The sequence below is a fragment of the Emydura macquarii genome, unplaced genomic scaffold (assembly GCF_026122565.2).
Source record: "Emydura macquarii macquarii isolate MOO-44397 ecotype Brisbane River unplaced genomic scaffold, CSIRO-AGI_Emac_v2 contig_2897, whole genome shotgun sequence".
In the NCBI taxonomy this organism is placed as follows: Eukaryota; Metazoa; Chordata; order Testudines; family Chelidae; genus Emydura; species Emydura macquarii.
This window is the reverse complement of record NW_027133034.1, coordinates 9,699,270-9,832,549: the sequence shown is the minus strand read 5'-3', so window position 1 is coordinate 9,832,549 and position 133,280 is coordinate 9,699,270. Positions and strand designations below refer to the sequence as shown.

General features: G+C 40.9%; 1 protein-coding gene across 3 annotated transcripts; it reads left to right on the top strand.

The window, feature by feature from the left end:
* Positions 1-16,559: 16,559 nt before the first annotated feature.
* Positions 16,560-82,173, top strand: SLC28A3 (solute carrier family 28 member 3). 3 transcript variants are annotated; one of them, XR_010923751.1, is made up of 19 exons: positions 16,560-16,731; positions 23,446-23,544; positions 33,229-33,308; positions 37,567-37,658; positions 40,060-40,249; positions 43,260-43,404; positions 46,391-46,504; positions 48,973-49,050; positions 57,579-57,659; positions 63,409-63,489; positions 64,260-64,385; positions 65,631-65,761; positions 66,684-66,852; positions 68,965-69,162; positions 74,602-74,683; positions 75,652-75,750; positions 79,466-79,589; positions 80,585-81,032; positions 81,188-81,325. XR_010923751.1 is itself a non-coding variant. In XM_067568441.1 (18 exons), exons 1-18 carry the CDS (start codon positions 16,666-16,668, stop codon positions 81,312-81,314), a joined length of 2,082 nt encoding a protein of 693 aa, XP_067424542.1. In that variant the 5' UTR covers positions 16,560-16,665; the 3' UTR covers positions 81,315-82,173. The 3 variants fall into 3 exon arrangements, 2 of the variants coding, with proteins under 2 accessions (XP_067424542.1, XP_067424543.1); XM_067568441.1 differs by lacking the exon at positions 80,585-81,032 and having other exon boundaries at positions 81,188-82,173; XM_067568442.1 differs by having other exon boundaries at positions 80,585-81,330.
* Positions 82,174-133,280: the final 51,107 nt, after the last annotated feature.

Genomic DNA, 133,280 nt, shown 5'->3' with positions numbered 1-133,280 from the left:
GAAGGGAGGAAGGATTCCTGGATGGAGTGGTTTCTAAAGGCAGAGAGAGAGAGATCTTTGTGGACAGAAAGTGTGTGATTGTTCCAAGTCCAGGAGGCAGCATGGTAGAAAATGGGAAACTGAGAAGGAGATAAAGGGAACAGGAAAGTTAAGAGATTGGGAGAAACGTAGGAACGGAGTGGAATAGCAGAAAATGAAATTGGAGATTAAGGCAGGAGCAAGATTATGTAGGGCCTTGTTGGTGAGGACAAAATAAAGTGAGAACCTAAGGTAGGCAAGAGGAAGATGGTGCAAGGCCTCAAGGTGAGGACTAATAGCCAGAATATGATGTGGCAAGAGAAAGGAAGCCAATAAAGATTTCCAAATGCTGTGATCAGAGTGATGGAACAGAAAGATGATTTTTATCATCAGGAATTGGGATAAATCATTGTTAGTGCTTTTTACTAAATATTTATATTGGAGCATGGCCCACAGGCACCAACCGCAATTAGAGGGCTGTTTGTTGATTGTTGTACAATGCAAGCCCTTCAGGGCAGGGAATCTAAAAAACTAGAGAGGGAAAATATTTCAAGAGCACCAGTAAAGAAAGTCTGAATTTTGTTGTTTGGTAAATAGGAAGACAATATGAGATTTTGCAGGAGCCTGGATATTGAAAAGAGCTGAGGATGAAACTTCCCTCGTTTCCTCACCTGCATTCTCTCCTAAGCAGAAGATGAGCCCAATAACGTTTAAATTCAAGTCAAACCTTTGAACTTACAATGTCGGAGTAAACTGAAACTTATGCTAAACAAGTGTATCCATCCATACTCCCGACTCAAATTTGTCCTATTATTTAGACTTTCTTAGTCAGACTGTTTTGCCACTGACCCACCAGCTATGCGTGCCGATGACTTTTAGGTCAACAGCAGCCACTTGCAACAGGGAGGCAGCTACAGTCCACAGAAGAATTGACATAGTAGTGTTTATATCCATTTTGCAAACCTCCAAGCCAACAAAAAGTCAAATAGCTGCTGGTAGCATGTCTTTAGCTCAAGCAGTAGATCTACTGCTTTTCACTCTGATAGCCCTTGGCTCAAGTCCCAGCAACAATAGATTACACACACTGGTCAACTTCTGTTCCTATTACACCAATGTAAATACAGAGTAAGTTCATTATTTTAATGGAGTTACTCCAGGTTTACACTGGAAGAACTGAGAACAAAAATTGGCCGTCAGCCTCTAGAACACATTCCAGAGGCATAGAACTAAGTGATTCCTCTGTTTCCATTAATTACATCCCCCCCCCCACAAAAAAAAAAAATCCAAAAAACCCCACACCCTTTAATGTACTGTTTCACATTAGTCACTGCTGCAGCTGTAATGTAAAACCCATTCTTTATGGTTTGATTCTGACTAACTATCTTTTCTGAAGCTGGTTTAGGCAGTTTTGGAAGTTAATTTGCTTCCAGTAGAATTTTGAAATATGTTTTAAAGTAGTTAGATGTAAAGCTGTATAAAATGAATAATCCATCGAAAATAATTGGAACTTCTCCTAGAGGAGTTAGATAGTAAGTCCGGAAACAAATATGCATTTGGCTAACTGGTTATGTGTGTCTGTATATGACCAGAAGAGTCAACTTCCCCAGTTAGATGAGTCCTGCATGAATTGCAGTCAGTGTGTGAACAGGAACTCTATTTGTGCCAGAAGAGACCACAACAAACAGCAATTGAACAAGCAATTCAGGAATATGTAGCCTTGCCAGGCCTACTTTTATTTACGTGGTGACCCACACTGAACAAGCAATTCAGGAATATGTAGCCTTGCCAGGCCTACTTTTATTTACGTGGTGACCCACACTTGAAATTGTTTAATTTTTTTTAATCATGCCAGGCAGCATTTGCTAGTATGCTGCGTCTGTCATTACATTATGTTCTGCCCCAAGATCTATCTTTATAAGAACATACTGTTCATTAATGTGGTTATCAGCCAATCCTGCCTTTTACTGATTTTGTTTTTTTTTGTTTTTATTCAGCCTTCCTGGAATTAGTCAGTTTAACTAGATGCTTGTCCTAAATGATGTCTTGCTATTACCAGCTGCTCATGTGCTGCTTTATCAAGATGCACTGGGAGTCTAACATTCAGATTCAGAATGAGTTTTACAAGAGTTTTCCTTTCAACCTCCTTTTAACACCATACTTCTCCTTTGACCCTCCAAAAGGCCCATCTCCCTTATTCGCCAATAGTCCTCCACCATTATGCTCAGGAGTTTAATGCAGGCCAGAACGCATAGCATTCAAAAGAAGAAGCATAGTGTTGCCTATCAGAAGCTGAGATCTAGAATAGGATCCTTCAAGAATAAAGCCTAATCTACACTGACAGTGGAGGTCGATGTAACATGGCTTACATCAACCACCTAAAGCAGGTGTCTCCACTGGCATGTCAGTTCCGCCGACCTATATCATGGTAAAATTTGACTTAATAAAACCACCTCCGCAAGTGGCATAGCGCTGAAGTCGAATTCTGTGGGTCAAATGAGCATTAATGTAGGCAGACCACAATCAATGTCATTAGCCTCAGGGAGGTATCCCACAATGCTCTGTTCTGACCACTCTGCGCATTCACAGTCTGCTGCACTCTGACCACGTAAACAGGAAATAGCTCCTCTCTGCAAGCCCTGGGAAATTTTGAATTCCCATTTCCTGTTTGGTCAGCGTGGAGAGAGCTTGCCAGCACAACTGATCATGGCGACTGCACATCCCAAACATGCTCCAGCCTAGATTCGACCCGAGGTCTTGGATCTCATCAGTCTGTGGGGCGAAGAGTCTGTTCTGGCTCAGCTCCATGCCAGCAAAAGAAATTTGGATATCTACGAGAAGATATCTTGCATCATGTTGGAGAAGGGGCACAACAGGGACACGCAGCAGTGCCACGTTAAGATCAAAGAGCTGAGGCAGGCTTATCAGAAAACTAGGGAAGCTAACAGCCATTCGGTCTCCTCGCACAAACCATGCCACTTTTACGAGGAGCTGTATGTGATTCTCGGCAGAGACCCCACCACTATGCCACCATGCAGCATTGATACCTCAGGGGAATCCGAGTCCAGGATGAATGAGGACTAGTCTGTGGATGAGAAGGAGGATGATTATGAGGAGAACAGGGGACAGGTGAGTGGAGTATCCTTTCTCCCTGAAAGGCAGGAGCTGTTTGCAATACAGGAGCAGCCCACCCAGACACAGGAAACTGTGACTGACCAGGATGCCGGGGAAGGCACATCTGGTGAGTATGTACTGCAAATTGCATGTCTTTGGTTATATTCCTTGTCCAGAATCTTGTACCAGTGGGAAAAAGTGGTGTGTGTGGGGGGGGGGGGGGGGAGGGGCGGTAGGGCTGTGCTTCCTTGTACTTGGGGTGCTTAAAGATTATTTATGTGTACAGGGATGCTCCGAGAATCCTCCATGCATATCTCCAGGAAGCTTTCATGCAGGTACTCTGCAATCCTTTGGAGAAGGTTTCTTGGGAGGGCAGCCTTATTTCTTCCACCATGATAGGACACTTTCCCCTGCCACTCTGTTATTAATTGTGCAGGCATCATCGTGGAACACAGCATAGCAACATAAGGGCCAGGTCTGTAGCCAGCTGCTTGCAGCAAATCCTCCCTTTCCACCTCTGTGACCCTCAGCAGGCTGATATCACTCATGGTTACCTAGAGAAGATGACACACATTTACAGTAGCCAACCAAGAAAGTTTTTTAATGTGTGTGTTATTCCACAGCCGGGAATGGTTTCTTGGTTCAGCTCACCACAAGCCCCTAAGCAGGACATTGTTGCTATGGCCCTTGGGCATCTGCAAATGGGTTCTCATTTTTTCACTCCAGAGACGGTTAACCTGTACCCACCCCTCGCCCTTTGTTCCTCCTGTTAAAAGCCTGATCAACTGGGAGCCCGACATCCATGCTGCTCTAGGGAGCATGGACTTGTGCAGCATGGGCACCGGGGATTTCACTAACATAAATGCACTCACCCCTTAGTTACCAGGGCTGGAACGGCACTCTGACCCCTGCAATAGTCAGGCAATGGAATGCAGTTGTAGCCTTCCCTTGGGAATGTTCAGGAGAGTTATTTGTACATTGTAACATTGCTTTTCATCCATGGGATGAGTTAACAATCGATACTTTGTGCTTTGCTTCCCTCACAGTAGATAACGTGGCCTTCAACACACCACCATCTCACCATCTCAGGCTGCTGAGCACCTGTCGCAGATAAGAAAGTGGGGAAAAAAAACCCAGGATGACATGTTTAATGAACCCTTCTGTGGCTGCTGACACAGATCTAAGAGCGTGGAGGATTTCATTATCTGACCAACTGAACATGGACATGGACAACAGGAAGGCAGTACAGGAGTATGAGCATTCAACACAAGCAGAGATTCTGTGTATAATGCGTGATCAGTCAGACACGTTGAGGCATCTGGTAGAGCTTCAGGAAGCTCAGTAGCAAGACAGACTTCCTCTGCAGCCCCTGCAAAACTCCAAGCTAACGCAGTCTTTCCTAGCCCCCACCCTAAAGCGGTCTAGGAGGAGGTTAGCAGGTTCAGTACATGCTGCACTCCTCACCAGTTGAGGTGAGCAGAAAGAGGCAACGGTCCCTTAAAGGAGTGGGGATGTGAGATTCTTTCGTGTGTGCACAGCCAAAATGGGCTCTGTATTCCTGGCCCCACACAATGCTTGCAGAAAATTCCATTTTCTTCCATTTCCCTTCTCTGTGAAGGATCACCGATAAAGAAAGCACTGCTTTTCAATTCATTACTCTTTATTAATAAAAAGGGAATAAAGGAAGGGAGAAGTGGGGGAGGTGGGAATGGATCGGAAGGAGAGAGGGAAGGTTGGGGGGGAAAACATACTGCTTCACATTTCATTACTGTTTGCTTATTGATAAGAAGGGAATGAAGGGGGAACTGGAACGGTGAGTGAGGGGGAAGCAGGGGAACTGGCTTGGTGTGGGATGGGTAGGGGATGAGAAGTGAAAGCACAGCACAGATAAGCAAAACATATTACTGTTGTGTCTCATTGCAAAAGTGGTTTTTCAATGCTTCCCTGAGGTGCAGCACTCCACAATTGGCTCTCAGCATTGCAGTGGCATCTGGCTGCTCAACATTTGCGGCCAGCCTATCTGCCTCCACCACCCAACCCAATGGGAACTTCTCCCCTTTTGTCTCACAGACATTATGGAGCACACAGCAGGCAGAGATAACTATTTTCACTGAAGTCTAACTTAGTAAGCAGACTTCATCAGTGCATTTTTAAACATCCAAATGCACATTCCATGACCATTCTGCACTTGCTGAGCCTATTATTAAAACAATCCTTCTTGCTGTCCAGATGCCCAGTATAGGGCTTCATTAGCCAGGGGCGCAAGAGGTAGGAATGATCACCCATGATCACTATTGGCATTTCAACATTGCCAATATTTATTTTTTGGTCAGGGCAGAAAGTGCCCGCCTGCATCTTTTTGAACAAACCTGAGTTCCTAAAGATGCGCACGTCGTGCACCTTTTCAGACCACCCCACACTGATGTCGGTGAAGTGTCCCCTCTGATCCACAAGGGGCTGGGCGACCACTGCAACACCACTGAGAAGTATCCCTTTTGGTTTATGTACTCTGTGGCAAGGTGGTCAAGGGCTAAGATAGGAATGTGCGTGCCATCTATCACCCCACCACAGTTTGGAAACCCCATTGCGGAAAATCCTTTCACTATGTCCTCCACATTTCCCAAAGTCACTACCCTTCATAGTAGAAGGCCCGGCACACTTGAATCACAGCTGCTCCTATGGTGGATTTACTGGCTCTGAATTGATTCCCAACTGACCAGTAGCAGTCTGGTGTTGATAGCTTCCACAGAGCAATGGCCACGCTCTTCTCCACTGTCAGAGCTGGTCTCAAGCGAGTATTCATGCGTTTCAGGGCCAGGGACAGCTCTCCGCAAAATTCAAAGAAAGTGGCCTTTCGCATTCGAAAGTTCTACAGCCACTGCTCATCATCCCACACCTTCATAATGATGTGATCCACCAGTCACTGCTTGTTTTCTGGGACCAGGAGCAGCGCTCCACTGACTGCAGATGGTGCATGACAGCCTGCAGCAAATGGGAATTGTTTTGTTCTATGGCTTGTAGCAAGGCGGCTGTTGTAAAATCTCAATTTTCAACACTGCAGCTCCTGTCTAGCCCCTGAAAATACTGCAGAATTAGTCGTGAGATGTTTGTGATGCTCGTAATAATGGTGCAGAGCTGAGCAGGCTCCATTCCGCTCAGGCAATGGTGTGCATGCAGCAGAGACTGAAGGGTTTGAAAAAATGGCACGAAAAGGAGATTGTTTGTTTGTTTTGGACTGGGGCAAGAAGGGAAGAGGAGAGTACGTTGCATCATGGGAGGACAACAACCTTCCCATAAGTCTCTGCGGCTAGTTGCACGGTCAGATAGCTACCCAGGGTGCACTGCTTTGATTGTCGACCCAAGCACAGCTGTTGGGGAAACAATTCCCTGATGCAATGAGTGTGATGTGATCACACTTCTCTGACTTCTAAAATTCGGCGGGTGAAAGTTAAAATAAATCGACTTCACTCCGCAGTGTAGACATATCCTAAGGAGAGCTACAGTAAGTATGATGAACTATTGAAAGATTAGGGAGGTAGGGTAATTCAGAGGCTGTTCTACTTATTTTAGGATTTTCTGTAATGCTTATTTTATCACTAGAGTATTTAAATGCTTTCCAGGTAAATTAGCTCAAGCAGTTCCTAAAATATTTGTGAAGTCCCTAGCTCAGAATTATAGTTAAACATGTCAAAGAAATGATAAATCCCATAAAGCAGGGATTTATATGCAAACCACTGTGTTTGTACCTCTGTTCCTGATACACTGGCATTTAGCTGCTCATCTGGACTTTCCAGTTTTTCAAGTTTCCTTGCAGAGAGGCTCTTCTTTTGTGCTAAAGCAATAGCTCTCCTTGCAAAACTTACTTAATCTTAAGAGAAACATTTACTCTTTATACTACCACCTCCTGAGGATCAATATTACCCAACTGATTTTGTGTGCGCGTGTATTGCACTGGTGACGCTGACTTGGCAACTGATGTCTACGCCTACTGTTTAAAAAGACTTTAAAAAAAACAAGTATTGTTGGTTTATTCAAATCAAGAGTGAGTGCTAATAACTCATACCAGAAAACTGTATGTTGAGATTTTTAATACAGGTTATATCCTGCATTTCACACCTCTGCAAATGGCCAGCACTAGACCCATGTGTGACCTGTCCATGTCTAGGGTAGCCACCTCAAAATGCCAAGGTCGGGGCAGGCTGCAAAAGGAGAGCAGATTCTCCCAACACTGGTGGGTGACACTGAAGTCAGACTTCCCACCCAGCCACAAACAGTGCTTCTGGAATCACCCTGCTAATTCTCATGGCAGAATTTGAACAAACTCTGCACATGGCCTATTTAGTCTTCAGTCTTCAGCTACCTCTGGATCTGATTCCCCACATTGGTTATCAAGAAGCTAAAATAAAAATATACACAGCCCCCTTTACTGCATTTCAGTCTCTGGCTCCCAATCAGCCACTAGGTCCAGTAACGAGATCAGTTATTTAAAACTCTATGCTCTTTACCAAAAAGGTTCTCCTGACCCCAATGGGTCAGCCACAGTACCAGATCAATATCAGTTTGAATCTTACCCAAGAAACCACACTGCCAGCCAATCCTTTAGTAACTGAAACTAAAGGTTTATTATAAAATGAAAGAAATAAACTATAAGAGAAATGTTAAATGGTCAGACCAATCACATACATACAAATGATTGGAAAGTCCTTACAAATCAGGTTTCCAGTAGAAATATGGAGTATGCAGGCTTATATAGTCCCTCTGGTGTACATCCAGTACCTGGATGGGACTCAGTCCTTTGATTCACAGCTTCAGTTGTAGATGAGTTGATCCAGAGAAATGAAGACTAAATAGGCCACGTGCAGAGTTTGTTCAAATTCTCCCATGAGAATTAGCAGGGTGATTCCAGGCTGGATCTCAATCTTGTGATCCAAACTTTCCCTGACAAACTTGCACAGATTTAAGATGATTACTTGGGGCACTGAAGTACCGTCTCCTATGTCCTGAGCACATCAATAACTAGTTACATTAGTACAAGGTAATTGGCCATTTGAAACCATTTACAAGTATTTACTACTTAAACTTCAAAGAGAAATATAAACAATAGTATTGTTACATTCAAAGTTCCATCTAAATGTCCATATGTTTCTTTTGAACTCTTAAACAATAGAACAGTGACAGACAGGAAAGCAGTTTCTCTGCCTTGCTAACCTCTAACAAGAAATAACTACCAACGGTACACCTGCATATCAAAGCTGTAGTCTACTTATAAGGAATGACCCTCACTACTACTGTATTTTCCTATAATATATCTTGAAAGGTCAGAGTTGGGCCATGCAATTTGCAAAGTTGCTTGGGTGTTTTGGGCCTAGCATCACACCATGCACCACCGAAGTATCATTTCAGTCTGGCTTGAGGATTTAAGTGGTACTTCAGTTATACTTGGTTGTTGTGCTGTCCCTCTGCAGAGGCATGATTTTCACTTTTACCGAGCAGGAAGCCAATTACATTATGAACTAAACATCAAGTAACCAATCAGCCTGCACATATGCCTAGCCCTACACATAACTTTCATGAAGCATGTTGACACAGTTGTCTCACTGATCTGGGATTCCCACCATTATTAAAAATCATGACCAGTCATATTCAAGAGATATCAAAGATACCAGAGACTTAGCCAATGAAAGGAGGAGAGAAAGAAGTGTCCATTCAAAGTATTACCCTAACAAATGACCTTCTGGTTTTACCTTTATTTTTGATGACAACTGGGACTGATCAGTTGTCAGATAAGGATGAGCACATGTAAACCACTGTCTTTTCAATGTAACTGACCTTTGATTCATCTTTCATGGCATTGTTCCACTGGACAGTAGCCAGGTTCTCTTCTTGTGTGCCCATCCCTTTGTGCTTCATTTCTCACAGATAATGTGAATGGAATTAAATTGCTAAAGAGATTTTGAAACACCTTCAATGTTACAGGAAGAACAGATCTTTTATATTTCCAATTTCCTTCAAGGGATTACTTCCTGCATCCTCCTTACTGCTTCCCACAGCATTAAGGGCTGTACATTTTATGGCTGTACAGGGTGAAACTGTCTGATGGTAAAACAGCAAAAGTGATGTTCAACAAGTTGAACTTGGGAAGGCAATGCTATTCTGGGAATACTGATGATCCCCCAAGTACTTAAAAAGCAAACATCTTCTCTGAGATCGTCCCATGGAAGAATTTCAAGTAAAGAGGTCAGGCCCGTGAGTGGTCAAGTGGTCAGGTCCCTGAGTTCAAATGCTCTGGACAGTTCTGACCTAGATAACCTCTCTTGTGGCCTACAGAGGTGTATTGTTTTCTAGAAAGTGTTAATTACACAAAAATCCCTTTTGTGCATTTGTTTCCTGAAGCAGAAATCTTTGGCTTATTCTTCAATTTTGCCCATTAGAATTACAACTTCTTCACCACTTGTATGAAATGGATGCAAAGCACCACCAGTCTAATTTGGTAGCATTTTACCACCACTTTGTAAATGACCCTTCAAGATATAGGTCACCTCCTGAGCACCCCCTCATGACCAGAGGAGTTTTTTCAGTGCCCTGCTACCAACCTCTCCCCAATTCAGGGTCCCTTAGGTAATTAAAGCATTCCTCTACTGGGGTCCCATTTATTGAGTCTTTACATACCAGTCCTCCAGGCCCCAATCCCAGTTCAGTCACCCTCCCGTTAGATAGGGAGTCCATAGCCCTTCTTCCCAGAGCTAGGTTCCAATTCTAAGTCTCTTTGCGTATATCGACAATAGAAACACTACAGCAGTGCAGCTGTGCCACTCTGGCACTGTAGAGTAGATACTTAGTATAGCTGTGGATGGCTGGAGTCCCTTGCATCACTGTAGTAAATCCACCTCTCTGAGAGGCAGTACTGAAGTCAGTGGAAGCATTCTTCTGTCCACATGGACAATGGTGCCTACATTGGAGGCTTAGGTCAGCTTACTTACATCACACAGGGAGTAAAATTTTTCACAACCCTGAGTGATGTTGTTAAGCCAACCTAACTTTCTAGTGTAAGCCAGCCCTCAGGCTTCCAGGCCCCCAAATCCTACTCCCAGTCAGGGCCTCTAGCAGTACTTCCAGACTTTAGCTGGTTAAAGCTCAGGCTTTTTCAGCCCTGTTTTCTGGCTTCCAGGCCCAAATCCTTCTGCCAGTCAGGATCTCTAGCAGAAGCCTCCTACTCACTCCAACTTCTCTCTCACGGCACCCTGGTGTGACGCTAGGCCTGAAAAAGCCAAGCAATTTTGCAAGTTGCATGGCCCAACTCTGACCTTTCAAGATATATTATAGGAAAATACATGGTAATGAGGGTCATTCCTTATAAATAGACTAGAGCTTTGATATGCAAGTGTATTGTTGGTAGTTATTTGATGTTATTTATGTATCTCTTGTTAGAGGTTAGCAAGGTAGATAAACTGCTTTCCTGTCCGTCACTATTATGTTGCTTAAGAGTTCAAAAAGGAACATATGAACATTTAGATGGAACTTTGAATGTAACAATACTATTGTTTATATTTCTCTTTGAAGTTAAGTAGTAAATACTTGTAAATGGATGCAAATGGCCAATTACTTTGTGCTAATAGTTACTGATTTGCTCAGGACATAGGAAAGGGTACTTCAGAATCCCAAGTAATCATCTATTAATTGTTAAGGAGATACCTGCTGTCAAGAAAGTATCGGTCAGCCTGCATGGATCTATAAAAGAGTCTAGTGGACTGATCCTTTTATCTCAAATCTGTCCAAGTTTGTCAGGGAAAGTTTGGATCACAAGATTGAGATCCCAGCACCAGCCTGGAAACACCCTGCTAATTCTCATGGGAGAATTTGAACAAACTCTTCACATGGAATATTTAGTCTTCAGTCTTCGGCTACCTCTGGATCAACTCATCTACACCTGAACTGAATCTGTGAAACAAAGGACTGGGACCCATCCAGGTACTTGATGTGCACCAGAGGGACTATACAAGCCTGCAAACTCCATATTTCTACTGGAAACCTGATTTATATGGACTTTCCAATCATTTGTATGTATGTGATTGCTTTGATCATTTAACATTTCTCTTATAGTTTTTTCTTTCCTTTTATAATAAACCTTTAGTTTTAGTTACTAAAGGATTGGCTGGCAGCATGGTATCTTGGGTAAGAGCCAAACTTATATTGAACTGGTGATGTGGCTGACCCATTGGGGTCAGGAGAACCTTTTTGGTAAAGAGCATAGAGATTTAAGTAACTTATCTCTTTACTGGACCTAGTGGCTGATTGGGAGCCAGAGACTGAAATGCAGTAAAGGGGGCTGTGTATATTTTTGTGTTAGTTTCTTGATAACCAGTGTGGGGAATCAGAAGCACTGTTTGTGGCTGGTTGGAAAGTCTGGCTTCAGTGTCACCCACCAGTGCTGGGAGAATCTGCTCTCCTTTTGCAGCCTGCCCTGACCTTGGCATTTTCAGGTGGCTGCCCTAGGCACAGACGGGTCACACCTGGATCTCAGAAGGCAAATCTATGCCACAAAAAAACCAAACCAAAACCACATGCCCATGGCAGCGAGTCTCAGAGCCTGGGTCTACAGACTCAGGGCTCATGCTCAGGCTATGAAACCATTTCAGCAGGAACAGCCGTCATAGCCCAAGCAAGAATGTTTGTGGGTTATTTTTAGCGCCACACCAGGAGCTTGAGTCTATAGATCCAGGCACGGAGACTCACTGCCGTGTGGATGTGAGTGGGTGGGGTGTTGTCTTTTTCTGTGTTTTGCACTGTGCACATACCCTAAGTTTTCCCTGCAGGAGCCTTTTACACCCTCTGCAGTCTCCCTAGCATTTCCTGATCTTTCCTCACTTGCTGCCTCCCACTGCTCTTTATAGGGCAGTCACATTGATCTCTCCCAGGAGATATGGCTCATTCTGTAATCAGTGTTGTAAATATTCTTGGAAAATATGAAATATTGTACCTTAACCTAATCTTCCCATCTTCTATATTGCTGCTGAAAGACCCATACTTCAAGAGCAATAACAGAGAAGCATACCCACAAAAATGTTCTCTTTTATTAAAACTGAGTGAAAAGTTGGGCTTTTGCCAAGAACAGTGACCAAATTCCTAGTTACATACCTGGAATTATTTTGTATATTCTCCTATATAGAGAGGTAACTTCACTCCTTCCCCTCACCCTTTCCATTTTCACAGCCCTGGACATTTTTTTCCACTGGAGAAAGTGATCCTGAAAAACTGTGTAAAAGGTAAAATGGTGAAATTCATTAAATTCCACAGCTGTTATAAGGATTATTAATGAGGCATTTCTCCACTGGTCCAATTTTTTCAAAACTGTAGAAGCCTGATCCTGCACCCACTAGAGTCAAGACTAGTGTAGGAGTTGTGATGATGACAATGTGTGCAGGGTCAGGTGCTTAGTTTTCAGAGCAAATATTTTGCTTAGCAAAATGAGGAAATTTTATGCCATTGAAAACAGTGGCCAAGTTTTGTTTCTCATCTTCCTTTTTTTCCACCTGAGATGAATACTACAACATAACACACAACAGCAAATATGTTTCTGCAAATACAGTTCTTCCCTAGCTTTTTCAAAAGCTCCCTTTTTTGCTTTTGGCCATTACTGTGGAGTTGTCAGCTGCAGTGACAAAAACCCTGACCAGCAGGGACCCAGACAGAAAATAGTGGGCACTGATTGGATTTTCTATTGATTCTATAATTCTGGCAACCAATGAGAGCTCAAAGCAGATGAGTATTGCTATTAGATTGGGTTTGGAGATGATATATCTATGCCATGGTCTAAACTTCATCTCCTTTGGTTTGAAGTCAGGTTTCTGTATTACCATTGTGGTAGAAGACCTTTTTTATTGTTTTATCCCAAAGGATGCAACAGACTTGAGTCATTCTGGGAGATTTCTTAAGAATAATAGAATAGGCTAAGACAATTTTTGTTCAGCGTTACGTTAGCCGATCATGTTCGCACCCAACAGACAAGATGCTGTACATACTTTTTCTCAGCACCATCTCAGTTAACTCAGTTTCTTCACAACCATGTTCAAACATGATAAAATTTTATAGCATAGACCAGACCCTAGAAGATGCCTTAAAAACTCTATGGATCAGTCACAATAAGTGGTTCATACCCAATAAATGGCTTTCTGCCCCGGCATCTGTTTTGTTTTGTTTTTAAGTGAAGCTGCCCTAGAACGTTCTAGCACACAAGCCTAGTTTAGTAAAGCAGAGTGTAAGCAGTTGTAATTGTATTATAGTAATTAGTCAACCAGGTCTATAATCTGCAAACTGTGCCAATTTACAGCCACACAAAAGGAGTACAAATTGGGTATAAAATTCTACTAATTCAGAATGGTGTTATTTTACACCCACTTGGCACAGGTGTAGATAACTGATTATGTGCAGGGCAACAGTGAATCAGTCCTTAAGAATGGATATGATGGCCAGCTCCCTAGGAACAGTTAGCCTTTGGGGTCAAAAATTCCATTTTTTCTAAAGAATCAAAATCTCAGAGAGTGTAATGGATCCTGGTCTGATTCAGTTTTACAGAGCAGACAAGTTACAGTTTGGTGGAGTAAGGTAAAAGAAAGAAATGTTTCCAGTGAAAGATATGAGACAGAGGCACAGAGCAATTTGGTCAGTCATCTTTTTAGCAACTGCAGGATGGTGCAGAGATCATAACAATTCAAGGCAACATACGTGGCCCAAAAAAAGAGTCCCAAGAATTTTTGAGTTAATTTTTATTATACTACACCCTTTAATGGGCTACCCTATGATGGCTTTCTCTATCAAAGATAACAAATATTTTATTCAAAATGGGTAAATTTTTCAAAAGTGTCAACTCCCATTTTCAAAAGTGAAAAACCTAAGTCTCACACAAGTTAGATACTTTTGCAAATTTTACCCAAATAGTCAAGAAAATACAATGGTAACCAGTAAATTTAAAGACTAAAATTTAATCATTAAAGTGTGTAGTAGACTACAGGAGTTTTAGTGCTGCTTTAAGTGGAAAAGTCCAAAGTGCCCTTAACTGGGAAGTTGCTACCTACATCTCCATGATTTAAAAAAAATTCATCAACCTTTATTATTTATATATTGCATTTCTCTCCTCAAACTTTTGTCTGTCTTCTCTGTATAGATTGTAAACTCTTTGGGGCAGGGACTAGACCTTCCTATGTGTTGGCACAGTGCCTACACCAATAAGACCTTGATGTGGTTTGAGGCCTTTGGTTCTGTAAAAATTCTAATCTGCTCAACTACTGGAAATGTACAGAAACAATCTGGTTGGCATAATATGATCTAGCATGGCTGAATGACTGACTTCCAAAGCAGACTTGGAATAGCAAATTGAATGCTAGCCCATTACGCAACATTCCAGAGTGTTTTGTTTGCTGTTCCTTGTGATTAGAGTTTTGTGGTTAATGAAACTTAGTCCCATTGTGGCTGCAGCCTTGCTTTGTAGATTGAGACCTTTATTTGCTTGCCAAAATTCTCCGTCTTTTACTACTAAAATTTCTGTGTCTGTGCCACAGGAGGCATTGAAGGTGGCTATTAGTTCCACCTCCAATAACTGTAAGGCTGCCCATTTATATCAATTGCCATTGCTTTCTTCTATTGAAAGGTACATTTTTATATAGACACAAAGCTCAGGCAGATGGTACATTAATTTAGCAGGACTGGTGTTTTTCTTTACAATTGTCTATATGTATCAAGACTCACAAAGAGAGTTATTTTTTTTTTCAATCAGCCTTTCCAAATAGCTCGATATTTTTCTCAAAGAGCACTAAAAAAAAACTCCCATACATTTTGGGGAATGGCTACAAGGGAGGGATGTTTAAATGCATGATTTTCAACTATTGTTGTCTTCTCTAGAGTGTTAATCTCTTATGATTTCTCTTGTAACTGCTGTGAAGTGCTGGCAATCCATTGTGTAACTTCCTGCAGAACTGTAAATGCATACAGTATTTCATTTGCTCTTGTATGGTGCTGGATGCTTTGCATAGACCACTGTGACAGACTATTGAACCACATTTTATTCTGGGATTTCTTGTGGTACAAAGCAATATTTCTTTAAGAAAAGGAGTAATGGGAATGTTAGCCACACCCATGTGGTATGAAGGTATTGGGCTGAACAACAAGGGAAGGGGTGGGGACAGAAATCAGTGATGCAACTTTTCTCAAGAAGAAAGGAAAGCATGCAAATTATGAATCCTCATCTGATATTCCTGGACCATGGGTCTGAATCTGATCTCACTTATAGCAGTTTTATGCCTGTGTAACTCCAGTGAATTCAGACTTCCCCATCAATTAGAAAGATGACTATGCAAGAAATATATATTTCCCAAATAACTTTGGTATTTTAAAATTTATCTCCATTCCTGTACAAAGCTTAATAAGAAAACACTAAAAATAAAAAGCTGGAGGTTCTCTTTCTTTATATATTGTTTTCTACACATTGGATCTAATTATATATCACCCTTTGTAAAGGTAAAATTCTTTGATTCTGTAGTCAATTCTCTCCACAATGAGTGTAAATAGTCTAACTCACAGGAAGTTGCAGGTGTGTATGGAAGAGACAATGAGCCCTTCAGTGTAGTAATCCTTCCAGTTCCTAAAATGACTAGGAAACCAAGAATTGTTTTTGAGACAATCCCATTTAAAGGTGATCTGCATAGAAGAGAAAAATGTTTTTGCCTTTTTGTGTCTTTATACTTTTTATACTATATAAAGAAGACCTGAAGGAGTCTTTGGAGCTTGGGGGTGGGGACTGGTTGCTTGCTTTGACTGTAGAAACACTTGAGATTGATTGTTATCTACAGAAAGGCCCCTTTATTCTGCACTCTAGAAGACAGAGCCTCAGCTGGTATAAGTTGTCATATCAATTGGCAGGTACAGCTATATTAACAGTGCATGCAACTTAAATGTGCAATTGCACACATGTTGCATATTTATCCCAGTGCCTGATCTTTTGAAAAACAAGCTTTTAATATGCAAGGTCTCTGCCTATTCTGACTATTTTTATTAGTCACTAGTTTCAGTGTATGCCAACAGATGCAGTCTTTCGATTGGTATTATAAGACAAGCATCACAGAAGATTAAATGAGTGCTGCCTCTCAAAGATCTAGACAAGGAGGATTTTCTATACACTTTGCTTTGCTTTTCTTGTGTGAGTGAATGAAGGCTATATAAAAATACGTTTTGCTGTTGGATCACTTACGAAGGCATTTTTCTTTTGTTGCACGCGTGAATCCTTCTGTCATTTTCATAGGTTTTGAATTCTGCTTCTTACCCTGGCTTTATGTACAAGGGGATGTTTCAGGAGAGCTAGAAGGTGGAGCCATGAATGATATAAGAGCAACATGGGAGTGGTCACAGCCAGGTAAACTTTAAGTAATAGAAACAAGAGATACTAGATGGATTAACTAAGTGCTGCTGCTGCTGCTGCTGCTGCCAGTCCTGTGCCCCAGACAGCTTTGAACAGACAGGTAGAAATCCTCTGTGCAGGCTACACATATGGAGCTGAAGGAAAATAGCAGTGCTCTTTCTGGAGCAGATGGATTCTATAACGCTTCATTTCAGGTAAGCCTAACTTTTGTAGGGGGTTGGAAAGTAACTGAAAGACTTTTGGAATCTGCACTGAGAGAACAATTTCTGCTCTGCATGTACGAGTATTTCACAGCACACTTGAAGACATACCCTGCGAGTGTGCAAGGCTCTTAAATAAAGGAACTGAGCACAATTGGCACACTTACAGAGGCTCTATTTACTGCCTTCCTTTGTTACGCAGTGTGCTGGGATATCTGAGAAGTCCCTTTCACATTCAGTCTTCTGAATTCTGAGTATCACTTGTGCTCACAGATCTCACCACTGACTTTTCCCACTTATCTTCTCTGTGCTGAGCATCTCAGACTAAAATCATATTTGGTTGTTATTAAGATTGTTAATTTACAGTGCCTACTTTGATTGAAGCTGAGGGCATTGGAATTATTCATCGCTGTGGTGCAGACACCTGCCCCATCAGAGCAAGGAAAATTAATAGAAGGAAAGTTTTAACCCCCCAAACCTAAACTTCTAATCAAAGAGCTGGCCTTACCTGAAGGAAAACAGTCACATACCTAATCACTCAGCTCGGGACAAATCTTGCTGCTTCACTAGATACAATGGCTGCAAGAGCATGTTCTACTACAGGGAGAGACAAGGAGCAGATAGGATTTAGGGAACCTGATTAGAGGACCCACATGCTGTGTACAACATGGATCCCAGTTTAGCCAAGGTTCCCTGCATATCCATGCACAGCAAGACATGAGTAGCAGGGCAGGGACAGGAGAAGGAGTGGCAGAGGGGCCAATGATTCCATCAGGTAGATGTACTGGGCATTATCACCTAGAGTACTGGGGCACAGGTGTGGGAGAAACTATGGCTCTGAAGTTGCTCTGTGGTGGGGAAGATTCCTTCCTCTCCTCTCACAATCCGCAATCTCTCCTTGTTCCAGGCTCAGTGAGGGGGATCAGCAGGAAGGACAGTATTTGGCTTTTACTGTTGTGGGCCATGCACACAAGCCAGACACAATTCACATAAGGTATCAAGCTCATATTACAGAGCGTCCAGAATAACGTGTGACTCCTTTTATATGCTGCATGCTAATGGGAACCTTGACGCCAACCAGATATTGTCTATGGAGTTTGTTTTCCAAATAAACGTTTTTGTGGACTGAACTAAAACACAGCAATTGTCGATAGTTATTACTAAAGCAGTGTGTTGGTTACAATGAGCTCAGACAGAGAGCAACCCCAGACATAGTTAGGAGAGTCCCAAATTACCTCAGCACACAATGTGCATGTTGCGATTCTGGTGCTACATCTGAATCATAGGAAAAATTCAGACTTGGTATCAGAGGGTTCAAATTCTGTGAAGTCAGTGAAGTGGCATACACTTAGAACCTGATCCAAGTGACTTCAGTGGTCCATACTCTAGATTATCATGTCTGAATTTGGCCAGTAGTGAATTTTTTGCTAGAAGAAAACAAAAAGGTTTCATTATATAGGGATTCTACTTGTAACACGTTACTCATCCCTTCAAAGGATGAAACTCGGAAGATGAGATTTAGCTTTCTGTGCACACAAAATAAATCGCTTGACCAAGGCCAAGGAGAAAAATAGGATTATCAGCTCCCCACCGTTTCCTTCTCTCTGCTTCTCTTAAGCCTAGAGTAGGCCCTTATTGTCTTCAAAGACATGGTGTCTGGTAGTTTCTGTTGTACTGCTTGTATTACATTCAACCAATAATTTCCCTTCTGTACAATAAAAGGGTCAAAGCAGTCAGCAAGTCTCTAGGCCAGAAACATGAGGGCACTGAGAAAAGTGATTAATTTAATTTAAACGCCTTTAAATCTGTGGTATCACTCTATAAACATAAACTGTCAAATGTTCATGAACTGTTCAATGGTTAAATCACAAAATAACAGAACATAAGGCAGAGGCAAAGTAAATCTGCTGCAGTTAGTTTGTTTTAGAAAGTAAATAAGACAGCTATCAACAATGCTCAGTGGACCTGACTGGTAACTTGGTTTTGGTCAAAGGGTCATATAGTGTTTTCTTTCATCAGGCATGAAAAACTATTTGTCTTGCAATGTGCAGAGAGTGTAATATGACAGACAAACTGTAACACAAGTAAAAAGAGCAATTTTTTTTACTTATTATTTCTGAATTATTTTTATTATTTGTTTAAATATTTGAACTTTTTCAGTTTCTATTTGGCTACAGACACTTAAACAATTCATATGGCCCCAGATAATATAACAGCACTGTACCACACAAGCATAATCTTTTACACAGTACAGTAACAGGCAGCACACACACATAAGTAATTTACTGGATGTCTTGAAAGGGGGTGTCTGTCCTGTCTGTCTAGCAACTTTATTTTTAATATAGCCATTAGTAGTAGTATGTAGGCACCAAATTTTAAAAAGAAAATTGTCACATTTGATGTCGGCAAAGGTTCCTGCTTTCAGCCCCTTCCTAGGATCAGCTTCTTCTCTTGAGAGTTTAACATGGATTCCATTGGAGCTATCTGTAATAATGGACCCAATGACTACACCTCCCCTCACATGTGATGAAACATATGACTAAGAAACTGCAATCTTTCTCATATAAGCACTTTTCCCTCAGCTTCAGCTTTCAAGAAGTGTCTCTAAAGAACAAGTGGGAATGCCAGAAACTTGCATCCCTGGTAAATCCAACTAAAGTTAAAACCGTACCAGGGAAATGGCACCATTTAGAGTATAAAAAGTAGCAAAAAGGAGTGATGGTGATTCATAAGTGTCAGCTGTTTACATGCATGGCTCCAACCATATGTAATTCCTCCTCCTCCACTGAATCTTATCCATCCCCCATAGCACACTCTTATCCCTGAAGTATAATGCAACATAAAACAGCAACACTATCAAACCTAAATGTTAAGTTCCTTGTTTTAACTGATACCTTGTAGCTAGAACCCATGGATTAACACAAACCATTTTCGTCAATGTCTTCAGGCTTTTAATAGTTGTATTCATTGGAAAATGTCACATAATTTTAGGAACATAAATTGTTATTGTCTGTGTTTAACCACAGATAGCTGCCATGTATTTACTGAACAGAATGTCAGTGTTAGGTGTTGAAATATCTGTGTCCCACTGTGACCCTTCCGTGCCTAGGGCAGCCACCTGAGAATGCCAAAGTCAGGGCAGGCTGTAAAAGGAGAGCAGATTCTCCCAGCACTGGTGGGTGGCACTGAAGCCAGACTTCCCAACCACCCACAAACTGTGCTTTTGATTCCCCCAAACCGGTTATCAAGAAGCCAGTATACAAATACAGACAGCCCCCTTTACTGCATTCCAGTCTCCGGCTCCCAATCAGCCACTAGGTCCAGTAAAGAGACCAGTTATTTAAACTCTATGCTCTTTACTAAAAAGGTTCCCTCTGACCCCAAAGGATCAGCCACAGTACCAGATCAATATAAGTTTGGATTTTACCCAAAATATCACGCTGCCAGCCAATCCTTTAGTAACTAAAACTAAAGGTTTATTATAAAAAGAAAGAAAAAAACCATAAGAGAAATGTTAAAGGATTAAAGCAATCAGATACATACAAATGATTTGAAAGTCCATATACATCAGGTTTCTAGAAGAATTGTGGAGTTTGCAGGCTTGTATAGTCCCTCTGGTATACATCCAGTACCTGGATGGGTCTCAGTCCTTTGTTGCACAGCTTCAGTTGCAGATGGTTTGATCCAGAGATAGATAGGTGCTGAAGGCTGAACAGGAATAACGACTGAAGAACAAAATGGATTCCCAAGGCTTCTGCCTTATAAACCCTCTGTCCTTGCCATGCTGCTTATGGAATTTTACAGGAACCCAAATGGAGTCCAGAGTCACATGAGCAATTCCTAGTGACTCATCAGGTATATCCCTAGCTTCTCCCCCTGGATCTCTTGTATCTGTGGATGTCTCAATGGGCCATTAAGCAGGCTATTGTCCTGCCATCACCCTGTCTAGAATGTGTCTCACATAGCACAATTTGAAATACAAATATGTCAAATATATCCATAACTTCCATTACACATATAACACATGAACATAAGTATTATCATCTTACTTAGCATATCATAGCCTTTCTAACAGTACCTGACATGACATATCTTACCTGAATTACTATGATTTTGACATACTGATGTCACATAATATAATAAATGCTCCCCCCGAATACAGCCAGCATGACACCCACCTCTCTATCTCTCCGTGTATCAATACACATAAGTAGTGTTGTACGGAGATTATGCAATACCATGCCATCTAGCTTGGAATACAGTTAATGTCATACTTGTTAACACCTCACTGATTTGATCATCTGCACATCTGCTCCATGCTGTCACCTACTCAAGACTGTCTCATTAAAGCCACAATCGAGCCCTAAATGGGCTCTGTTCAGTAACAAAATTCAGTTTCCACAGTTTAGCCATGGGGCTAACTTGGCTCATCTCTTAAACACCCTAATTGGGTTATTACTCGAGATTGCTCTAATTCAATACTAAACCTCTGGGTTCTCATTAAAACTGATGCTAAACAAGAAGTTCTACCTCCTCCACCCCCAACCTCTGGGAGGTGGCACATACTAAGGACTTGTGGGAGGGACTCCAATAAACTCAAAACCCATTGACTTGTAAAGTACGCAGCAAATATACAGTATAAATTGAGTTAAACACAGATAGGTGGTGAATGCCACAGTGACGGGGGTGTCAAGAGCCTGGCAGAGTCAGATTGCTAGGAAATCAGGGTCCAAGACAAGCCAGAGGGCAGACCGGGGAGTCAGGATCATATTTATGACCCTCCGAGACTTTTTTTTTTTAATGAGCAGCTTCAAGAGTTGCTTCTTCTCTTTCTGATTCAGTTCTTCTGGTTTTACCTCTCTGCCTGTCAAAAGTGCTGTGAGCAGCTTTCTTATTGCTTTCTATAAGGCAGGTTGTGCGACACCCCTAGCCTGTCTGTCACATCATTCTTACTTGTGCATCCCCTGTGTCAGGGACTTACAGCTGTCTTGTTCTAAAATAGATGGTTTAAACTTCTAAAAAAACATCTAAGGTACACAAATGGGCTTAATTTACACTATTTGTGCACCTTCACTCTGGGTCCACTGATTTTAAATCTGCTGACTCATTTTCTATCTGCCCTATACATGGGAGGCCCATTTGCTTGAATTCAACACAAAAGTAATCAATGTTTCTCCCTCTTGTTCAGTAGCTTTGATATCTTTCAGAAAATGCTGGAAGCATTTGATTAAAAAGTGCCAAACTCACTATTCCTGGACCTCAGCATTATTGATCTGGAAAATTCTGTCTGTCAGGATAGAACATCCATATTGATGCCTTTATAAATGACAGTGACATGCTAGTTAACAGAGGAGGCAGGATGAAGAACAAAGTCAGGTTGAACAGTATGTTAGAAAAAAATGGAATTTGGTGAATCACATATCAAATATCTTCATTTACAACTGGCTGGCTGGCTGAATGCATGTATGAATGAATGAATGAAACAAACGTTGAGGAGATGGACTTTATAGGTCAAATAAAAATCAAAGGCTCTGGATGTCCAGACAGAAAAAAGCACAAGCAATTATGTATTTACATTTGAACAGGCAACTATTACGGTTGGCCAAGCAAATTAAGTATTTCCACATACTAAAAGCAAGTGTCATTTGCATATACAGGGGTTCATAGTCATAGTGACTAATCTCTAACAACAATATAACAGTTCCTTCCTAAACAATCTGTAGCCTTTAAGCAATTACTTCAGTGCTGAGCTGTCACCTCATCTTTCACCATCATCTGGAAAAATTCTTGGGTTTATACTATGTCTAGACAGAATATTAAATACTGATAATGGAAACTATGCTAGCTTTGTTTAACAGATTGCTGTGGAGTCATATCTAGAATATTTACTTATTCAAAACTGGTATCATAGAGGTGGAGGAAGTACAAGAGAAGCTGACTAAATAGTTCCAAATTCAAAGGACATAGTTATGCAGAAAAGGTATGGCAAATAGAGCTGTTTTCTAGGCTAAGAGGATGTCATTTTAGGTTTACAGAATAACTCCACAATTGGGATAAACCTTCCACATTTAACCAGGTGCTATTTTGCTACCAGGAAACTCCAACAGGTCCAAACTATCATAGCAAGTAAAAGGAGAAAGCAGGGACCCCTCAGGTCAGCACCGTACTGTTGTCAGAATTCTCAGTAAATGGATCAATACATGCTATCATCACAATAAAATTCCTTCCCTTGTTAAGGAAAAATGAAGGGAGGCCTTATTTTAAAGCCCACTGAAACCAATGGAAACACTCCTTCACTTCAGTGAGCTTTTCATCAGTACCTACATAAATAAATAGCCAATTCTTATCAAGGGCCACATCCTTCTAAGGTCAGTTGTTCCAGAATTTGACCATTTAACTTGAGATCACCGGTTTTTCCACATTTATGCAATCTTGCATATCCACAGAAAATAGCATAAATCAGGAGTTATGAAGTATGGGTTTTCTAAAAATTTAACAGTCCTGTGATTATCTTGCTATTTTTCACCTTCAGCATGAGAACCAACATTCTATGGGCCATATCTATCATGATCCATGAAACATCTGTCTCACTAAAGTAAAGCACAGAATCATGACTGCCATAACTATAGTCAATATTACTACATTAAAGATAGATGCTTGATTCTACTTTTGAACTAATGTCTTGTTTACAATTTTGCTGTTTCCCAGAATGACTCTGAAGATGAAGTTATAAATAAGGAAAGGCAAAGAAACCATTCATTCAGAAGCTGGAATTTACAAAATAGAGATGTTGTGCATACTAACCCGGTAAGGTTTTTCTTTTTCTTCAGAAGAAAACAATATCACTAGAAAAAAGTCACTAGAGTAATCACATTTACACTGAGAACAAGAAATGTGGTAGGGTTTATAATACTGCCAAGACAAAAAATGAATATGCAATTGGAATAAAATGAATAACTGAATTAGAACTGAAATCAATAAACCAAGAGGTAAGCCAGCCCAGTTCTCAGAAATACATAATAAAGCCATCAAGAAATGATACAACTCCTGGGATTCCTGGAAATGTTTTGTGATTTCATAACAACTCCATCCAAAATGAACATGGGGAATAGCATGGTCATGATGAGTACTGTGGGTAGAGAACACTTTGAGCTGCAGATGTCATTTCCAGCTTGAGGAAGCATATCTGTGCTAGCTCTGAACAAGCTAGGAAGCTAAAAATAGCAGTGTAGCCACAGCGATGAATGCAATGGGAGAGGCCACGCCTAACTTCTTGGATGGGTACATACTTGAGCAGACTGCCCCTCCTGCTGCTCGTGTCACCATGGCTACACTGCTGTTTTTAGCTTCCTAACTCAATCAGAGCTATCAGGGGTAAGCCTCCTCAGATGTGCCCATAGAGTGGGCAGGAACAGTTTCCCACAGAAAGTATTATAAATAATCTAATGCTTTGAATTCAATAGAGTTCCTCCAGATTCAAATCTATGTAACTGAAAGTAGAATGTGGTCCTTTATGGGTAAATTCTTTGCTACTATGAGGCCCCGGATTTTTTTTTCCTTCTGGCTTTATGAAACGAGTTTTTCTGGGTTTTATTCAATTTATTAATCTAAAACCTCATGGGCAGATTCTACACTATAGACATTTTTGATGGAATTCCACTTTCCAGAATCTACTGACACTAAAAGAAGTATTTTAGGTTTTGCTGGTTTTTGGAGGCTTCACAGTTGAAAATGTTGGTCTGGCTCTCCAACACGTTGAGTGAGGCTGTTTTTCAGGTAGGTTCTAATTTTATGTCCTTTCTCCCTAAATTTCTGCTTTTTGTGCTGTAATTACCTATCCACTGGATGGCCCAAATCCCAGGGCAACAGTAAATAGGAGGCCAGATCCAATGGTCAGAGGAAAGAGCGAGAAAAATGCTATACAGATTATTTAACATCATATAGTTCTATTTCATTTAGCTGTATGGTTTGGCCCATGTGATGAGTCACTTAGATATACTACAGTTAGTCCAAAAAAATGTTGAATTTCAAAAAATTCAAGGCCAATATTTTTTAGACATTGTCCAGGGTGGCAACAAGAGTTAATTCATCACTAGCTACTCTGAATGCCTACAATGGTACTGCTCTTCCCCTGGCTGACACATTAAGCCAGGTTCTAATTTCTGTCACAACATTGTAAATCTGGAATCATTCTAGTTACTTCTGAAATACATGAATCAAGGGAAGATCAGAATCTGGCCCTCTGTGTTTGTGGTGGGCCCTACTGTAGTGTTTTTTGGAAGTAAATCCAAACACACAGAAAAGTATGGGGTAAATGCTCTTTCACTAGCAGAGCTCCAACAGTCTGCACCACACTCCAGAGGCTCATAAGCTAAACTAATTTCCAGCAGTGCTGGGGGCGTTTTCAGGTTACAATATTGTAGACTTAAAGGGGCACAGCAGTATGGGATCTCAAACAAATGGTTTCAGACACCATGAGTCTGAAAGCAAAAAACTAAAATTCTATTCCAAATTCATATGTTTTAACTATTTGAACTCAATAGAAATAGATTCAGGGATATTTAAAGAAATTGCTAACCTTGTGTAACCCACTGGGAGGAGAGGGTGTTACCGTTTCCCCTCTGTGCCATTCCACAGAAGATATGAGTGTACAGACCCCAGCTACAGAGCGGTTGCTCAAGCTGCAGTAGCTCGTGTTTTTAGTTCTGGAGGTCCTACAAAGCATTTAATCTCGGGTGAATCAGCCGAGATGGCTGGTATCACAGTTGCACATGAGACAGTTCTAACTGCTTCTGAGGCACATTATAATTATTTTCAAAATCTTGCTATTCAGGCCAGTTGTTATAGTCTACTTATAAACAGGAGACAGGGACAAAAGAAACCCACTTTACAAACAGCACTTCCTTTATAAGGCTGTTGTGTATTCGTTTTTTTAAGTGAACTACAAATGAATCTAAAGAGCCATCAATGAAATTCTTCAGGTTAGAAAGAGTACCTGCAGGGTGAGATTGCACCCTGAGGCCCAGCCCATGCTAGTGGGCAGAAAGATGGACACTAGGCTTGTGCTTGGGAGACCTGGGTTTCATTCCTAGCTCACCCACAAGAGTTCCTGTGTGACTTGGGGCACGTCACTTAATCTACCCTGTTCTTTAGTTTCTGCTCTGTGAAACGGAGATACCTCACAGGAGTGCTATGAGGATAAAATCCATCCACGATTGTGAGACACTAAGATTCTATGAAGTGAGAAGTATATAAGAAAATGTGGTCAGAAAATGGGGTGGAGGAGGTGGGATGTTGCAGAAAATGTCAACAAAAACAAAAGAATTTCAGCCAAAAATAACATTTTTCAGTTTGTATTTTTTGTTGAAAATGAAAACATTGAGGAAATGATGCACATTCCATAACACTTTTCATTTAGTCAAAATCAAATTATCTGTCAGAAACAAAGTTTGGACTGAAATTTTCAACAAGCCCTTCTTCCACGTGCATATACGATAGCAATGCAGATAGACACACAGCAGATGCTCAGAAGTGGTGCGTGCCTGAGGCGGGAACCATTTCTCTGGGGTCTTTGGGAAGTTTAAGCCCTTTTACAGAATTCAGTATGCATTCTCCCCGTACTGGGCTGTGTAGAGGGATGGCAAGGTCACACGGCCATCAGACCTAAACTCCAGTTCTAATGCTCCTTGAGGCCATGTCTACATGCAGAAGTTGTGCACAGCAAGCTAGAAAGTGTGAATTTACAGCATGTTAGCTTCTCTGCACTAACACCCCATGTGGACACTCTTACTGCACATTAATTGAGCCATCAGGCAGTGCGCTATACGAAGCTAAACCGCACAAAAGCACTATAATGAGCAGTAAGTGTCCAGGGAGTTAATGCAGAGTAGCTAGTGCACTGTAAATTTACACCTTAGCCTGGTACACGCTAACTTTTCATGTAGACAGTCCCTCAGTGCCAGCCTTGGGATTGTGTCTGGCCTTGTCACAGGAAAGAAAGGGAGGAAGTTTCTTACCCTTACATCTCCCAACTTCTTTTACAACTGTGCAGGGTCTGACACAACCTAGCCTTTAACCTTTGTTTTTTATCTCTGTTTTTCATGCTGATCTAGGAAAGCAGATTGACAAAGAGGGGTTTGTAACCAACAAATTAGTATCATAATATTGTATTTTAAACATTGTCAATGGTACAAATAGGTGGTCTTTGCTATTTTGAAAACCCAAAAGAAAGAAGTTATTTGGCTAAATCCCTGATATATAACAGTCTGAAATTAATCTTTTTTCCTCTCAGTTCCTGAGTAAATTAGCCCACCAATGTATTATACCAGTTCAAAGAACAGGGAAGTTATGCCTGGAACATGATAGCCTTGAATGTTCTGTGCAGAGTATTATCTTATTTATTGCGCCATCTCTGACATCACAAGACACCTGACCAGCAAATGCCAGCAGAGTAGCATGGGAATGAGCATCCGGTCAGTTCTAGTAGGTGTAGCAAGTGCTGCACAGTGTGTGTACCTTAAAGTCATTATGACTACCAAGAGTTCTCCTCTTCTCAGGGCATTCAGAACCAAGTTTTAGCTCCCACTGTTTTGGGTAGTGTGACTCAAGTATTGTAAGCATGACTATATCATGGCAAAATTGAGAGTTAAGAGGTATGATTTGGGAAGATAGAGCTAAGTAAATTGTCCATTTTTCATTCTATGTGATCAGCTGTAATTGTGGTTTGAGTCTGTTGAATCCACCTATCCAAAATAAATAGATGCAGGATAACCTTTATTTAACTCTATAATTCTGAGAGCCTCATTACTCTAGATCCATCAGGATAGAACGCTGCTTCAGCTGTACAGTGAAAAGAACCCTTTGACTGGCAAATATTACCTGCAGTACATTGGGTGGCTTGATTCATGTTTGATCTTCATTTTATTTCCCTATGAATACCAACAAGAGAGTAAACAAAGATAAGGAGAATAGGGCAGGTAATATACAATAGCATTGCTCCACAGAGCTGAAAGGCTTTGAAGGCCCTCTCATGGAAATTTGAATCACAAAGGCTAAATTACATTTCTATCCATGCAGCTTTGGACTATCACATAGGAAAATGAGTGGCAGCTTCTGAGCACATTATTTTTTCCTATGTGCCACTTTAATTATTTTGTTAGTTTTCCCATTGAGCTGTTATGCTTCAAATGGTCTCCCTGGAAACTAATTTAGGGCATTCCAGAGCTTTAAACAGAGTATATAAAATGCAGCAGAAAAAACTGGATTGAAGGGGGAAAAAAACAGTGACAGGTCTTGATTTTCAAAGTAATTTTGTGAATGTAATTGGCATGAATATTTATGGCATACAAAGTCTAAAATTACTCAACTCATAATTGCACCAAACTACCAACCACAGTAAAGTTGCATCAGTACATATTTTTAAGAAAACATTGTCCTGCTTGACAATATAATTGCACATTGTAGTATCTCCAGCAACACAAGAAGTAGTGCATAATTGATTATTACAATCTATTTCTCTCACATGCTAAAATGACACATTGAAAGGGGTAAGAACAAATACAATACATGGGCACTGCTTTCCTTGAATTACAGAAAATTCAGTTAATTATGTGAAAACCCTCAGTTACTTTACAGTTTTCAACTGGCAAAAAGAGAACAACATTTACACTAAGGCCTCTTTACACCATTCTGGCAGTGTCAAAGGACCTTACGGGGAGTGTAAGTGTAATACACTGCCAGTAAGGTTTAAAGGTCAGTAGTATAAATGCAAATCAGGCTCAAGACTTGTACTTGAACTTCACAAATAAATCTGGCATTGATACATTGAGTCAAAATTGTGATATTGTGGGTACAGATTTATTTTGGTTAATTTCTATTTTTTAATATTTTAATTTATAAGGGACAAAGAAGAACACTTTATGTTGTGATGTATTGAAAGAATCTGCTATGTTTCATATAAATAAAAGCAGGTGACATTAGGAACTTTGAGTGGAAAGGGCAGAAAGACAAAAATGACTGGAATGTAAATGGAAATGTATATTCACAGACACCAATGAGAGTTCCATGTATGGAATACAGAATGTGCGCTTTCATTTATGCTAAACCAGCTGATTGTAAGAAAAACAAACTTTCAAATGTCCCATTTTGCCCATAAAATCAATAATTTGTTTTTGTAAGATAGACATCTGATTACAAATTAGATGCCTGTTCTTCTATGTGTACACTTCCCGGTAGTGGTGCTTATAGGTCAGTCCACCATGGCATGGCCCTTTAAGATTTTGAAAGGTCTGACATATACAAGGACCAAGGAAAATTTGGTAGAGAGGAACTCATTCCGAAAATAAGTGCTGTTTTGGAGCAAATCCCTAATAATGGAAAGCTAACCTGTATTATATTGTTCAGTCACTGAGTGGCACTGTGTGTAAAATACCTTGTTTAAAACTAACCTTAGCGAGACCTGGCAGAGAATTAAAGGATTTTATGATGGACACATCCGGTGTGTATAAGCAAACTCTGTGACCAGTCCATATCTGGGACAGAAGTACATGACATGGTGTCAGGAGTAAACTAAAAACAGAAACAGAAGGAAAATAGCAACAAACGTTGCAGGATCTTATCAACATGCCACTTTTAGTTTCGCAGGGAATTTCAGCTGTGACAAACCTTCAGAATAGACAGACTGGAAGCAATATTTTGCACAATTTCACATTGCTACCAAGCTCTACAAAGAAACTGAAGATATATAGATATATTCTTTAATTTATGCTTTGGAGAGACAAGCAGATCACATCTTTACATCCTTTGACTTTTGTGAAGGTAGTCACAAAGATGACTGTGAAAGGGTTCTGGCTATGTTTGATGCATACTTTATACCTTAGAGAAATGTGATTTATGAAAGAGCATGTTTCCATGTGAGAATTCAAGAACCAGGGGAAAATGTTGAATAAGAGCTCTGCATACATTGGCTGAAAACGTGATTTTGGGGAATGCAGATCATGAAAATATTGGAGACAGACTGGTTATTGGATTAACAGATAAAAACCTTTCACAGCAACTACAACTGGAGAGAGATTTAACCCTAGCCACAGCTATACTGACAGAAGAACAGTCTGAGCTGGTGAGATGACAAAACCTAGAGCAACTTGACAAATTGAAAAACCTAAAACTAGCTTAGACATTGTAAATAAACATTTGAGTGTTAAAAGTTATTATCATAAAACCCCTGAGACAAGGAGAGAGAACTCTCAGGCTAAGAGGGACAAAGTCCAGCCTACATGCACAAGGTGTGGAAAAAAGTCATCCCAAGAGATGATGGATGTCCAGCCAGAGGCACACAGTGTAATAAATGCATGAAATATGGACATTTTGCAGACAGACCGGGAGGGACGGCCCCTCAGCCCAGGGAGGGTGGAGCCAGCAAAGCCATGCCTATCCTGCTGGAAGCAGAGGGGCTGAGCTCAGACAGGAACAGGAAGCATAAAGGGTGGGACTCCCAGCCCAGTTGGAGAAGAGCAACCAAAGGAAAAGGACATCTCTCCCCTGATGCTGGAACCTGACCTGACCACTGTCTTGTGGAGAAGCTGCCTGGGCTGCCTACTGACTGGGGCTCTGAGAGCCTAAAAGAGCTATCTGGGCCCTGGGAGCTATCAGAGCTACCAGGCCCCTACCCTGTGGAGGAGCTGCCAGGGCATCCTACCAGCTGGAGCCCCACAGACCTGCCAGAGCTACCTGGGCCCTGGGAGCTATCGGATCTACTGGGCCCCTACCCTGTGGAAGAGCTGCCAGAAACCTGCGAGGCTGAGGAACCACATGGGCCCTGTGACCTAGAGGAGCTGCCATCCGCTGGCAACCCTGAGGAATTGCCGGACCTGCTGCTGGTCGATGACATCGAGGGGCTGTGGAGCCTCCCCCTAGCTGAGTACCCTGAAGAGACAGAAAGCGACTCTAAGAGCCAGGTACTTCAGGGAAAAGGGGGAAGGAAGGAGCCCAGGGAAGCCAGATGACAGTCTGGCTGTGGTGTGGCCTGCAGCCGAGCAAGCAAGTTTTGGCTGAAGCCCCACTGACTCAATGGCGGGACACTCTGCCACTGCTAGGTCCCTGGGCTGGGACACAGTACAGTCAGGTGGGCCTGCGTCCCCCTCCCCCTTTCCACGCCAACCCTGGGGTGATTGCCCCTTGGCCGATATGGCCACCTGGGCCTTAGATTGGTTGTTTGCCCTGCCTACGGCTATAGACTAATTACTTTGCCTGCTCACCCTGCCTGAGGGCTTGGCTTTCGACTGGGTACTTGCCCTACCTAGGGCTAGAGACTGCTTTGCCTGCCCTGCCCTGTCCTGCATGAGCGCCGGGGCCTATAGACTGTTGACTCACTCGGATTTAGGCTAAAGACTGCCTTGTGTGCCCTGCAGACCGTGAAGAGCTAATCCCAGGTGTGACCGCAAGAGGACATGGCCTCCCTCCGAGACAGACAGGGAGGGACAGGCCACATCCTCTACAGTATATAGAAATAATGTACTTAGAAAGGTATAACATGTTGCAGTGTTATCAAGAAACTGAAATACACTTTTACTCATTTCATTATTCCAGAATAACTAGTGATGGACAATGAACAATTCACTGCTGCAGAATTTGTTATTCTGAATAAATTATTATTTTGATCATATCACTAGCAGCCCACATTACCCACAAGCAAGTGGAGAGGCTAAGAGAGCTGTACAGACAACTAAGAAAACCCTACAGCAAGAAGATCCATTCCTTGCTCTTCTGAATTACAGATCAACACCAATAGCAATTACTGGATATAGTCCAGCACAGCTCCTGCTGAGAAGATAACTCAGAATTATTCTTCCAACTTTGGAAAAGAACATATCTCCATAGTGGCAAGACATGAAGATAGTAGCCAAATCACATAAGAAGGCTAAAAGAGCTTATGAACATTTTTACAAAGAGGTCAATCAGCTAGATAACTGCCAAATCTATAACCTGGTGACCATGTTCATGTCAAACTGGATTGAGAAAAAGGATGGACAACTGCAGCTGTCATAGAGGAAAAGAATTCGGTGCCCGGATCACATGTGATTGAGACTGACAGTGGAGAGTTCAGCTGAAACCATTGACATTTACAGTTTGTTCCTCAGAAAGAACAATCAACAGAGCAAACTCTACAGATGGTGGATGCAGAACACAAAGAAGACAACTCAGAGATTTCAAACCAACCACAACCAGTTGTTGCAACTAATGGACATCCAGATGACCAAGTTGTTAGGCATTCTTGTAATTAGCAAACCAGTACAATTCAGAGGCACTTAACAGACTGATACATACTGAATTTCAAAGATAGCATTATAGTGTAACTATTGTAAATGGTAGGAATGTAGAACTTAAAGGGGGAGATATCATGGAATGCATGGAGTGGCACTGTGTGTAGAATACCTTATTTAAAGCTAACCTTAGTTACACCTGGCAGACCATTAAAGGATCTTACAGTGAACACATTTGGAGTGTATGAGCACGCTCTATGACTAATCCCTATCTGGTACAGAACTACATGACACCCATCACTGCTTTTTAAGGGCCTGGGATCAGGATCAGAAGCCTTACAGAGCGGAGGTGGGACAAGGCTCCCCTCTCACCCAATCAATTGAGATGGGCTTTAAGGAAGTGGACCAGCATATATGCTGCCTCCTCCCCTATAGCAGGAGAGACACCAGCAGGAGAAGGTTGGCCTGCTGAACTCTGAGCTTGGGGACTAATTAGGGAAAGGGAGAGACAGGCTCCTTGCTCTCAATTCCAGGACCTGACCCCACCCCAGCCTTGAGTTATTGGAAACTGCTAATACAGTGAACATCCTTTTAAGCCCCCATATTGATGGTCTGGAGCATGCTTGGTCACTTAGGCAGACATCTGGCAAGGCAAATTTCACCCCAAGTGGCTAAAGTTTGGCAAATATTTAAGCAAATGAAACCAGGGTCTTACAATGAGAAGTGTCAGGTAACCTTAATAGGCAGTGCTATCAAATCCACCTAGAATATAAGATTCACTTTTGATCATTTATACAAAACCATTCTGCTCTTGGCTCTTTTCCTCATCTAGTGACATGGAAGGGACAGACTAATCTCCTTCTTTACCTCCCCTTTTTTAATTTTGTGGGCTTTGAGAAGGTTCAAAATTCAAAATGCTTCTCCCTTGACAGCTATGCTATATAAGTACTGGGTTTGCCTGATGTTAATAACAGTGCGGGTGCCAGACAGCAGAATCAGAGCTATGTATGCAAAAGGAGAGAGAGTGTGTCATGAATAGAGTAAGTGGAATGAGATGTTACTCATGAGAATTCCTGTTGAGACTGCATGCTGATTGTGATTCAGCTACAGAATAAAACCAAATTTTCCTGTGAAACCACCTCACCCAGCTGTCTTTAAGAGCATCTTCCCTCTCGAAGATTACTCAAGAAATATGTCATACTCACTATATTTTTATGTATCTGTTTTCCAGGAGGACACACACATCAATATCGAGAGTGATCAGCATAAAAACAAACATGACTCAGCAGATGAAAAAACACACTCAAAAGGGTAATTTTTTTTGGATGAGCAAGTTCTCCTCCCTCTTTACCCCCACTCCAAGCAAAACTTTGCCAGTGTCTCAGCCTCCTGCACAACAGCCCAAAATTCAGCTGCCATATCACTAATCCAGACAATCCTTTATATCTCCTAGTAATTTGTGTATTGCAAAAATGCCGTTGTATTTACAATTATTATACCTTGCAACTGATGTGTATGGAACTGAGCTTATGATTATGATCAGGAATCTTTGCAAATTAGAGACGCTAATATTTTTACATTAACTAGATTTGCAATTGTCCATTTGATCCAACAGCACCGCTTTTGCACAGAAGCTTATCTAATAGTTGAGCCTGTAAATGGATTCCTACTGGAAGTTCAAGATTCATCATTGCCCTACCTGCTGTATAGTAATTCACACCAGTGCAAAGTGGGTATAAACCACCACCATTCTGATTTGGTAGTGTCTTACACTACTTTGCACAGGTGTCAGACACTACACAATTAATTGGGCTAATAGTCCCCGTGTGTGTGTGTGTGGGCGTGCGCACACAGATGTGTGTGCATCCAACTTTCATAAAAGAGGTGCTTGAGATAAAATACTGACTTTTGAATTTACATGTTTCTGTCATATTGGGATGGGAGAAGTCTTCAAATAAGCACCTTGTGCTCTGCTGTACTCTTTCCCTTGATTTCTATCACTGCATTGTTATGTATTGTCTTTGCAACTTTCAGTTTTGAACCTCAGTTCAGCAAGCTCAGGCAACTCAGTTGCTGGGTAGCCAGGTATTTTGAATTTGTCTAATTCAAACGAGGCTACTTGACATGGCCATGTGCATGTAAGGTTACCCAATTTATATAAACAAGTTGGGAATTTGGATCCATAAATTAAGTCTACATGCATAAAATATGCATTACACACTTCACTTGGAAAACCTGGCCCATAATTTGGTCAGTTTCACAAGAACTCATAACATTAAAATATTTCTCTTAAACAGTTAGCATTAGTATTTATGCCACACAACTTGTAAAATAATGAACTATTTTAAATAATCAAATGAACTTCTTCTCTAGTCACTCCTCTCTGCTCTTTGGAGATTTGTGGTTTTACTGGTATTTATGAAACAATTTTCCATTTTAAACATTTAGGGCCATGTAGAAAAAGGACAGAAATAACTGTAATTGTGAGGGCAAATCAAGCATTTGAATGTCTAAATAACCATTTGCAATTACCATCGTTGTGTGTACAAACTGAGCATCTGCAAACACACGGCTGTGCACATATTTTCGAGCAGAGACTCCCATTCTCAGAATTGGGCCCTTAAAATGTAGAATGTTAGTAATGAACCTATAACAGGTAGGTCTGTAAAGATGAGTTAGGGCAAAGAAGATGAAGGGCTCATGTTAGGAAATTATTAATTCTGATTTACGTATTTATAATACCATTGAGAGTTCCAAAATAACTAAGGCATCCACAATGCTTTCTTATTGTTCCTTCAGGTCATTTTGTTCTCCCATCACCAGCTCAATATAATTACTCACAGTAACAAACTCTCTATTTACACAGTAATCCGAAGAGCACTTTGCTTCACTTGAATTACTCTGACGCCAGCTATTGATGTCACTGAGCATGGAGTGGGAGTAGAATATCAGGCATACGGTGGGGGCAGTGGTATGTCTATGAAATTGTTATTCTTGAATTAAATCTTCAAGATGGACCTAACATATAACCTATTTTCTCATGTCTGCTTGAAAAGTCCATTCATTATGTGTCCTTTATTTTCAAGACAAATGCCTCATTGATTAAAAAAAGAAATCACTGCCAAGAGCCTAGCATTCCTGTGTCACAAGCCTTAAAACAGATCAATCCATTCAAAACAAAGTATTGTATAGATAGTATAAGGGATATTCCATCATTTAAGCATTTTATGGATTATATACCAGCAGGACAGTATTGAGGTGCACCGTCTAGGAGCTGAACGCAAGTAAGAGCAGTGATTTGTACAGCTACTGACACAATTAGCTAAAATTAAGGCTATGTTCTAAAAGTGCCTATTTAAAAATTACACTTCTTATTTAATAGATCTGCTCCCTGCTCCAAATAAATAAAGTACTTAAGCACATGCTTAACTTGTAAGATAAAGCTTACAGGAATAGCATTCAGAAAATGACATTTGTACTTCTAAAGTGAGCAGATTTTATACGGAATCACTTACATAAGATGATTCCAGAACTGTCACTCCGTGTATCAATGTGAAATAATGGAAACAGCTGCCAACACAACTGAGAGCTCTTTTTGTTTAGAATATCACCAGATTCAGTCATCACTGGGCTTCATGGCCTGTTGCCATTACATTTTTAATTTCTCAGTCATTTTGGCTTTTTTACACTCTACACATTACACCCATACAACCACATAGACTTTCACTTCATTGAGAGATGACAAACAAAACCCCCAGTTGCTATTCTTCCTAAGGCACATATTTTTCCTAAGGCAAAATCACCTATTTATTATCTATATATTTGTTTAATATTGAATTGTTTTAAGGTGTCCGGATGCTAACATGGTAGGCACTTAAACAAACAAAAAATCAAATAACTCATTAAGCAAATGATGTAAAGGCAAAATAGATTCTAACTCTGAGAGCTTAAAATTGAATTCCATTTTCTTACAATCAAGAGTAAGGATGATTCTTAGGATCATATGAAATATCTTGAGAATATTCAGTAACATAGCACATTGTGTTTCACTACAAATTAACTAAGAAGCATATTCCTATATTTTTTTCATGATCATACCCTATCTAAACTATCCATTACTAAGTTGTAAAATAAATCTGTTCATTACTATATCATTGTACAAATACATTATAGTATATAAAAGCTAATAATTTGTAGTTCATTCACCAACAATTAAAATTAATACGGCTGTTCTGACTTATTTATATGTCTTTCCTTTCTGCTTTCTTTCCTTTTCCTTGTTGTACCTAAACTCTTTGCTGAGACTTAGTGGGTAACTTAATGTCTTATCAAATAAGAACAAAGGGCTATAATTTGTAAGGCAATAGGTATTCCAATAACAAAAACTGATACGTCAGAAGCAAACAACATTTATCAAAGATCAGTTACAGTTTGACCTGGTGAGCAAACTTATTCTTAGTCTATTGTGTGAGTGCTAATCTGAATGAAATAAAAATGAATCACATTACAGTGGCATGTGCTATTTCCTGTTTCTTTAAAATTAATCATTGGTTACCACAGCATAAGGAGGAAGTTCAGGCTAAATTTCACTGCATATCTGACTCCAGCTGCATCTTTTTACCAGATAAATACAGTTTGGGTAATTATCATCTTTAAATATATCTTTGCCTTTCTAGTCTACAAGTTGTCAGGAACTGACTTAGAGGGTCGTATCTGTAGTTGTGAATTCTTTCCAAGCTTACACAAAGCTTGGGTGATTGTTTAGCTACACACTTTGAACCACCATATATCATTTAGCATATTAATGAAAATCTGGGGTGAATTCTTTCCCTTACAGTTTTCCTTAAATCTCAAGTGCACCATTGTAAAATCCCGTGGCATTCACTGCAGATACAAAAAAAAAGAACCAAAAATGGGTCACTTAACACCTAGGGAGGGTAGGTGCTAAAATACACTTACCGTATTTGGACACACTAGGTAATTTTAGCTCCCAAGTAATCAAAAGCTTGATAAATGTTGAGTCCATGTAATGATGGGCTATATTTCCAAGAGATCCAGAATTACTACAATGGTTTTGTGCCTGGACCTCGGCACAAAAAATTATACCCTTGCAATAAAGCACTCATGATTATTGCAGATGTGCATACAAATCTGGTAACAAGTGCACTAATGACTAGTTAAGAACCTAACTAGTTTATGCTAACTCTATTATCTAATTGCCACACACTGTTACAGTAATTGTGGACACAGTGCATGTGTACATTTACATGCGCATTTTGTGTGGGCAGACCCACATCTTAATCTTTCAAAATTTTGACCCTTTAAGGGTCTCCCAAATCTGTTTTCATTCTACTAGTCTGAAATCAAATAACTAACATTAAAAAAGTTCCAAAAAGATAGCCAAGACTTTCAAAGCAGTTTTCTTTTGCACTTTGGGATGAGAAATTAACTCTCTGGCAGATCAGGAGTTTTGGGAATGCAATGTTCCCATATGAATTACTCTCTTTTCTGTTTTGGTGGAATTTATTTCTTTGTTCTGTTTGCTTTGGTTACTTGTGTGTTCTTCTAGGTATCTGGAAAAGAAATATGATGAAGTCTGTGACTTTTGCAAGAAACACAAAACCAGAATTCGATATGTGATATATGGAATTTTAATAGCAGGTACTTTATTTTTTAAAACCATAGGAAATAACTGTAGCCTCTTTCAGTTTTACTTTGATTTCAGGCTCTGCATACTTTCCATTCAATGTTTGAATTAAATAGTGTGAAGTGGAATGTAGCTGATATAACATACTGGAAAACTATTAGACAGACATTCTCACAGATAAGATTCCATCAAACCTTTCTGAATATATCTGAGAGGATATAGAAGAAAAAAGTAAATTCTAGTCCTGGATAATGGTTCCAGCCTGAAATTCTCCACTTACTAAATTCTCCATTCCACTAAATGGATGAGCAATAATAGTACATGCTTCCCTACACTGTCCCACCAATATGCTTCAGCTCTGACCTGGACAGACCACATTTAGGGAAGAAAAGGGTAGTTCAGTCACCATATCCATTCAGTGATCCGCTTCTCTGCTGAGACAGTGGGGTCAGTTAGCTTAAACTGTATCTTCTAGGAGCTTGCTTGAGACTACAATTCATATACTATAAACCATCAAACATCAATCCGATGCTAATGACTTTTAGTTAGTACCCACTTAGACTGGATTCAAATCAGTGATCTGGAAGCCAAAGGCTCCTTGTCCTATTAACATGCTCCCACCTGGGCCATTCAGTCCCCACAGCAGAATGCTTCATTAAAGAAATGTCCTGCCACAAAACCTCAGCATTCCAGCATACGTAGAGAACTCATTCAAATGGTCCTGTTTGTCCCTCTCCTGGTTGTGCAGTAAATGGGGTTGTTTCATTCTGTCCTGTACTGAGCTTCCTTTTGAGGTCCTCCTACCTCAACTCTTAGAATAATTTACAGAATAACTCAAGAAAGAGAGAGGCTTCCCAAGAACATGTCAATGTTTAGTATATTAAATCCACAAATAACAACTTGCCTGACAAAAGGCTGGGAAACTACTGTTGATTGTTATAGGCATGCAAAAGCCGGTAATTATTTATGTGTATTAAGTATTCTGTTACCTCACATATTATCCAGAAAACTGTCATGTGCCAAATCATTTGTTGCTAGTTACTGCAGATACTGGCAGCAAATTTGGGGCCTAATCTGAAGCCCATTTAAGTCACTGGAAAGACTCCCACTGATTTCAGCAGCCTTTGAATCAGGCCCTTGGTGCATAGTCCAGTTTACAGAGGCAAATCTCTGAATGCTCTCCTTATTTCCACAAATACTTTTCACTTTCATGCATACTTTGGAAGATGGAGCAGGCACCACTGTTTTTAAATCACTCAGTTTCTGCACAGACCACATGCTGCTCCTTAGGATATGTTTCACTTTACCCCAGTAATCAAAGAAACTGCCTTCTTCTAATATATGGCAGGCTTGATTCTGCCAGAAATACATCATGGAAGCCCTTAAAAGCTGATTTTTATTTTATTTTAGTAGAGGTGCAGAATTATTTCTTGTTTAATATGGGGATTATTGTTTAATGTACACCTTAAATCAATTGTTATTGGATCCTTCTCTGCTGGTTTCTGAACTTATCTCTTCCTCATCCCTGCCCCATGTCCAGGAGCCAGGCCTCATCTCTCCGCCTATCCTACCTGCTAACTGTAGGTTCCAACCATTCTTATTTAACTGCATTGCTTTTCCCTTCCTAATAACTATTTATCCCTGAAGTATTTATAGTGCACACATCAATGTAGTAGCTTTGTTATCTATTGTTGTCACTTTCTTCAGCAAAGCCTATTTCTCTCTTTCTCTCTCTCCTAGAAATACTTTTTGCCTTCTTACTGGCTCTTAGTCTTCAAAACTCCTTTAACCCAACTACAGGGCATTATCCAATTTCCCTACCTAGTTTTGGCAACTATTTGCATCACATCACCCCAGATTTATGGCACCAGGTCCATAATCTGGATAAACAATTACTGTTGTTGTTTTTTTTAAAACTGTGGATATTACTATGCTACCTTATACAACACTACTAGTGATGTTTACCTCCTTTGTAAAGTGCTTTGAGATCTATGGATGAATAGTGTTGTATATGAGCTTGGTTTTATTGTTATTACCAAGCTGCTACCTTAAAAATGGATTTTCTTTTGGTGAGTAATACAGAAAAAATCCCACACACCAGAACCCCTTTCTCTCCCTACTTCCCCCTACAGTGATGGGGTTTGATAGTGATTGAATATGTTGTAAGTAATACCACTGTCCACCTTTAAGCCAGGACTCAGGAAACTATCCTTCAGGAGAGCACTTAAGCACATGTCTCATTGAAATCAAGTGGAATTTAAGCACATGTTCAAGTGCTTTCCTGAATCAGGGCTTTACTTTCCTATGTCCTAATTAGAGCTCTAAGTAAGTAAAAAGCCACCTGTTGTGGGTTTTGTTGTTTGCTTTTTTACAGGACAGATGTAACTGACATACATATGTTTGTTTCCTTGACAGTTTACCTGGTGATAGTCATCGCAGCATGTGTTCTGAATTTTCAGAGAGCCCTGGCTCTCTTTGTACTCACTGTTCTAGCTATCTTCTTCATCTGCTGGGATTTTTTAATGACCAGATATGAAGACAAAATTGCTGAGTTCTTTTCCCCTTGTGAAAGGTTTCTGAAAGAACAATGGTTTTGGCTGAAATGGTAAATGCAACTGGCTTCTTACTTATGCAGAGGGACAAAATGCCATTAAGTTATTTTAGCCTTTTAGCTTTTTATAAATTTTATGACTTCTTTTTTAAATGATGTTACTGTACATTCACTGGGAAGTGAACGTAAATGCAAGTTAATAAGCACCCTGAATGAATCCTTCTCAGATATTATCTCACTGCTATTCAAACCATTATGCAGCACAGAGTTATGTCAGGTTCCCCATTATATAGCATGATTCTCAAGGCTTTATATGTATCTAAGATGAACAAATTGCTGAATGCTGAAATGTATTATATCTAGACTATACCTAATCTGTCTAGGTACTTATATGGTCTGTAGTATCTGAGCATTATTTTACCCCTCAGAACACAGACATGTCAATAATGTGTTATTAACAAAGTGGTTGGGTAATTTAGAGCACTTAAGATCAACTCCTCTTGGCCCCTGCCTGGCAGCAAAAGGAATACCAGATTAGAGTGATGTGCTGAAGTGGAATCTTAAGGCTATCTCCTGTTAAAATCCTGCCACAAAAGAGAAAGAAAATTGGTCAAAATTCCTGCCTCTGGTGCAGTTCACACCCGTTTCTGAGTTATTTTAGGGACTCAAAAATATTTCTGAAGAGCAATTTTTTGTCTTTGTGAAAGATCTGTTTGTGCTTAATAGCAGGGATTTTCAAATGTTTCTCAGGGGGAGAATGCCCCAATACATATGTGCTCATGACGGGTCTGATTCTCCTCTCACTTATACTGATGTAAATCCACGGCTTCACTGCAGTTAATCCTGATTGACAACAGCGTACCCAGCCTGTAGTCTTCACATACATCACTCAATCCAATTTAAAAGTTGAACATTATATTGTCTACAGGCAGTAAGAAGAGAAGTAGCCACAGCAGGGGCTGTTGCACTGGAAGGGAAGGGGCAAAATGGGATCAAGCTAGGCACACCCCCACCTCTCAGCACCATCCTGACCCAGAACTGTACAGGGGAGACACCCCCCCCCCCACACACACACACACACACACACTCTGGGGGCAATTGGATGCAGGTGGTACTTCCCCTCTTCCCCAGTCATATGGCAGAAAACTGCAGCAAGGAGCCAGTCAGATACTCTAGCCAGCAGGTGCAGAAGCAGCCAAAGCCAGGGCCTCAGGACATTCAGAGAATGTTCTACAGTTTGACTGGACTTTCTCTGCCCAGTGCTAACTGGCTGTTGCTCCAATCTGCTCCCCAATCCTATCTCTTTATCTCAGGTTCACTCCACACTTGCCCGTCTTACCATCTTCTCCCTTTCCCTGTCCCCTACCCCTCCCCCCCAATCCCCTTCTAAGTAACCCCCAAATTAATAAAAATGTTGCACCAACATGCCATTTTCTGCCATCACATTGTTCATTCTGCTTGTGTGTTCTACCCCTTCCCCCACCCTGTCTTGTGTCTGTTTAGATTATAAGTGCTTCATGGCAAGGACTATCTTAGGTACTAGCATAATAAATATGCTGATTAATAATACAGAAGAAAGATAGTCCAGTGGTTAGGGTACTAGCTAGGAACCTGGGTTCAAGTTCCTGCTGGTGTGGGACTTGCTGCTCGACCTTGGACAAGTCATTTAGTCTGCATGCTTCAGTTCCCCATTGTATTAATGTATAATAGTACTGCCCTACTACAGACAGATATTACAAGGACAAATACATGAAGTATTGTGAGGTGTTTAGATAATACAGTAACAAGAGCCATGTAAAATAGATTATCAATAGAGTGTGTTGATTTACAGCAGCTGAGGTTTTGTCCCTGTTTTTTATGACAGACCATACAAATGTTCAGCCAAGTGCAACCTGCTTGTTGCTTCCTTCCTTGGTTATAGGTCTGAGAAGATATTTTTGTTTAAATTCCTCAATACGTCCCCCTCTGCAGGCGCATGTACTTCCAATACCTGGGACTTAACACTGGATAATGGGAAACATTTTAGTGTAGCTTGTTCAAATATTCCCATCACATCATTGCCCTATTGTAAGACATGCAATATGGACTTTTCCTAATTTTGATTGTTTTGTGTCACACATTTACTCTTTTTTTCTGTATAGCTTTTGGCACATTGCTGTGAGGCAGATATATTATTTTTTCCTCAGAAACAGAGAGAAAGAATGATCTAATGTTTAGGGTGCCAGCCTGCGTCTTCAGAGACCCAGGATCAGTTTCCTGCTCTGCCACAGACTTCCTGTCTGACTTGGACAAACCACTTAGGCCCATATCCTGAAAGTTATTCAGGCTTCTAATTTTAATTAATTTCAGTGGAAGTTAGGAACCTAAAGTTAGGATCTGGGCCTTAGTTGCTCTGTTCTTCAATTCCAATCTATAAAAGGGGGATATTAGTGCTTCCCTGTCTTACAGGGCTATTAGGGTATCTACACTGATCACGGTGAACCACTCAGATATTATGGAAATGGAGGACATATAGGTACCTAAAATATTAATAAGTAATATGAATATCTGCTTCTTAGATAAGTCAGAGCTAGTCAAAATATCTGGAAGTTCTACAAAGTATTTAAAATGAAAACAAAAGTTGTGCAAAAAAGTAAAGATATTTTTTCCACTATCATGGGGAGTGATTGGAGAAGGATTCTGGGGGTGATTTGATTGTAGGATGACCACGCATCTGGATATTATTGGGATTGTCCCATTATTAGGGGCTTTGTCTTATATAGGCAACTATTAACTCTCCCTAATCCCGATTTTTCACATTTGCTTTTTGGTCACTCTATTTGGTTGATAGATTTATTATATTCATATTGCTGCTGGAGTAGTGTTATCTCTGGCTAATTACTTCTTTATGTGGAGATGTATTTTTGAGAATTTGCCACAGGTGCTCCAAGACTGGGATGGGTGGTCATTTATGTAGAAGTATTCACCTGAAAAAAATATATATAAAATGAAGTAATTTATATTTATTCATACTTGTTCTTTTTTAGCAGGATATTGTGTATGATATCTGTTTCCCTTTTGATAGGATGGTGTGGATAGCTCTAATTGCAGCTGTTATTTGCTGGCTCATCTTTGACACTGCCAAACAGGGAACCAATCAGCTCATCTCCTTTGGTGGGCTGGTGATGTACGTTCTCTTGATGCTGATCTTTTCCAAATATCCAACCAGAGTAAGTATTTGGCTTACTTTTGATCTTTTCTTCATTGTGAGTAGGTCTCAAGAATGTACTCACAGGGACTGGACAGTTCCACTCAGCCCACTGCAATTTACACGTAATGGTGTAAATTTTCTGAAACTTCCTGTAGTTACTGTACTGCAGATGCAACCTGAATTCTGGCATTTCCTAACTTAAGTGCTGGACTTTGCAACATTAATATTTTTAATGAAGTATTGAGAGATACCTATATGGTCAAATACCTGTACACTTATACTTTAAAAACATCTTAGTCATTGTTCTGATATCCAGCATGTCACTGTCGGCCTGACTCCACAACCGTAACTAACCCTGAGTGGTACTTACTCATGTTAAGAGTACCACTGAAGTCATTGTATATTTTGTGAAGCCAATAGAACTACATTGTTACATACAACACTACTTGATATGAATAAGAAAATGTGAGCTGCAACATTGTGTTCAATAAAAGCAATAGAAAATCCAGGATTTAGACTCTGACTATAACATTTTCTGTGCTCTGTAAAATTAAAATACAAGTCTATCCAGTACATTTTCACCAATTTCTCTATAGTGAGAAAAGAATGCATTTCATTCTGACTTCAGGCAAAAACCACAGTACATGTTACACTAAATAGATCAGGGTCAATTGGTGAAAGTTGTCTTTGTTGTTTGGCTAGCATTCAGCCTTCAAGGATCTAACACCCTTTCTACGTATGTTCAAATAATCCTGTTGACAATGAAGACATATCTGCAAGAAGGGTATCAGCATGAATCTGTTTTAGTGGTAACCAGCAAAAGGAAGAAGGGGAGCATCAATAGATAGGTGGAATGAAACACACTTCAGTATTTCCTAAAACTAAAAGCAAAAAGTCAGATCCTAGAATCTTTATTCATTTTGTGTTGTGTCCTTAATCAGATGAAACTCGCATTAACTTCAGGATTTGTAAAAAACAAATCTGTACTTTGGGCTAAAGCCTAATGTGTTTTTTCCTGATAGCAGTGACCACACCTATTAGAGCATTAGGTAGGGTATAACTTTACGGAAAGAGGGGGAAAGCATGTAGGGTGCAAAGTATTGGTTCAAAGACCTTCAGAGGTGCAAGGCTTCTGCTCTAATCCACTCTACTCACCCCTTCATTATATTTGCTAAATATGCCTGTTGGTTTATTTATTTGTTTTCCAAGGAAATGTGATAGCCACTTCAATTCTCTGCACTATAGGAGATTTTATTAAAGGTTGTGCTTTGATCACCACAAATCCCTGTTCAATTTTTACTTGCTGTTTTTATGCATAGCACTGTGTTTTTTTTCATCTAAGTGATATATTAATCCACTGCCTGGTTCATTACATATCAGAAAGTCTTCTGTAACACTTCTATATCTATGCTGAGACTTTTCATAACCAAGGGAAAAAAGCAACACAGAATTCCATGCGGATGCTTATTTGGTCTGTCCTCCTGACAGCACCTTCCCTTCCTGAGTAATGACAGTTTGACTCTTACCCCATAATCCTTTGCAAAGCACTACTACATGCAACTGATGTGAAAATTAATACGTGCCAGATCTGCTGTTTTCCCATGGGTCTTCATTACATCTAATTGGCCTATTTTATTAAAAGCAAGAGTAAATCAGCAAGGCTAAACCTCACTTCAATCCTTGTAAATTGATCAGATTTACAATATACAAACTGTGATAGTAAAGCAGAAAGCCTGAAGTATAGGGTCATAGTCATCCATTCCCATTTCCAGATGAAGTAACCCTATAATGAATGCATGTATATTATTATAATCATAACACTTAACACTCATGTAGCCCTGCCAGGGTCAGGCCATGGGCAGCCTGTGTACACCAGTCAGTTACCAAGTTGCTGTCAGAAGACAAATAGTAGGGTCAGGGTCAAGCCAGCTCAGGATACCACAAAGTCAAGCTCAGACACCAACTTGCAGGGAGGAGGCAAGTAGCAGAGTCAGGAGCAAACTGGGTCAGAATACTAGGAAGTTAGAGTTAGGTACCCAGTTAGAGACAGCAGGCAAGTAGCAAAGTCAAAGACGAACCAGGTTCAGAAGCCAGAGTCTAGGATCGACAGCAACGCCTGGCCTGGCCTGAAGCACAAGCAAGCAGGTGGTCTGCACTGTTGTTCAGACAGCTCCTTATGCTGGCTTCCTGGTTTATATACCAGCATGAGTCAATCAGAGGGCTGTAGGGGGCAGCCACTTAGGCCCTGCTGGCTGGTACTTCCTGCAGTATCTAGCTTCATAGGATTCTTCAGCAAAAACCTAGCCTAAGCTTCCCATGCAGATGCATCAGCAGCTTAGAATGCCCACGTTCTAGTCCCACAGGTTCTTATAAGCTCTTTTTATCTGTAGATGTTCAAGCACTCTACAAAATTGATGAAACTGTGTTATCCGTATTTTACAAGTGGGAAACTAGCATAGTCAAGTGTGATGACTTACTGAGCTCGCATAGTGAGACAATAGCAGTTTCCTACTTCTCAGCGCAGTGTTTTATCCATTATCTGAGCAGCATCATGATGTTATATTATCATCTAGTGATATAGCCATTGCTATGATGAAAGAAGAATCATGTGTTAACATTTTAGTTGTTTCTGTTGCATTCACATAACAATTATTTCACCTCTGTGCTGTGTACAGGGAGGGATGTGTCTCTTATTTTTTTCTTATTATTGTTCATGATGTGTGCTCTTGAGGGTTCAGCATGCAATGCTCCATCTTTACTTGAGCAAAGCTAACGTGGATCAAAATGGAGCATCATATCAAGAGATGTGGCATTAGTCTTTAGCTCTATAGTAAAGAGAAGAGTAGCTGTGGTAATCCAAAGCAATGAAACCTCTTTGTGCCCATTCTGGCAGCCCCAATACACTACAATGTAGCTAAATGTATCTTTAATTATACATATGTTAAACTAACATATTTCTTTTCATATCAAGTGATTTCTGTATCTTCATTTTTCTGTATTGCTAGGTTGCCTGGAGACCAGTATTTTGGGGAATCGGAATGCAGTTTATTCTTGGACTTGTTATTCTCAGGACTAAAGCTGGATTTGATGTATTTAATTGGCTGGGTAGGCAGATACAGGTAAGGTGTTAGCCAAAAAAAGAATTCTTTTTCTTTTTAATATTTTCTTTATTAGGGTTTTTATATTAGAACAATAGAAGCACATTTACTGCAAAAGCAAACTAGACACTAATAACAGAAAGTGTTATATGTGCAGTATGTCTGCAGTTCCCTGTTATTCAGAATAGCTACATTCTGTCACACATGAATACAGCACTAGAAACAGTTAATTAGCCAGATTATCGGAGTCAAACGTTTGTTTCTTGAATAGTGGTTTCACAATAACTTCTTTAAAACAACTTTCACCTCCTTTTCCCCCTAGAAACAGTCAATTAGCCAGATTATCGGAGTCAAACGTTTGTTAAAACAACTTTCACCTCCTTTTCCCCCTGGGATGAAAAATGGCTTTTCCACTTTTCCTCTCAGGCTAACACACTTAGTGTTCCATAAAGTCAGTGGAACTTTTGACAGAGAAGTCAATGGGAGCAGAATCAGATCCTTAATGTTTTGACTTCCTGGGAGAAATAGGGTCCTCTGTGAGGTAACCTGCCCAGTTATCGGATCCAGTCAGCACATTTCTCTCTGCATACTGTCTTCAAATGAGCATTTATTCTTATGCCAAATTGTTAGGCCTAAGGCCATGTCTACACTACAGAATTATGTCGACCTAACTTACATTGGCATACAGCAATCATGGTTATTAAATCACTTGTGTGTGTGCACACTTGTGTTGGAGTTCTCACCAAGAGCACTTGTATCATTTGTACTGTCAGTGTGGGGCATTGTGGAAAGGCTCCTGAAAGCTAGTAACAGTCAATATAAGCAACACAGTGTCTACACTGACACCGCTTTGACCTAATTACATCAACCATGGCTCTACGCCACTTGGGGACGTGGTGTTATTAAATCGGCGTAGAAAGGCACTTACATCGGTGGGAGCCTAATTTAAGTGAAGACACTTCCACAGCTAGATTGACTTGTAGTGTAGACCAGGCCTAATAAGTAATGATTAGATCACACCTTATCCTTGATTGTCCATCACCTCATTTGGGCTGAAATCAGAATGCACCCATCACCAGGCAAAAGTATCATACTGGTCCACTCGCAGAATCTCATGGTCCAATTCTGAAACATCCTTGCAAGAAACTCTGTCCACTAAAATGCCATGTAATAGAAGATCTAATGAGACACTATCACCACAACCACTGTCACTCAAGCACCTGCACTCCTTGCCCCCACAGACCCCATGGTTCTCAGTTGATCTGCAATAGAAGAAACAGAAGGAATAAAATTCAAGCACTGGTGGCAGAAAACACAAGTGGATCAAGATAGAATTCTGGACAAGGAGTTGCTCATTGAGATTAGCATGGCGTTGTAGCATTGCTGGACAGGAAGCTGCATCCAATATGGGCTTCTACATGTGGCCAACCTGCAAAACATCTGATGTAAAAAATTGCTGGAGAGCAACAGACAGGAAAGAGTTAAAGGGATGGGCAGTGTGTTATACAGTGAAGGGAATTCAAGCTTTTGGCACAAAGAGCTACTACCCCCAACTGATGGCTCTTAAAGGTGCAGGTGAATAATCCAAATGTAGACAAATAATGTGGCCCTATTCCCACATAAAAATGCTATTAAAATATAATTACCCCATTCAGAAATGAATCCTGGGATATGGCCACTAGACTCCAAGAAACAAGAGTCACTGGTGTTTTCAGCCTCAAGTATCATCCTTTCCTTGCCATTCTGATTCAGACAGGGCTAGGCTGCTCAAACATTGATCCCACATGGCACGTGGCCATTCTTTAGACAATGCCTTCTTTTTTTCCCCTCAGATTTCAATTTTCAAATGGTTAATTTATTGCTCATAGGTGTCCTTTGAAGTTCTGCCAACAGGAAGAGGTTTATATAGAAGGTGCAGCTACACCGCAATGGTATCTGTGTGGGGGAGTGAAAAATAAACACTTCCTTTGGACTAGCTTGTGGCACTTAGCCACCGTCTTGGTGCAGGAATGACTCATACTATGCATTGTACTGTTCTTAATGGGTCCCCAGTCTCAGCTCGGACCACGAGGTACTTCTGTAATACAAATATTAAATAATAATAATAATGAGCAGGTGACTGAGTGGTTTTGCCCCACACCAAGGAAAGATTTAGGATGGTGCACAATACTTCCCTTTCCACAGCAGGTCAGCTCAATAGTTTGGCACAGATGGGTAAGTGTGATTTATGGCTATGTCTCTCACTTGCTCCCCTTGAGGCAACATTCACCACTGGAGCATGGAGAACAGATCCTGAACTGCTATTGTATTTATTCATTGCACAAGATGCAGAACAGTAGGAAGGCGCCTCCCCTGACCAGAAATACCTGCAATAGGGCCAACAGCCTGTCTCACCCTTTATGATTTTTTTGGATCTGTGCAATATTTGCTTATTACTTAGCAGTGATTCACTACTTATAATAGGTGCTTTGGGTTTTTTTTCTCTTTAGATTTTCCTGGAATACTCTGATGATGGTGCCAAATTTGTGTTTGGTGAAAAATATACGGACCATTTCTTTGCCTTTAAGGTAAATAGCCATTATATATGTTGTATTTTACATATAGTCAACAGCAGTGAGAGTTTCATTGCAAAACATGTTCCATGTATGATTTACAACATGTGCAATTACAGTGGGAGAGGAGGTGTCCAGGGAACAATCTCCCCATTAAGATATGACCCACACTATGGAAAAGTTGGGGAACTGGGGATTAAACTTGCCATTTAATGTTATGCATTTGTCTGTTTTAAGTTCATTTAACCCAGTTGCAGCAATTTACATCTTTCACAGGATGATAGAATTAGCAGACACATTTTCAAAATGGAGGCATGACAGAATACAGGGGCCTTAACTGGTCAGTGGCAACCAGAGAGTTAAATTCTGTCTCTCTCACTCTCCCTCCCACAAGTACTCAGGGAAATATACTTGTACTGAGATACCTTGGAGACAGGTGGCATATAAATACTATGGATAGGTGGAACGAACTAGAAGGATGTAGGGTTGGAGGCTGCAGGCCAATAAGGTCCACCAGTAGGGAGGCAAGAAACTCTCTAAAAATAGCTGCTTAAGGGACAAAATGAGAAGCTGTTTTGAATTGAGCAATTTTTACCCCAGGCTCTCACTACAGCTCATCACAGGTCAACAGTACTTCACTTCTTTGAAAAGGCAGATAGCTAGGCAAGTTATCTTTCTCCTCTCCCTTCCTGAGAAGATATGTTGAGGAAATGGACTATCACTGATCCCATTGTTCCAGGACATAAGAAGCTAAAATGTCTCTCCATCTGAGCTATTCTAGCTTCTCTCCCCCCTAGAATGAGGTGATAGCCCTGACTGGAATTTTTCTCATTTAGCTTCCTAACTACGTAGAACCAACCTGGTTTGTTTCTTTTGTAGAAGATAGTGAACTTTAAACACAAACACTGAGCAATGAAATCCAGCAAGGGGAACACTGTGTTTGCGTACTGGACCTACTGAATCACTCTGCCACCTTGAAGGCCCGAGGTACACATAGCACACAATTCATGAGCAATTGCACATTTCTAGTTCCATGCACGGTCCCCGTGATTGTGCATGTATAGTGGGTAATGACTAAGGATAGTTAGAAAAAATAGCAAAAAAAGTCAGCAAAAAACCCCAGAATTTCAACAAAAACCAGAACAGAAATTATTTTCTTTTCTTTCAATTTTTTTTCTGTTTTCTAGTCATCTCACTTTTACACAGTCAGGCACCTAAGTGACCATTTCTGTGCTCAATCACTGTATATCTTGTGAAAACATGGTAAATGCATTGTACAAATAAGAGTTTGATTGCACGTGGACTTTTCTTTTTTGAAAAATGCTCCAGCAGTGATAAAGACTTGTTGGCGACTGATATAGCTAAGACTAAATTTTCAAAAGTTTGCACGTGTTCAAATGTCTATCTGGGCCTTATTCTATGGATAAGCTGGCAAAAGACAATTTTAAAGTGGGAGATTGGATGCTAGTAGAACATGTTCACACTGAAGGACAGACAAGTCAAAATGAGCTACATGGTTGATGTGGCCTCAAAGCTGGGCATTCACTACTTATTTTCAGAATTGCACATGGCTCAATTTAGGAATATGCATGCTGATCATGTGTCAAGCAGGTGCCAGCCTGAAGGTGACTGTGGTCTCTCATCAGCCCTCCATTTGCCTCTGGGCCACCTACTGTAGATCAAAAAAGCAGCAGCAGCTGAGACACAACAGTGCATAAACAGCTTTGTATCCTCGCCCTGGCTGATCATCACAATGGTTTATCCTGGATTTTGTCTTCCTCTACCTGGAGTAAAAGATACATTGTAAGGAGACAGACTCAGCCAGCCCATTTACTTCTTGCATATTCCAACTCTTGCAATGCTTTTTCCAGTGTATGCATATCAAGCCGGTCAAAAGTGATTTTAATTCCTTCCATACTAGTGCAGGTGGAACTCTAACCCACTGTATTTTGTAGTAGCTGTGACCTGTCCATGCCTATGGTAGCCACCTGAAAATGCCAAGGTCAGGGCAGGCTGTAAAAGGAGAGCAGATTCTCCCAGCACTGGTGGGTGAGACTGAAGTCAGATTTCCCAACCAGCCACAAACAATGCTTCTGATTCCCCACATTGGTTATCAAGAAGTCAAAACAAAAATATACACAGCCCCCTTTACTGTATTTCAGTCTCTGGCTCCCAATGAGCCACTAGGTCCAGTAAAGAGATCAGTTATTTAAAACTCTATGCTCTTTACCAAAAAGGTTTCTCCTGACCAGTCACAGTACCAGTTCAATATAAGTTTGGATCTTACCCAAAATACCACGCTGCCAGACAATCCTTTAGTAACTGAAACTAAAGGTCTATTATAAAAAGAAAGAAACAAACCGTAAGAGAAATGTTAAATAATTAAAGCAATCACATACACACAATTGATTTGAAAATCCATGTACATCAGGTTTCTAGTAGAATTATGGAGTTTGCAGGCATGTATAGTCTCTCTGTTATACATCCAGTACCTGGATGGGTCTCAGTCCTTTGTTTCACAGCTTCAGTTCAGTTGTAGGTGAGTTGAAACAGGGGTAGACTGAAGACAACTGAAGACAAAATGGATGTGGTACAGCTGCCTTTTATGTCCTTTGGGCTTTGCCATGTTGCTTGTAGAAATTTACAGAAATAAGATGGAGTCCAGGGTCACATGGGCAAGTCCTGGTGACTCATCAGGTATATCCCTGGCTGCTCCCCCTGGGCCCCTTGTATCTGTGAATTTCTTAATGGGCCATTAAGCAGGCTAGTGCTGCAGCCATCCTGTCTGGGGTGTCACCCAGACACAGCACAATTTGAAATACAGATATATCAAACATATCCATAACTTCCATTACACACATAACACATGAACATAAACGTTATCATTTTACTTAGCACATTATAGCCTTTCTAACAGTACCTGACATGGCATATCTCACATGAATTATTATGATTCTGATGTATTGATGTTAAAAAATATAATAAATGCCCTCCCTAATCCAGCCAGTGTGACAGTAGCTTCAAAAAGAGGATGAGATACAAACCAAGACTCTGCTGGCCCAGGAGAGGGGAGGAATGGGCAGGATAACTGGATTGCCCCTTTGCAATAACCCAGTGCCTGCCACGAGACTCAGTGTCCACACCTCAACTTTGGCTACACACAGTTCTAATCAGATTGGTAATTAGGCTAGGTGCATGCATAAATCTTTGTACATAGCCATTCCGCTGTGCACACAGAAGAGCAATTGCCCATATACATGGGAAAATGTGAACTAGGATTTATCCTTTGCTGTCATGTTCACTAAATACAAAAAGAGCAAGATTTTCAAAAGCAGATACCCAAGCTGTGCCCACAAAATGGGCAGGCATAGGCAAAAGCAGTAATTACCCATGCAAATATATATATTTGAAAATAGTTAATTTCAAATGCATACTATCGCATGGTTGTGTGTGCACATGCATATTTTTCATGCACAATTTTGACCTATTTTTAAAAATATAGCCCAGTAAAGTAAACCATTATTTTAAATATTTATTCTTACAAACAGACATGCTATAAATATCTCTGTAGGTAGGTGATGCTACCGTTTTCCCAGCTCCATAATGTAAGATTGCACCCAATTGCCTCTTGACATAAGTAAAGATAGATCAGCTAAAATGTACCTGTCAGAATTAAATCTTCTACACTTCTTTAGATATAAAATGTTATTTGATTTTTGGTTTGCTTTGGCTGCTTACTCTTTATTTATGCCAAGAGGTTTCTGGTTCCTTAAGAACAAGGGTCTAGTCTGAATGGTTGAGGTTGGAGAATCTTCTAAAGGTTTCAAACCTAGAATGCACATACACATCATCTCCCACCTGCTTCTTATTTGGGGTCTTATTCTGAAAGATACTGAGAACCCACAATGCCCAACCTGCATGGGCATTCTGAGCACTCAGCATCTCAGAGTCATGCTCTACACACACAGTCTGAGAAGTCAAATGATACTTTTATAGGTCTAAAGGTGATTTTTCATATTGATCAGAATCTGTTAGTGGATGTGTAACACTGTGGCTAATAAAAAACGCATTATAAAGGCATAACAACTGGAGATAGTTCTATTTTCTTTGGGGTTTATTACTCTAATAGCAATTAATGTAACATTTGTGCTGACAGACATAAAATTGTAAAAAGCTTTTTTATACTTATTTTTTTCCATTTAGATGTTCAATTTTTTAAAGATTTATTCATGGCTTAGGATTTGTCTGCCCAAGAAAATTATTCTGGTATATGGTAGGATGTGAATTTAAAGAGCTATATTTGTACCAGCATAACTCCCTATGAAGACTTTTTTATTTTGGTAGAAATTTGTCCACACAGGGAGTTATACTGGTATAATTATAATGGTTTATAATTATATATATATATATACTGGTTTATAATTATAATGGTTTAACTACACCAGTATAATTATGCTGGTATAACTGGTGAAGCTTTCCCACACAGACAAGCTCTTATTCACCTTCATGGACATTAGCATAGTGTATTGGGCACCAGAAGAAAAAGTTGTAGTTGGTGCTGAGTTCCCGCTTCTATTCTGACCTTCTTAACATTTCTCATAACTTTCTCTTTTGTGTTCTCTTTGGGCCGACATTTTTTGTGCATGGTCTCAACCTAGAAGGTAAGGGGAGGAACATACAGGAAAAAATCTCCCTTTTATCTCTGATTCAGGTAGCTATGCTGCAGGAGAACTCCTGCAGAACCACAAATGAGTGGTGTACAGGAGGAAGACCTACCTGAGGGCCCAAGAAGCAGGAGAACCAGGGCACTTGGTGTCCGTCCTACTCCTTCTGTTTTTTCTAGCGCAATTTCATGCAATCAATGTATGTTTGCTCCCTGGTGAAGAACGGAGGGGAGCATTTGACCTTTTATTGTCAAATACTTTTTGCCATCTAACTAACCCAACAAAGGAAAGGAGATTCCAAATGGAGGCTGGTGTCCTCCCCTTAACTTGCCCTGCTGGGCATAGATTTTTCTACATAAACATTGTGTGCAACTGCCCCCTATTAAGAGAACCCTGCAAGACCTACGTATACTGGTGAAAATTAAGGCTGCAGGGAGCCTTCATTAAAAACAGCTCTGCTTTTGCAAAGTTAAATCAGCCCCCCTAATGTTAATTTAAGGGCTTTTTCTTCATGTTTTGTCTAATGTGGGCCAGTGAGCACAGCACAACTGAGAAATCAGGGTGTGTACCACATGTAAAAATAGCTTATCGCATACTGCATGTAGTTCACTTCTTCTGGGTCACTCTAGGGAAGGAAAGTCTGACATTTTCAAATTGACTGTTCCATGCTCTAGATAAAAACTAACCGGGGAATGACATGTCATCTCAGTAATTAGATGCATGCTAATTGGTTGTGTGCTACTTTCTGTTGAAGACATTGATTCTAAAGTTGCTATCATATTAAATAATATGGGATCGATTTTTTAAAAACTAACTCCAAATTCCATGCCCAATCAAGGATGCAGATGATCGCCATTGGAAAATTAACATCCTGCCATGTGGGAACAAAAACTGCACCTGTAATTGTCTTCAGGTGCAAAATGGGAAGCTACTTTTAAAACTCAGCCTCTTAAAGTCAGTTTGTAAAGCAATTTATCAGGGGCAAGCCTGTCATAGCACTGGCAGCTGACATGTATGACAGAGGAGTGCCAAGTGTCACACATCTTAAATGGCACATTCTTTCTTTCCTTCTCCCACTTGTCACACACTCCCATAGCTACATTGAAACCCTCTGCCTCTAGCTGGGCTGTGGGAAAGGAAAGATATTTGCTTGTAATTTTGATCTACTACTACTTGAGGATGGGGCCACCAGTCTTCTTCCTCTCCCAGCAATGCTTTCCTGCTGGATAGCCATGTTCCTAGAATCTGAGGAATTTCCACTTAAGCTACACCCCTTGTAAGGTTACAAGTTTAAGTATAGACTAGGGGATAAGAAGAAATTCGGACCCATTGTAAGGATTATGCCTAGAAAAGGAGAGTGGTGGCAGTTTGATGGTTTTATATAATCTCACTGTTGTGAAACCTCTCCCTAATTCATGAACCCTCAATGCAACACAATCTAATGTTAAAGGTCCCTCTGTCTGTCAGCTAGCATCAATTTAAATGATTAAATGCATTAGAGGAACAGGGTCAAGCTAGAAGAAAGAATCCCCATAATAACTCTTTTTAAGGTCAGAGGCAGTTCTGGCTGTGAGCCACATTAATGTATTTTGAGAGAGGGTGTTTTTAGAACTTCATCAGTGTACATTTTAGTAGTAACTCTTCTCTGGAGAATTAAGAAGTTCATTTATTGACAAATACTGAAGTACTGATGCATTTGATTTTTTTTTTATTCTGTTCATTTTCATTATTTATGATCTGTTACTCCTTCAATTGCACACTTAAAAAGCTTTCTGGCTTTAGAGGTATGGGTTTAAATATTACTAATCTCTGGTTTATCGTGAACCTGTCCAGAGGGTATTTTTCCTCTATTACATACTAGCATTGAAATGTTGAGTTCCTATGTGTTTAAGATATATATGTACCAAAGGATCCAATTTTAATTTAGGATGAAAATTGAAAAGGAGTGAATTCCCTGCCAGATTGTGGGTCATGCCTGTGTTACTCCACTTGTGATTCTTTTAAACCATATATTTAAAGAAAGTGCTTTTCCTTCAGTTTCACTGCTGCATAACGAATATACAACAGAACCCGGAATTACGAATACCTTGGGAATGGAGATTGCTTGTAACTCTGAAATGTTCATAAACTCTGAGCAAAGCGTTTTGGTTGTTCTTTCAAATGTTTACAACTGAACATGGATTTAATACAGCTTTGAAACATCACTATACAGAAGAATAATGCGGATTTTAACCATCTTAATTTAAATGAAACAAGCACAGAAACAGTTTCCTTACTTTGTCAAATTTTTTTAAACTTTCCATTTATTTTTAGTACTTTCTGTTTAACAGTACTGTACTGTATTTTGCCTTTTTTTTTTCTGGGTCTCTCCTTCTGCCTAATTGCATACTTCTGGTTCCAAATGAGATATGTGGTTGACCAGTCAGTTCGTAACTCTGGTGTTCATAACTCTGAGGTTCTAGTGTATCCCTCTGGATTTACTTTTAAGGCACTCAGTGACTTTGCTCAGTGCTGAAGAGCTCCAAACACCCAACACTGACATAAGTGGTGTTATAATGGGAGTGGAGCCCACCCTAAATAATGACAAAAGGACTTTTGTTAATATGTGTTACTAAACTACAGTTAAACTAGTGGGAGTTCTGATAAGCAAGTTGCCCTTGATCTTGTGAATGTCAGGTCAATATGGATCCAAATCACAACCTCTGATCCAAACCCTCTCAAACTTCTGGGAAATTTGGATCCAGATCTAGATCTGAACCTTTTGTCTGCTCCCTATTTCTATAAAAATCCAAACCAAAAAAATTTTCCCCCCACTCATACACACAGAACAAGGAAGTCAACATAGCTTTTGTATAGTAACATAATACCTTACCAATCCATTAGAATTTTTTGAGGGAGTCAACAAACATGGGGACAAAAGTGATTCAGTCAATATAGTGTACTTGGACTTTCAGAAAGCTTTTGACAAGATCCCTAACCAAAGGCTCTTGAGCATGCTAAGCAGTCTTGGAATAAGTGGAAAGGTCCTTTCATGGATCAGTAACAGCTTAAAATACAGGAAAAAGGATAGGAATAAATGGTCAACTTTTACAAAGGAGAGAGGTAAATTGCATGGTCCCAAGGATCTGTACTGGGAACCGTGCTGTTCAACATATTCATAAATGATCTGGAAGAGGGGATGAACAGTAAGGGTAGATCTTGTTGCCAGGGGATTTTGTGAAGTCCAAAAATATAACTGGGTTCAAAAAAGAATTAAATGACTCCATGGAAGATAGTTTGATCAACGGCTATTAGCTAAGATGGTCAGGGGTGCAACCCCATGCTCCAGGTATCCCTAAATCTCCGAGTTCCAGAAGCATCTGGTCTGATCCAGGTCTGGCCATTCTTATGTTTTCATATATTTAACAATAGGAAAGTTTGGTTCCAGATCTGAACTTTGCAGTGCAGGTCCACCAAAACCCAGATTTGAAACAACACACAAAGCTACAGAATTTAGATCCAGATATGGGCAGATGCTAATGTCCAGTAGGTATTTGAGTAGCTGAATACTGAGCTGTTTAAACATGGCTACAGCCAACCTGCAACATATTGTTGTGAAACAGTTTCAAAACTATCACAGTTTGATCTGGAAAGTTTCCAAATCCCTGAAAAGCAATTCATCCAAACTCAGTGCATCTACATGAAAAACAACTCTAGGAGTTCAAGGGTAAAACAATTTCTGAACTGAATAGTTGAGGTTAAATGATTGAGTTTGCCAGATCTTTAAAAGGTTTCAAAACCAGAATGTTTCTCAAAGACATTGGTCTTTTCTTTCAGAAATAGAGAAAAAGAAAAACTCTTCAAAATTTTAAATTACTTTATTTTGTGTTTTCAAATTAGGTCCTGCCAATAGTGGTTTTCTTCAGCACAGTGATGTCTATACTTTACCACACTGGATTCATGCAATGGCTCATTAAAAAGGTACCAATGTACTGAATTTGCTCAACAGCTTTTTATTTGAGATATTCAAGTATTACACGGCTGTAGCAACCATGTCAAATTGTGGCATTTAGCCATTGTCTCAGACAAGGGGCAGGATGATTTCACACACCCTTATGGGAAGTCCACAGTGGAAGTGTACCTCAGAGAGATACATTCTCTCCTATATAGCCTTGTGCATAAGGGGATTGCACAGACCTCCACATCCTTTGAGAGGCTGCAGTCTGCTCTACCCAGTAAGGCCAGCCTGCTCAGTGATGGGCATTAATCAGAATGAGGGATATTGAGGTCTAGTTCTTTATCTTTGATATTCAAGCTCTGATCCAAAGTCCATTGAAGTGAATGGATACATTCCTGTTGATTTCTGTGCGCTTTGGATTAGGTCATCATTCACTGATCTGTCAACTCAAACCAAACATCATCTTCAATATTTTGTAGCCATATCTCAAATGTTTACTAGCTAAATTCTGGAACTAAAGTTCAGTGAAGTCTCAGAAAATGAAAGACGTGTACTCAATCTCTTCAGATAAAGAAATAATTATCAGGCCTTCTTAGAAAGGGAAATAATCTACTAATGTCTTCATTAATATTACCAAAATAAGACTGGTGTTGCCCAGGTACTTGGAGTCAGTAAAACAGTAGGGATTGTTACTATTATTTATTTGTATAATGCCAAAAGTGTATTAGGCCCTTAGAAACAGGTATAAAGAAAATAAATCTCCAACAGCCAACTGTCACGTGACTTGTCTCTATATCTTATTCCTGATAAGAACATGAGATTTTTGTGAAATCTCAAATATTGAAACTTTGGTAGAAAATGTTTAACATTCAAATTAATCAAGAACATTTTTGGTAGCTCATTGTTAAAGAAATTAGTAAATTAAGAAATCTGTTTCTTAAGAGAAAATCCCTATTTGAAAGTGTTACCCTATAATGCTCTGGCACTGGTATCTTCTGAAAAAAAGTATTACCACTGACACTTTCCCATCCCACACCCTTTCTCATCTCAAATTAATAGCTGGTTGTCATCCCATTCATCACATGCAAAAACTTCTTAGTATCAAGTCCTCATCACATTACTAAATCACTACAAAGGTTAATTGTGACCAGATGTTTAACACAATTAATATTAACAACAAGGGGAAAGGATCCTGAGCCAAAAAAAGGAAAGTTAGATGTATTTAAGTCGGCAGGGCTTGATTAAATGCACCCTAGGGTACTTAAAGAACTAGCCAAAGCAATCTCTGAACCATTAATGATCATCTTCAAGAATTCATGGAGAAGGGGTGAGGTCCAAGAGGGCTGGAGAAGGACAAACATAGTACATATCTTCAAAAAGGTGAAAAAGGAGGACCCACATAATTATAATCCAGTCAGTCTAACTTAGATACCTAGAAAGATATTGGAACAAATTATTAATCAATCAGTTTGCTCAAATCTAGAGGATAATAAAGTGATAAATAATAATCAATGTGGATTTGCCGTGAACAAGTTGTGTCAAACCAATCTAATTTCCATTTATGACAGGGTAACAAGCCTAGCAGGTGGGAGAATACAGTAGAGGTGATATGTCTAGATTTTAGTAAGGTTTTGACACAGTCCCACATGACATTCTCATAAGTAAACTAGGGAAATAGGATCTAGATAAAATTACTGTGTACTAAAGGTACTATGGAGGTGGGCATATAGCTGGCTGAAAGACCATTCTCAAAGAGTGGTTCACCATCAATGGTGCACCGTGAAATTGTATCAAGTGGGGTCCTGCAGGGATCTATCGTGTGTCCTATATTATTCAATATTTTCATTAATTACTTGGATAATGGAGTGGAAAGAATGCCTATAAAATTTGCAGATGATACCATGCTGGAAGGGGTTACAAGAACTTTGGAGGACAGGATTAAAATTCAAAATGATCTTGATAAATTGGAGAATTTGTGTGAAATCAGTACAGCAAAATTTCATAAAAACAAGTACTAGGAAGGAAAGATCGAACACACAAATACAATATAGGGAATAACCACTTAGGTAGTAGTGTTGCAGAAAAGGATCTGGGGTTATAGTGGATCACAAACTGAACAGGAGTCAATGGTATGATGCTGTTGCAAAAAAGGCAAATGTCATTGTGGATTGTCACACAATCTGCTAACTGTGAGAGCACCTTCTCCTGGTCACTCTGTGGATTAGCTCCTTCCTGATCAAGGGCCTCCTTCTGCTGCTCACTGCACATTCTGCTGCTGCTCTCTCTCTCTCTGTTTGTCAGTACAACACAGGGTGCTCCCTCTGGCCAGGTCACTATGTGTATTTTCCCCTTCCATAATATCAAAGTCTTTCCTCAGCAGCAATCTCCTGCCCCATGGTGCCACTTCATCAGTGGCTGGCAGGGGAACCCAGGCCCACCCTCTACTCTGGGTTCCATTCAGGGACCCTCTAATTAGCAGACAAGGTCTGTCCCCTCCTGGACCTTACTGCCTTTTTCCCTGAGCCTCTCCTTACCTTCTGGCTCTCCCCATTTCTCTGGGGTTGCCAGCCTCACAATGCCCTCCTCCCAGAGAGTAACTGTAGGCTACCTATCTCTATAACAACCCACACCCAGGGAGTGATTGCAAGCCTACTTCCCTGCAGTCCTCCTCCTATCAGCTTCCTGTCTTTATAAACCCAGTCCAGCTTATTCCTCCTCACCTAGGCTCCCTCATTCAGTCAGGGGATTACTTAAACCACCTGATTCCCCTCAGCTGCGGCCTGTCTGGTTAATTGGCCCCTTCTTAACATATATTAATCCTTTCAGGGCAAGTGTGGGGTGAACATCCCATCACAGGGATTTATTAACAGGAATGTCATCTGTAAGACACAGGCGGGTGGGTAATTGTTCTACACTACTTGGGACTGGTTATGACTCAGCTGAAGTACTTTGTTCAGCTTTGGCATCACAGTTTAAGAAAGATGTGGACAAATGAGAGAATCCAGAGGAGTGCAACAAAAATGATAAAAGGTTTAGAAAACATGATCTATGAGGAAAAGTTAAAGAGCAGTTTTAACCTAAAGAAGAGAAAGCTGAGGGGTAACCTGTTAACAGTCTTCAAATTTGTTAAGGGCTGTTATAAAAAGGATGATGATCCATTTTTCTCTATGTCCACTGAAGGTACAACAAGAAGTAATCAGCTTAACTACTACAAGCTCAACTACTACAATTTAGGTTGGATATTAGGGAAAACTTTCTAACTATAAGGACAGTTAAGCTCTGGAACACGTTACATAGGGAGATTGTGGAATCCCTGTCATTGGAGGTTTATAAGAACAGGATGGACCAACACCTGTCAGGAATGGTTTAGGTTTACTTTTAGTCCTGTCTCAGTGCAGAGGGATTGGACTAGATGACCCCTTGAATTCCCTTCCAGCCCTACATTTCTATGATTCTAAATTTATCCCATTCTTCAAAAAAAAATCAGCATATGAGTTATTTATATCGGAGCCAGGTGACTGCAGGCTGGAACCTACTGGTCAATGTTACATGTCCACCTCTGTGCTAGAGTCACAGAGGATATGGGTCTATTACAGCTCCCAGCAATAGAACACACCTTTTTAGCGCAAACTGTAGACACTTACGTGTTTCGTTCTGTAGGTCAGAGTTTCTCAACCTGTGGTACCCCCAGGGGTAAGCGAGACACCGTCAGGGGTTAAAAAAGAGAGAAGGGAAGGTGGGCAGCAGCTGCCAACTTCTGGGGAAGCCTGGCGGCAGCAGCCCACTTCCCACCCAGGTCCAGCTCCTAGCTGGAAGATATGAAGTAGCCCCTGGCTTCTGGGGAAGGTGGGCGGCAGCCCCCCGGCTTCCCACCCAGACACAGCTCCCAGCTGGGAGGTGGGTGACAGGCACCACAGTCCCGGGAAGCTGGGCTGCAGCTACCCGCTTCCTGCCCTGTCACAGCTCCAAGCTGGGAGGCGGACAGCAGCCCCCAGCTTCTGGGGGAGGTGAGCAGCAGCTGCCTGCTTCCCGCTGGGTCCCAGCTCCCAGCTGGGAGGCAGGAGGCAGCTGCTACAGTCCTGGGAAGCCAGGCTGCAACCACCTGCTTCCCGCTCAGTCCCAGCTGAGAGGCAGGCAACAGCCACCGGCTTCTGGGGGAGGCAGGCAGCAGCCCCCTGCTTCCCAGCCAGTGCCAGCTGGGAGGCAGACGGCAGCTGCTGGCTTTTGGTGGAGGCAGGTGGCAGCCACCCACTTCCTGCCAGGTCCCAGCTCTGAGCTGGGAGGTGGGCAGCAGCCCCCCATTTCCCGCCTGGTTACAGCTCCCAGCTAGGAGGCAGGCAGCAGCCACTCACTTCTGGGGAAGGCGGGCAGCATCCCCCCGCTTCCTGCCACGTCCCAGCTTCCAGGTGGGACCCCAGTGGCAGCCTCCTGCATCTTGTCAGCTGGGCTCTCAGCTGGGTGGCAGTCACCCGCACCCCGGCTCCAAGCCAAGGAACAGCCTCCAGCACCCTGGCTTGAAGATGGGCAGTAGCTGCCTACCCACATCCCTGCGTCCCAGCCAGCGCAGAAGCCTCCTCTGCCCCAGTTTGGATTGGGTGGCAGTCGCCCACCTCCTGGGCTGGCAGCCAGGCAGCAGCCGCCTGCAACTTGCCCAGGTGGCAGCCCCCCTCCCTGGCTCAAGGTCCAGTGCCCAGAAAACTTGTCAATTTCACTGCTCTATGATAGCCCCAGATTTTACCAGTTTCCTCTTTTCCTGTCTCTCTCTCTCTCTCCCTCCTTCCCTGTCTCTCTCTCACCCCTTCCCCCTCTCAAATCTATGGCAAAAAATTTGGCACGGCGCTTTATATTCCCCAGCATTGGCATGCTGCTCAAAGCCTCGTAGCTTTGGCCAACATCACCTCTAGCCCAGGTACATACTTGAGTTGTGCACCCCAGTGTAAAGGTGGTAACCCTACCCACATTAGATATGACATCTGTCATATCACGGCCTTATATACTCAACCCTTCTTCCAACATATGGCTCACATTAGTCTGTAAATATAAAATCCTGTGAAAAATTGAGTGTTGGGGCACTTATTAAAATTTTCAGAAGTTTGGGGGTACTTGTTTCTTAGAAGGTTGAGAAACACTGCTGTAGGTCACTGGTTCAGACCCTGCTATTAGTCAACATGAAGACCATCACACAGACATTGTCTTGATTAGCCAATGAGCTCATCAGATAAAGAATAAGGTTGTCTTACAAAGTGATTGTTTAAGGCTTTATCTGAAGGCAGCCTAAAAATTCTCTCTTCCATTCACAGATTTAGTGTTTCAGCATCATAACCCCCAGACAGCAGCTGAGATCCTGTATTTTGAACTAGTCTGGACCATTTTTAGCCTTAATCTGAACTCACCTGTTCCAATGAAATGATAAGAGTCCATATATACGCTCTGGATTTGTAACTAATCAAGAAAGAGATGTCAAAATATTAACTTCAGTGATTAAATTTTAGCAAGTATGTTTCCAGGGCAATGGGAGCAGAGCCTGGAATCTTTCAGCATTAGCTAAGCAATTCTGCTATTGCAGTCCTCTACTGGATTATTTTAACATGATGCATTTCAAATTAATTTACTAAATCTTGAAGTTGCAGGTTAGAAAATCACTAACTCATTAAATATTGTAACTGTTTACTCAGCGCTCTTTACATTCACAGTATTAGTTAAATGGGTTGAAGAATACCTAGATAGACAAATGTATTCCCTTTTATTAATTTAATATTTATCATTTTGTAGGTTGGTTGGATAATGCAGGTTACCCTGGGGACATCTCCTGTTGAGTCCCTAGTAGCAGCTGGCAACATATTTGTGGGACAGGTGAGTTATAAAATAGAAAAATATGCTAGTACCCTTAGATCAGCCCCCTATTAGAAGACAGAAATCCTGGACAGTGGAAAGTGAAACATCACTATTTAATGAGCTTCTGTTTCCAATAAACACCCTTTGTGTGTGAACTTAGGACTCCAATGCACCAGGTCACGTGCTTGGTTTTTTGGACGTCAGAATTCCATCAGTTTATAAATCAGCCATGACACACAATAAGGTACATTCTGAATGTTATATTATGTTCACACATGCGCCTCTGTTATGAAGCTGGAGGACAGACCCCCTTAAGAGGACACTAGAGTAGTCTAAAAATAGAAAGCAAGAAAAAGAGAAAAAACTGAGAGAAAATGAAAATAGGATAAGAAGGGGAAAAGTGAACAGACAGAAAAGGGCAGTAGAGAGAATGGCAGAAAAATAAGACAAGGGGTCAATTGTGCGAGGACATGGCCCAAGGAAATACAAGGAACTGGGAGCTCCAGTAAAAAAATAGATTAGGAACCACTACACTAAAGGAACCAAGAAATGACCTTCAGCCAGGCCAGATGGGTGTCCAGCACACTTAACACTACCTGAAAAACAACACTTAGCCTTTAGAAAGCCCCATGCATATTGAGAGCACTCATCAGCACAAACATTAACTTTTAAACAACACCAAAGACACTGTGATTGGACTGTGTATACCATTAATTAATGAAATAACAGGTCACTGTATGAGGGTTTAGAAAGAAATTATTCATTTGACTGTTCCTTCTGACTTTCAGACAGAATCTCCTCTTCTGGTGAGGCCCTATTTACAGTATGTCACCAAGTCTGAACTTCATTCAATCATGACAGCAGGGTTCTCAACCATCGCGGGCAGTGTCTTAGGAGCATATATATCTTTTGGGGTAAGGTGGGAAAAATAAACATAAAAATATAGTGTGTGTTCAAATCCCCTTTAAATGTTGCACCTGTAGCAGTCCTAATCCCCTTCAGGGTATTATGGATTCAAATTCAAACAGCACTTTGAATCAGCGGTGTGTGTGAAGCGGAGATTCCTGACCAATAGTATCCATCAATATGTCAGAGATTTATATGTGTAATTCCAATTATTATACAAGGAATTACCTACATAAATCCTTCATATGTGTGTGGGAGACTAGATCCAGAGATTTGACCTTCAGTGCAGCATTCAGTAACAGGAATGTTTTTACAGGTAATACAGAGTTTCACCCAGCTCCAGGATCCTGGCAGTGACCTCAATCAGATATTTCAGAGATTTATTATTATTTAGTTACATTATGGTAGCATCTAAAGGTCTCATTCAGGATTGGGGGCCCTTTTTGCTAGGAAATCACATAATAAGACACACTCCCCAGCCCAAAGAGCTTACAGTCTAAACAGACAAGACAGACAGAGGGTAAGGAGAAGGGATACAACAAACAAGCAGAGTGATCAGGGTGACTGTGGAACTAACCTGATGTTTGCCAACCTTTTAAAAATATACAATGCAAGGGCAGGGAGAGTGTGAAAGGAATTGTTTAATTGGACCAAGGGAACAGGAAAAGGAAGGAAGGGGTGCAAGACACTGAGAGAGTGGAGGGAGGAAAAGATGCAGGGGGCTGGGTGGGAGATGATGGAAAGGATATAGGCAGGAGGAGGTCAGGCCAAACAATCAAGAAGGAAAAAATGTCCAGAGTTCCATCTGAGGCATGGAGTCTGCTGACATCACTGCTGTCCAGGAGCTTTGAGGCTACAGAATCTGGTTCTCATGCCCCCATTGCTGCTTTTGCCACAGCTTCTGCCAGTGGGAGTCACTGCTCCTGGAAGTTGGCTTCACTCGCAGAAGTGCTGCACTTCCTTTCCCTAGCCAACGTGGGTATATGGGGCTTGGCACCCTCGGGTGGGGGAGGGGGGTTGTCACTAGAGGTAAACCAGTGGCTTTCTCCGTACTGTTCACTATTTTGTATCCCATATCATAACTCTGCTTATTCTTCTTCCATATAAACAATGCTGGTTCTTTCAGTCTCTTGTAGGAAAAACCCCCCGGTCTCTAATGATTTTCATTGCCTTTCTCTGGAATTGTTTTCTGTTTCTATGTTCTGTTAAAGATGAATTGACCACAACTTATTTTCTGGCATCTGGAATTCCAGATTTCAGCTTCCCATTTACTAACTGCTTCTGTGATGTCAGCACCAGCATCACTGGCTATCTCCAAACTATTCTGGCCTGAGACTAAAATACCACAAGTAACTCTGAAGAGTGGTATAAAAATGGAGAAAGGGTAAGTAGATCGGTGCATAGAAACAGCAATGTAAATAGGTGCTCAGATATTATACTGATGAGAGCTGTACAATACCTTTGCACATACTACATTAATTACACACTAAGTACGTAGTTTCTGAACTCAGATGAAGAACAAACAGACCTAATTGTACAGCGGTGTAGCTGTCCCAATGGCATGTTCACAGAAATGGAACTGCAAATGTCCAAGGCAGATCTATGGAATGTTTTCTCATTTGGTTTGTGGTTGCCTTTGCTTTATTCAGAAGCACTTATTAAATGCCTGCAAGCAAGAGTGAAGGAGGCTGGATTATTTTACATACAAAAATCAGAGAATTCAGTGAATGTAATTTTTGATCGAGAAAGTCCCTGTGGAGGTGTGTAAAGAGGCAGAAAATGTAAAGAGCCTCACCTCAGCCACTTTCACCTCTGTGTAAGGCCTGACCGTAAACCCTGTGGTGGGCATAGTGCCCACACCTTCATCCCTGCCGGCACGAGCAGTGCAAGGCCCTGAGCCAAAGTCCACAGAAGTCAACAGAAAAACTGCCGCCACTGACTGCAATAGGCCTTGGATCAAGGCCTCACAGAGCCAGGGGCAAAATGAGGAGCATGTTCACTCTTTCCAAGGATGGCAGAGCTACGGCTCCAAGGGGCACTTCTTAGCATCCCCTGGGAGGAATTCGGAGTTTGTCAGAGTTTCTCCTTGTGGCCTTATTCACCAGGTGGCCCCTCTGCACCCCCCTCAGAACACCTGAGAGTACCCAGGGTAAAAAATGCACCATTGTACAGGTGGATGTCAAATGATTTCAATAGCTAAACTTTATAATCAACTAGAGTGTAACCTTTATTGTTTCTTGACTTGTCCATGAACTGGAAAATGTCTCTTTAGTTTTCAAATTCTCTTCTTGTTTTCCTTGGTGAAGAGACTCAAAAAACCTGCTGGAAGCTGCCAGTCAGGGTGCCTCTGCCTCCATCATTTTGGTGGCAACCATTGCTGTGAACCTGATCGCCTTCCTGGCTTTGCTGTCTTTCGTTGATTCAGCACTATCTTGGTTGGGGAACATGTTTAACTACCCACAGCTGAGCTTTGAGGTACTGTTCTCATACCTTTTCTTTTTCATGATTTGTCTTTCTTTACAGAAACACGCCAGTGATTTTTTTAATCAAACATTGGACATTTAAATATATATTTCCTTTAAAAAAAAAAAAAACTTTAAATCCTTGTATAACAAGATAGACCATGAAAAATACCTGTTAGCTCTACTCTCTGCCACAGCTACCGTCAATGAATAGAAAAAAAGCAGAACATTGGCTTTTGCTTCAGACCATTGCACTGAGGTCTTGTCTACACTACAAAGATAAGTCAACCTGTGTTAGGTCGACTTACAGTCACCACATTAATTACTGCAATGGCTGATGTCCACACGACCCTCCTTGGGCCGGTGGTGAGCGTCCTCACCAGGAGCACTTCCACCGACCTCAGAGGGGCAGTGTGGTGAGCTGAGAGCCCGGTCTCTCAGCTCTGCTGGCAGCTCCCTGCCAGAAGCCCAGCTGCCCCACAGGCTCCCGGCATGCTGCCTCCCCCACTCCCCGTACCCTGCTGGTAGCCAAAGAAAGCTGCCTGGGGCTTCTCCCCATTATGCTCCCAGCCAGGAGCTGGGGAAAGCCGCCCGGGGTTTCTCCCTGCTCCCCTTTCAGCGGGGAGCAGGGTCCAGCCACTCAGTTGGGCTCTAGCTACCCGGCTTTTTTGTCAATTTGACAAGAATGACAGTCAACAGCTGATGTAAGGAATACAGTGTCTACACTGACACTGTGTCGCCCTAACTACACCTCTCGTTGAGGTGGTTTTATTATGTCAGCATAGCAGGGGAGTTACATTGGTGGGAGGAGCATTTCAGTGAGTGCACCTCCACTGTTTTGTCGACAAAAGCTGACTTTTGTTGACAAAACTCTGTAGTGTAGAATGGCCCTCATCTTTTATCCTTAGCCTAGGCAAAGCTTATGAGGGTTATGTTACACTAGAAATGGTACAGCAGCATATTATAGCACAGCAGTGTAGACACATACTACAGTGATGGAAGCGGTTCTTCCATCACTTATAGTAAATCCACCTCTTTGAGAGATGGCAGCTAAATCAATGGAAGGATTCTTCTGTTGACCTAGCAGTGTCTATACTGGGGCTTAGTTCAGTTGAACTACATCACACAGGGTGTGCAATTTTTCACAGCGATGTAATTAAGGTGACCCAACTTTGCAATGTAGCCCCGCCCTTCTACAGGGAAAATGAGGAGTGTCAGAAACTGTTTTAATAGGCCTGGTATTGAACAGCCTTAGTTCCTAGTTTAGACAAAGTTGTATTTAAAAATATGTTAACAAAGTTGGTAGATTTTTAATTATAAGATGTATTGGTATCATTTTGCTGGGCTAAGCGGCTTTTAAACCAGACTGTCTCTGGCCTGGTCTACATGCAGTTTTTGTACAGGTATAGTTATTTTAGTTAGGGGTGTGATATTTTTTACCAAAATACTTGTAAGCCTAATGTGGACACAGTTGTACTGGTATAAAGGTGCCTTATATTGGTATAGCTTATTCCTCTTCCCATATAGGAATAAGCTATCCTGCTATAAACACTTTTATACCAATGCAAGGAGGGAGTATACCATTTAACTATACTAGTATAGCTAAACCTGTACAACTTTTATGTGTAGCCAAGCCCTTTGTCTACACTAAGTGATGGTCAACATGGTAATTAAAACATGTTAGTTAACATATTTTTAAACACTTGTTTTCTCAGTGTGGCTACACTAGATTATATCAGATGAGAAATTAGCCCTCCATCTCCCTTACCAATTCCCTGAACCACAACCCCCATTCCAGGCTACAATCCAACAAAGCTTTTAAGCATGTGTTTAACTTGAGACATAAAATTAAATTATATGCTTAAATACTTTGGACCCGAGCCTTAAATTGGTATTTTTATGATCACTCAGGTAGACCTTACCATTAAAAATCCCCAAATTATTAGAGAGAGAGTAGTAAGATGCCAAGGACTATTTTTATATACTTTTTACAATAAAAAATACGGAAGTTTATTTTAAAGAACTTAGCTGACACCTTCATTCTTTGATCAACATTTTCTCTGGTGATTAGCAAGTATTTCGGCTTCTACACCCGACCCTCCTCTCTGTCTTGTATATTTTGCAGATCATTTGCGCTTATGTCTTTATGCCATTTTCTTTTATGATGGGGGTAGACTGGGAAGACAGTTTTATTGTCGGTGGACTCCTAGGTTACAAGTCTTTCTTCAATGAATTTGTGGCTTACGAGCATCTTTCAACATTGATCCACATGCGGGAGAAAGGTGGGCCAGTGTACATTGATGGCGTGAAGCAATATATGACTGTGAGTAACATTTTATATTCTGCTAATTTATTGAGCCCAATTCTTACCTGATGGCACTCCACTGATATTAGTGGAGTCACAACAGAGATGAATGTAGCCCAGTAATTTGACATTTTCTCTTGTGTTACACCTCTTTTTATCTTTCCCCAACAGACCTAAGTTATTGAAGTTCATCCTTCTCCAGCCCCTGCATCTTGGGCTGTGAGCATGTCACATCTCAGGCCTGCTCAGTTCTAGGATTAAAGGACTCCAAGGAAAGGCCAGTGGGCTGCAGGAAGTGGAGTTAGAGACTAAAGCCTAGTCCCTATTGGGAATTTGGCCTGATCCATTACTGATTGACCAGCCACGAATGTAGCTGCACTAGTTCAAACCCCAAGCTCAGACAACAAAAATCACGATTTGTACCAGGAGGGCCTGCCTTGGTTTTGATTGGTGGAATCAGGGCAAATTGCCAAGGTAGACATGACCTAGTTGGGTGGCATTCTCCTTTCTCAGCAGAGCTGGTCAAACAAATTTAGACAACACTTTTTCCCATCAAAATTTTCCCAACAGAATTTCTGGTCAAAATGAGCGAGAGAAAGTGAGCCAGTGGCACCCCAGACTAGCCTGGTGATTAGGGAATTCACTGGGCACCCCAGTGGGAGACCCAGGTTCAGGAGCCTGCTCTGAATCAGGCAGGGCACTCTCATGTTTTTTCATGAAAAATTTCAAAAGTCTCATATTTGTCCTGTCTTGGAACAAAACCATATGATGAAGCCTCAAAATGATGTCACAAAACAGAATCCTTGTTTTCTGGCCGTCCCTCCTTATGAGCCAGTACTGAATCTGTGACCCAGTGTTGTGTCATGCTGCAAGTGCCCTCTCTTCGGATAAAATTTAAAACTGATGTCCTAACCATTTATGGTCATTAAAGATCCCGTGGAATATTTTCCAGTAGCAGATGTTTTAACCCAGATATCCAGGCCAAGAGTAGTATGTGGCACTAAATCTCTGGGTGAACCAGAACTTTGAAGGATGGATTCTGTTGGCTACCTGGTCACATCTTTTGTTATTAATCTCTGTGGCACAGAAGATCTACTTTCACTGTTATTGGTATGGACAGGAAGCCAAAATAACTCTCCTTTTTAAAGAGCTTGGGACCCTCACATGAGAAAATAATAATCATGCACAGCGCTCATATAAGAATTCGCATCCGTAGGTTTCAAAGAGCTTTGCAAAGTATTATTATCCCCCTCAATGAAGATAGATTTGAATAAAATAAGTATCACCCTCATTTTACAGATACAGAAACTGATACACATGGGAGGTTAAGTGATTTGCCCAAGGTCACAGAGGGAATGAATGGCAGAGCCAGGAATTAGTGATGCATATGCATTGAGAGGGACATGGCCCCTTCATGCTCCTCAGACTTTGCACCTATGCTGTGGTGCAAAGGATTATTATAATTATTGCAGGAGTTTGACATTGCCAGTAGCAATTTTAAGTGTGACAGGATGGCATGGACATAAGGATATTTGGGTTTTCAGTTTTAACTTCTATTCAATCTCAGATCCCTCTAATATATCTAGATACAGATCTGTGCTCAGAGAGAGAGAAAAAGAGAGCACTCTGCTGTATCCACCCCCACAGCCTATAACAATAAGGCTTCCTGTTTTTCAAAGCTAGGAGAGTACAGGTGAAGGCAGGGGAATCACAGGAAACAAAGCCGTTTCTAGGGAAAGCAGATAGAATGAGTACTTGACAAGCATTCGCCTGCATATGTGCAGCATGACTGCAAATATCTACAAATTGGTTCTCAGAAAACAGGAGCGGGAACAAAGGAGCCTCTAATCAACAGGAAACCTATGAGAGCTCTCAGCAGACTTCAGTGTGGGCTTAAAATGCAGTTTATGGGGAAAGGGGATACAGGGAGCAAAGCTTTCCATGTTCCCTGCTTTCCCATACCTTTGAACTAGGTTGACTTCTTCAAGGACTCTAGCCTTGTTTCACTGTAGGGAAGTTATCATCTATCCTGCAAGTGGCTCTTCTCAATGGAAAGTCCATTGGGGAAAGAGGTTGTGAGCCTGTGGAGATGGAAAGGAATACAAATTGCTTTCCGCTCTGAGGCCCATAGAGAGCAAGTGTTGCCCCAAAAAAAGATGGCATTGGCCAGGGAGTACGTATGGACAAGGGCAGCCAGAGGTTGCTGTGGCGCCCCAATCACAATTTAAATGAGCTCCTTTCCTCTGAAGGGAGCATTCAGCAAGTACCACCACCTGTCCTACCTCACAGTGAATACCTCCTAGGGTGCCGCATTTCCAGCTTGTGCAGGGGCCCTAAACCAGATTGGATAAATAAAAGGATTTTCAATCCTAATCCAGACAACCCCTTTTAATCTGTTTATATTATTGTAAAGAATCACAGAAGTACAAACTGAAGTTTGCAGGAAATAAAAATAGTGTGTAATCAAATCTAATTTCCCATACTGTATGCTGCAGCTATAGCATAAAGACTTCACATACAGTACAGAAGATGAGAGAAGTTACATGATGTAAATAGTGGCTGTTCCTGGGTAATAATAGTAAAATTACCTGGGAGGTTGGGGGGAACAGCTCCTGAGAAAGTGTTTCTCTGTAGTGTCTGAAGCTGAGGGCACTATGAACAATTCAGGAAATTGCATTTGCCCAAAGATCTCTTCATTTTTATTGTTTTTGCCCTCATCGAGACTGAGAACCCAGAATTTTTATTAAAAATTATATTAGTTATTTATAAAATATACTTTAAAAATGATAGGAATTCCACTGTCTGTGCTCAGTTTACCTGTTGGGCAGACTGAGCACTCAGACAGCTGCTGAATGTGTACAATTCCCTACTAACCCAGGGAGCAAGGGACCTGGCATAGAAGCAGAACTTGAGGCTCCTGCATAACAATACAGAGCTAGCCTGACTGGCTAGCAATGCTGGCTTGTCTACCTTTGACTCACTAATACTAAAGAATAGCAGCAATACTATCTGCTAATAAAATATGGGCTACAGTTTGCTCTGAATTCCAAGGGTCTGTTTCCAGTGGGGTCCTGCATGGGTTGGTTATTGGCCTTATGCTATTTAACCTCTTTATCAATGACCTGAAAGAAAACATGAAATCATCAGTGATAAAGTTTGCAGATGGCACAAAGATTGGGGGGGTGATCAATAACAAAGAGAACAGGTCACTGATTCAGAGCAATCCAGGTCACTTGGTAAACTGGCCACAAGCAAATGCTGTGTGTTTGAACACAGCTAAATGTAAATGTATACATCTGGGAGCAAAGAATGTAGCCATATTTACACAGTGCAGGACTCTATCCTGGGAAGCAGTGACTCTGAAAAAGATTTGGCTATGGTGGTGGATAATCAGCTGACCTTGAGCTCCCAGCGTGATGCTGTGGCCAAAAGAGTTAATGCAGTCCTGGGGTGCGTAAACAAGGGAATCTCAAAAGGAACAGAGAGGTTATTTCACCTCTGTATTTGGCATTGGTGTGACCACTGCTGGAACATTGTGTCCAGTTCTGGTGCCCATAATTCAAGAAGGATGAATTGGAGAGAGCTGAAAGAAGAGCCACAAGAATGATTAACAGAATAGAAAATGTAGTGAAAGACGCAAGTAGCTCAATCTGTTTAGTTTAACAAAAAGAAGATTAAAGGGTGACTTGATCACAGTCTATAAGTATTTACACAGGGAACAAATATTTAATAATGGGCTCTTCAGTCTGGCAGAGAGAGGTATAACACGATCCGATGGCTGGAAGTTGAAGTTAGACAAATTCAAACTGGAAATAATTTTAACGGTGAGAGTAATTAGCCATTGGAACAACTTACCAAGGGTTGTGGTAAGATTCTCCATCACTGACAATTTTAAAGTCAAGATCAGATGTTTTTCTAACAGATCTGCTGTAGCTCAAGCAGGAATTATTTTGGGTAAATTCTATGCCCTGTATTCTACAGAGGTCAGACGAGATAATCGCGCAATGGTCGCTTCTGGCCTTAGAATCTATGAATTACTGGAATTCAGTTCAATGAGACATTGAATAAACAATAAACAATAATAATACTTAGGATTTTATATAGTGCTTCAATGATCTTAACAGCCATCAGCTGATAAATCGTCACAGAACTGCTGGAGGTATGTGAGTATCCAAATTTCTAGATGAGCTAATAGAGGGAGAAAGAAATTAAGTGATTTGCCCACAGAATGAGTTAGTGGCAGAGTAGGACTGAAAGAATTCAGGAGCTTGGTCCTCTCAGACTTGTGTTTAATCCTCTAGACAAAGGTTCCATTTTCATCACTTACTTGTTATGTGAGTCAGCAGTGGACAAGAAAAGCCCACAACACAGCTCTGTATTATTTCAAGAATATAAGAACAGCCATACTGGGTCAGACCAATGCTCCTCCTAGTCCAGTATCCTGTCTTCCGACAGTGCCAATGTCAGATGCCTCAGAGGGATTGCACACAACAGAGCAATCATCAAGTGATCCATCCCCTGTTGGCCAATCCCAGCTGCTGCCATCAGACACTTAGGGACACCTAGAACCAGGGAGTTGTATCCCTGACCATCTTGGCTAATAGCCATTGATGGACCTATCATCCATGAACTTATCTAATTCTTTTTTAAACCCAGTTCTACTTTCGGCCTTCACAATATCTCCTGGCAATGAGTTCCACAGGTTGACTGTGCATTGTGTGAAGTACTTCCTTTTATTGTTTTAAACCTGTTGCCTATTAATTTCATTGGGTGAACTCTGGTTCTTGTGTTATATGAAGGGGTAAATGAAACTTCCCCACTCACTTTCTCCATGCCATTCATGATTTTATAGCTCTCTATCATATCCTCTCTTAGTCGTCTCTTTTCCAAGCTAAACAGTCCCAGTCTTTTTAATCTCTCCTCATATGGTAGCTATTCCAGCTCCCTAATCATTTTGTTGCCTTTCTCTGTACCTTTCCCAATTCTAATATATATATTTTTGAGATGGGGGTGACCAGAACTGCATGCAGCATTCAAGGTGTGGGTGTACCATAGCTTTATATAGCATCATTCTGATATTTTCTGTCTTATTATCTACTCTTTTCCTAAGAGTTCCTAACATTCTGTTAGCTTTTTTTGACTGCCACTCCACATTGACCAGATGTTTTCAGAGAACTATCCACAATGACTCCAAGATCTCTTTCTTGAGTGGTAACAGTTAATTTGACCTGATCATTTTGTATGTATAGTTGGGATTGTGTTTTCCAATCGACATTACTTTGCATTTATCAGCATTGAATTTAATTTGCTATTTTGTTGCCCAGTCACCCAGTTTACTGAGAACCCTCTGTAACTCTTCACAGTCTGCTTTGAATTTAACTATCTTGAGTAATTTTGTATCATCTGCCAACCTTCAAACAACTGAATAATTCATTTTCTGTCTGTTTGTTTTTTTAGATCCGTTCTGAAACCATTGCCACCTACGCCCTCTGTGGATTTGCAAATTTTGGCTCTCTGGGAATGGTGATAGGAGGACTCAGTAAGAACAATATGTATTTCTCATTTTGAGAATGTTTTTTTGCGAGTATAATCCAAAAAAATCCCATTTTATGGGATACATTCTGGATGAACCTCAACACATCACGAAGGCACTGATCGGGAGCTGCATTAGGGCTGCTTTTGCCTCTCCCCCAATGTAAAGCTGCCCTAAATCTGAATAGAGAGTTCCCCTTGTGTAGTGGGCTCTTTGGTGGAGGGAGGTCAACCTGATGTGGCAGTTCCTATGCTCCACCCATGTGGCTGATGCATGGAGTGCGGCGAAGGCTTTCCTACACCCTGGCAGTCCTCTGCCACGTACCGTTCCTTCTTGGCCATTGACAGCCAGTGCTACAGAGCAGCCTTCAGGCTTTGAACACAATAAACCATTTCACTAGATTCATGGTATTCCTGCTGATATGTTTGAAAACATTTGTTTTGTTTCCTGTAAGAATGCCACATAAGTGAATTGGTTTATAAACTACTTGCAACTTCCCTGTTCTTTAGGGGTATAAAAAAAATGAACTTTAAAAAACAGAATGCATTTTTTAAAATAATCTTACCTATAGGCTGGCTCCAATAGGGTTCTGTAACAGCTCTGCTGTCAGAAAATGGTGCATGCTGGGCAACACAGATGAACAGGAATCAATGGATGTGACAGTCTGATACAAAGGGGGGAAAGTGATTTGACTAGTTGGTAGTGAAAATGCCTATTAGCCAGCTTGGGTAGGGGCTTCAGCACATGTTGTTCCATCCACAAGTGAATGGAAATTATGTTTTTTATTTGCAGCTCACCTTTTAGCAGATAAAAAAACATGTATGTACTTTGCGTTTTCACACCCCGCTGAGAATATCAGATTTACTTCATTGGCCCCTATTTGTCAGTACCATCATTTCCTATTTGCTTTTCTAGAGTATATGCTTCATAGGAATTTCATCTTCTTTATTTTATTTTTCCAATTTTCTTTCCAGCATCTATGGCTCCTTCCAAAAAAAGAGACATTGCGGATAGTGCCTTTAGGGCAATGATTGCTGGTACTGTCGCCTGCTTCATGACAGCTTGTATTGCAGGTACAGTGTATAAATTTGTAATATCTCTAAATAACCACGAGGTGTCAGTGTGTTAGTACACTAATTTTATAACTAGGTAGTTCATGTTACCTATCTGAAGGTATTCCTGGCTTTGAGAGGGTTAAAAGTTGTTAGTAAGGAAGAACTCCTGGAATTTGGGATATAAAAAGACTTTTTCTAGTTTTTCTTTTACATTTAATTTATCAATTTTAAAATATGTTAGTCAACATATAATTACTAGTTACAGATGAGGAAAGGCTAATTACCAGTTACAGATGAGTTATAGGCCCTCCCCCATGCCTCTGTCCTGGTATAACATAGAACTAGAAGGCAAAGAAGAAGTATAAGAGGAGGAGGGGTGGGAGAAATAAAGCACTTTTCTTTTTTAATGGGTCTGATTCCATTCTCGGAGTGGGGTAAATCAGGAGTCAAGGCAGTAAAGTCAGTGAAGTTACTCCAGTTTAAGTGAGATCAGAAACTAGCCCTTTATTGTCAAATTCCCATCGAAATGTGGGTAATTATATAAAGTCTCAAGTTGAGCCATGAGTTACAAAAAAATTACTATCTCAGAAAGGAAATGAAAAGAGGATGTAATATTCATAGAATCATAGAATCATAAGACTGGAAGGGACCTTGCAAGATCATCTAGTCCAGTCCCCTGCACTTATGGCAGGTCCAACATTATCTAGACCATCCCTGACAGGTGTTCGTCTAACCTGCTCTTAAAAATCTCCAATGATGGAGATTCCACACCTTCTCTAGGCAATTTATTACAGTGCTTAACTACTCTGACAGGAAGTTTTTCCTAATGTCCAACCTAAACCACTGTTGCTGCAATTTAAGCCCATTGCTTCTTTTCCTATCCTCAAAGGTCAAGGAGAATAATTTTTCTCCCTCCTCCTTGTAACAACCTTTTATGTACTTGAAAACTGTTATAATACCCCCTTCAGTCCCCCTTTCTCCAGACTAAACAAGTCCAATTTTTTCAATCTTCCCTCATAGATTATGTTTTCTAGACCTTTAATAATTTTTGTTGCTCTTCTCTGCATTTTCCCCAATTTGTCCACATCATTCCTGAAATGTGGTGCCCAGAACTGGAGACAATACTCCAGTTGAGTCCTAATCAGCACAGAGTAGAGCAGGAGAATTACTTCTCTTGTCTTGCTTACAACACTCTTGCTAATAGATCCCAGAATGATGTTTGCTTTTTTTGCAACAGTGTTACACTGTTGACTCATATTTAGCTTGTGATCCACTCTGACCCTCAGATCCCTTTCTGCAGTACTCTTTCCTAGGGAGTCATTTCCCATTTTGGATGTGTGCAGCTGATTGTTCCTTCCTAAGTGGAGTACGTCACATTTGTCCTTATTGAATTTCATCCTATTTACTTCAGACCATTTCTCCAGTTTGTCCAGATCATTTTGAATTTTAATCCTATCCTCCAAAGCACTTGCACCCCTCTCATGGTATCATCCCCAAACTTTATAAGTGTATTTTTTATGCCATAATCTAAATCATCCATGATTTATTAGGAATCATACCATTGAAGGATTCATTAGCCAGTTAGTGAAGGATTTCCAAAAAAAGCAGCCATGATTAAATTGTGCAATAGTTTTTCCCTAAAATCTAACTATCCCTCTTGCAGTTTCCTTTTTAAGCATGTAATATCCAGAACTGTCATTATCAAAATCAAAGAATTCATAGTTCTTTAGTTTAGACATGATCTTGGTGCATAAATAGCACAGCCTGATCAAGTCACATATCAGGAAAGTGCACTTTTAAGGATAGCAGCTTTTTTCACTATGGGCCTATGGAACTCTTTCCATTTTTTGGAAGCTATGAAGCTAGTATCCTTGACATTACATGAGTTCCACAGTTCTCTGAGTTTTTGACAGGTGACAACTTTACCTGGCATGAGAAAACTGAGGCATCAGAAAATCTTAGCAAATAGTGTAATTTGAAGGTCCTGGGTTGACTGAGAACTCAGAACATCCATAGGCAAATCTTCTGTATACACTAAAATCTATCATGCAAAGAAAATTGTATTCCACCCACTCCTGCCATAATTAATGCTTTTCTTGTGCCTCGAATGGATTCTGAGGTCCCAGTAATTTCTGCTAACCCACTTGCTGAGAATATATAGACATGGGACCAAATTCTGCAACACCGCAGACATTAATTAGCTTGATTCTCCTTGTACCATTTTATACTTTATATTTTGGAAAATGCTTAGCAAAACTTAAAATTCATGTCAAAGCTACCAAAACAATGGGCCTGATTCTCCACTTAGTTACACTGATGTAAATCAGGAATGACTCTATTTTAGTCAATGAAGTCACACTGACATGAAACCAAGATGAGGGGAGATTTAGGGTAAAATTTCAGAAGTCCTTAAGTGTCTTATGTTCTGACATCCCATGTTCAGAAGTGTCTTAGGCGCTTAGGGCAAATTTTCAAAGGTATTTAGGTGCCTAAAGATGCAGATAGCCACCTAGTGGGATTTTCAAAAGTGCCTAAGCAGGTTAACTACCTAAATACTTTTGAAAATTTGACCCTTAGGAGCAGAAATCCCATTAGGTTCCTAAGTCACTTAGACATTTTCAGATATTTTACCCATTGGCACAATCTCCCTGTGAATTCATGGGCCACTGACTGCCATGCTCAAACTCCAAACACTGTTGCTCTCTCAGAGGCGACGTCTACACTTGGAGCTGTGGGTGTGATTCCCAATCCACGTAGATATACTTGCGCTAGCTCTCTTCAACCTAGTGCACTAATAATAGTAGTGTAGCCGGGGTAGTCCAGGCAGCCCCTGCCGCTACTCTCCACTATCCATGCTAGCCCAGCTACTCTACCATTTGTAGTGCATTAGCTTAATGAGAGCTGGCATGAGCATGCCTACGCAAGTTGGGAATCACACCCATAGCTCCAAGTGCAGATATACCGATAAGGACTGATATTGCCATCACTAAAAAGGTTTTCCCTTACTGGCTGGCAGGAGATAAACCCTTGAAATGTCAACTGATACGTAATAACTTATTTGAAAAATGACATCAGTCAGCGCCTAGCAAGAAGCATGAGGAAAGCAGACAGCAGTCCCTTAATGTTTAAAGTCAGAGGGTAGGCAGCCTTATTTCAGAACTGAAACAAAGGATTTGATGTGGTTGAAATGAGTGAACTTCACCGAGATCTCACGTCTCCTGTCTCAGCTGTGTTATGAGTCATATGATACAAATGGGAGAAACTGTACGTGTTGTCACTCTTCTCTGAGTTCAGTGCAGTATCTTAGGCCATGTATTCTGTAGGAATAGGATGACCAGATAGCAAGTGTGAAAAATTGGGACAGGGTGTGGGGGTAATAGGTGCCTATAGAAGAAAAAGCCCTGAATATCGGGACTTTCCCGATAAAATTGGGACATCTAGTTGCCCTATTTAGGAAAAAAAGCATGTTCTTACCTTGCATTAGCTAATGTGTGGTAACTACCATGAGGTAAAATGCTAAAGCAGACAAGGCAGTTTGTAGTTTCATATGAGTTAATCTTGACCTTCCAGTTCCTATTTAACCTGCAATTTGCCTTGTCTTCACTAGGATTTTACCTCGTGTTAGTTATCATGTTAGCTAACGTGAGGTAAGAATATCTTTTTTTCTAGTGAAACACACATGTAGAGATTTCTATTACTCAAGGAAACTGACGCTACTGTATTTAATATACAGGAATATTATCTGTACCAGTTGTGGAGGTTCCATGCTACAATTTATTAGGGGATTCCTTCAACGCAACAAATTTGCCAAGCAACACCACAGAAATATTTGGATGCTGCCAAGATCTCTTTAACAGGTACTGAGGAGTGCTTCATTCTCTCTCACAGTCATTCTATGAAGTCAGATATACCCAAGGGCTGCTGTATTTTCACAGCAATCTTTAGGAAATCATGGTAAATAAAGACACAAGTAATGGAAATATATGGAAAAAATATCAATGTCCACAGGCAATGCTTTGAAGCCAAAATAATATTTTCCACTGTAAATAACAAGAATAATACACATGGTGTCACAAAAGTATGGAATATAAGAGTTACATGGAACCTGTTCACTCACTTTGGCTCTTTAGCTTTGCATCTGGATATCCAACAGCCATGTCTGGTTCTGTTTCCAGCCCATGGCTGCAGGTGATTTTGCACTCCTTAAAGAAATTGTTACTTTAACCATGTTTGTTTTGCTTATGGATTTGCATTTCCTGTCTATCAAATATCAACTACAGATGGGACAGCTGAGAAGTTCAGAACAAAACCTGAAACTCCCTGAAATTCAAGTGACTTTTAGATCTGGGACTCCCATTTTTGGCTGTCACATTTTTGATCCAGAAGCAAATGTCCCAAAGTCTGAGTATTGTTGGACCCAGTGTTATGATTAGGACTCATCTCTAAAACTACTAAAACTTTAAGTATTTCACTAGCACAATATGTGACCATAACCACATATGTGAGATAGACCAGGTCCTTTTCCTCCAACAGTCTGAATGTCTGATTAAAAAAAAGAACATCTTTAATTTAGAAAATATTGCATATATTGAACCAAAACAGATCTTAAGGTAAATGGTATATTTTTATAACTTGACATAAAAAATTTAGCAGGACAAAGTAAATAGAGATATTAAATAAATAACAACTATATTAAACCAAGTTTAGATTGTGACATGAAGCAACAAAGGTCTGTGTTTTCTGAGTTATGACAGGCATATCTTTAATTCACCCTAATATGCCTTCATTTCACTTCCACAACAAATCTATTATCTATTAGGGAGAGAGGGTCTGATTCTTCTTTCTCTTACAGAAAAATGGTTCTATGATTTATCCTAAAGGCTGTCTCAGGTATCACTGCATTTATACATGGGCTACCTCCTCCTCCACCAGAGAAACCTGGAGTGGACGATGAAGGGGACAGAAAACTCCATACAGTTCTTTGTTTTTCATTTGTGTAAGAACAAGAAGAATCAAAGCAAAATGCACAGTTCTGCTGTGGGTCCTCACTCATTGGCATTTTCCCTTCACTCCAAGCAGTGTTCATCAAACTAAATGTTCATTTCACTGGATTCTTTCTTCCTGGTAAACACAGAGCAAGTTCTACTCAGTTTAGTGATATTGAACAAACAGTTTGAAGATAAAAAAATAAAATCTGATTGAAAAAATGAAACACTGGAATGTTTCAGATGTCCCAGAAGAATTTCCTGGGGCACAGGACTTCATATGGAAAACCAGAACTGCCCCAATAAAACCAGGAGGTATGGTCCTTTTAGCATTGCAGGGTCTTAGAACTGTCTATTTTAAGTCCCATTTCAAGTATGATAACAACATTCTAAAGTCCCCTGTTCAATATATATATATATATATTGTGAAAATAGACCTGACTTCCTTTCTTTTCCCCCCTCCTTCCCAGCACCAGTGCAAACAGTTCCCAAGAAATCTTCTTAGGAGGAAACTACAGCCTAAACTCCTTGAGAGGATGTTGCCAAATACTGGAATCTCCCACTTTTAATTGCAGTTGGACCACTTCTTTATTTTGAACTGGGACTAGTAATAATTGAGAAGCTGGAATAGAGTCTCATCTCTTTGTTGGAAAGAAATGAAGAGTGGAGAAATCTTTTTCTGCTTAAGCGATGTGCAAGAAGTTTGAGCCTTATTTTTCTTTCACACCAGTACAACTCCTTTGAATGGAATTACTCTAGGGTAAGTAAAAAGACAATCAAGACCCTCTTTCTGCAGATCAGTTCTCCAGTCATGAAATCAGCCTGGAAGAGAATGTGAGAACTACCATCATGGGCCTAGCTGCTGGGCCTGATTCACCTCTCTCTTGCACCAGTATAAATCAGGGTAACTAACTCCACTGAATTTGATGGAGTCTGCCTAGTGTAAAACTGCTGTGAGGGGAGAATTGGGCCCAGTGCATTGGTAGCTGTTCAATTTTGCTTCAGAACTTTCCCTTGTGTTCAAAATTGTCATCTACTGCCGTTGGTATTTCTTCTTTTTATAATATAGAGTCTAAAGTTTTTTCTGCACTAAGACAAACAGCCTTGTTTGCTGTCTGAAATCTCTGTAGCTGGTCTCTTCGTGCTTTTGCAGAAAGATGGTAACTATATGATTGGAAAGGTCCAGTTATGAATTCATTTCCAAATCAGATGAGATTCCAGGCAAAATTCATTGTGTTATCACTACTGGTTCCTTTGTTTTGCAATTTTGGGGTCTGATTCCGGTACCACTTACAGTAGACTAAATCAGGAGTAAGTCCTTTGAAATCAATGGAGTTACATAGATGTAAATCCTGTGTGAATGATACCAGAATCAGGTCTCTGCTCTTTAGGGCACTGACATGGGGAGAACATCTGTGAGTCTTGAACGTTGGAGTAAACTATGAAAAAAAAATAATCTATCAGCATTATGAAAATCCTTCTTTTGGGAGAACTAGCTCATTTTATTTGTCATCCAGCTGTATATATTTTATAAAAATGTGTTAATAAGATTAAATTGACAGAGCAAACCAAAATATTTTGTGCCTTTTCATAATAAAGCTCTTGTATATTTCAGAGATCTGATTTTTTTTTACTTATTTAGAGAAAATGTGATGATCAGCCTATGTCAAGAATTTTGTTTAAAAAAATGAAGAATATATGTGTCATGATTTAGGCTTTATTCTTTTCAGATGATCAGTTACACCAAGATCTTTTGAGCCTGAAAATATTTCCACAGTACAAGCCTATGTTAATATCAAAGATGTTACTACAAAGCTAAAATGAAGAATGTAAATATAAAAATCTGAGGAAATTATTGGTTGAGGGTCCTTCACCAACCTTAGCACATACAAGTATGGGATAAGTGAACCAGTCCTATCAAAATAAGAACTAACAAACCCTTCACTTTTCCACGTAAACATCTGAGAACCTGTTTTTGGCAATCCTGGTTGATTCACTAAATTCTTATCTTTACATGGCTGTGGCATGATCGTAGGAAATTATTGCTGGAGCTATTTTCTTGGGATTTATGATAGTCACTTCTGAATCCAGGCTCCCTAAGAGAAGTGTCCACCTTCTGTAAAATTGAGGCGGAAGAGAATATATAAAAGTAAGGATGTTTATTACCTCAGCCCCCAACACAAAGTAACAGCAAACGCCAGGGGTGCCTTCTCTCATGATTTTATTGCAAGGCTCATATGCAAGGCCCAACTGCTAGAATCAGGAGAGTGCATGAGAATCTCAGCTTTTTTCTCTTTTTTAAGGTAAGTTTATAGCCCTCATGGTTGGAAATGAAAGGCTGAAAAAAGTCTCAGAAACCAGAAGAAAAGAACCCAAAACGTTTTTATCCCATGATAAATCTCCATCTCATGATTTTTGGGGGAGTCTGACTTGTGATTTTTGTAAGTTTAGGGTTACTGAAATGCAGAAACATATACTCTTAATAAACAATAAATCACAAACATTAACTATACAGAAAAGCAAAGTCAGAGCTACTCTGGAAATCTCTTTCCTAAGTAGCAATGGGACTTGTGATCAGAACCTTCCTCCAAACTTCCCTGAGGTAGATTCTCTTTTCCTATCAATGAGACAGAGATCCTGTTTAACAGGACCCACATCATTCTCCACCCCAATTCAACCTTCTAAAATGGCTGCCATTCCTGTGACTGCATTTCCAAGCCTGGCTTGCAAGACCACTCTGTCCAGTAAAAGCACATAAGTGGTAAGTCCCTTCCCCCTTTTAAAAATGGCTTCTGTATGTCTTGAGGGAGTAATCTTTCTACCCCCTGGTGATTTGACATGTTCCCTTCCTAAAGGAGTTTTCTACTGTTCTGCCTGCATCTGGGCAAACAGATCAGCTACCTGGTCTCCTGTACATTGAATTAAAGGAATCTAGTGACAAAGAGGTGTTCAGCCCACCCTGTTCCTAGAGCTCTTCAGACAGAACAAAGGAGGTGGAGAGAACAGAAGGAATTTGTTATCAAGTATCCTTGTGCTTTCCAAAGACTACTTTCTGTCAGTGACAATCTCCACTGTCAGGGCTTTCTCTGGTAGTAGTGTCTAACAACACACAACATCCTAAGTAAGCTCCAAATCTCACAAATTCTAGGGCTAACCCAGTAAACTATATACCCTGACCTATCATTGGGAAAGCTCAGAGCAGGCTAAATTTCTAATAGCAGAGCTGCCAACAGTTCTGTTTGCCTTAGAGATTTCAGAGTTTCATAAACATGTGGTGCTGGTCTTCTAACCACAATCCCAGGATTTTTAGAAGCTCAGTCTCCTTTTATCATAGCATTTCTCCTAGGTCATTCAGCATGCACATTATCACATAGCAAACATCAGTCTGCAGGTTCTCTTCTAAAACAAAGGGTGGGGGAAAACAACCTATTAGAACTTTATATAGTATATATACAGCATATATTTCCTCTTTATGTTGCCATACTGTTCCTAATTTTTATAAATGGTTGGTGTGAAAACCAGTGATTGTTACTAATCATTACATCATGGCAGAGTGTGAATTGTTGTGGAATAATTCACCCTACGTGTGGCATTGGTAGGCACAAAGCTAAATAATAATAACGCCTCACTCTTATATAGCACTTTTCATCAGTAGATCTCAAAGCATTTTACAGATAAAGAAACTGAGGCACAAAGAGGTGATTAAATGTTTCTAAAAAATCAGTTTGCCAATAATATTTTGTATTTGTATAGCATCATTTATCTAAGGATCTCAAAGCACTCTTCAAATGACATCTAATTGTGTATCTCAGAGGATGCAATGAGGCCTAAGTAGTAGCAGCCTCATTTTACAGTCCCCATACACAAGGCAAAGTTGCATCTTTATCTATTCATGTTACTGGTAGGCCACAATATAAAGTGTTGGATCTAATCCAGATGTTTGGTAAAATAGGCTCAGTTATATCATGTATGCTAACTACCAGATGTAAGGATGTATTCCAGGGCCTTGAGGATTGCTGTTTTATAATATTGTTAGGAAATCAGCTAAGATAGTCAGTCAGTAAAAATTATTGACTAGAATTCCAGCAAACATATCAATACTTTTTATATTGCAAAATATAATCAAAGGAAATTGAGTCCTGAGAGAATTTGTGTTAAAATGAAAGCAATCTTTCAGTTTTAAATCTAATCCATTCAAAAATAAAGTAAGGATAGCTTCATTTACTCTACCTGCCACCATGTCCTCCTGTGTGGTTTTGTGGTTTTTCTTATCCCATTTTCCTCATTTTTGAATTGTCTTTCCCTCTGACCATTCAATCCTCTATTTTAAAAAAATTGGAAAATATGATTGTAAAACTACAAAACTTAGTGGTGGAACTCAGGGGCAAGTGCAGTACCTGAAATTACTTTTAACATTTTTAAAATGGGAGAGTATCTTGTATGAGAAATTCAAAAAGAAATTCATCCTTGCCCATTAGAGGGTACAAAAGCTGTATTTGTGTATATTTAACCGCTTATATTAAAGTTAAATATGGCGAAGTTGCTAACCCTGTAACAGATACATTTCAGCAATAATAAGATTCAAGGGCATTTACTAAGCAAAGAGTTTTCTCGTGATCTAAGACTGGAACTGTTGAAATGGCTCTGCCAAAAGATGCCAGCAGAAAGAGGAATAATGAAACGAGGGACTGGCATGTAGTCTGTAAAGTAAAAAATGAATACAGTTTTAATGTGCTGCTCTATTTTCATAACAAGTGGAAGGGAGCTCTGAACTGCTATGGATGGGAAATATGCAGTGTTCTTGTAGCATTGTTGGTCCCAGGATATTAGAGAGACAATATGGGTGAGGTAATATCTTTTATTGGACCAGCTTCTGTTGGTGAGAGAGGCAAGCTTTCGAGCTTACATAAAGCTCTTCTCCAAGTCATGAATGGAAAGGTTAACTGTGTCTGATCCTGCATCTCTTACTGATGCTAAAAAGTAGTTACATGAGCAATGCCATCTTCAATTCATTGGGACTATTGGTGTGAATAAGGTGATGAAACTGAGTCCCTAAACCCAGATTCTGCCACTATCACTCACATGGAACAATGTTGTATTCTGCAAGTAGCCCCATGGGATGAATGGAACTCCTTGCAAAATAAGGCAATATTCAGCAGGAATGTGAATGACGGAATCAGGCCCAGAATGTAAATTCTTCAGGTCAGGGACCCTTTATTAAAATCTACTCTCATTTACACCAGTATAAATTTGGAGTAACTCTCTTGAAGTTGGAATTACTCTGCATTTACAGCCGTGTAAAGAAGGGTAGATTTTGACTCCCTGGGCTTGATTCTGATCTCATGTTGGTTTAAAACTCACGTCACTCCATTGAAGCCAGTGAAATTGTTTCTGATATTACAGTACTAGTGTAAATGAGAGTTGTATCAGGCCCATGTATCTAGTCTCAACCACTGTTGTCTTTCCTTGTGTAGCTGAGTAAATGCAACACAACAGAATGGGGAGCAGTGCCAAGTCTTGGCTCAGGATTAAACTGGCTCTTTCTGTTGCCTTGTAGACAAACGAGAATCATGGCATTTTCTTGTTGCTATAGTATATTGCAGCATAGCAACCAGTATACAAACCAGAGAGACATTGATTACTACGCATGGGTTGCCATGGTGAAAACAGACCCAGGGATTTTTTTTTCTCCATATTGACTGGTGACTTGGATGTGCCAGGTGGCTAGAAATGTCGAGGAGCTACAATAGCCTTTCATCACACTGTTAGAATGAAGGATTGTATTCAGTTGTTGTGAGTGTGGAGCTCAGGCCTGGGTTTGTCAAGATGAAGCCAGAAAATATGCTGCATTTTACTAACAGTGCAGAAAAATGTAATACAATTATTTAATCTTTAAGAAACTTCACAGTTTCCTGGCTTTTTCTTTCTGAGGCTTTTCCTGCCTCTAGGAAAATGTTTCCCTCACACCACTTCAAAAATCACATGATTTGATAACATTAGGAAAGTGAGTTCCCTATTCAGGAAGAATGGCCTTGTAGTAAAAGCACTGGACTGAGCCTCCAGGACAGTTGGATTCATTTCTGGCTCTGCTTTACACTTAGTGTGTGACTATGGGCAAGTTGTTTAATCTTTCTGTGTTCTGTAAAATGGGAATAATACTTCCCTGCCCTACAGGTGTGTTGGGAAAGTACATTAATTAATAGTTGTGAAGCGTTCAGCTAGTACAGTGACAGAGACCACTGTCAGATAGATGGATTGTGAGGACAAGAGCATTGTAGGCATGTGAGCATATAAGACACTGCCTCTGATCTGACACCACACCTAGGAGTTAAGGAAGAGTTAGAAACCACATAGCACATACCCTTTTTTTTCAGTCATAGGCTTAAATTCAGGTGTGGTGTAAGCAGAGGCAACTCCATTGTGTTGGGCCTTTGTCCATTTAGAATAGGACCACGCTAGTTCACAAAAGGAGGAAATAAAAAAAAAATTATCAATAGATAATTGATAGTATTATTTTTCTATCTAATGCAACACCAGCCAATTACTATAGCACCTGATAGAAAATGAGGCAGGACTCGATAACAGGAGATGCATTTGAATTCATGCAGTAGCAAGCAGTCACTGTTTACCACCATGTTATTAGTTCAGTGGGCCAAGTGTTCACAACCAATTCACAGAAACTTACATGCAACTCGTTCAATTTTGCCCTAATCTACCAATGATTACACATGAATAAACTCTTCTGTGTATCTTGAATCATTTATATTTGTGTTGCATGCACTATTCCAGGAGGCCAATGGAAAGATTCAGTGACACTGTGGTAAGTGTACAGTATCGTATAAATGAAACACGGTCCCATAGATTCTGAATTCTGTGGATTTTGCTCAAACTGTTTGAGAGCTGATTTCAGCTCTATAACTATGCAGTTATTCTAGTGGAAAGCCAGAACAATGCTACTATGTAAACCCAGTTACTCCAGATTTATCCTAATGTAACTATATGCACAATCACACATCTGGTCTGCCCTAGTTGGAGTTTGATCTCAGTTATGCTGGCCTGTCCCACCCAGGGAATCCCCTGTACCAGCTGGGTCAAGCAGCTCTTTACACCCTCTTTAGGATGACTGGGATGCCATAATTAATCCGTAGTGGAGCCCAGAATGAGACCCGCATTTGCACTTTTCCTATATGTCTATGTGACTTTCATGCTAAGAATGTGACTTCCTTTCTCCCAAAAATCTTTTCCTTTTTCAGAAACATGTATTACTTTGTAATAACACCTTTTATGTTTGCTCTGCAGCCAGTCCATGGTTCAGGTTTATTTTTGCTTTGATTCCCACCATCACCAATGTTTCATTTCTCAGATAAAGCTCACTAGATGGCAGAATATCCTCAGTGAAAGCTCTTTAGAAGGAAACCTGTACACTGTAACAAGCCAGCTAGCTGTATTACTCTGAGATAAATTGTTTGTCTGTTGCCCAAGATGAAAGCTTAAATATTTTATTACCTTCACTCCAATTCCAGTTTAATACAAAAATACCATCAATTTTGGATCATGATTTTTAAGAGTGACCAGTCAGTTTGGGTGCCTCACTTTTAGGATGCCCAACTTGTGACTTTTTAAAAGGGCTTGATTTTTCAAGTGTGACGCATCCACCCTCTGAAAATCCGGCCCCTCTACAATGACTCTCATTCATCACCCACAATCACTAGTCACTTTTGACAATCTTGGCCAGTGATGTTAAAAGCCTGTTATTCAGAGCTGTCATCACTGAGGTTGCTGTAGAACTATGGAGGCAAGTGATTAATATTACAATTAAAAACAATTAGAGAGATTTTGTGCTGTACTACTTTGAGACATAGCCAAGCCCAGATTTAGGGGCAGGAGACTCTGGCTGCCTGGGGTGCCGGGCTTGGGGGGCTCTGGGCTCATGGTGCTGTTTTTGTTAGCCTATATATGGCATGAATAAATACAATTTACAGATCCTACCTTGCAAATTATCATCTAATATGACAGGGATAAATCATGCATGTAAATCATGCATCAAAGTCATGAAACGAATTACAAATACAATAAAATAAGGTATTCAAAATGTTAACAAATGGAAGTGGGGGCACCAAAGATGCTCCTTACCTGGGGCACCATTTGGTCTAGGGCCAGCCCTGGACATTGCACAAAATTTGCAATTAAGGAGAAGGTGGGAGGAAAGGTAGTTTTTTGCCACCTTTGCATCCTCCTAATTCTGGGCTGTTGAAGAAACTAAAATGGCCCCCAGTAATATTTAAAAGGGTAGGGGAGCTGCCTGAGTTACACCACTCTGGCTACAGGCAGCAGTGTGGCCCAAAATAACTCTAGCGGCATCTGCCGGAGTCCCACTCTCCAGGCTAATGTCTCCAGCCCTCAGCCTGCCCCCTACAGTTAGGCTTGCAGCGGGGCCTCATAAGACAACCTGAGGTTCTTATCAAGTCTGTGCACTAGGGAATTCTCCCCAGCTGGATTCTAATTTAAGAGGAAGCTGAAGAGGTCAAGCCATCTAGGAAATGGCATAAGCTATTAAAGATGGCAAGGTTAGTGGCTCTAGAAAATAATAGCTTAGGCAAAGAGAGGGAGTTGGAAGTATTGCAGAAGGAAGTAACAAAAAGCAACTTTAGAGAAAAGTCTGATCATGGACCTCAACCTTAGTCCAGATGGAAAATGTCATGTTTCTTGAAAATCATGAGTTGTCAATGCTGGTAAACTTGGTATATAGAAGGTTGAAGGAAACACAAATATCCTTGCCCTCCAAAGATGCTAGAAACCCTACTCATGGGCTTAAATACTTATCACTTCTAAATATGGCAAAGTAATCCACTTCTGGAACAGTAACCTGTTTGCAATAAGATGCAAGAGCTTCTACAGTACAAAGAAGGCTCTTTAATTCTTATCAAATCTTTTAAGAATAGAAGCAAGGCGGTGGCCTTCTTTTTTCTCACTTTAGAAAGAGTGAGTTGCTCCACCTTCTAACGTTTGACAGCAAAGCATGGTGTTGCTTACTTGGCTGTTCTTGTCTCTCATAGCTGTGGCTGCATTATTTAAAGCTTCCAGAAAAAGCATGCTTGGAGGTGGGAATATTTTGAGAACTAATTCTTAGCTCATGGAAAGTTGACCTGAAACCATTCCCAAAACACCCTGAAAACTTGAATAGGCTTAGAAACTGGAGGTAGTATGGCTGAGATACAAAGCCTACAAGATTCTGAAGCTGCTGGAGAAAGCTTATATATACACATTAGGTTTGCTGTTTTCATTTTCCTAGTACTGTTTTATATAGCTTCCTAAGCAATGCTCATCACCATGGTAACTGAACACCTAGTTTTTTTAACATAATTCACTCTACTTACTTAGGATGCACTGACTCAAGATGGCTATTTTACTGGGCCATCTCCCATTGAACCAATTTAGCCTCAAAACAGCATATGCTCTAGAAATGCTTTCAGCTGGTACAAAGGGGTGCTGTTTTGAGCTGCAGGCTTGCAGACTTTCAGTGCAGAAGCTACCAAAGAAAGATTAAAAGAAAAAGATCAAGTAAAAATAATATGCAGCAAGAATCGCACTAAGTTTATTTTTTCCTATTCCTTTTGTTTTCAGAGAGGGAGAGAGAGAGAGTACCAAATATATTAATAGCTTTCCCTTCCATGAAGCATAATGCTAGAAATTCTTTCCAGAGTTGTGTGGCACGTTGGTATAGACTTCCCCCTCCAGGCCAGGTCTATCTCAAGAACAAATAAAAAATGTTCAGCTAATCATCAGCAATGATTTTTTATTTTTATATTTTTATTAATATAGGTGAAATTCAGCATTGGGCAAAAGGCCTATTTTGAGGGTGTAAGCAGGACTTTAAACTGCATATGCCTTGTTCTGCCCTTCTACCTAGGAGTGGATTTCATTCTACTTTAAATTACTGTTACCTAAAGCCCAATATTTGTAGCCAAAGAACAGCTGTGCTGAAAGATAAAAAGTGTTGTTCTGTGAAAATGGAGTGTATTGTTCTTAAGGCACAGAGAACTTGCATTTAAGGATTAAATTATTATTTAAACATTCCATATAACAGCAATGAGAGCCAGCTATGAGCACCCAGCAGCCCAAACTCCTCTTCAAAAATAGAGACCTTTGGTCTCTACCGCCACACACTGCATCCCTACCTAGTAACATTAGCTGATCCACAAAGGGCCCTTGAGTAAAATGGTCTCTTCTTACTCAATAGAACTGCTTCTTGTGTGCATTCAGTCATAGCTGCTCCCTTAGGTGGCCAAAATAATAGTTTATTGTTTTTTCCTCCCACTAGCGCTACAGATTCAATATAGTTAAGAGGCAGTGAGCTGGATTCTGTTCCTCCTTGTGCATCAGCAATAGGAATTGTTTCAGGCATCTCTGTGCACACCCTTAAGGTAATAGAGTTACACAGATGTCACTGGTGATGTATGAGAATGGAAGGGCCTAACCTGACTCCAAAAACCCTGTTTGAGTTTGCAGCATTAGCAGTTAGAAGAAATCTCTCTCTTTTTCTATGTGTAAACATCTGAGCCCACCAAATAGTGCTCCAGTAAGACCAGACCTGATATTGCTAATGTAAAAAAAAAAAAAAAACCAGAGGGGGGGAAAAGGTAAAATTAAGATTTTATTTTCATTTATTTGGAGGGAAAAATGTTGAGACTTTCATTTTATTGAAAGGCACAAATACCCTCCATTATTTATTTGTTTTGCAGGTCACCTTTCCCAATATACAAGGATCAAGGAGACAGTACTCAGTCCAGGTTTACACTCAAAAGTTATGTCACTTGGGGTTGGGAAAAATCCACACCCCTGAATAATGAAGTTAAAACAGCCTAACCCCTGGTGTAGACAGTGCTACATCAACAGCAGGGGCATGCACAGAAATTTTAAATTGACCCCTTTTGGAAAGGCACATTCTGTGCCCCCGCTCCCCAAGCGGAGCTCACTCCACCCCCCGTCCCCAGCCCTGGGAGGCACTCACTCTTTTCCTCCTCCTGGCCCCCAGCCCCAGCAGTGCTCACTGTTCCCACCCTGGCAGGAGATCACTCTACCCCAATCCACCCCCAGGGCAGGAGGAGTTCTGTGCCCTGGACAATTATTGGGAGGGCCATGCCCCTCCCTGCCACCCCCTTGTGCATGCCCCTGGCTGACAGAAGTCTTCCTTCAACCTCGGCACCACCTCTCAGGAGGGCAGATTAACTACGCCAATAGGAGAACCCCTCCCATCACTGTAGTGAGTATCTACACTGAAGCTCTGCAGCTATGCTGGTGGAGCATTTCAAGCGCAGGCAAGCCCTGAGCCCTTAATACAAATGACATGGGGGGTTATCTTGACGGCATAGTAAATTATTAAATTTTCCCACTAGAAATAATCCACTCAATACTATTGTTATGATTTAAATGGTTGGTTCTGTGGGATTCAGCGACATCTTGTAAATATCCCCAGGTAGTAATGTGTCCCAGCTCAAAATGCTGCACTGAGATCTTTCTTCCTGAGTGGGCCAAAATGAGTCTGTGTTGGTCTTGACACAGTTCTGTTCAGCAGCAGTGCTGGAGGCAAACTTCAGTCCAAAACACATTATGAAAATAATACACTATTATTATTTATTCCTAAGGACCCCAAATAGGGAGTAGGCCCCATTGTACAAACAAATAACACAAAGGCACAAACACATTTCAATCCAGCTGTTAGAGCATAAAAAGCTAAAGAAGGTGTGGGGGACAAGGTAATGACAGACAGGTGTATTTGTATAAAATAGTAATCACAGGGGTGCCATCTTGATTAAATTAAAAACAGTACAGATGAAGCAGCCATTGCTAGTACAACACTGAAGTACAGTGCAAATATACCCTAGCCTCTCCTTCCAGTCAAGTGAATGAACATCCAGCACTGTTTTAAACTCTTTCTATTGCTGGGATGATTTACTTAGGGTTGGTCCTGCTTTGAGCAGGGGGTTGGACTAGGTGAGCTCCTGAGGTCCCTTCCAACCCTAATCTTCTATGATTCTAGTCCTTGGATTTTAATGAACTAATACATTGAGCAAAATAATCTCTCTCATTTACTACTGTGTCAGGGGTATAACACAACACTGTGGCTGTGTCTACACCAACAAATTCCATAGCTGTCATTCAGCACTGGTGGTGAACTGCAACTTCAGTTTGTTAGTGTGGACAAGGCCTTTTGAGACTTTGTCTCCATGCCATGCAACTCACCGTGGTGATACACTGTAGTTTGCAAGTGTAGGCAGCCCAGGAGTTAAAGTTACCAGTGGCCATTCTACACTAGTACTCCCATTCTTGCTTGTGCTGGTGGAGCTGAAGTGAGGGTATTTTTTTTTCTTCAGAAAAACTTCACGTAGACTTAAACCTATGGGTTTTGTTTTACAAATATTTGGTTCTATAGAATTTTAAATATACAGAACATTGTTATGTGCTATAGTTTTACAGCAAATGCAACACACAGCCAAATGCTAAAATGAACATTGGGCCTAATTCACAGGTCCACTAATGTAGTTCTACACCAGTCTCCCAGCACAAAGCTTCCCTAAAACCTGGCAGATCTGGACAGTGGAGGCTTCTTCCTATGCAGATGATGTGGAGCTCCTGTATCACCAAACAGCCCCTGCCCCTGGAGTAGGGAGGGCCAGGGAGAAGAGCATTGTTTGGGACATCACTACCCACAGAGATCTCCAACAGACGGAACAGCCCCTGGAGTCTGTTGTCAGCCAATATAGCTTAGAGCAGCTCTAAGATTATTGCTTCAATCTACATTGAGGACCAGGTCAGTGTAAAACTGGACCCAAGACTGGAGGTGGGGGTGCAAAGGGCTCTTTTGCATGCACCCCTTTTCAGCTGTGCCCACAACTTCTTGGTGCAGCTGAGACACGGGTACCTAATCCACTCCATAAACACAATGTGGTAATGACTCCTCCATCCAGTAAGACTAGAAATGTTATGGATGGCCTATAGACTTCTCTTGTAAGGACGTGAACCTGCAATCTTTATTCATGTGAGAACTCCTTAGCTCATGTGTCAATGTGCTACTCCTGTATGTAAATGTTTCCAGGGTTAGACCCTAAACTGTTTTGTTAGGCCCTGCATACTAGAGTTTGAAACGAACAAAACCCTCAAAGTCTAAATGCTACATATTAAAAAAGTCACAAACACTGTAAATGACGCTAATGGAACTATCACTGAGTCATCACCTTAATTTAACCCCCTGCCTAATCAGAAATACAAAATAACCTTATTTGACTATTAATTTAATAAAAATGAGATACAGGTGCAGGTCTGAGGCCTCTAGTTAGTGCAGTCTCTATCCTTGTTGTTTTTCTCATTCCCCTGACACACACTATAGGAGCACTTAAGGATAAAATGTATTCTTTTTAATATTGGTTACTTAGTTACAATGAATTTCCTGACTAGGTGAAATCCATCTTAGAGGATCTGCAGGGGACAAGAGACAGCCGCACAGATGCCTCTTGGCTTCCATTCTGGTGCTCATTCTCCCCAACCCCTAGTGTAGCCACTCTGCACCAGTGTAAAAAGTGACTCACCCCAGTGCAGTCTCCCTGGTATATTTTAATACACAATCAAACAAACAGAAAATAGAGTGTAAACAAGCCTTTAAGGCCAGATTTTTCATGAGCTCAGCTCCCATTTCGGCACCTATGTAAGGGTCACATTCAAAATGCTCAAATCCCAGCAAGTAGCAAGGTGATACCTTTGGCCAGATATTCAAAAGAGCTCCATACGAAATGTGATGAACCCTTCTGAAAATCTGGCCCTTATTGAGGGTGCTGAGCTCTTTTGAAATTCAGACCCTCATAACCCAAAGCACGATACAGAGAAGCCCTTAGTGATTCTGCAGCTCCACTGGAGGCAGTCATGGTCCTTTTAGAGTGGTCACCTAAAGCTACAGTATCTTTATCTTCCATCCCCTTAAAATTGCCCTGGTAGTTGTATTTGTTTGACCTTTCCAGGTGGAAGTCAGGTTCTCTGTTTCTTACACCATAAGCACTGTGGAAAAGACAAACCCTGAAAAAAATATAGCAAGGTATGAAATAGGGATTTGGAGACCCAGTACATGGGATTAGAGGGGAACACTTGTCTCCTTGGTGTGAAAATCTCCTTCATCTAGCCAATCAAGAAATAGCCCTGATGAGCTAGTAGTCCTGTCCCACTCGCCATTGAAGGGATAGTGACTACATGAAAGACTTCAATACAGGATAAGGAAAAACAAGCAACTTCTGAGAGTTCTGAAAGGGATATGGAGGTTGTCCATAGTTGCCAGTATTATAAAATATGTTCCTGTGACAATTTTCCAAGAAAACAGAGGGCTGTGAGGTCTCCAGCTTGCAAAAGGTTATATGCTTGTAATGTTGAATTTATTTTCTTTTCCTCTAAATACCAGTATTTTAATTATCAGCACATCAAAAATTAGTTTTCTGAGTTCTTAAAAATTTCCTCCAAAAATCTATACATCCCTTCATTCTATGCTCCTTATATTGCATTGTGGCATTACATTAGTGTACAATGTTTCATAACTACAATACAATGTTGTGGAAACATCTGAGCCTCAAACTCCATCAGAGGAACAAAAAATGCTTAATAATGTGGACCACAAAGCTTCGAGAGCATCCTAATATTGGTTGTGTATCTGAATCAATGGTGCCTTCCATCATGTCCTGTGAGACTCTCCTATACCTCTTCATAGGATGTCATCTTGTGGGGAAGCCTAGTGGCTTGCTATCCCCATCTGGTGGGAATGGGGGTAACCTGAATCAAAATGTTTGAGAGGGTCTTTGAACCAATTTCTCAAGACAGATAGGAGGACCTGGAACACAGGCCAAACACTCAGGATTGTCCTATCAAAACAAATCTGTTGAAAAGTTTAATTTCCCCCAAAACACGCACCAAAATAAAGGATTTTTTTTAATTGAGAGAGGAGTTTTAAAATGTCAACAGTTAGGAAGCAGTCAGAAGTATAAAACATTTTAGAATTGTTGGCAGAATTTCCATATTATAGCTATTTTCTAAAACAGGAGAGTGCTTTTTTGTCCTGGATTGACTGGAGCTTTGCAGTCATTAATATTGTAATTTTGACTTTTATTGATGTTCTGTGTTTGGAATATCTAATGTTAAGAAATATACATATGTCATATGTCTGAAATACAATAGGTTCTCTAGGGGAATTACAGTGACTGATAAAATCAATTTGCTTAAACCTATATTTGTTCATGAGATAATAAGCACATACTGTTTGCATTTAGAACCTAGTTTGCTGAAAATATTTTAACAAGATTTATGCCTATGAAATGTATACGGGTCAGGTAAGTGTTACAGCCTGACCCACCATCATGAAACTCTCATAAGTGCATGTTCATTCATTCATTCATTATGTTGTCTGGCAACAGCACTTCCTCCTGGTTCTTAGATTCACCCAGTTTCAAAAACGTCACCGCTACAATCAAAACTTAAGAGTGCCTTCTGTGGAAATGTTTCAAGAGTTGAATTCATTTTCACTTTTTAAACTTTTTCAACTGTGGAGAAACTTTTAGTTTCACTTTTCTGCTGCTGCAACATCTCAGTTAGCTAGTATCTAGGTACTATGGTGATAGGTGCTCTAGAAATAGCTTAGATTGAGTTGCACTTATCCCCAGACCTGGCACTCTGAGAGAGGGTGACCTTGCTTTGAGCTTCCTGGCATTCCACTGTTAATAGTCTCATCATAAATAGTCTTTATCCTGTCTAGGTATAAGAGGATTCTCAGAACTAAAATGTAGAACATTGAATACTTGAAGACCCTAGTTTTCCATCTCATGTGTTTGTTGGACTAATAATACTTGAATTCAAGGTGAGCTACTATTGTACAACCATACCACTAGAAACCATGCATCATCATGACCTTTATCCAGGATTTGATTGTCTCGTGCCTTAACTATTGCTACCTTCTCCCTTCTAGCCTCACTAAAACTCATCTCAGCCCTCTCCAGTCCATGAAAAATTCTGTTGCTAAATCTTGCCAGTTGCTACTGCCATATTCAGCTCTTCCTAAAATCCCTTCCACAGTTTAGCTCCCTCCCACCTCTCTGCTCTTGTTCCTCCTCCCCGACTCACATCCCCACATCTCAATGTGCGGTTGCCCTATTCATGTTCTTCTCTCTGACTCAGGTCATGTCTACACTACAAGGTTTGGTCAACAAAAGTTATAGTAGAATGCAAGCCACTGAAGTTTGTACATCTCTCATGTGCATGCACACTTTGTTGCTTGCATCAGTGCTGTCCATACTAACCTGGAGTGCTTGTGTGGACGCAAAGTGTGGTGCAGTATGGATAGGTATCCCAGTGTACCATGAACCACCCTCCAGCACTACGACTTTTGGGAACTTTTTGCAGTGTTTTGAGGGATAGAATGCATTGTGCTGAGATCTCTGGGAGCTAAGGGTCAAGTTCCCAGCATGCAACTTTCTCCATCCCATAATGTCATCATAACCCATCATTTTTGTGCCCTTTTTTTCAAATCCCATAAATCCACTCAGCACTTTTTGTTATCAGCCATCTCTGACAGAAGCATGGAGCTCACAGAACTCTGCACTAGTCTCATGAATGTTGCAAATACAGCACACACAATTCTCCCATATTTGGAAACCCGCAAGAAGTAATGCAACAACAGGAGACATGATGGTTTCTTTGAGGACAGTTTGATAAGAGACATAGCAAAAAACAATTCAAGGTTGTTGGTAGCAGTCAAGGAGCTGCTGCAGGTGGTGGGGTGGTGCTTCTGGGCCGGATAAATGAGCACTGACTGGTGAGATCGCATTGTAATGTAGGTTTGGGGCAGCAAGCAGTGGCTGCAGAATTTCTGGACGCAAAAGGCCACATTCTTGGATCTGTGTGCTAAGCTTGGCCCAGCCCTCCAGTGCAGGAACACCAGAATGAGAGTTTTATTGACAGTTGGGAAGTGAGTGGTGATCACACTGTGGAAGCTTGAAATGCCAGATTGCTGCCGGTCAGTGGAAAATCATTTTGGATTTGGAAAAATCCACAGTGGGGGCTGTTGTCATGCAAGTGTGTAGGGCCATTAATCATCTCCTGTTATGCAGGACTGTGACTCTCAGCAATGTGCAGGATATGGTTGATGGATTTGCAGCAATGGGATTCCTGAACTGCAGTGGAGCAATAGACACCACACACACCCTATTTTGGCACCAGCCCACCTTTCCCAAAGTATATCAACAGAAAGTGCTACTTTTCTATGGTTATACAAGTGTTGGTGGATCACCAGGGATGCTTCAGTGATATCAATGTGGGCTGGTCAGGGAAGGGACATGACGCTCACATCTCTAAGAACACAGGACAGTTCAGAAAGCTGGAAGTCAGGACATGCTTTCCCTATCGGAGGATTATCATTGGAGATACTGAAATGTCAGTAGTGATTCAGCAGGACCCCAGCCTCTCCCTTGCTCATGACGCTGTACACCAGCCGTTCTTCTCCTTTTAGGGTTCTACTGAAATGATACTATGCAGCTCCAATGGCTCAGAAGGTGACACCAAGGACTGCAGAGCCAAGCAATAAGGTAAGTGACTTTTTCTGGTGATGCGTTGGCTTTACTGTTTGTACTTTGCTGTTTCCCAAAGGGTATAAATTAACATTTTATTCAGCCTTGTAGCATTGTAAACTCTTTGGGACAGGGACAACTCATATAGTTGTGCAAGGACATTATCAGTATTTAAATAATAACTCACTGTAGTCAACTGCCCTTGTATTTATTCTGTTGCTATTTATCAAAGTTAATAACAAGTTTATTAATTGTCAAAAAGAATTTAACAAGCTGACCTAATTCTGATGTTTTACAACCAGAATAATAGATTTCAGTTTTTTGGGCAATACCTTTACAAGTACTTTGCTGACAAGCTAGATAAAGGCTACATGTCTGTAGCTTTACATAAAAATGCTCCAGAATGTCTTGGGCAATTTACCACACTCAGAGCTACATGGAGTACTGAATTCAAAATGGAGCTCTGAGTTTCTTTAAAGACTTCTGAGAGTTTTCTTGGGAAACCATTCAGGTCATCTGTTTTCCAATTATTTAGTGCATTAATGGTCTTCTCATCTAATGCATTTTCTAAGTTATCCTTTTGTGTGTGTGTGTATATGTGGGGCATTTGTGGATTAAGGAATCCATTAATTTTTTTATGTGAATCAAGATTCATTTTCAAAGTATATATCTGCTGAGACTGGCCTACAGGCTTTATCTACTTACTTACTTGACATTATTTTCCCATTATGTTGGATATGAATGGAAGTTATTTTATTATTGTTGCTCTGTTTTTTAAGTGAATATGCCACAACTTAGTAGAGTTGCCAGTTTTGGTTGGATGTATTCCTGGAGGTTTCATCACATGATATAATCTTTAATTAGAGACTTATCTTTAATTCCTGGAGACTCCAGGACAATCCCGGAGGATTGGCAATCCTATATGCCAGACATTTCCCTGCTTGCTTTCCATTTTCCAACATCACAATATTTGATGGATCACTAATACTTGTATGTCTGTAACATCTTTCATCCAAGGAGCTAAAAGTGTTTTACCACAGTAATTAAGCCTCACAGTACTACTACTACTAATAGTAATAATAATAATAGTAATAATTACGTACGGGGGTATTGCTTCACCCACCACATAATGTAGTCAGCGCTTGCGTGCAACACAGCCAATATTAAACACTGCACAACATAATAGTTTAGAACAGCAAGTGTCACTGACAGCTCGGTAGTATATAGATATGTAATACTAGGAGAGAAGTATTGACCGTTTCTCTCGGTGGCAATGCTGGCACTGTCACCGGAAACTCATGCAAAACATTTTAAGAGGAGAACAAAGGGGAATGAAGACTCCCTTTGGCGGATCACGTGAGAAAGGAGAAGATACCAGGATAAGATGAATGAGTTAGGAGCTCTGCTGCTGGAGGGTTATCAAACAAGAGCAGAGTTAGTGAAGGTGGTAGTGAAGTCAGTCTGTGATTTTTTTTTTATATAATTTTTTCCCAGACAAATCTCTATGATCAACTTCTCTGACAATCTCTTTACGTTTTGAAATAACTTTAAATACCACCATAAATATTAACTCAGCAAGGAAAAGACACCAACTTACTTTTTTTTGTTCTTTTGTAATGAAGGCTTAGGTCTCCAGCAGTCATTTTGCCACCCTTTGGTTCTCTAGCGCCTTCACGATTATTCCAAGGCCTTGTCTATACTAGAAAGTTTTGTCAACAGTAGTTTTTTCTGCTTTATAAAAAGGCGCTATAACTACAGCACTCGCGCCCATCTACACAGCACTCATTTTGACGCAAAAAAGCATCCACACTTGGTGCTGTAGTATCGATAGTGAGAGCAATGCATTGTGGGCAGCTATCCCACCGTGCAACCCGGCAGCGTCTGCCGCTAGGAATTCTGGGATGGGGGAGAAGGGTGCGGAGCAGCATGGGTGCTGGCTCAGTGTCCCATGGTGCATTACATTTCCGTGCCGTCATTCATTGCGTTGCTGGCAGTGACTCATGCTGTTTTTTCAAAGGCTCCCCACCATTTATTGTGCACCCGCCATCTGTATCTGAAAAGATGGATCCCGCACTACTCTCCACAGTTGCTTTCTGAACACATTGCAGCTGGTTGTGCAGTACATCATGAGCTCCAAATCGGAAAAGGAATCCAAGGAGCCTGACCTGCTGAGTGATATGCAGACAAACAGCACAACATTACTGTTGTCATTCACAGAGCAGCTGCACACGGTGAACCACCACTTCTGGGTGCGTGAGACAAGCACTGAGTGGTGAGATCTCATCATTCTGCAGGTCTGGGATGACAAGCAGTGGCTGCAGAACTTTTAAATGTGCAATGCCATCTTCATGGAACTCTGTGCGGAGTTGGTCCCTGCCCTGCGGCGCAAGGATACCAGAATGAGACCTGCCCTCTCGGTGGAGAAGCACGTGGCAATATCTGTGTGGAAACTGGCAACTCCAGACAGCTATTGGTCAGTCGCTAATCAGTTTGGAGTCAGCAAGTCCACTGTTGAAGCTGCGTTATCGCAAGTGTGCAGGGCCATTAATTGCATTCTGCTGTGAAGGACTGTGACTCTGGGCAATGTACATGAAATAGTGGATGGCTTTGCGGTGATGGGATTTCCTAACTGTGGCAGGGAAATAGATGGCACACATATCCCAATTTTGGCACCGGACCATCATGCGATGGAGTACATCAATAGAAAGGGGTACTTCTCGATGGTACTCCAGGCCCTTATGGTGCACCGTGGACATTTCACTGACATCAACGTGGGTTGGTCAGGAAAGATGCATGATGCTCGTATCTTCAGGAACACTGGCCTGTATTGGAAGCTACAAGCAGGGACTTTTTTTCCAGACAAAAAGATTTCAATAGGGGATGTTGAGATGCCCATAGTGATCCTGGGAAATGCAGCATAACCATTAATGCCATGGCTCATGAAGCCTTACACTGGCAACCTGGACAGCAACAAGGAGCGCTTCAATAACAGGCTCAGCAGGTGCGGAATGACTGTTGAATGTGTTTTTGGCAGATTAAAGGCACACTGGATATGCCTTTATGGCAGGCTGGACTTAAATAAGGACAATATTCCTGTGGTTATAGTCGCTTGCTGTGTGCTCCATAATTTATGTGAAGCTAAGGGCGAGAAGTTTGCCCCTGGGTGGACCGCAGAGGCAGATCGCCTTGCATCTGAATATGAGCTGCCAGATGCCAGGGGTATTAGAGGGGCACAACGGGGGGCCACACGCATAAGGGAGGCATTTAGGGCCCATTTTGACAATGACAACCCTCAGGTGTTTTTTGAAACTGCGCTGTGACATTCCATGACCGCTATACAGCTGCACGTGTGTGTTGGTGGTAGGGACCCATATCATGTTCAACACATAAATAAAGAGTGCTTCTTGTTTTGAGAGCTTACTTTTATTATTAAACACAAAACAGCACACTACACAGACAAATCCTAGGGGGCAGTGGTATCCCTGACAGCTGCGTGTAAGTCCAGCTGTCGGTCTCATAGCTGTCTGAGGGGGTGGAATGAAGTGGGTAGCGAAATGGGCCATGGCTTTGGTAGGACTGTGTAGGGGGAGTTGGTGGAGTGCAGGGAAAGAAGTTCTGTTGCAGTGCAGAGCGGGCCAAGCATGCATGAACTGTGTCTGCAATGACACTATTGTCTTTAGAAGCTCTGTCTGCTCCTCCACGGCCTTGATTATGCGCTTATGGCCAGCTAGAATTCTCTCCTGGTTTTCCTTCCGTTCCTGTCTCTCCATCTTCTGAGATTCTGACACTGATTGTCTCCATGCCCTCTTCTCTCTTTTGGACACCTCAGAGGACAGGAGGAGTTCCTGGAACATCTCCTCCTTGCTTCTCCGGGGTCGCTGCCTTATCAGTCATAGGCGGTCCGCTGGCGTAGGGCCTTGGCTGCGAAGGTCACATCTGTGTAACAAGAAACAATGAACAAAACCATTATTGTGATTGCCCGAATAGTATACATGAATCACTGTGAAACACACCTCATTCTCACTGTCTCCCTGAGCAGAGTACAGCTCCTTGATCAGCCTGAGAATGGTGAATTGAGGGGGGCAGACCATACAAGTAGGTCTGGGTTCTAGGTGCATGCTCGCTTGGGACATAAATGCAGGTACATAGGGAAAACAAATTTCAAATTGTGCCACCATTTTCCACAGGCAAGGGCCATAGAAGCAGATATCTCACTCCTTACAGTCAGCAAGGATGCTAGGATGCATCTCCTTCACGTGAGCAGCTTCAAACCAGGTCCCTATGCTGCACGACTGTGCGCTGCTTTGGTCCCCGCTCAAGTGATTGCCAATTGGCGTCGGAAAGTGACCTACAATGTGGGCAGAAACACAGCTGCTCTGCCCAGGAATCAGAGGCAGAAAATCAGGAAGTACCTTCAAGAAAGTTTTCCTAAGGTCACACTGGAGGATACCCGCAAAATCTCAGCATGCATTAACGAGCTTCTCAGCTGTACTGCCTAGATGTGCAAGGGAAAGCACATGCAAACACAGCTATTCCTGTGCATTTCTATCCCTTCAAGTATCTATATGTTTTAGCCAAACTAAGGACCCCCATGCCTCCAGTACACAAGCAGCATCAGCTTCCAAACATTTACCAGAGCTCCCCTCTCCTGCATCCTGAGCGCCTGAGCTGAAGGGCTGGGGCTGGTTGTAGCCTTCTGGGGTCGAGAACAGCTCCTGACTCCCAACTTCAGCAACCGAACTGTTCCCCGGCTCTGGGTCATCCTCCAGCTCCACTTCCTCATCAATGACCTCTTCGTCGGGGTTCAGTCCAGTATCCAGTGGCCCCAGGGCCATGGAGGTGTCTACGGGCATCTTGGGGGTGGATGTGGGGTCGTGGCTGAGGATGGATTCTAGCTCTTTGTAGAAGCGGCAGCTCATTGGCTCCTCATGAGAGCACTGGTTTGCCTCCCTGGCCTTGTGATAGCTCTGCCAAGCTCCTTGATTTTAGCTCGACACTACAGCGTGTCCCGCTTACAGTCCTTCTCTGCCATGGAATGAGAAATCTGGACATAGGTATCAAAGTTCCTTTGGCTAGAGCAGAGCTGGGACTGCACGGCAGACTCCCCCAAAATGCTGAACAGGTCCAGCAGCTCCAGTGTGCTCCAAGCGGGAGAGCATTTGCTGTGTGGAGTCCAGCATGGTTAGCTGGGAAGATGAGATGCAAGCTCTCCACACCAACCAAGCAGGAAGTGGAATAAAAATTTCAAACTTATCGCAACTGTAAACGGGGAGAAGCGGCTGGCTGCAGAGCAGCAGAGTGCAAACAGATGTCCAGAGTAGTCAGGATTGGCATTGTGGGACATTTCCAGAGGCCGTTTACCACAACAAAAACATACAGCAGTCTCTACACTGACAATTTGTCACTAAAAGTTTGTCACGAAAAGCTCTACGCCTCTTGTCGAGGTGGTTTTATTTTGTCAACAAAACAGGGCAGTTTTGTCTACAAAAGGGTCATGGCAATGCATACACCTGGATTGTTAAAACTGTATAGTGTAGACTAGGCCTAACTTTCCAAGTTTCTTATGCCTTTCCCTATCATGGCACAAGATTTCACTAGGATCTTTTAAATGAATTTCACTTCAAATTTCTAAGACAAATTGTTTTGGGGCTGAGATGTTGCAAAAAAAAAGCTTTAGAAGAATTTTCCAGACATGTTTTTCTGAGTCCCAGATTTCAAATTGCTCAATCACCTGAGAAACAAGGGAGAAAAATTTTTCTGGCCATAGACCACACATGCAAAACCTGAAGTGAAAAGCACTTCTAAGGAGATTTTAGAGATATAGGTATAAAAATTCAGAAGACTGAAACATGACAGTCTTGGTTGGAAGAAGGGAGCCTCCTGCTTGCACCTGAACAGTTTGCCCAGCGCTAAAATAAACCTTTTCAGAACTCACGTAGTTGAAACTTTTTAGGAGAGAATTTACAGAAGTTTGTGTGAATTAACATACTGGATTTTCCTGATGAATTTCTCTTAAATCTACTTGCATTTTGTATTCATGTGCTTCTCCAGAGAGGCTATATTTTGCCCTGCAAAGGGTTTAAGAAACAAAGATCCAATTGTTTTCTGAAGGCTCCTGTGTATGCAGGACCACACAGTTTCCTGCTCCTCCATATACAGCTCTAAGCAGCTGCAGGTGCCAAATGTGACAGAAATAATAGACTTTGTTGATTCTGTAGTATGAAAAATGTAAGGCTCATGGTTTATTCATTATATGTTCATACATAAAACAGCAAGAACAGTTTGGTTAAAGTGACACTAAATGTTCTGAAGCAATCATGGTACACAAGGCAACTCTGTTTAACAAAATGTAACAAAGTGAGTGGGAATGGAGAAAATTAAGCTGTATTGAAGAGGCAAGGGAAAAGGCATAACCTTGGAAATACACTACTGCCCAGGAAAATTCCAGCTTCTCATCACCTCTTGTAGAGCATAAACCATTCACCAGAAAAGCTGGGAAAACTCTGGTTTGTCTGTCATGACTACTGTCCATTCCTAGTGGCCAACTGCCAGGAGTCTAATGGGATGAGGGAGCCAAGACTAGAGAAGCTGAATGGTATCAAGAAACCAGCTAAATTAAATGATTTTCTGTATGTTTAGAGATACCACAAGTCATACAAAAACATTTTGTTTGATAGCCAGCTTTTGCCCAAATTGTCTGGATAAAACTATTGTTGTAAGAGGAATCCAAAGTGTTACGCTCTTCCCAATAGGCATGAAAAGGGGAGAACAAGCAGGGAATGGATATATTTATTATCCAGAGATTATTAAAATGAGTGCTTGACAAGGTCCAACTTGAGTCACACCGTCCTGCAAGGAAAAGGGTGGGAAATAAGGGAACCTCAGGGAACTTTCTGATGAGGAACACTCTCAGGAGAAGCACTTTGTACAATGTGAAAGCAATACATGTTCTGAGCTTATCAGATTTTGACCCATAAGAAACGCAGTGTTTCAAAATGTTTGCTCTGGGTTTGTTCAAAACACATGTTTTGTTTAGCTGTAAGTACTTTTATCCTCCTCTCACCCAGAGTTTGCCATGAACTCTTCATGATATAGACCTTCCAGTTTAAGGACTCAATCTTATTCCTATTAAAGTCCATTTGAGTTTTTTGTCATTGACTTCCATGGAAGCAGGAGCAAGCTCTTATATTGAAATCCATTCCTGTTGTATCTGGAAATGAGTGATAAAGCAAGTCAAGCACAGTGACACCATATCTAAGTTATTGTGTTCTCTCCTGTGTATGTCTCCAGGACTACACAGGGCACATTCCACTGTTCTTTGTGCTGCAGTAAGCTGAGCCACTGCAGGATGTTTTCCCGGTAAATTGTGGGAGAGCTTGTCTGTCCTTCTGGGCACACGGTAGGAATTATGGGAAGACATTGGTGGACTATTAGCATTCAAGTAGTTTAGCCTGCATCTTCACTGGAAAGTAGACAGGTCACCAACTTTTTATCCATAACCCCCACTTCCCCCCTCCGCCCCCACGAGCCAGCTAGCCCATTTAAAGCACCACCATGTGTGGTGAGAGGGTTTTATGTGTGAATGAGACAGAAGTTAGAGGCAACACCTGAGTAGAAGCCCGAGTTAACTCTGAAGTGAGGCATCTCCAAAGAGGGAGACCATGAGCTAGGAACCACTGTCCATAGGAAATAAGTAGATCTGGGTTAATATCCATGAAGTATTGAGAGCAAAGAATTATGAAATACGGTAACAGGAACAATGGAAAATTACAAGTTTGACAAACTCTGTCCCAACATATGGTAACTGACAGCCCGTGTGCCAAAGAGCTTATATTATAAAAGACATGACACAACAGGTTGATGAAACAAACAAGCCAAGCAGTGGGTCTCGAACAGCAAGAACAGTTTGGTTAAAGTGACACTAAATGTTCTGAAGCTAAACAAACTGGAGGATTGGGCCAAAAGAAATCTAATGAGGTTCAACAAAGATAAGTGCAGAGTCCTCCACTTAGGAAGGAAGAATCCCACGCACAGCTATAGACTGGGGACCAACGAACTGGGCAGCAGCTCTGCAGAAAGGGACCTGGGGGTAACGGTGGATAAAAAGCTGGATATGAGTCAGCAGTGTACCTGGTTGTCAAGAAGGCTAATGGCATATTGGGCTGCATTAGGAGGGGCATTGCCAGCAGGTCACGGGAAGTGATTATTCCCCTCTATTCGGCATTGGTGAGGCCGCATTTAGAATATTGTGTCCAGTTTTGGGCCCCCCACTACAAAAAGGATGTGGACAAGTTGAAGAGATTGCAGCAGAGGGCAACAAAAATGATTAGGGGGCTGGAGCACAGGACTTATGAGGAGAGGCTGAGGGAACTGGGCTTGTTTAGTCTGCAAAAGAGAAGAGTGAGGGGGGATTTGATAGCGGCCTTTAACTACCTGAAAGGGGGTTCCAGGGAGGATGGGGCTAGGCTGTTCTCGGTGGTGGCAGATGACAGAACAAGGAGCAACGGTCTCAAGTTGCAGGGCGGGAGGTCTAGGTTGGACATTAGGAAAAAGTTTTTTACTAGGAGGGTGGTGAAGCACTGGAATAGGTTACCTAGGGAGGTGGTGGAATCTCCATCCTTAAAGGTTTTTAAGCTGAGGCTTGACAAAGCCCTGGTTGGGATGATATAGCTGAGGTTAGTCCTGCTTTGAGCAGGGGGTTGGACTAGATGACCTCCTGAGGTCCCTTCCAACTCTAATATTCTATGATTCTATGATTCTAAAACAGTAGTAATCATCTTCCCCAAAGCCAAGCTATGCCCACCTGAGATACCAAGTAAGATGTCACTCACAGTAGATTGTGCAGATATTCAAAATATGATCACATGGGCTCAGCCGGGCTTATTAGGCCTGGCCTTCCATCTGTGAGCTGCAGATCTCCCTTGGGCAGGCCCAGCTAGAGGCATAGGGCTGTGCCCCTGTGATGTGAAAATCTAAGCTTTCATTTACTATAAATGTTTCGAGCTCTCATCTTTGCAAAGGGAAGCTTGAAAATGGGAGCTGTGTAACCCATGCAGTGCTGTCTTCCTCTCTCTGCCGGAAGCTGCCTGCAGCCTCAGGAGCAGCCTGTCCCCACACTCATTACCAGAGCACACCACGGGGTGGGCTGGCTCCTTGGAAGAGGGCTTGGATGCCCCAATGGGCTCTGCAGTATTGGCTCCTTTGGTGGGACTCGGACGCCCCTCTGGGCTCTGCTCCCCTTTGACCTTTTGCTTCCACAGGTCATAGTGAGAAGAAATTTTTAAAAAAGCGGTGATACTCTCCCAAGGGCCATCCCCTTATGATACTAAAGTGAAATGTCAGGTATAGTAAGTAGATTAGGCAGATCAGTGATCCTGTCTCTCTTTTTACACAATTGCTCAGTAGTGACTTGGTCACATAGTTGATATCTATATTATCATCATTGGGTGTCTGAGTTAATACCTCACTGTGATGAACTCAGCAGTTCGCGTCTCCCAGAGATGGGATTCCAGGCTGTCTGCAGACATCTGTATTGGCTATAGCAAAAACCCACACTCCATTTTATAATCTCTCTCCTAACTGTAATAGAGAATGGCCTTTAGCGGGTGACCCTCTCCCCCACTCTCTCCCTCATTGTAATATCATCCCTAACAATAACTCAGCATGGCAACACACATCTGAACAGATCCTCTGCCACAACAATCTCAAAGCTTCCCACCACTTTGGACTCCTCCATGAATAGGTCTTTGGACTCTGGGCCTAGCTCCAACTGCTGCAATAAGCCATCCTCTGGCTCTGTGCGCTCCTCACTGTCCACCTAACCCACTCACCTGCCTGCTGCCTTTAACAGCCCAGTGTGAAAATGGGAGTCCATGCTTGGAGTGGTGCTAATGACACAATCCATCTCATCATAGTACAGGCACATCACCATGGAATTACTGCCCTGGGAGTTATGGTCCTTGACTATTCAGTAGTGCGTCTTAATGCCTTTGATTTTTCTCACCGCACTGTTGTCCCATAACTTCTTAGAAATTTAATAGTAAAACTTTGTGTTTTGGTTCTTGCTTCCAATATTGAGGGTCTTGCTATCCTCGCCCCAGAAATCCACCAGTACCTGCCTGGGTGCCAACCTCTGGTTAGCTGACAACAGACTGGGATGTTGAAGTCTGTTTGGAGGCTATCCTCCAAATACAACTAGAACATTCTTGACATGTGTTTGTCTAACCTGCTCTTAAAAACCTCCAATAATGGAGATTCGACAACCTCCCTAGGCAATTTGTTCCAGCGCTTAACGACCCTGACAATTAGGAAGTTTTTCCTAATGTCCAACTTAAACCTCCCTTGCTGCATTGAAGCCCATTACTTCTTGTCCTATCCTCAAAGGTTAACGAGAACAATTTTTCACCATCCTCCTTGTAATAACCTTTTATGTACTTGAAAATTATTATCATGGCTCCTCTTAGTCTTCTCTTCTCCAGACTAAACAAACCCAATTTTTTCAATCTTTCCTCATAGGTCATGCTTTCTAGACCAGAAAATGTGTGACTTAGAAGGGTTTCATTGAATTTTGCAGAACAGTTTACCAGCTTTACCACATCACACGTGCATCAAATTGTTTTTAGTCACTGGGAGTTACTATGGGACTTTTGCTGGATATTTTCAAAGCTGCCTTGGATTTAGCCACACGGCTCCCATTAATTTCAGTGGAGTTGTGTGACTAAATCTGCTAGCTGCCTTTGAAAATCTCGACTTTAAAAAAAAATGTTTAATACTAACTAAATACGAACTCAGCTTGTTTTTTCTTGTGGATGTTTCAAATCAACAAGGAAAGACATTAGTGTCTAACCTTCTGTTCAATTACTTCTCTTCTCCCCAGTTGCCTTTTCTTGTTTACAGTAATAAGCACAATACTAATAATTGCTTTTTAAGCATTATTATGTTCCTAAGAGCCAGAGAGAGGGCTGCTTGAGTTTACTTAGCAAGGTCCTTGTTGTTTGAGAACACATGTACCTGATGCTTAATTGTGAAATACAGCAACTGAAAGAAAAATCCTACAACCAAACAACAGAGGGGCGGAAATGGTTTATAAACTCTTCTTAGGCCAAATTAGCAGTATGGGCAACAATACTGTGCTGTTTTCTTCTTCAGTGCATATATTAGCAGCTACACATGCAAAACAAATTCTGCTTTGTGGAGAATGAATTATGTAAATGTAATTTATAGCATTAATTTGGACTTGTAAATTTAATCCACTCAAACATAAAAAGGTTTCCGTGCAATGAATATTTCTGAGGTGGTTTAATACATTTAAAATAAATATTGAGCAGCTGACAAAAAAACATGCCCTCCACATCACAAAAGCTGTTTTAAAACAATAATTTAAGTGCCTAATGAATATTTACTATCCAGGATTTTAACTCCTAAGTAAATTTTGCTTCTAAAATATTCATTCTATAGTCTATACAGGTGGCAGGTATTGATGGTGGTGGAACACAATTGTTCATGCTAGAAGTGGAAAATAAGTGCTACCATATTAAAAGGTACTTTTCGTGGAACCAGATTTTTTAATACAAAATATAGCGCAGTAAAGAACTAATATGAACATGTTCATGTTTCAGTGCTTTAGTATATGCAGTAGATTTTCTGTCAGCCAAAATGAAAGTTGTGCAATTTCCCTGAAAAAAGATTTTATTTTTACAAAATGTTTATAATCAATTTCTCATAAATTGCTTATTCATGTAATGGGGCCCAATCCAACAAAGGGTACCGAGTGCATCCTATTATAATCAGCGGGACTAGGGATTGCTCAACACCTCACTGGAAACATTAGCCATATGTAGGATTGGGCCCAAAGTGTATAAAACACCCTCTCAAGCAATCTACCTTTTAAGAAGTTATTAAAAGGGCAGAAAAATGCCACTGTGAACAACTTGGGAACTAATCCTATAAAGTAAACATTTTTAAAGCACTTAAGTGATTTAAGAGCCTAAATACCAATGACTAGCGGGTTAGGTTCCTAGTCACTCAGGTGCTTTTTAAAAATTTTATCTGTGGTTGCCACTCTGGAAAAAACTGCCTGATTTCAACAAGGGTTTTGACTGGGCCCTTAAGGAATACAGGATTGGGCCTCTTGCTTCTTCCTGATGAGTTGTATTGCAATTCAAACACGGTAACATAGCTGCAGTCTCTATAATAGAAGGAAATCCAAGCAGCCATCTTGGAGGCTTTATTTAGCGTTCAAAGTTCTTTCTCCTCCTCCTGTTTATTTTATTTACATTTATTTTAAAGGTAGACTGCAAAGAGGGGGAAATGGGGTTTGTGCCTTTTTTGTTTATTTGTCCTGTTAGAAGCAGAAGACCTGATACGATTGTTTTATCACCTTTTTTTGATGTGTGTTTTGTTTTACATTAGAAATTCAGATCTTGTCTAATCTTTCTTACCTGAAAGATCCTATAGTTGTGTCTAAACTAGGACCATGCCCTCACTAAGAAAAGAGGTGTTTGTTTAGCATGTGTTATGGGGTAAAATCCTTGTGTGGACATGGTACTTCATAGTTTTCACATATTAGGTGATGAAGGTGAAACCTAGGATTCCTCTTAGTCACCAAACTCACCTGTGTGAAAACCGAAGACTGGCTCATTCACACTTCGATTTTACCACATATAGTTACCGTGTGTCAGCTAACATGGTGGTTTTTTAAAAAAAATTCCTAACATGGATGCACCTAAAGGTTTTATCTGGAGTTAACTGATTGTCAGTTAACTCAAGGTAGTTAACATGTTTCCAATGACTAGTCTATATACTCCACACTCATTTGTTCCAGTTTACAAACATTTGTAGTTTACTCTATGTGCTCTATAGCTCAAATGTCTAAGGAATACTTGGAGGAAAAAATGCCTTTGAAGTATATCTCTCTTCCCATAGCATATCTGAGCATCTTAGCTATATTAGGAGCCATAATGTCGTGTTTTATAAAATAATATTCTTCCTTTGTTAGAACCAAAGCCTTCTTATGTTACTCACATAACTCCCATTGATGTCAATGGGAGTTTTGTGTGAGTAAAGTGGGAAGGATTTTGACCCTTTGTTAGCCATGATTGCAATGCTATAGTTACAGTTAAGAAAGCATTTTCATCAAAAACACTTGTAGTTTTTCAAGAAAGTGACCCTTTTAGCTGATATTTTATATTTGTTTTTTTACCCAAAAGTTAACTTTATGGAAAGTTTGGGAAAAAAATCCATTTGGGCTTTTTGTCATAATGCAAAACAAAAGTGGGAGTTTTTTCATGCTTTGACAAAATTGTTTAAACACTGTTATTCTCGTAGATAACTCAAATTTTCTCCATAATAAAAGTTCTAATTTGGCATGTGTGATACGATTTGATTGTGAGATCACACATGCTCTGCATGTGAGAAAATTCAGATGAATGGACTCAGTGAATTTATATAAATTCCATATCCAAATGTGACATCATTTGATTGTCTATTGCACATTCAAATAAATTAATATACAGGTGATGAGTTGATCTGAACGTGTAGTCAGTCATAGGTACCTTTCTTTCTTTTCTTTTTTTTTTTAATTAGGAAATTAAATGCAAAGGACTACAGTACACTAGCACATAACTGCACTTTTTATATATACAGATGTCAGGAAATGCAAAGTTATTGTCACCGTAAGAATCAGTCACATTTCACCTACTAGACTCTATAATTTAAGGCATTAAAGTTAAATACACAAACTGTAATGAAAAACACAAAGTTATTTCAATTTAGCTCCTGATCCAAAAAGCCCCAATCCTAGGGCTTCTGGGAGATCAAGGACAAGCAGAAAGTATCAAGAAGAGTTTCTGTATCCTCTACTCTGTGTCTCCTGGCCAGTTTCCACTGGATATTTCTCCCTTTTGCTCATGTTAGTGGAGGGGCATTTATGGGCCTAATTTAGCATAAGCTGTTGTAGGAAGGCAAGAATTCTAAGGTTCTGGTAGAGAGGGAGGATAGCCTTGATGTTAAGGCACTAAACAAATATTCGAGAGATCTGAGCTGAACTCCTGGTCATGCCACAAACTTCCTCTGTGATCTTAGATAGACCGTGAATCAGCAATGCATGTGCTTGAGTGCTTTGCAGAACTGGGGCCTTAATTGCGTTGTGCCTCAGTTATCCATCTGTAAAATAAGGAAAATAATAGTTCATTTGTCTTGTTTGTTGGGGCTGCCTCTTTTTATGTGTATGTCCAACATCTGGCACAAATGGACACCAATGTCCTTTGGGAGCACTAGCTGTTACCATATATAAATAATAATAAATTTTGTCAACTTTGCAAAATTATAGTCAGCTAAATTTGGAAGAAAATACTTTAACTACCAAAAATTTGGAGATACTTGAAGTATTGTGCACAATTTGGGCATCATATTAGAGGAAGGATATCAAAATAAGGACACCAGGCTAATAAAGGGTATCAGGTCCAGATCCTGCAACCCTTACTTATGCTAAGTAGTATTATTCACACAAGTAGACTGAGTTAAATGGGGCTTCTCATATAAGTAAGTACTACTTAATGTGAATAAGGTTTGCAAAAGGAATGTAGGCTTATACTTTCTTGAATAATAGTTATTAAAAGGATATCTGAGGTCTATAAAAGTTCTGAGTGGTAAAGAGAATATGCATGCCACAAAATTATTTTGAAAGGACAATGGGCTTGAAAACAAATAGGATGAAGTTCAGAGAGAACTGGGATAAGAACTCAAAAGAAACTTCCTTTATGTAAGGGTATGTCTATACTGACAGCGGCGACTTTGCCGCCGTCAGATTGACCTATCTGGATCGATTGAGCGTCAATGAAGACCCGCTCAATCGATCCAGAAGTCGACGCTGGTAAACCACCCCCTCAAGTGGCATAGCTCTGTGTCGACGGGAATGTGGTTCCATCAGTGTAGGGTGGTGAAGACACCGTGCAGAAGGGAAGCACAGTAGTCAACGGGAGTTACGCAAGCTACTCTGCGTAGCTTGCATAACTCCCGGCGACTGCCACCGAATCACCAAGTCAGTGTAGACCAGGGCTAAGTGTGATTCAATTCAGGGGGAAATCCAGACCAGTGAGGGTTTGTCACCTCTTACCCTGTAACCTGGGTGCCTCACAGTGCCTTGCAGTGGTAACGCCCTGCCTAGGGTGCTCACAGTCAGCAACAAGCATACAGGTCACACCCCGACTATCTGTTTATATCTGCAGCTCTGGTATAACAACTCTGACCCCAGCAGCTCTCCAGATACACACCAGTCACACTCCCTAGTCTCTACCAGCCTTGGTTACTACTTGCAAAGTGACCCCCAACACACTCCCAGTCCCGATTTTTCACAAAACCATATACTCTGTAATGTCCTCTTTTGGGCAGTTCAGAGAAATACTAAGGTCTGTTTGTGCCTCTAAAGACACAAAAGCACATCACTGCTTACTAACTTAACTGAGATAAATACACCTTCCATTTAAACACAGCACAGGGTTGGTTTATAGTAAAAATAAAATAAATTTTTTAACAACAGGATATAGATTAAGCGATGCCAAGTAAAAAGAATAAAGTTAGAAATGGATACAAGCAAATAAAAGTGAAAACATGAATCAAAAAATCAAAAATTTAATTCAGCAAGGTACAATAGCTGCCTAAGCAGGTTTCTCTCCTACATTCAGTTTCCAGAGACTTCAACCCCCTCTGTGGTTAAAGGACCCATCTTTCTCAGCTTGCAAGAGTTCTGTGCCCTTGTGTCTGTCTAATTATGGAAGCCAAAGATGGTTTCTCTCCTTGCTTATCTCTTCCAAAGTTCAGTGACTTTGTTTCAAAAGGCAGGATCTGACCTCATGGTGTTCTTCCCTTCCTGTGTGTTTCCCTTCGCCCTGAAAGTAAATGGGGCTTACATTGTTCTCATACTTAATTTACATAGGAGACAAGTAAATAGCTGACTTCCCTCCTGTCTGGGAGGGAACCTGTTTCTCTCTATTTGGCCACAAACTTTAAATGATAATATCATTAAGTATCCATATCTCCTCGTCAATATATACATTTCCCAATGATATTAATCACTAGTGTGTTATTAGCTTGCAGAAAAGAATTCACGCTATACACTTTTATAATACAGCAGTAGTGTATACAATCAGTTGATTCAATTGCTTATCACTTGAGGTTCAGCCCCCTTGTATTTATAGACCAGAAGACCTTCTAAATGAATTCTTCTGAGGGTTAATCCTCAAAATAAAGTTCATTCAAGCTGTGAGAGAGGTTACATGGAGTCTAATGGTGAAAGAAGCACCATGCTCTTTCTTCCCCCATTAGTTTGTTGAATTGCAAATTATTCTGTTTCCCACCATCTCTTCCCACTGCTGTCTTGATGGTCCTGTTTACTGCTATATGTAAATTGAGGTGTACACACATTACTCTGTTTAGGATAGACTTGTTTAACAACTCCCCCAACATACCTGGTTTATACACACTTTAGTCATAATTCTATCATATATCCATAACTCTTAATATCCAATGTGTACAGTCATCACATAAGAACTTTAATCATCAGTGAATTATTAGTTTTCAAATGATACCCCACAAAGCATATTTTGTACAAAGATGATAGTAGTGTGTAGGGTGTGACTACAGGGGTGCTTAATGTCAGAGCGAGGTGGTGTTGATGTGCAGAACAGAATATCAAAGGAAGAAAGAGGCTGAAAGTATGCATATATATGTATGAGTTGAACAAGCACTTGAGGAAAAAAAATATTACAGGGTTCAAATGGTTTAGGATTGGACATATGGCCTCATTCAGTCGCAGAATTAATTGTCCCCATCTTGTGGCCTATAGGTACAGATAAGGCATAGGTGTAAGTTAAGGCAGTAATGCAGTGAGCCTACAAGCCTCAAGGCCTGTAAGACAATAGCTTAGCTAAACAAATCAAGGCATAAGGCTCAAAAAGTCATAGCATAGGCAGCTAACCAAGAGTAACCCTAAATCATAAGAGATCCAAGATAGAATGTTGGAAAAACTAAACTGATGACAGGTAACCACAAGACACCAGTTTACACCAGCTTGAGATGTTTTAAGTTAGGCACATCAGCAGATGTCTGGCCACAAGAATGCCACGGTAACTAATTCAAGTATATGCTAATTAGCTTCGAGTAAAAGGCCTAGTAACCTATGGGAGAAGGGTACCCCAACCTTAGTGGGGTGTAGAAGTTCAAATAAGAAAAAGGGGCTGGAATCCTTACTGAATATGCATTTGGCATAATGGCATCAGTGTCACACATTATAAAAATTGTATCCTGGCTTATGTGGCTTGAGAGATGCAAGAATGATTATCACTGGTGATGGGGAGGAGGAAGACGAGGATAATGACTATTTTTTCTGTAAAAGACGGTGTGAGTATATGAATGCTCAGATTCTTATTCTGTTGTATCTCTATCTATCTTGCTGAGTTGGAATGTTTGTAACTTTGCTAACAGTGTTAGTTTATAGTTTTATTAAACGATTACAAATAAGTTAGGTTATAGTTAGTTATTAGTTACAAATAATAAGTTAGTTTATAGTTTAGTTTTATTAAACTATTACAAATAATAGTTTTATTAAACTGTTACAAATACAGAAGGTTTTTCCTAAGAGTGAATGCTGCAACCATGTACGTCGGCGTTCCCAACTTAACAGTAATTCTAACACAGGGCCTGAACTTGGGACTAGAGCCTAGCACACCTCAGAGTGTACACTGGAAATTCTTAAATAATCAATATAATTAATACACAGTCAATCCATCAGGCAACAGTCAGGTTCATGTGTTGTGCTAGTAGTTCTAGTGCTGCTCTTGACTTGCTATAGAGTTGTCAACTGGCTGCTGAGCCTGTAATCCTCTCCGCGGCACTGTTACAGGTCTCTGGCTCCAGATAAAAGCCTATAAATCTGATCTCCCAAGACTCCTTGTCACTAAGGATTGTGTGCGAGAAAAGCAGGGGAGATTTTTTAATTGAGATACTTTGCTTTTCTTTCCTGTTTGGAGAATCTCCTTGGTGCCTAAGAATTAAGAGTTGTGAACAAGAGATACTAAACATCAATATAGCAGGCCAAGGATTTCCTGACAAGATTTGACAGGAAGTCCAGCATTATACTGGCTGGCCATACTGATCTGCCCTTGCATAGTATGAATGACCTAGCGAGCCTGGTATGCTGATTTGTGAGTGGCATAATGCTGTTACAACACAGCTTTTACAAAGGGCCTGATACCATAAAGTCATTGAGAAATGAGACCAGTCATCTCCAAAGACTGATCTCCATGTCCATATTATTAGACATGCAGTAAGTAGTTATTATCTTCTATTTTTAGTGGTGGGTCTGATTGTTATACGTTTTTTTTAAGTACTTTAATGTGTATAAAAAGAAAGTTCAAAATGTGATATATGATAAAAATAAATCAAAGAAATAGTACATGTGCAAAGAGCACCTTCTATTGCGCTCCAGAGGGAACAGCTGCAAGTTCTGCTCCTCGGGCCACTTTGGGATGCTGCACTAGTGCTACTCTATGAGCTGTGTTCTGCTTTTTCCCTGTCCTTCCCCACCCAGTTCTGCCACCCACCTCATCTCCCCTGAATGTAGGGTCTGCTATTACACCTGGATTTGTCCCGCTCCACCTCCACCATGGAGTGTGCATCTAAGGCCCATGCGTAAATAGGCCATGAATAGAGAGCCTGGGATTGGCCTTGAAATGGAATGGGAATCCAGCTTTTCTTCTGAGGGGGAAAAAATCTGCACAAAGAGGCATCACTGTATTTTAGCAGGGAAAAAAACATAGGGAAGATTTTGGCATTTCCTATGGCTGATTTTTCTTGTATAGCTGATTCATCAGGAAGGTGAATAATACAACCCTTTTTCTTATTGAAGGACTTTAAATGTAATGTATTTAGAACATGCTTACTGTATCCCTGCTAGTTTAGCTCCTGGAATTAAAATGTATGCCACTTCTTCTACCTCTTGTATAAATTGTTACTGAAACATAATAAGAATTCCACTTTCCTAGTAGAAACACACCATCCAAACACAAGATAAGCTACTGTTTTGTTTTGTGTTTAATTACCAAAAATGTATGTTATCTCTAAGAGATAAAGAAATTTGAAAGGCAGCATGATGTTCTTCCAAGAGACACCATAATTAGAAATGAATTGGAGCTTTAGCTGGAGTTAAAAGAAGCACTCTGTTTATAGCTGACAGTGGTATATACTGTTCATTTAATATTGTAGACCATCTTTCAGCTGTACTCTTGTAAATTGCAATTTAAAAAATCATTTTTTGCTCCTTCTAAATGTCTTTATGGTTTGCTTCAAGTCTCAGCTGGTGTGTTAAAACACTCCAAGATACATTTTTTGAATTTTAAAAGAGCAGTTTTGTTATATTTATAATAATTTAGGCCTCAGAGAAGACATAAGTGCATTATGGAGCCTCCTTTTCTTGCTGTTTACAAGTAATTTTAACATTATTCCTAGAACTTTCAAGTGAAAATACTGAAATACAAAAGCTGCTGACCCTGGTAATTCTCAGACAAAACCTATTTCCAGCTGCCTTTTTCCATGTCTGTTTACGGCATAATTCTCCCACCTTTAGTCATGTTCAGTACCTTGGGCCCTGATGCTACAGAGGTAGGTAGACCCCTCAGCTTGCATGGAGCCCCACTGATTCTAACCAGGCTCTGGGTGATAGAGGGATCCACCTGCATGCATCCCATGTAACTTGTTGGACAACTCCTGAGTAGTGGTGGCAGAATTGGACCTTTCATCAATAGTGGAAGCTGGATACAGTATCTGAAGAAATAAGTATACATGTGAAAAAAATCACCAGAAAAATGCAGGCAAATCACCAAAAGGTTTTTTGCACTTTAAACAAATACCTGTGTTTGGTTCAGTCAAAGCTTTGCCGTTTGTATGAAATCTAATAAGACTTCCTCAGAAAACTTCTGATTTGTTATATCCTTATCAGAACAGCTTTCACAGAAGAACTTACTTTATTTATAGTAAATTTAGTGCTCATGAAATGTGACAGATTTCCCAAGCTCCAGCACAGGCATCAAAAGCGCCAAATGTCTCCCACACTGTGCAGCCAATGTGCCTCAGTCCTATTTGATGAGGCCACTTTCTGGGCCATGAGGACAGTTCAGTCTTCATGTCTGTCTACTCCTTGGATGCTCTGCTGAGATTAGTAACAAAGGTGCCAAGGATGATGGTTTGGTTTCTGTGAAAGGGTCACTTGTTCACTTGAAACTGAACTGAGGCCACGTACCCCCTTTCACATAGGCCACTATACAACCATCAACAATGTTCAGTTATTAACAAACAGGGCCTGATTCAGATTGGTTACCTAGGCCTGGTCTACACTCCGAAGGTAGGTCAATGGAATGCGGCTTCCGTCGACCACATAATGTATGCGTCTTCACTGGCTAGTCAGTTCTGTCCACTTAAATCGTGGGAAAATTCGATGTAATAAAACCACCTCCGCAAGTGGTGTAGTGCTGAAATCGAATTGTTTGGGTCAAATGAGCGACAGTGTAGGCAAAACGCAGTGTAGTTTGATGTGATTGGCCTCCGTGGGTTATCCCACAATGCTCTGCTGTGACCGCTCTGCACGTTCGCACTCTGCTGCACTGCAGCCACATACACAGGGAAACAGTCGTCCCCCTCCCCCCCTTCAAGCCCCAGGAAATGTTGAATTCCCGTTTCCTGTTTTGTCAGCGTGGAGAGATACTTGCCAGCAGAACTGATCATGGCAACTGCATGCCCCAAACGCGCTCCAGCCTGGTGTCGACCTGAAGTCTTGGGTCTCATTGGTCTGTGGGGCAAAGAGTCTGTTCTGGCTCAAGCTCCGAGCCAGCAAAAGGAATTTAGATACTTATGAAAAGATATCGCATGGCATGTTGGAAAAGGGGCACAGGAGGGACGTGCAGCAGTGCTGTGTTAAAATCAAAGAGCTGAGTCAGGCGTATCAGAAAACTCAGGAGGTGAACAGTATTCTGGCTTATCACCAAAGACATGCCACTTTTGTGAGGAGCTGCATGCGATTCTCAGTGGTGACCCCACCACTGTGCCGCCATGCAGCGTAGATACCTCAGGGGAATCCGAGAAGGACTCTGTGGATGAAAAAGAGGAGGAGGAGGAGAACAGGGGCCAGGTGACTGGGGAATCCATTCTCCCTGAAAGCCAGGAGCTGTTTTTAACCCCAAAACAGCCCAACCAGACACAGGAAACCATGAGCGATTGAGATGCCAGGGAAGGCACATCTGGTGAGTATGTACGGCAAATCTCATTTCTATGGTTATCTCCCCAGTCCAGCTTCTTGTCATAGTGGGGGGAAAAATGAGTGTGGTGGTGGGGATGGGCTTCCTCGTGGTTAGTTCACCTAAGCAAGGGGTTCCTCCTGGAAAATAATGTTTATGTGCACAGGGATGCTCCAAGAATCCTCCATGTATATCTCCAGGAAGCTTTCATTTAGGTATTCTGTGATCGTTTGCAGGTTTCTGGGGAGAGCAGCCTTATTTCTTCCACTGCGATAGGACGCTTTCCCCCCGTCACTCTCTTATTAATTCTGCAGGCATCATCGCAGAACACAGCATAGCAGCATGAGGGCCAGGTCTGTACCCAGATGCTTGCAGTAAATCCTCCCTTTCTGCCTCTGTTACCCCCAGGAGACTGATATCACTCATGGTCACCTAGGAAAGTTGGTGCAGATTTGCAGTACCTGCTCCATACAATCAGGTTTTTTTTTCCTCTGCCATGGGAAGTTTTTTGGAGTACGTAAACTGCAAGTTATAAGACAGCACATAACTGCATTGGGACTTAGGGGTCACAAGACGGGTGCCCACATATGGTTTCTCCCGGGGGAATTTCACCACCCCTACACACCCTCTGTACCGCCTTTTCAAAAACCAATTTTTGGGAGGGTCAGAAGGCGCAACAGTCCTGCTGGTTGGCAAATTATGGACTTATACAGCATGCACTACAGGCATTTCCCTGAAATGGATGCATCATCCCCTTACTTATCATGGCTGGAACGGCATTATGACCCCTGCAATGGGTAGAGATTGGCATGCGGGTCTGCCCTTCCCTTGGGAATATAAAGGGGAGTTATTTTTACATTGTAGCATTGCTTTTCATCCATGAGGCCAGCTAACAACGGATATCTTGTGCTTTGCTTGCCTTTCACTGGACAGCGCGGCCTTCAGCATAGCATCTACTATTCCCGCTGACCACCTGTCACAGAGGACAAGGCAGAAAAAAAAACTCGGGATGACATGTTCACTGAGATAATGAACACCTCCGCGGCTGCTGACACAGAGCTAAGAGCCTGGAGGATTTCATTATCGGAGAAAATGAACATGGACATGGAGAACAGGTAGGCGGCCCAAGAACATGAGCATGCAGCGCAGGATGAGATGCTGCGCATAATGAGGGATCAGTCAGAAATGTTGAGGCATTTGGTTGAGAAGAGCAGCAGCAGGTTAGACTCCCTCTACAGCCCCTGCAAAACTCTCAACTCACGCCCTCTTTCCTAGCCCCCACCCTCAAGCCATGTAGGAGGAGGTTGAGCAGGGTGCAGTATGTGCTAGGTGAGGGGAGCAGAAAGAGATGGGACTGTGTTTGCTGTTTGTACACTGAAACCTTGCTCTGTGTCCCCCCACATCCCCATTACAATGCATGCAAAGTGTTGAAATAACTTCTTTTCCCTCCACTGTAAACGACCAACAATAAAAATTTACTGCTTTAAAGATAATTACTTTCTTTTTTGAGACCATGGGGATCAGTGCCGTGAGGGACGGGGGGGAGGGAGAGCACAGTGCTTTAGTGCTGGGGAATGGGTAGGGGATAGGAAGGGAAGACAGAACACAGATTTTTCAGAAACATTAGTTGGTCTCACTGCAAACCGATTTTTCAAGGCTTCCCTGAGGTGCAGCGCTCCGCGGTTGGCTCTCAGCGTTGCACTGCTGTCTGGCTGCTCAAAATTGGCAGTCAACCTATCTGTCTCCACAACCTAACCCAACAGGAACTTCTCCCCATTGCCTCACAGACATTATGGAGCACACAGCATGCAGAGATAACTGCTGGGATGTTTTTTTCACTGAGGTCTAGCCTAGTGAGTGAACTGCGCCAACGAGCCTTTAAACGTTCAAATGCACATTCCACGACCATTCTGCACTTGCTGAACCTACTATTGAAATGCTCCTTGTTGCTGCCCAGGTGCCCAGTGTATGGCTTCATCAGACAGGGGAGTAATGGGTACTCAGGTCTCCAAGGATCACTATTGGCATTTCAACATTGCTAACATTTATTTTTTGGTCAGGAAGAAAGTCCCTGCTTGCATCTTTTGGAACAGACCAGAGTTCCTGAAGATGCACGCATCATGCACTTTTCCAGACCACCCCACACTGATGTTGGTGAAGCATCCCTTGTCATCCACAAGGGCCTGCAACACCATTGAGAAGTATTCCTTTTGATTAAGGTACTCTGTGGCTAGGTGGTCCGGTGCTAAGATAGGGATATGCGTGTCATCTATCGCCCGCCCCACAGTTTGGGAACTCCATTGCGGAACACTATGTCCTGCACATTTCCCAAAGTCACTACCCTTCTTAGCAGATGTCTGTTAATGGCCCGGCAAACTTGTATCACAGCAGTTCCTACGGTGGATTTACCAACTCCAAATTGATTCCCAACTGACCTGTAGCAGTCTGGCATTGCTAGCTTCCACAGAGAGATGGCCACCCGCTTCTCCATTGTCAGAGCAGGTCTCAAGTGGGTGTTCATGCATTTCAGGGCTGGGGACAGCTCTGTGCAGAGTTCAAAGAAAGTGGCCTTTCACATATGAGAGTTCTGCAGCCACTGCTCATCATCCCACACCTTCATAACGATGCAATTCCACTAGTCACTGATTGTTTCTCAGGACTAGAAACAGCGCTCAACCAACTGCAGATGGTGCATGACAGCCAGCAGCAAATGGAAATTGATTCATTCTACGGCTTGTAGCAGGGTGTCTTGAGTAACATCACAATTTTCAGCGCTGCAGCCCCTGTCTCACCCTTGAAAATACTGCAGGATAAAATGTGAAGTGTTTGTGATTCTCCCAATGATAATGCAGAGTTGAATGGGCTCCATGCTTCTCCAGCAATGGTGTGCGCGCAGCAGAGGCTAAAGGGTTTAGAAAAATGGCACGAAAAATCATTAGTCTGTTTGTTTGGGATAAGGAGGGAGGGGGAAGGAGAAAGTTGCATCATGGGAGGACAACAACCCACAATGCACTGCTTTGATTGTCGACCCAAGTGTGGCTAGTGGGGATGCAATCCCCCAACGCAATAAGCATGGTGTGATCATACTCCTGCAACTTCTAATAGTCTGCGGGTGAAAGTCAATTTAAAATAAATCGACTTCACTCCACAGTGTAGACAGACCCCTAGAGGCAAAAGATTCTGCATCCCATTATCAATTCCCTGAGTTATCCAGTCCCTTCACAGAGAAATATTTGTAATTGTGAAAAGTTAGCTGTTGAATATTGAGTCTCCAGACCCGGTGTAACCTCCCCTTATGTGACTCCAGCTGTGAGGAGAGGAATAGATCTTGACAGGATTTCTTTTCCTTCTTTTAAAGTACAGGTGCATTTTGAAAAATTGATTAAGCATATGTTACCCTGTGTGTGTTCAGAGTCATATCTATTCTTTAGCAAGAAGATGAAATGCTGAAAGCAGTTAATACTATAGAGTCAGCGCAGCACTGGAAGAGTGAGTTGGATTTGATTCTGTCTTATGTATCATGGCACAATTTCCTAGTAAATTCAAGTTACATCATTTTTATTTGTGAGGATTCATGTGAAGGAAGGAACCCCAAAATTTTGACTCTCAAAATTCAGGTTGGTTTGGCAGGGCTGGAATTTTTACTCATACACTGAGTACAGTTAATCTAGAGTCACCAAACTGCGCTTTCAAAAATGCACCCACAGATGCAGGGAGCAATTGTGTGGATGTTTCCACCACATCAATGCTGGTGTGGAATGAGCCCCGGGTTTCTCCTTCTGTGAGCTCTGTTTTGGAGCTGTCAACTAGGGAATGGAGTTTAGATTGTGCCCTCATTCTCAGATTCTTCCCCAGAACCCCCTGAGGATCATTAGGGGCATCACTGGATGGGGACACTCAGAGACAAGGCTACATAAATATTCATTGGCAACTGCCTCCAAGAAGGGTAATATTGCCCTAAAATAGATATTAGAACCCAGGAGACCCACACAGCTTCCACATACTCCATAACTGCAGAAGCAACGTTAGGTTGAATAAAACAATAAGCATCCATCAGCATTTCCATTATAGACTCCCAGGACTAGTGATTAAATTTTGAAGATTCTCTCTGGTTTTAAAGTTGGGTCCAGTTGTGGAGGACAGAGGGTGGTAGTTCCCTTTAAAGAATTCATTTTTTTTATTAAATCCAGATAGCCAATTTCATAGGGAATGAAATATACATTTGACTTTTTCTTGAATTTTTTATATAAATATTTGGGCTGTTATAACTCAATGTCTTCATTTATAATAATATTTTACAGGTTATTAGTCCTCAGTGTGGACTTTAGGGTCGCTTTTAAAATGAAACCTTAAAAATTTAACTGAGGCACAGCATTTGAATATTAGAACAATGAAATTTTTATATATTTTAAAATGCATAACTCTATTAGCATAATAATGGCTTCAAATTATAGAGCAAGAAAGTTTTACAAAGAGGGGAGCTTTTGTTTTCTGAAAGCATTTTCAGCAAAGAAATGTAATGGCTGAAATCTTCTGCATTCTGCAGCCCCCTGTGGAGAGCTCACACAAAGCCTGATTACTTCAGATGGAAGGGAAGATGCATGGTGGTCAATCTCATCCTAAAAAAATGTGATGGGGTAAGCCTTGAGGGAGACTTGTCTGTGGGTCAATTTTTTAAATGTATTAGGCACCTAAAGGTGCAGATATGCACACAGTGGGATTTTCAAAAGTGCCAATGGGAATTAGGTGCAATTGTACCATGCAGGATTTTCAAAAGTGCCTATCTGTATCTATAGGCACATCTGGCCCCATGTACTTAAAAAAAATATAGATCTCCCCTGTTCAAGTCTTCAGGTCCAGATTTTCCAAATATTTATATACATGCTTAACTTTATGCAGATGAATAATTCCATTGAAGGCAATGAAGTCCCAATGAAGCTGTTAATAGGGCTTAGCATGGGTGTAGAGGTGAGGTTGCTCTCAGGTAGCCTGTTGCAGAACTATGAGCTCTTTAGGGAAAGGATCTTGTCTGCCTCTGTGTTTATAAAATGCCTAACGTAATGGGGACATGGTCCTGATTGGGCGTTCTCTGGGTACTACTAAAATATAAAAATTAAACTATAATAAGTTAATTGCTATTTTGGCTACAAAGCCTGTTTATTTTGCTTGTTATATATTTTTCTTCTGTTACTTTATTTTTTGTGTGCTCAGGCCTGTAGTTACATTCATCACTCTTAGCATGTTGGACACTTTTGTAAATTAATACAACTTTAGGGGCATTGCGTACATTTTAAAAGGTCTGTGCTATGTTTTGGTCTTCAGATTCTGCATTTATCAGTAAAATACATCATATGTAAATAAAATTCATGATTCCTTTCCGTTTCATATTACCATAAAAAATTCAATACAAATTAAATGGAGAGGAGAAATATGCGGGAAAGTAGGTTTAGAGTTCTGTCTGTCTCTAGCACAAAATGCACTGTGACTGCTTGCAGAATGGTGAGGCTGCAAAGGTTGGGAACAGCAAGAATGACATTAAAGTATTTCAGTCTAAACCAATGTTTACTGGCATATCTTGATTATTAACAAGGTTTTTCAACATCAATTTAATTTTAAAACGGCAGGTATTAACTTACAAGTTATGTCAAATGTGTATGTCATTACCCCTTCTGAATTGGTACACTCTGCTTGTCCAAAACAACTATTTATCTAAAAGGTGCCTAACTCCTACAATAAAACTGTCATGGTTAAGTAATTAGATGACACGGATTTTGGGGCCCCATCATGCTCTCCACTCCTAGAAGCATAGGGAAACTAGATACATCCAGCCTGGGGGCAGCTACAGTTCCAGGACATCTCTCAATCCTGGGAACTTCACTGAAGTCCCTCAGCTAGAGCTCCACAGGGCAAGTGCTCCATGAAATTATGGGGGAGGAGTTGTGAGTGGGAGGAGTTGGAGGCAAGAAGCAACCATTTCTACACACCATATTCCCATCTAAAGGTGAGGAGAGGGATTTTGCTGAGTAAGAGCAGGGTGCGAGGGGAGACCCTCCATGGAACTAGAGTTTCCATTACCCATGGTTCCATGGGGTTGTCTGGCTGCACCCTCTACCTACTCTAAAGCCCCCCCCATACCTTTTGAAAATCAACCACTTATAGTTACGTGCTAAAATCTGCATTCACCTCCCACCCCTAATCCTAATCCTGCTTTTATTCTAGAGGTGAAAAAAATTGAATCCATGTCTTGGGGCTATATAAAAGTGTCCTGATTTTTAAAAATACTGACCACCTGCAACTCCCATCTACTTCAATGGGATTTGTGGAAGCTCAGAACTGAAAAATCAGGCCACCCTCATTTATGTGACAGCATGTGGATTTAGGAGCCAATCTTTAGACACCCAGATCTGAAAATATTAGCCAATGTGTGTAAATTATTTGCAGATTAGAGTGGGAACTCCACTAGTTTACAAGCACACAATCGCCATTGTTGAAATGGTCTAAAACTATACAAGTGATAAAATCATGATGAAAATAATGAGTAAGGATATGTCTACACAGCAGCAAAAAAACCCAAAAAAACCCCAACAGGGTGGCAGCAAGTATCAGAGCCCAGGTAAACTGACTCGAGCTCACAGAGGGCTCCCGCTGAGGGGCTGAAAATAGCAGTGTAAACTATTCAGGCTCAGGCTGGACCCTGGACTCCAAGACTTTCCCCATTTCCCGGGTTTCAGAGCCCAGGCACCAGCCTGAGCCCAGATATCTACACTGCTAATATTAGCCCTGCAGCATGAGCCTCAGTCAGTTGATGCCAGCTCTGGACTCACTGCTATGAGTCTTTTTTTTATATCCTGGACTGAAATTTCCCAGTATTGAATCGCATCCAGGCAGGAATGTAGTTTTATTTCACCATAGTAGTCAGCTACATTTCTAAAAATATTTGTATTTCTTCATCATGAAGTTGATGTGTGTGTATACTCACTTTGTGGTATTTGAAAGTAATGTTATGTTAAATGCCTGTGCACCCTGTATATTGCCTGAGCTGAATTTGAGAACATTAATAAACTGATTTCTGCAGAGCTCCTATTTGCATTTAATGGTTAAAGGAGTGAAGACAAGACTATTTTGATCTGCAAATAGAAGTGTTTAGCACCAGAGTCCCTATCCTGCTCCCGTTGAAGTAAATGGCATTTTGTCATAGACTTCAATGAGAGCAGCATTTGACCCCTGATTAATTAGATTGCTGCTGAGCAAGGGGGAAGCCTAATAAAAGTGGAAAGGGGATTAAGGGGGCACACTCTAATTACCTAATCTATTAATCTTTAATTACCAAATCTACTGTTTTAACCCATTTAGGTTTCGATCCCCACCTCCGCCCCTACCCTTCCTGTAAGGTACATTAAATAACTACCTCCTTTACTCAAACAAACAGAACTAGGATGTAGCCCAAAACTAATTGGCTCCTAAAATTCAAAGAGAAGAGAATGTAGTAACATATGTATGAGGAGGTGTTCTATCCAGCTTAGCAGTGCTTTGAAATTGTCTGGTTCACCTGGGTCTGTGTGGCTTTTAAATGTCAGAGGCAAAAGAGAACTGATTAAATGTAATGCTGTAGTAAATAAGAGGGCACCGTGGAGAGGGCCAGAGTAAAACAACAGATGGTATGTGTTAAGTCTATTTATTAGCAGTCACTTGGCAATGAGATTGAAAAAAAGGAAGAATGCAAGCAAACAGATAACACGGAATATAACGTTGGTATAATGGTTCCATAGCCTTAAGACCAAAATGCACTACATTCTTCTTGCCCCATCCTTCACCCCTCACACAAGCTTTTCCTTGTTCCAAATTATAAATTTAAAAAGAAAATTAAATTGCATTTACTCTAAAATACCACTGGTCAACTGGTTTTCCATTGCTGAAGGGGGGAGTTACGCACAGCAATCAAGATGCAATGGGAGAACTAGTCCCTCTACACCCTCTTATTTATTTTATTTTTTTTTTGGCAGAAGCCTTTTCACTCATTTGAAGACACTGCAAAAAAAAGATGTTCAGCTGGACTGACTGTCTATCAAGCGCTTTCCAAATAAGGTACACTCCCAACTTAATTGTTGCACCTCTGCCCTGCAAAGATTTTGTGAAGATAAAAATGCTGCTCTCTGCATACATCTTTTTTTTTTTTTTAAATGTGAAATTTATGAAAGGATGGAAATACATTTTTAGTGTTTTGGTTTTACCTTTAGAAACCTAAAGGGCAATACAAAGGTCTAGGAGTTCAGAAGATAATCGTGGTGTTATTATTCCCTTAGAGCTCATTAAAATGGCAATGCATTGTTACTTTAAGGGGATCAGGGGGCTCGCCATGGTGCTAATAATATGATGATCATCTCTCAATTTTCTTTTTTCTCTTTCTCTGTCTCCCTTTTTTTTCCCCCTTCCCCTTTCAAAAGGTTTTGGGTTTATGGGAAATAGGGTAGCTTTGGTCACCATTAAATCAATATCACCTCATATCCTTTCATAAGTGTGAATTTAATTCTGAGTGATACTGATTATAGCAACTGTATCCTGGCCCTGGTCAAACCTAATTACAATTTCATGCAGTGTCACACTCCATTATTGTTTCTAGGTAATGTGGCCTCTTTTTCACACAGCAACCTTTACAGACAGCTTCTTGTTGATGAATAGACGGAGTTGAAAAAACTAACACAGAGTCTCAAATGACCTCTTTTGCACTGAAAAAAGATATGTGGATTGATAAATAGACTAGGATGTGTTATTATCCATTATTCAGTTTTACAATCAGTGAACACCTGGCATGGGGAAAGTGAGATGGCTGTTTGCTTCCCATCAGTGTTAATGTTGATGGCCCAAAGACAACACAGAGCATACCAATTTCCCCTTGTTAGAGGAAAGAAAATGTGAAACAAAACAAAACAAAAAATTGTGCTTAATATTTAGAGTGTGTATATTTCAACGTGAACTTTGTAAAGGTTATGTGTTACAGCTGCTGGACATATGCCTTTATTAAGTAACATTTATTTGAGGCTTATTTATGGAGTCAAAATAAAAAGAAGTTGCAAAAGGCTGACATATTTCAAGTCTAACCAAATAACAAGGAAGCATCTTAACATTCTGATTTGGTATCACCAGACAAAGGTGAACATCTTGTTTTGTCTAATTGGTATTACCCAGTGGGACTCAATTAACCTAATTTTCAAATAATCTTTTAAGAGAGTTGTTTTAAATCGCAGATGTGAAAGCTTAATTTTACTTGATTGACCATCCTTGCTTGCAAACATTTCTCAAATGTATTTGATCTCTGAATGTATCATTTTCTATGTGATTTTGATAGTCTTCCAGCACAGAACTCCACTGCTGGCAGTTAGATAAGAATTATCAGGCTATATTATATTATCAGATTAAAAACTTTAATATGAAATTAAGGCAGAGAGAAACAATTTTAAGAAAACAACAATTAGACACTCAGGAAATTCAAAGCTAAGGTTACAAGTAAATGAAACCCAAACCTTTGAAAATATATAAATCCACAGTTAAGACACCCAAACAACTTTGATTCTTCCCCCATAGTGATGCCAGCCTCCCATCCTCCCCTCAAAATGTATTATTTTTGGATCAATGACTTTATAAGAACTTTAAGAAGTCCATAGACAATAGGCTTGATTTTGTTCCCATTCCAGGAAATGGAAAAATTCTCATTGACTAGAATGGTGCAGAATCAAGGTATATAGGTGTGGACGTCTTAAATTTGGAAAAGACTTCTGTATTGATACAGTGATCTTACCACCACCATCTTCCCTCCATCTTTTTTCACAAGGGCTTTAAGAAGTCCACAGTCTGAGCACATCTTTAAACTGAGAAAAGGCAATGTATTGTACATCTTACAGATAGAGTATTGACAATAGTAACCACACAAACATTATTTTTATCGTTGGTTTCAAATGTAATTTAGAAAGAGAGAGACAGTGTGTGTGTGTGTGTCCCCAATACTAAACATGATATTTCATCCTCTACTAACCTTTGTTTTTTTCATGCAAGTGCTATACTGAACTGGGTCCAGGATATCTGTATACATAGATACACAATCTGTGTTTGATTACACCTGTATAACTGATGACACTTACAATTTAAATGATGGGGGGGTGGGGGGGGGTAATGATTACCTTCAGTATGCTAGATATCTAATTAGAAATTTGAAAAATATATTTTCTTCTTCAAGATACAATTTGTGGACACAATTGAAATGGGAAGGACCTTGAGGATTTTAGGGGGTAAGCCAAAATCAGGCTTATAATGGAAAGCAAGCCTCGGCCTTAAAGATGGAGAGGCTAAGTTAAACACTAGACTCGTGTGGGTCAGATAAGTAAATACATGGTCTCATAAATGTCAAAGCAGCAGCAATGCCACATTGCCTCTGGGCAGGGAAACTCTGCAACCTCTGTAAATCACACAGCTAAGCTCCATGGTGGCTCTCTCCCCTAGGGAAATGGATTGTGGGCAAATTAGAGCTTGATCAACATGTCCATACACAGTGCAAATTTGCTGGCCAAAAATGCTGGATAGCGGAAAGCAGTGGACTGCATCCACTACACTCCTGTACCTAGTAGTAGTGATTGGCCTGAGTGTCCATCAGCTACTACCAATTAGGGCAGAGGGTTCAATATGGAGAGTCACTGGCATCCTGGCTCCAGTAGAAGCCAGGTTGTGTAGGGGTTTATAGAAGCTGTTGGGGCAGGGAGGCAAGTGGCTATGTGTGGAAGCCATTTTCCTCCTGTTGTCCCCCAAATCCATGCAGATCTTTGAGGATTCTCCTGACTATTTTCTGGAGTGAAGAGGAGCAAATCCCCATCCTCCTCCCAACAGAGAATTATCAGGAAACTCTCCAAGTTTGAATTTGTGGATTTTCCATTCACCCTATGAAGGAATAACCTGGGTAGAGGGAAAGCTGACTGTTGATCTATATCAAATTATAACATTATTAAATGCAAGCAAAATACACAAAGTAATGTTTAAGTTTAGGAACAGTGCATGAAGAACTGGATCTCACAGTTCTCGTACATGATAATTGGAGATGCTTATCCAAGTCCCTCTGAACTAGCAAAACAGCAATCCTTAGGGAACAAAGTCAAACTGACTCAAACTAGTTTTTTTTCTTTTCTGGCTCTTATGAACTAGGTTGCAAACACTTCAAGTGAATGTTTTAAAAATACAAAGAATTCATGGAAAGATTTCTGTTATATTAGGTTTTATCAAATCTTTTCCCAAATTTTAAGAAAAAGGCTTCAATGTTTGAAACAAGATTCTTAGTAAACATATTGTCCATATAGGTGGGTTGCTTGTTTCTCAATCCTGGACCAAATCCTGAGGGGTTCTCTTAAAGATAATATGATTCTTATGTACAGATTTGATTCAAATTCAGCAAAGTGTTTCGTTCAACCTGAAACAAAACCAAAAACTGTCAGAGGGGGGAAAAGTATTTTGGATTAAACAAAACATTTGATTCTACCCAAAATATTTTTTCTCGCTTCAGTGAGAAAAACTCCCGACCAAAATTAGTTTTGGTTCAAATTTTTTTCAAATTAGCCCCTAAACCAAATAAATCAATTATTCGCTCACCTCTAGTCCTAAATACAAAAATGGCACTAAATCATGGCCCGATTATAGACTAAACCACAGCAGATGCTCAAAGTACATGGTGTGTGGGAGTAAAAAACAATATCAAAAACCACAAAAAATTAAAATCATAAAGACGGAATATAGGCCACAGCCTTTCAAACAGAGCTGGGTGTACATGTTCGTGGAGATCCATTGACCTCAATGGGACACTGTACTGGTGCATGTATTAGCAGGATTGAGGAGTTTATGTCTAGGCTTTATGATTAAAAGATAGTGGTCACAGGAAGTGGGTTAGGCAAACACAATCCCATATTATACAATGTACTATAATACAGCTAATGACCAAGGCAAGAGCACAATCTTCATACGTCCTCCCCCGCCCCCATATTGACCATGTAAGGGAGAAAAAGAAAAACAAAAATATTCTGTCTTCCCTACTGTTTTTGATACAATTTCCTGTTTCCACCTCACACTCAGAATCCCAAACAAAATATAGCATTCACAGATGTCAGTATCTGGAGGCAACAGCTTTTGAGGGAGGGCCAAGGAATAAATACTCCCCACTGACTGAATGTCACTTCTAAAGGTTGGGGCCAAATGCTGAGAGCCCAGAGCTCAGCATGTCCAAGTCTTACTTTTATTGATTTAATTTTTAAAATCAGACCTAAATTATGGCCCTAAACAACTTGACAATGTCCTTTTAAGGACATCATAACAATAGCTTGCTGGCTTCGGGCATTTTACAATTGTATTTGTGTCGTTGCTGTTTTAATGCTCCAATAATATAACTAATACAAAATAAACAAGTGTTTTTCAAAAAGTCTCCCACTGACATCTCAGTCTCATTTGCATTGACGTCTTTATGGCTTTGGTGTCAATGCAAGTCCTTGAGACATTAATGTTTTAAATGAAGCCTTTTATTAACTTTCCAGGTTCATGGGTCAGCTGGAGCTAATATGCATGAAACTGTTCTAATTAATCCACCAATCACAATGACTTCACTTCAATGAAGATGATATAGGATGCTTCCACTGACCCCAGATCAGCTCTGTAGGCACAATGCAGAGTGGTGGTTTTCACTAGAGAGGTAAAAGGCAATGTTCCACTAACAAAGCAGGGGTCAAGCTCTGTGTGGGAAACTCCAGGGAGGTTGGGAAAATGGGACCCATGTGCACACAAAAACATTCCCTTGGAGGGCTATAGAGCAGCCCCTCTGTGACCCAAAATAGCGGCCAACAATTAACCTCCATTGGTTTTGAGCCACTAGCTCTGCACTACTCCCTCCAGCAGCACACCCCTAAAATCTCTCTCCACTTGGCCTTTCCCTGCATGGGAACAGGGCAGGATTTAAGTGGTGTAGGAGGCCTGGCCCAAGTGCTCATTGCCAAACTGAACTTCATTCTGGGGCAAATATCTCTGGCAGTGCAAGAGGTGCATTTCTACTTCACAAAGGAGAAGAGGGTGTGGGGTGATCAGAAGTGGTGGAGGTTGGGCACCCCGTGCACTGTGTAAATATGTAGGCCTTTCAGTTTTAGCAAAAACGGGAAAGTGGTTCTAAGGGGGGAAGCAATGTAGTCTAATAGATAAAGCACTGTACAGGAAGTCAGGAGAATTCTATTCCTGGCTCTGCAGTTGACTTGCTGTATGACTTTGGGCATCTCTGTTTCCTCTCCCATCCTGTCTTTATCTTGTCTAGACCATGAGCTCTTTGAGGAAGGAATTGCCATTTTCTATGTGTTTGTATAGTGGCTAGCACTGGGGGCCCAATCATGGCTGGGGTTTCTAGCTAGGGCTTCAGTAATACAAATAAATAGTCATAAAAGAAATGACAGGTTTAAATGGCAATTAGAAGCCAGTACATTCAACTTCACAGACTCTCCTGCACCGTTCTGTGTCTGGATGGACTAACAGTTAGAAGCTAGTGTACTCATTCATTATTCCCAGGTACTTCTAGCCAACTGGTACACTGGAACTCACACAGAGAGAATTCTGTTCTCATTTACACAGAGGCCATTCCCCTGGAAATTAATGGGAGTTGCACCCATGAGAACAGAATTCGG

What these genes read in the sequence shown, in the direction of transcription:
- SLC28A3 (XM_067568441.1), top strand. Translation starts at nt 16,666, where the DNA reads ATGGAGCTGAAGGAAAATAGCAGTGCTCTTTCTGGAGCAGATGGATTC. An exon ending in CAATGGTTTTGGCTGAAATG is followed by an intron (nt 40,250 to 43,259) that starts GTAAATGCAACT and finishes CCCTTTTGATAG; the next exon opens with GATGGTGTGGATAGCTCTAA. An exon ending in TGCAATGGCTCATTAAAAAG is followed by an intron (nt 57,660 to 63,408) that starts GTACCAATGTAC and finishes ATCATTTTGTAG; the next exon opens with GTTGGTTGGATAATGCAGGT.